Source organism: Coloeus monedula, assembly GCF_965178545.1.
Source record: "Coloeus monedula genome assembly, chromosome: Z".
NCBI lineage: Eukaryota > Metazoa > Chordata > Aves > Passeriformes > Corvidae > Coloeus > Coloeus monedula.
The window spans coordinates 45850999-45995177 of NC_138822.1; the positions used below are offsets into that span (position 1 = coordinate 45850999).

Genomic DNA, 144179 nt, shown 5'->3' on the forward strand with positions numbered 1-144179 from the left:
AGAAATAGAAAAAAAAGATGTGATGCGTTACGATTTACCATGGCTAATCGTGGCATTGAAGAGCCTACAGTGATTTGTTCATAGTCGTTCATTTGATTGCAGTGGCCACAACTGCACATTACTGCTTCTTCTTTCTTCAGTCTTTCTGTTTGTAAAGCAGGAATAACAGCAGGTCTGAGTCACCACTGCTCTTACCCCAAAAGCACATGCACTTATTTTGCTCTTACCTGATTTTCAGGAAAACAAACTTTAGACCCAGACCCGTATTTGATTGTTTCAATAGCCTCTCTCCTCTTCTGCAAGCAGCTTTTGTTTAACCTTCTCTCACATGATCTGTTAATGAAGCCCAGCCTGTAACTTTTAAGTTTAAAAATAATTCCTCACCTCACTCACAGTCTCTAACCTTATCATGGGAAAAGCTTTCCAGCATGTCAGCTTGCCCTTTAGACACTACTGCTCCAAGAACAACAGGAGACAGACAGATTTGTCTTTCATGCTATGCAACTGTTTACAATGGCTTGCAGAAATACAAACATCTTAGTCAAATACTAAAAGATTTATACTTCTCTGAACTTTATTACTGTTTCCCTCTCAAAATAGAAATGTTGGATCATTGTTTAAAACAAAATGTGGTTTCAAATAAAATAGTATGTGAAATCCTCCCCACACCTTCTTTGAAATCTGTTAAAATGCTTTCACTGTGATCTGTAGAGTACAGATGGGCAGTAAGAAAGTGATCTCGGTCAGAGGAACTTTGCAATACAGACTGGTTTTACAACTTCCAGCTTGTTAGAATAAAATTTTAAATTAGGAGAGTCAGGAAATGGTAAGTACTTTTTAGTATTTTTTTTTAATATCCTTCTTAGTATAAGAAGGAAAAAACACCAATTACCTTAAAATTTTAAGGAAACATCAATAAAATGTGAAAATTATTCTATATTTGTGAACTTCTACATCAACAATTCAAGATGACACTTCCCTGCATACTCCCACTATTTCCCCCAGTTAGCTTTCAAAATCACAAATCTCCCAAAACACAGAAATTACTACCTGTCAGAAATCAGGAGGAGACCCTGAGTAATGAATGAGGAATCAATCAAATTGAAGTTTAAAATTTTAAGTATGTGAGTTACACCATGGTCAAAGCTTCAAAGCTGACTTCAAACATGACTCAGTATTTAACCTCTATGAAAAAAAAAATAAGGTAAAAGAAAAAAGAAAACAAAAGAACTCTTTTTTCCCCCCACACATACAAAAAAATACCTTCATCAAAAAACCTCACAGAAACAGAATACTGCTTTTGAGAAACCCTAGCCCTGAAGTAATGGAGGATCCCCACCCAGTCTTTCTTGCAAGGCAAGCAATCCCTTGCATCATTTCCCAACTCCTGTGACTAGGTAAGACATTGAGATGCAAACGAAGTCGTCTCTGCCTTGTGGACCAGCAGAGAAGCTGGAATGCGGTTTCTTATCTAGCACTTGGGTGAGGAAATGGTGATTCTGGTAGATCACAAGACCGCTGAAAACAAAGAAGTGTTTCAGAAGGATTGTGTCACTGTTCCTCAGCCATCTCCCAGGTCTTCAGAACACTCAGAGAACCCTATCTGGGCTCCCTTGAAGAAAGTGCTGCTTCCTTTTCTAACCAAATAATGATCCAACTAACCTCATTATGGGTTATGCTCCAGCTGAAGCAGTTTGAATCTTGTATTTTGCTAGGGGGAATCCAAAACAAAGATTCTTAAGAGGTTACTTATGAACGAACATTGTTAATCCCAGAGGGACATTATAAACTCCAGAGCCACCTCAGATCTGTGGGGAGGAATGCCTAGGCCAGGGAGAAAGCTGGTTATTTTCATGGAACTGCATACAAGAAGAGAAACTGCTCGTGTTTATTTGGTAGCCTTTTTCCCAGGCATGCTCAAATCAATTTAGGTTAAAAATATCTGCAGTTTCTAAAACTTTTCTGAGTGTGCCACTAATAATGAATATTAAAGCAAGCAGCATAGGGATATCCCTACTGCAATTGTCTTCTCACATCCTCCCAGCTTTCTGAAGTAGTCACTCTAGTTTTGGAAATTTACTGTGCTTTTTTCCTTCAAGAAGAATTTCGCCATAAGGTAGAAAAAAATCGTGATTGTTTTTTAGAAAAGAAAGTTGGCCTGTATTTTTTAAAGTTTCATTTTCCTAAAGACAAATATGACTGGCATTTCTTACACACAAACCAGACTCTGGGATGAAAATCAGCGCAGTGTTCTCTGCAATATAACTGTGATTTTCTAGGCTGGATAAATTTTTGGCTAAACAGAAGTACATATGAGACTTTAATTTTTAAATTTGTTTTTTCTTTTTTCTTTTTTTCTTTTTTTTTTTTGGTTTTTTTTGGGTACCATCTAATAGAAGCTGGTCAGTGAAGGCTTGCTATGAAATACAATAATTTGCATTTTAGACTATATAACACTTTAAAGTACATCTTGACTGAGACCATGCTCCTTTAGAAGTCTATTCTTAAGCCATAGTGTAGTAGGGTGAAATGACAGAAACTAGATTGTAAGATATACGACTTTAATGTTCATATAAACAAACGTTCACAGTCACAGCTTTTTAAGTAAGCAAGTTCAATATTTTTATTTCAGGAATAAAAATCCTGAGTTTAGTCTCAATAGTAATGCAAAAATCCATCCAACACTTTGACTAAATAAAATAAATGTCCTACCTTTGCTCTTTAGATAACATGGCACACAAACAAACTACTTGTTTTTACTTCAGTTAAGATCATGGCTCATGAGTTACCTTGAGATTGCTAGTCTGGGGGAGCTGCTTGTGCACACAGCTTGCTTGTCACAGTTGAGTGTGACATAGCTTATTCTGTTTACGTTGCTCAGATGTTTTTCACATATTTCCAGCCTCCTGTAGCTTAGCAAGTCAATTGCCATTACAAAGGAGCTTAGCTTTTCTGATTGCTGGGTTGTCTTCTGGCAGATGCAGATTGGTTCCTTCCTCTGTGTATTTGTACCAGGAGAACAAAGAAGGGCAAGGATTTTGAAGTACCAAAAAAGTTTCAAAATCCTGGATTCAAATAAGTAGATTGGTTCCAAAGGGAGAGCATTGTGCTGCACACTTGCAATGTGATGAGATCTGTCCCTGGAGATTCAATGCTGAATTGACTCATCAGCTTGAGAGGCAACACACTGCTATGCAAGTTCTTGGCACTATTTAGAAATGCATGGCCTGTGTTATCTGGTAACTTGTAGGGCCTAATAGCTACAGTGCAGCTGGCAAACTTTTGGCTGTTGCAATAGTGACATGATTAGTTATTAAAAGGTGGTGTTCCTGCTTCTTGGAAGAGTGGTATGCCTTTGGCAAAAGAGCTGGAGTTTTGCATATGTAGAGTTCCTCAAAAGCTGGGGTTTTTTTAAAAACAATTTCAAAAGTTATCCTCTGAAATGGGGAGATTTGAAGTAATGGACAAGTATCTTCCTTCAAAGTTTTGATCTTTGGATTATTGCAGACAGAACTCTGACTACTGTGATTAGCATGGCTAGCTAGGTCTCCTCTGAACTGAGGAGGCATCAGCTGAGCTTTTAAGCAGAATAACTGAAGGAGCTCTTGATTTCACTCCTCTCTGCTAACCTAGGGGTGCATTGCTCAGTCCTCACAGAGATGCTTTCAGTTGAGCAAAGGCTACTGTGGCTGGTGTGGCTGCAGCATAAGAGTTTGATGGAAAGTTATTTCTATGAGTATCTGCCCAGTTATTAACTGTAACTGCTGCCACTGACCCTCTGTTCACTTTAGCAGACCATCACCATGCTGGGCTTACAGTTTGGCTTGTGAACATATCGTGGTACACAGGCAGAAGCAGTAGGGACAGTGACAGAGGGATGCCTAGTAGCTGTGTAATACGGTGTTTTTACCTTCCCTGAAATAATGAACAGCTGCTGCAACATGGCTGTGAGTGTTGACATTGGTGCAGTATAATAAAATTCTCTGAGAGGAAATGTGCATCCAGGAGTTGGAGGTAGTTCTAGGGCCGGCTTCCTATCACAGGTTTATAAATGGCACTCTTGTGATGACCAAATTCTGACCATGGCTGCTGCGGTGCTGATTTCCCTTGCATATGCTTATGTTTTTCCACCTGGCCTCTCAAACTTCCTTAGCAAAATATCTAAGGAATTGATATATCCACACAACACTTATGACTCAGTACAAGCCTAAATCTACATGCTGAAGGTGAAAGTATTCCTGTCTCCTTCAAGTATTTCAACAAATTCTCAGCTAAGATTTCCCTATGTACAGTTGTTAAATAAACTTCATAGTAAAAATGGTATCTGACTCCTCTGTGTGTGTGTGTACATGCACCAAGAGTGTTCAGGAGGAGAGACAGCACAGTAGTATCATATGTTAGCTGACTGCATGGTGACTTCCCCAAAGAGACAGGACCCCATATCATCCAGAAAAGCATCAGTTTGTCTTGGTGCATCTCAGGGCACATTACAGAACAGCAGACATGTGACTGACTTATGGTGCAAGACCTTCTGTAATTTAGACATTACCTCCTGTCGTGCCAGCTTGTCCTTTAAGAAAAGAACTCCTTGTCCATAGTTCATTGATAATTTACTTCTAGCCTTTCAATGCTCAGTCAATACTAGATACAATTGCACAAAGCTAACTTAAATGAGACCGAGAAATCTGATTGCACAAAAAATGTCAGCAAAAAGCTGTTAAGTATTTTCAAATGCCACACATATCTCAAAAAAACCCATAACCCAAAATTTTTAAAAATCCCTAATTATGAGTTAATCAAACTAGATGATGTACATCTAACTCTCCTGAGGTATTTGAATGTGTACTGATTATGAAGTGAAAAGTTTCATGCTGGAAACATACAAATGCATAGGGAACTTGGAGAAGTACTTTAAAAAGACAAGACAGCCCCTCCAACATATCTTTATGTATTTGGCTCTGTGAGGTTTCCTTGGGCCAAAGAGTGCTCCTGAGATTACGTGGGTAAGGAAACATGTATTGCTTGGTTTAGCAACACACTGTGTGTCTTAAGGCATCAAAAAAGTGAGAAGTACATATCATATGATTTCTTCCTTTTCACTCTTGTGTAACAGTCTGCAAGCCCTGATTTTTATACTAAATACATGCTCTCAAGTTTATAAGCTAAAGCTATCAGCAATGCTGTCCCTAGAAGGGTTTAAGGATGAACCTCACACAACTTGCAGTTATTTTACTACTGTAGACAAGTTCACTGTTAAAAATCAAAGTTTGTCTACTACTGCTTACATGAAAACCAAGTCCATGTTATAAACCTTCTAGTATCTCATCTGTGCTGCAACGCTTGGTGTCACAGTGTTTTTCAGCAGGTGTTACTGGATGCTATGCACATAAACACTAGCCACACTGGTGTTAAAACACTTTTTACTGAGCTTGGGTCCAGACACACAAAAAAAAAAAAAAAAAAAAAAAAAAAAAAAAAAAAAAAAAGAGGAAAACAAACGAAAAACCAAACCAAACACAAAAAACCAAACCAAAATCCCCAAACAAAGAAAAAAACAATAAAGCAGTTTTCAGATAGTAAAACATGGGGGAATAAAAGGACTTCCCTGGAAATGTTTCTGGCAGCAGTGTCACCGCTGTATCGCTGTGCTCAGTGGGAGATGCTTCCTTACACCTGCCTGGTGCCAGCCTCATGAAGTGGCCCTGCCGGCCGTGTTCAACAAAACCTCTGGCAGAGATGCAAAGGCAGCAGCTCTCCCAGGCAGGACGAACGGGCTCGGGCTGCCGGGGGGCACCCAGGGCCAGAGACCACCGGGAGCCGCCTCAACAACCTGACCCGAGCAGGAGCCCACACCGGGAGCACAGAGACACGGCTAGGGCTGCCAAAACCCGCCATTCGTGTCTCTTTGCCTCCACACTTAGTTTTTCCTTCGTTCTGCCAGCTGCCTGCTTTAAGTCCCTCCGGGTTAAATTCCACCAGACTTAGCGTGCTGCCACTATCTCCGGCCCGACAGCACTCGGAGTAAATACTTGGACAAACACTGGCCAACGTAGCGGCTCCGGCGGTGCAGGACTGGCCCAGGACTGGCCCAGGACTGGCCCAGAACAGGCCCAGAACAGGCCCAGAGCAGCCCCACATCGCCTCCAGGCTCCCGGCCCCGTCCCGGGGGTGATGCGGGGGAGCCCCGGCAGACCCCGCCCCGCCCCGGGCCCGGCGGGAGGCGCGGCCCGGCCCGGCCGCCAATGAGCGCGGCGGGGCGGGCACGGCCGCGGCCGGGATAAGAGGGGCCGCGGAGGCCGAGCGTCGTTGAGTACGGGAGAGAGGAGGTCGCGGCGGTCGTTGAGCGTGGTGAGCGTGGGCTGCGAGGCGGGGACGCGTGGAGAGGGCCGGCCTCGGCCGCGTCCTTGTCCATCCGTGGGGCGGATCCTGCCGGGAAGGGTCCGCCATTCCAGCCGCTCCCTCGGGAGGCTGCCGACTGTGCACCCCGCGTCTCGGCCCCGCCGCCCGATCTTGTTTACAGTCACGGCCGAGGGCGGGGCGGGCAGCGCGGGGTGCTCGGCTCCCGCCAGTCGCTGACAGAGGACGCGCGGGCGGTCTCGGGTCTGGCATCCCCCCGCGCTCAGGGCGCCCTGCCTGACCGCTGTTCCTCCGTCCTTGGCAGATCTGCCAGCATGAACCCGTTCCTCACCACGCTTTGCCTCTGCTTGGGCGTGGTTCTCGGCGCGCCGAGGCTGGACCCCGAGCTGGACGGGCACTGGCAGCTGTGGAAGTCGTGGCACAAGAAGGACTATCATGAGGTGAGCCCCCGGGGTACGCGCGCTGCTGGGCGAGCGCTGAGCGCACGGAGCTGGGCCCCGCCAGCTGAGTCATGTCTGCTTTGTTACAACGCCGGCTGTGGGCAGCTCTTGGGAAGCATAATCCTTCTCTTCCCAGGTTCCTTTCCTGTGTTTGTGCATTGACTCAGCTGCACTGTACTTGCTGTTTTTGTTATGAGGGCGGCAAAAAGACCACCTTCTAAACTCTGTTTGGGCTTCCCATTCGAGTAGTGTACATTTGCCCGAGTATTATGACCCTTAAAAAGCTTGTTGTCGTGCAAGTGAACTTGGTTAGAATGGCTTTCTTGAAATATGCTGGTTTTTTGGTCCCTTAGAGAGAGGAAGGCTGGAGGAGAGTGGTGTGGGAGAAGAATCTGAAAATGATTGAAATCCATAATCTGGATCATGCATTAGGAAAACACAGCTACAAGTTGGGAATGAATCAGTTTGGAGATATGGTATGTATAGAGACATAATATACAGTTCTAAGTAGTGGCATGTAATACATAGTGAGTCTGTATATTGATTTGTTTCTCAGACAACTGAGGAGTTCAGACAGCTGATGAATGGTTATGTACACAAGAAGACAGAAAGAAAATACAGAGGATCCCAGTTTCTTGAGCCCAACTTCTTGGAAGCACCACGATCAGTAGACTGGCGAGAGAAGGGATATGTAACTCCAGTTAAAGACCAGGTACTGTCTCATGGTAGATTTGTAACCGGTTACAGGTCCAGTTTCCTGAATGCTACATCCACTTTCATAGGGGAAAAACACTGTACCTGTTTAATGATGCCTGGTACAAGCTTACTAAACTAAGCACCATTTTGTAACTGCGTTTGTAACTTGTGATTTCAATTTATACTTTAGGGTCAATGTGGCTCTTGCTGGGCTTTCAGCACAACAGGAGCTCTTGAAGGGCAGCACTTCAGAAAAACTGGCAGACTTGTTTCACTGAGTGAACAGAATCTGGTGGACTGCTCTCGCCCTGAAGGGAATCAAGGCTGTAATGGTGGTCTCATGGACCAGGCTTTCCAATACGTGCAGGATAATGGGGGCATTGATTCAGAGGAGTCCTACCCATACACTGCAAAGGTGAGTGTAGTAGCTGAGCTTACATTGCAGGTGTCATGTCTTTTGCGTGGAAAAAATTGTGTTGGGAAACTCATACTTAGAAAGGCAAATGTATAGAGATCAGTACATCTGTTGGTCCTGTTGCATCTTTTCTAAGAGAACTAGCATGACTGCTAGCCCCAGGAGGAATCCCATACTGCACGGGTCTTTGAGGTCAAAATCTTGACAGACCAGTTAGAAAAACTGGAGCAAGTATTCTTTTTCCTCCCCCTCCTTGTTGCCTTTCTGTCATGCCTTATCTTGGTTGCCACACCAAACCAAGAACCCAGCCCTTGTCAACAGTGCTACTTAGTGGTAGGAGAGCAATTCACCTTCCCATAATTGACCTATTACAGAGTTGCTACCTATAGAACACCTGATTCTTGTGGCTAGTGTTATTTGGATTTTTAACAACAGTTGCTGTTAATGCCTTGAGTTCTGTTTCTAGATTAAATGTGCATAAATGGAGATAGTGGACAGGCTTTTAAAATCCCTCTAGTGATCTATCAAATGTTAAACAGATAGAAGAGGATGAAAGAGCAGTAGTCAATTGTGGTATCACTTGAGAGCCCATTGTTTGTGGTTTTCACCTCTTAAGAGTTCTGCTCACTATGGAGGATCTTTTGTTGCAGCTGGTTTTGTGTTGTCTAAATGGCCAACAGCAAAGTACCATTTGTTGTGAACAACCTTGATCAGGGTTCCTGTTCACCTGTGTCTCTGTAATCTCAATTTTTCCCAATCTTGGCTTTTCCAGAGATCCCAGTTGATTATAGGAAGTGCCTAACTTGCTGAGTACAAAAAGTAAGCAACTGAGCTATAGTCTGTGTTCCTTTAGTTGGGGAAACAACTTTAGTACTAACTTATAATGCAGATAACAGAAGGATGTGCTTGTTAGAATCTGTTTCAGTTTCACGTGACCTGACTTCCAAGCTAGGCTTCACCTCTCTCCCGAGGTAAATGTTCGTGACATCAGCAGTTCGGGCTTCACTTAAAAAAAAAAAAAACAAAACCAAACAAACAAAAAAAAAAACACACCAAAAAAAAAAACCCCAGAAAGCAAACAACAAACAAACCCACCCCCAAATGTTAAATGTAAGGTCATGTAATACAAATTCCTAACTTCCAAATCATTCTGTACAGCTTTTCAAACTAGGACATACTAAAATTGTGGATTTTAAGTGCTTGCTCAATGAGCAGTTTCTGGATTGCTTTGTAATTAATGAATACTTGGCTCTCTTCCATTGCCCATTAATGCATTCTGGGCTTCTTTCCTTCCTGTAAAGATATTTGCACCAAAGAGGGCAGAGTTCCAGAATGTGATGGCCCTCTGCAGCCCAGCAGAGTTGGGGGGGATTTTTTTGGGTCCCACTGTCGTTTACTTCTTCTGTATTTTTGAGAAACTAGGAAGCAGTTCTTCTGTATTCCCCTCCTTGCAAAGCACTGCTGAGGCAATTGGATCCTCTTCAGTCTGTTGCTTTCAAAGCAGCGAAGTCACAGAATGTCTGGTGGTTCTGTGCTGACCTGTGTGTTAAATGGAAAACTGTGTAGTAACTACAGCTTTCTCTACTTAGGATGATGAAGACTGTCGCTACAAGGCAGAATACAATGCTGCTAATGACACTGGCTTTGTTGACATCCCTCAAGGACACGAAAGAGCTCTCATGAAAGCAGTTGCAGCTGTGGGTCCAGTGTCTGTCGCTATTGATGCAGGCCATTCTTCATTTCAGTTCTATCAGTCAGGTGGGGATTTGTTAATTACTTTCATTCAGAGAACTGGGTTTCTTTTAATTACTCAGTATTCATTACGCTACAGTTCGTAGACGAAAAAAAACCAGGTATGATCCTGTGACATAGGACATAATTCAGAAGTCATTTTAATTCTATGTTTTTCCACAGGTATTTCTCTTGCTTATGTGTCTACTTGTCCCTCAGTTTTTGCCATGATCAAATGAACTTAATGATTCCTTCCTCTAACTTTCAAAAAGCTGTGCAACATTTAAGTTGAAATACACAAAGCTTCTCATGAGGGAGAAGGGTTTTCTACAGAGGATTTTGTTCATGAGTGAACTTAACACTTTTGCAGGTATCTACTATGAACCTGACTGCAGCAGTGAAGACTTGGACCATGGTGTTCTGGTTGTAGGATATGGCTTTGAGGGGGAAGATGTAGATGGGAAGAAATACTGGATTGTTAAGAACAGGTAAGATCAGTATCATGTGTCCAGGCGAGAATAGAAAGTAGTTTGTCACTTTTAAGGGGAGAGGTAGAGAGACAACAGTAATTAAAATCTGTGTGTGGGAAATCTGGAGACTGTTTTCAGTTTGTGAACAAAGGTATGACAAAGGTAAAATCCAACTTATGCTGCTGATGGCCTAATAAAGTGGGCCCAAAGCAGCCATCTTATTCTGCTTGTTCAGTTAATTTAAGGGAGCTCAGTGCTGAAACAGCCTGTGTACCTAGTAGATATTAAAGGAGTGGAGCAGGAGGAAGCCTGCTTGTGGGGGTATAATGGATTTTTTTGGAAGCAGAGTGGTGCTCACTTCTTTGAAATAGGATAATACTTGAACTTTAAGATGGAGTTACCTCCTAAGTTGGAGAGAAAATAAATTAATGCCAAAGGGCACATCACATGAGCTTGTCTCATGTTCTCAGCATTACTGGGGCACCACCCTCAGATTCTGCTTGCAGCCTTTGACTTCCCTTAAATTGCCTGGGAGCAGTGTCTGAGCTTCAGGCACCTGTAGTCAAGGTTTGCACATCAATGTGACTACCTCGTGATAGAATGGCTGCATTCTTCATTTCTGTGAGCTTGGGATGCTTTTAATTACTGGAAAACACTTTAGTTTTTGGCTGCAGCTATCTTGGATTTTCTCTGCGAATGTGGAACGGCAGCAGTTTTCAGTTTTAAACACGTACAGGGGACGGCGGTAAATAAGTAACTTCTGAATATGTAAACAAGCCCTTTGCTTTTGTTTTCAGCTGGGGTGAGAAGTGGGGTGACAAAGGATATATCTACATGGCCAAGGACAGAAAGAATCACTGTGGAATAGCAACAGCTGCTAGTTATCCACTTGTATAATTTGAAGACTGAACATTTCAGTACAAGAGGGGATTTAAACTGAATGACCAAACCCATGTTCACATGTGGTAGCCTTGTGTCTTTCAAAACTCAACTTGATTTTTGAAACTCTTGAAGTATATTTTACATGTTGGTGACATGCCACTTGTTTAAATTAATGTAAATGTTGGTATGTAAACAGCTTGTAATATTGCTGGCTTTTAACTGCTTAATCCAATAAATTCTTTGTATTTTTCCTTTTCTTCTTTTTTAATTGCAGTGTGTCCAAAGGTTTACTTTTTAAATAAATACTTAAGTTCCACTATGTACAGATGATTTGGCTTTTTGTTTTTTTTCTACTTGGGACTTTTGTCAAATAGGTGTCCTAAATTGTGCTCTTAGGTGGAGTCTGTATGTGTGCCTCCATTGGTCACTAAAATGCAGCCCTATCTGGGAATGGCTAATAGTTGTTATAAAAAGGAGTGTAGAATTTATGATACAGATTAGTTAAATGGGAAGTGGAAAAATCTCTGGTTCCTTGTGTCTCATAACAAATACCTTCAATCTTGTCATCTTCTGCATGCAGCATCTGATCTTCACTTAGCTTTCAGTTCTGTTAGTGTTTTCTTAGTGGCATGTCAAAGTGCCACGCTTGTGTAGTTTGAGCAGTTGTGTCCTTTTGAGCATTTTCAGAGGAACAGCTAAAGCATGCCTGGACAGTTCAGAGGGCTTGTTTCTGGAGATATGTGGGGCATTAGATACTGTTTTCCCTCTGTACCAGCTTCAGCTGGAGAAAGAAGGGGGGTGAGGGAGAAATTTTGTCCCTATGGAAGGTGACATTGGGCTGCTCTGTTAGCTGTGGTACTTACTGGCTGACTTAACTGAGATGATTTACACTGTGGCCGGTATGTCCTTCTCTCTGCAGGTATCACTGCTGCTGAAACATGAGCATTAGCTATTACATACTACTGTTCAGGTGTGTTTTGGGTACCAGTAGTTCCTGCAGAGGATGGTGAATTGGTAAACACCAAAAACAGCAGGGGGCAAAGGCTTGGCTTTTTGGTACTGACATCACCTCTTGTTGCTCTTGGGCTGTAGGTGAAGGAGGTGTAGTTCTGAAGCATAACTAGCACCAGTTAGCCATGTTCACAAAGGAACACTTAGACCACAATTGATGGAAGATTAACTTCCTTATTGTTGATAATGCAAATCTTTAGGTTGCATTTAATAAACTCCTTTAAAGAGAAAAACAAGGTTGAGTTGTCATTATTATGGATACTTGTGAGTTGTTTGTGTGCTGCTTTTAGATAAATTCTTTCAACCTGAATTTCCTGACAAGTTTGGTTTGTTGTTTTTTTTAAAGGAAGAGCCTCACTCAGCCCAGTGGCTATTTAACAAGCCACAGAGCAGAAATACTGGTTAGAATTTAGCTACTAAGTTGACTTGCTAAGCCAGTTATGGAGGGCATCCACACTGCTTGGGGAAGCTGTGGAGGAAATGATTATGGAGCTCACCAGGTGGTCCTCTAAAGGCTGATACTCAGAAGGAAATCGCAATGGTCTGTACATTCAGAATGAGAGTCTGGGAGCAAAATGCTGCCTGAGAAGTAACTATATAAGCTCCTTATGCAGAAGATGATTTTTGTTCTTTCTGCCAGACTGAGACCTGTCTCTCTGAACACTTTTTAATCCTGGAAGCTGATGTTACTGTGAGCATGGTAGTGCTTGGTGCTTTGGGTTTTCTTTATTGGCTAAACCAGGGGTGAGACCAGTACAAAGGCTGCTGGGACTTGGAACTGCTAAAAAAATGGTCAACAGGGAAAGGTGTTTTGTTGCAAAATCCAGGGTTAAAAAAAGTTGCTGAGTAAACAAGATATTTTTTTTGTGAACAGATGGGAAGTGAAAAGAAAATAACCTTTAAAGCATCTGCACATGAATGGGCATGTAGCTCACAAAAGAGGCATCAGCCTTTGACTTTTTTAGAAAAAATATGAGATAAGGTGGCTATTTGTGTGGATTAAAACTTGCTGACTTTTCTGGCTGAACATCCTCCCCAGAGTGGAATAATAAAGGGACAGGGTAAGTCAGGTCATGTAGATAACTCAATATTTACACAATCTTAATTCAGCTTCACCCAGAATTGCATTACGTGACACCATAAAGACTAAAATTTTTGCGTAAGTTGCAGTTGTGTCAGTTTTCTTAGAAATCTAAATAATGCATTTCAAGAACAATATTAAATCTGGTTTTTTGATTCCACTGCAGTGGCCTTATCTCTGTAAATCCATTTTATTTACTTCAGAAATACTATAGTAAAGTAGCAAATGATTCCATAGTGGTAACTGTCCTGTTGGGGAAAGTTGTCTCTGGTCAGAGTTCCTCCTTTATGAAGATACGTGTTATGTGTGGCCACAGAAAGCTCCAGAGTTGTTCCCAGAAAACTGTGGTAATTAAAGTTCTTGATTACTGTCCCAGTATTTTCTCTCCAAAGCTTTCTTTGGTTTTATATTCCTCCTGATAGCTGAAATTGCATTTATTAAAAGATGTGTTACTTTAAAAGATACTAGTGCACATGTATTATCAGTAAAAAATCCTATCAATACTGCCTAGTTCAGGCCCTGTCTTAAGTTACAGCTACTGTTGTTAATGGGGTCTTACATGTATCTAAATACATGAGCTGGGCACTATATTGCATCCATGCTAGATGGCAGTTCTGTACAGTGATAAACCTTTGCAGTCCTTGTTTGCGAGCATCTTAATTTTGAAAATGCACTTTTTTATTGAAATTTGGGAAGAAAAAACTGTTTTGCATTTGGTTTTGATGTGCTCATGCTTCTTAGACTGTTCTTGTCCTAAAGGTTTCTTAGCAGTTTCTCTGCTCCACTTGTTGAATGTATTTGTCACTCACTGAACTTGAGTTTTTAAAGACATGTGCTCTTGAGGCAAGAAGAGTCATTAAATTAAATTCTTTCACTCAGATGTGAAGTTCTTAAAGTCTGGTGAGTAATTAATTTAACTGTCATGTAGGAAACTATTTTACGTTAAGAGCACTCAATTTCTCATCCTATCTGTGACTGCTGAGTAGGAAGGAATTTTGGTGGGTTTTTTTTAATGTGATTGGTTTTTGTCTTTGCTAATGTTAAATTAATTTCCAGACATTAACAGTGAAACAAATAATTTTATTACTCTGCTATATGAGCCATGCACTAAAGTAATTTTCAAAATGCTTTGAAGAAAACTATGGTAACAAAATATTTGTCATCTCATGCTGTGGAAACCTTACAGGAAAGGCAAACGTGATGAATTGTATCAGTGGAGGTTTTCTATAATGAATGATGGAACTGTTGACCTGCATAACAGCATCAGAAAATGTAGTTCTGAGACAGTCGGAGACATAGGAGAATGGGAATATGAACTTCAAAAAAATCCAAAAATGAGCTTCTGAATATCAGTTATGCAGCATTTGCTCCTTAGTTAATCTCCTTGATGAAATAACAAATCCTGTCATATATCTCTTAAGCTTAATGCCAGCTAATCAGTTTTTATGTTAGAGATTGACTGCAGTTTCTGGCTATTAACCAAGGAATTGAGCATACCCTGAAGACTGTCATAATGTAACGTGATGTTTCTGCTTTCTAGCTCTCTTTGGACTTTACCAAAATGTATGACAGATTGAGCCCCTATTTTTATTTGCTGTCTGTCCAATACTCTTCAGTCTTTTTGCTGGGAAGTCAGAGCAGGAAATGCTGACTTAAGTAATACACTATTTTGAAGAAATAATTGTTTAAATTAGTAATGGGGATGTTATTATTTCCTAATCACGGTTTCATCAAATCATGAGTGAAATTTTGGGTAAGTGCAGGGGCACCTAAAGCATTTGGAAGAAAGGCTATAGTCATAAACAAAATTTCATTCACAATTCACAAAACTGAACTTAGGTGATATGCAATAAGGCTCTTCTGAAAACAGGGAGCCCAATTGGGAGCTTCGTTTGGGGGAGCAGGAGGGTTGGCTGCAGGGTGAAGACCTGATCCATGGATTGATTAGTTTAGATAGATTAGGAGTCTCAGAAGAATTTCAGAGGACACCACCTTTATTTGTGTTCACAAGTGAACTTGACTGCTTTTTTTTTTTTCTCAAGCTCAGTTGTACAAAGATTTATTGTTCAGTGGTCTTAAAATACGATTTTTGCAACCATTTTTGTTTCCATCCTGCCTGTTTCCTGCTGAAGAGCTACCGCCAACCTCTGTACGCAGAGGAGCAAAGAAGCCATTGGAGATGGGCATTTGTAAAGTACTTATTGGATTCTTTTTTACAATGCTGCTTCCTTGTTTTGTTCACTGACAGTTCTCACCACCTCTAGGAGGTCCAAAACCTGAGTGAAACCTGTTAGACTTTCCCAATAAAGTGATGCTGGGAAACACATTGTAGAAGTAACACTGTGTGTTGTCAGGTGTGGTGCTACAGCGCTGATGCCTGGTACCTTCTGCAGTCCTGGTTTGGGAAGAAGTGGTCAAAGATGGAGCAGAGTCAGAGAGTGAGCTATTCCCCTCCCCACCACCTCTTGAAGGCTGTTTGGTTAAGAGTGGCTTTGTGAGGTCCTCTCAGGAAAGATTGTTGGTGGTCTGAGATCTCAGCAAGGAAGAGATGATCTTCCAACCCTGTAAGTGTTGTTCATATGCTTAGTGACACTTTGGACATTCACCTGGAATTAACTTTGTGTTTTGATGTTCTTTGTCTGTGCTATGGTGTGTTTTTCCAGGGTGAGAATGGTTTAGGTGTGCTCCCCTGGGGTACCACTGAGGGGCCTCTGAAGCTATTACAGCTATTGCTTCCTGCCTCTACTAGGAAAAAATTGCAGTCTCAGGAACTGCATGGAAATATTCTAATGAGTAAGTTTTGGGGGGGGGAGGGGGGGGTTGTTAGTTTTTGTTTTTTTTTTTTTTTTTTAATTACTAGTGAAAGCTTCCTGCACAGCATGCATGCCGTGGCACAGAACTGTTTAAAACAAATGCTGGGCTACTAGACCTTGAAACTGGCTTAGAATGTCTGAGAAGTTGATGCTGAAATAAGAACTCCTTGAGGCTGTAGCGTGTTTTGGAACACACTTGCTTTTGCTTAAAATCCGAAGGTCAAATGAGGTGGCTTCAGAGCTGCCAAGTAAGGTGTTTTTTCCCACAAAGGAAGTGTAATTCTAAGCATGTCTCTGTAATGTATCTGTTCATGATGCTGGTAACAAGGCACAAAAACACCTCTAGATAAGGCTACCCACAAAACTCTTGTAACAGTTCATTGCTATATCTGTAGGTGCCCATTTTTGCTAGATATAGCAAAAAAAAAAAAAAAAAAAAACCAAACCAAAAAACCACACAGTACAATCTTTTACCGTAATTGTACAGCAATTCCAGAATTGTGAATGCAAGTTCTTCTCAATAGCTGTCTTAACATTCCTTCTGCTCAGCCATGTTTAGAAGTACTGCTTTCCTCATTCAAGCATGAAGCATAAACTGACAGCAGGGTTTGTTTGGAACAGAAAATATATACTGGAAACATCAGCCGTGTTTTAAAATTGCATTGGCTTCTAGGGATTTATAATAATACTCTCATAGTTAAAAGAAACATCTCTGTCTGTTTATATAGAAATTCCAATGCCTTGTGCAAAGTTTAGGAATAAATCCTGCTGCATTTTGCTATTTGTTGCTTGCTAGTGACAGAAGAATCGGAGCAGACCTGTGTTTTCTGATTCAGTGCTATTAGAGCATTTCTGTCACATTTCTCTCACAATATAATAGAACATTTCAGAAGCAAACCTTGGGTACACAGGATGCCCATCAGGAATACTTTTGAAGTGGTATTTCTGTTGCGATATTCCAGACATTTCAACGAACTTTACAGCCGGTTTTTGTTAGTAATTCTGCAAACCAAGAGCAAAAGAAACTCCCTCCACACTGAGTTTTTAATCTAAACTGACAGAGAGCTGAGAAGTGGGAGTCAGCCAAAAGCAGTGAGGCTGCCTGCCAGAGGCCATACAACTGATTAGCAGCTGTGGGTGTGCATTTGAGAGAAGGCTAGCCTCCCCCTTTCGCTTTGTTTTCTCCCAGCATATCTTCAAAAGAGCTAAAAGTAGACATCCCCATTTGTGTTCTTTGACTGAGTTTAAATTTCAGATCTATGTTTGTCTGCATGGCCCTTTCCACTTATCCTCCCTGCTTATGTTTGAGCAGTCTCCTCTTTTGTCTTTCTGTGCCGGAATAAAAAATCATGCTGTGTTGTTAAAAGAGGGAGAAAATTGTCAGCGCAGGAACAAAACAGGAAACCTGGCGATCAAAAGGGCAAAAGACAGATGGTTTGTCACCCGGTACAATGTCTCAGAGCTGTGCTCTCCTCACAGCACACGATGACAAGGCCGGTGCTGTGGCAGCTGGGCGTGGAGAGAAGCTGACCTCTTTTTTTTTCCCGGGCGTGTGCTGACGGTGCATTGGAGCGTCTGCTGCCTTGATGAGACATCGTGAACGGTCATGCCTGGGCTGGGATTAGGCTGGCCATGCACATTCAGCCTGAGCACAGCTGACCCAGTAATTGAGCGGGCGCATTATCTCCCTCACAGGTGTCCTTTCAAAAGCGATAAAATATTCACTGGGTGATCTGCTCAGCAGCTGACAACAATTCTTAGGCCAAACTCTGTTTATCAACGTGGGAGTACATAGCTGTCTTGGCCAACACCCTCTGCAAGCTGGCTCACCAAACTGCCTTCAGTAAGTGCAGTGGTCAGAACTACAAAAGCTGCTACCAGAAAACAGGTTGCTGGGCTCCTGGATGAACAGAATCCTGCAAAACCATTATGCAAATCATTGCATGGGATGAAAGCAACCTCCTCAGGGCAGATCTCAGTGGAAATTCCTGTCTCTGTGGAGTATTAAAATCAGTTCACTTCAATTAGATCACATGCTTGGTTTGAGGTTTTTGTTTTTGTGCTTTCTGAAACCACATCTGTATTTGCAGAAAGCTAGGAACAAAAACCAGAGGTATTTTTGATAGCAGTACATGGGGTTTATGAACATTGTCTGTGATGATATGAAGCCTGAATGGTAGGGATTGTCTCATCAAAACTTAAGGTCTTCAGTACCTCTGGGTAACTGTGTGCAGATTGTCTGTCTCAGTGTTCATTTACTCTCTGCTATTCCCACTTTTGGGCCCTGGATATCTCTGGAAAATAACTACTTTTACCTTTGCAGTCTCAGACGTTAATGACTTTATCGTCCTTCCTCTTATTAAACCCCCTCTTCTCTTCCATGGGCACCAACCACCCTTTTCTCACAATGAGTCTGTGTGGTATAATCCATGTAAGCTAAGAGCTCTTTCTTGTTCTCTGTCTCTAATTAGCTGGCATTTTATAAATGAAAAAGCTTTTGCCTGACTTTTCCAGAAATATCAGTTGGCTTTATTAAAAAACCAGCAAAACTCCCCGTGTGTATGTTTTGTTGAAAACAAAATAAAGCATCAACTTTGGATACAAATTCTCAGAGACACATTTGATCCTACATTTCAAAGAGCATCTGCATTTCAGCTGCTTTCTCAGGGATGGGTGAGGTCCTGCTGCAGAGTGTCCAGGATTTGCTCCTCAGAGTGCTGGGCTGGCAGGGCAGCAGCACAGGCAGCCTGGGTGCCACGGGACTGGTGGGAAGCCTGCCAGCCCTAACCTGTTTTCTGATCCCCCATCTTGTGATTGCAGTCACAAGGCCACCTCTCTGTGGCTGGCTGCTCGGACTAACTCAGTTTCCAGTCAAAATAATTTGTGAACAGCTGTTCATTTACTAGAGCCTGGTGGGGTTGCTGTGTTTTCTTGGGTTACTGGACACCACTAGGTTTAGGTAGTTTGCCTTTATTTTACTTCTGAAATAGGTGCAAAAGTTCCCAATAATTGGAAAGAAGAATTAGGTTTGGCAACAAGTTTGGCAACCAGTGCTTTAACAACAGTCGTGTATTTTATATACTTGGTACAGTTCAAATAGTACAGTTTCTGCATCTTTCTCCGAAGGCAACTGGAAGTCAAATGGGTGCTGATTTATTCATACATAATTTTATGCCAAGAAGCTATTGAATACTGATACAAAGGCATATATGTGAACTAATACTTAGATGCATTTCTGTTCCTTCCTGTACTTGTTGCTTCCATGTATTTTGAATTTTGTATTGGGCTGATGAGTATCTGAGGAATATCAGGCATTGCTGCCTTCTGTGTCTGGAGGCAGACTCACAACACCTTCATCATGAACAGTGCCTGCTTCTCTCAGCAGCCTTGATGGCAGCTTGTGGTGTGTCCCCTTTCACACCACTCCAACCACTAAATAGTCTCTGATTCTTTGAAAAAAAAGAAAATATATGTCTTACTTTCTCAGCAGTCTGAGTGCCCTCAAATACCCTGGCAGCTGGCCATGGATGGCAGTTGTGGCCCAGTTGTTGCAAGGGCTTCATAGGTGGTGTCCCTTCACCCTGTGGTTAGTGTCAGAGAGCTTTGCAGAAATGATCTGGACTAATACCACACTGCAGAGGGAAACTTTAAAACTCACCCTGAGCCTTTAAGAAGGATTTTGTGGAGTGGTCTGGTTGCAGGGCTGTGCTACACATAGCAGAAAACATACAAGTACTTAGGTAGGTGAGGTAGGTCGAAGCAGGACTCCAGCAAAGCATATCCACTGTTCACACTGAATGAAGTTGCTCCTTTCTTAATCGGCATTTGAGGTTTGTATGAGTTGTTTATACAGAGCAGATATGGATCTCTGTGTAAGTACCACAAACTAGGAGCATTGTCATTTAAGCATCAACAGCCACCCAAGCAGCAGTTGTTAGTCAGAGCAGTGTCCCAGCACTAGCCCCTCCACTAACGGGTATTTTGAGTGCAAACTGAGGAAAAAAACCAAAATGTGGGAAAAATAGCAGCTGAGATTAAGTCCAGGTGTGAAACCTTACCTAAATGAAGGCAAGCTGGGTGCTGTAAGGCTGACAGTAAGTAGGGCACTGAATGACTGACACGTTGCAGTAGGCAGGTGTATATATCCTGCCAGCAGGAACACAGATCTTAGCCATTTGACTGGGTACACCCACTGCAAAACAAACTTTCGGCATGTCCCTAAGTGGTGGTTTTTAGAGGCCCTGTGGCTACACTGAGCAGTGCTGCATATCTGTTCTTGCTACCTCCTTGCTTTATCATCTCTCCTGGCCGCTTGGGAACAGGACCAATTTACCAGTAATCCTTCTGATATAAAATTGTTAGCTTACTTAGACTGGCCTCAAATTACACTTGGTCATAAGTTTCCAATTTAAAAAATGCAATGGAGTTTCTCAATAAATTTGTGACATCAACATCTATTTGTGTTCCTATGTAGACACTCTGAGAGAGAGAATTACTATATATGTATATAATATGTGCATAAATATATATATATGTGCATGTACACCATGCACATTGTTTTCACAGAAAAACTGATTTATTAATTTTCATAATCAGAGTGCACAACTGCATCATGCAGTAAAAAGTTTTTGTTATTATCTAAACTGTCTTCTTGTTTTCTGCTTCCTTTTCAGTCTCCAGGATTTAAGTGTTGTTTGTGTTCTGCTGTTGATAGTAGAGCTTTGGGAAGCACATGATGAGGAACGAAATAAACAAGTACGCTCTGTACTTGCTGATTCTGGGCAGTTATCACAGCTTTAAAAAGTGCCAGATAAACACCTGCAGAAGGAGTACTTTGTTACCTGAAACAGCACTGAAATCACATCCTCACCCCTGGGATAGCAATAACTAAGGGTAAATGCTCATCCTGAATAATTTTCTGTCTGCTTTTGTTCAGCGTACCTCTTCTTTATGAATAATAGAACACAGTTGTAAGTTAAAAAGTAACTGTTGGATTTTCTTGGCAGGAGTATTTTTAACTCCTCTCTATGTCCTGATGTAATTCACAGAGTGTTCTTAATACAGTCTTGTACCATCACAGCTGGGGGTGTGAATCAGGGTGAAAATGAGAAGAGGATAGAGGAGCTGCTTACATTGTCAAGGAGGTTGCCTAAAAAAATGTTCATATAATGAGACAGGAGGGTTAAAAAGGTGTCTAATACTCAAAGTGACCTAAATCCCAGTTTCCACATTCTTATCACTTAATGTAATCACACATTTCTTTTAATTGCTAATCTTTGCTCTCACTGGTCAATGACTGCAAGTTTCACAGCAGATTTCTGATCTCCTTAGGCAATGTCAAGTCTGAGGTCTAGCACCAGAGCACCTACAGGATGGATGGCTGTACAAGCCTAGAAGCGTCAGAATCACAGAATCGTTATGGTTGGAAGGGATGTCTGGTGATCATCCAGTCCAACCCCCCTTCCAAAGCACAGTCAGACAAAGCAAGTAACCCAGATGATGCCTTAGGTTTTAACTTTCATATTTTTCAAATCCTGTACTGCCTAGTGTGTAACTCTGAAGTTTCTTGTGGCCTGTTAGCTGCTGTTCTCTCATGCCAGGTAGACATAACAAAGCCTCTCCAGGCCTGTTCTCCAAGGACACTCAGACTGTCCTAGGCCTGAAATAAGTAAACCAAAAGCCTCTAAAGGGCGGGGCAAGCTTGGGGAAATTACATCTTTAACTGAAGCTTTAATTGGAGAATTAACCCTGATATGCAAATGAACCAAACCTATAAAGGTGTGAAGAACTCGTGACCTGTCCACATTGGGGTCCATTTTGGCAATAGCTTCTGGCTCCCCAGGGGGTACATTTTAAGGCCCTTCAAATAAATACCTACCTTATTCCCTTACTCCTGTCTCATCTCTGTTTTTAGGTGGCCTCTCAAGGCATCACAGGAACCTGTCCAAATGGGTTTTGAATGTCTCCACAGAGAAAGACTCCAGGACAGCCTGTTCCAGTGCTCTGCCATCATCAGTGTAAAGAAATTCTTCCTCATGCGGAGGTGGAACTTCCTGTGCTTTAGTTTATGGCCATTGCTCCTCATCCTGTTACTGGGTAGCACTGAAAGGAGTCTGGCACCATCCTTTTGGCACCTGCCTTTGAGATACTTATATGCGTTAATGAGATCCCCTCTCAGTTTTCTCTTCCCCAGACTAAACAGGCCAAGTTCCTGTAGCATTTCCTCATAAGAGATGCCCCAGACCCCAAATCATCTTTGTGACCCTCTGCTGGACCCTCTCCAGGAGCTTCTTGTCTCTCTTTTGCTGAGGAGTCCAGAACTGGACACAACACTCGAGATGTGGCCTGGAGGGCCAAAATAGAGGCACAGAGGGTCAAATAAATAGAGGCACAACTCCCTCAACTTTCTGGCCACACTCTTCCCAATGCACCCTAGGCTGACATTGGCCCTCCTGGCCACAAGGGCACTGCCAGCTCATGGACAGCTTGTGATCCACCAAGAGACCCAGGTCCTTCTCCACAGAGCTGCTCTGTAGGAGCAACACCCGGCCTGTGCTGGCACTTGGGGCTGTTCCTCCCCAGGTGCAGGACCCGACACCTGCCCGTGTTGAACTCATTAAGTTTCTCTCTGCCCAACTCTCCAGCCTATCAGGGTTCCACAGAATGGCAGCAGAACCTTCAGGTGGATCAGCCACTCCCCCAGTTTAGTGCCACCAGCACACTTGCTGAGGGTGCATCCTATCCCTTCCTCCAGGTCATTGATAAACAAGCTGAACAACATTGGTCCCAGTACTGATCCCTGGAGAACTGGCTGCAGGCCTCCAGCCGGATTCTGCTCTGCTGATCACGACCCTCTGAGCTCTGCCATTCAGCCAGCTCCTGATCCACCTCGCTGTCCATTCCTCTAACCCCCATTTCCTGAGCTTACCTGCAAGTTAATGTTGTTATGGCAGACAGTGTCAAAAGCCTTGCTGAAGTCAAGGCAGACAACATCCACTGCTCTCCCCTCACTGATCCATCCTGCCATGCCACCACAGAGTGTATTGGCTTGGTCAAGCATGAGTTCCCCCTGGTGAATCCATGCTGACTACTCCCAGTGACCCTATTGTCTTCTACATGCCCGGGCAGAATGGGCTGTTCCTTTTCAGGTGTGGAGGTGAGGCTGACTGCACATGTTTTCCTGGCTCCTCCCTGTCCTTCTTGAAGATGGCAGTAACACCGGCTTTCCCTCAGCCATTGGGCACCTCTCCTGTTCTCCATGATTTTGCACAGATAATGGAGGTTGCCTTAGCAACATCTGCCAGCAACATCTCCCCTGGCACCCATGGGTGCATCCCACCAGAGCCCACGGATTTATGGGTGTTAAGTCTGTCTAGCTGATCTCTAACCCAACCCTCTGTGACCAGGGGAAGTCTGCATTTCTCCAGCCTTCCTCTCTTGCCTCCAAGGTCTGGGACTTCTCAGGGCTGGCCTCACCAGTAAAGACTGAGACAAAAGAAAGCATTCAGTAATTCTGCCTTCTCTGTGTCTTCCATCACCAAGACACCCATCTGATTCAGCACTGGCCCCACATTTTCCCTAATCTTCCTTTTGCTCCTGATGTACTTGTAGAAGCCCTTTCAGTTGCCTTTGGTATCCCTTGCCAGATTAAATTCCAAGTGGGCCTTGGTCTTCCTCATCTCATTCCTGCATACTCTGATGATGTTCCTATAGTCCTCCCACAGGATCTGGCACTTTTTCCACATCCCAGAAATTTCTTTCTAGAAAATCCCTGCTCATCCATGAAGATCTCCTGTCCCCTTTGCCTGATTTCCTGCTCATAGTGCTACACTGGTCTTGAGCTTGGAGGAACTGATGTTTGGATATTGACCAGCTCTCTTGGGCCTCCTTATCTTCTGGAGCCCTATCCCATAGGATTCTTCTAAGTAGGTCTTTGAAGGGGTTGAAGGTAGCTCTCAGGATGTTCACACAGGATCCTGACTCCGTAAGACAAAGGGCTAATGTGTATACCTCAAACAGCAATAACCAGATAGTTGTGGAGCAAACCAAGGATTGTTGATAATAACAACCAATGATTGTTGGTAACACACACTGTGAGAAAGAATAAGGTGTGGCTTGTGAAGGTGGCCATACAGAAGTAGGGCAGCACTTTTCCAGGACAAACATCCTTGTTGTACCTTGTGGAGATAAGGACAACACAGCGTAAACACAGGAATGAGACTGAGAAGGGGGCGTGGATTGTAGGGAGGTATGAAAACCACCCAAGATTCCTGAAGCCCTCTGACCCATTTCCAGAAAGGCCTGAAAGAACAGACTTTGTATAATTTGTGTAGAAAATGAAAAAGTTATCTCCATGGCAGGGAAAAAAGTATCCTCACAAACCCCAGGCACATGTGCACCCCCAGGTCCCTGGACTCCCCATCAGCTAGATCCATGCTGGAGCCAGAACTCTCTTTCTCTGTGCCTCTGTTGCCTTCCCCCTCCTCTTTAATTCACCTCTCTCTCTCTCTTTCTCTCTCTTTCTCCCCCTCCCCCTCTCTCCCCTTTTACCCTACCCCTTTATCCAAACCCCACTGCCTTGTGCTTATTCTAGGAGATCAGTAGCTATTTTGTACCAATTCTCATGCCAAGTGTGGAATTTACTAATGAAACTTTGTAAGCTTCTGCTGACTGTCTAACTTTAGTTGCTCCCTTTGATGACAAGCCTCTAAAACTTGAGTGTTCCCTTCCACTTGAGGACAGGACACCACAGTGACTAGGAATGGCAATATAACGTATGTAGAAGAGCAAGCATCAATCTGAAATAAGAACCTTTCAAAGTAAGAGAAAATGGAGGTATAACAATGCCTTTGTACCCTCTTCTGTTGCAGAGGACAATGGATCAGCAGAACAGGCATGATTTGGTGTCACATCCATAGCAATGGTTTATTGTAAGTTGTGGTGTTGAAAGCTGTGTGTAAATAATACACGATATTTCCTGTTCTTATGAGAAATTAAATACCCTGGCAACGCTGCAGCCTTTTCGTCTCTATTAATTACCCAAAACATATATAATTCACAGTTTAAAAATACTGTTTCAGACAGCATGAGACTTCTGCTCTTCTTAGGGCTGTCAAGATAAAAAGCATCTGTAAGAAAGCCTCTGACAGAAAATCCAGATAATGGTATTGCAAATACTGATGTGGAAATCCTGTCGCAAACAATGCCATCCATGTGATGTCAGATATAAAGCCTCAGATCAAATGGGGATACTGACACAATTTACTTTCTTTTGTTAGTATTATATAAAGTAAGTAGTTTCTGTTTGGAAATCATGGCTCTGTCTCTGCACTTGCCCTGCATAAATCACAATTGAAGGGTTTTTACACTTGCCTGCAAGGAGAAATGAAATCTCATTATTTTTCTTGTTCTTGTAAAGTGGGACTTTCACTGAGAAATTGGTGGTAATTGCTAGAATCCACCATTTTGAAAGGTAAAGCTTTTCCTGGAGACTGAAAATGGACAAGCAAGGTCTGATGTGGAAAGCCTTTAGCTGCTCTTCTGGTGCTTCTGTACACACGCAAGGTATTCTTGCACATCGTCTGGAGAGCCAAGTATAAGAGGAACTCTCTGGTGAATATTCTCAGGTTTCACATCCAACACTGCTTCAGTCCCTGTAGTTGCCATCCCACCTGCCTGCTCGATGATGAAAGCCATAGGGTTGCATTCATAGAGAAGTCGGAGCTAGAAAGAACAAGGAAACACATGATTGCCTTTGGGGGAAATTATATCAAAGGACTTGCCAAAAGCTAGCTTTCCTTTAGTGATTTTGGAAAATTTTGTCCCAAACTTCAATTGACCCAAGAAGCAATGTCTCTCCGTGAGCCCCTCCTTCCCTCTCTTCTTCTCACCTTCCCTAAAGCCTTCTGTTCAGAGGAGCAGTGCACTGACCATACATCCAGACATCACCACTATTATTTCCAAGCTGATATGCAGTACCAGTGAAGCTGTATTTTGTCAAAAATGTCAAAGTGGGTGTCCCACAGACATCAGCAAAACAGTTAAGCCAGCTAAGCTAACAGTACTGGGAAAGAAAAGCCAAAATATCTTCTCATACGGAGCTTTTATGTGCTAACTCAGAGCTTGGCATAATCATGTTAAGTTTAGTCAGGATACTTTGGAGTTTGAAACTTGATGCTCCCAGTTTCAAATTTCAGGATTTTATTGCTTCTCTTCAGAAATCTAGATAGATATCACTGGCCTGAACTTATCCAGACAGTTGCTTCAGAAGGAGCTGCAGTTATCTATTAAAAGCAAATTTTCCCTTTTGATTTGGACCCTGATACCTGTTTACATTTTTTTAAAATGTTACCTCTTGGTGTGAGTGTGTTCTGGTGGAATGCAAACTTATTTAGGGCATATACCAAAAGTTTCTGTGTTTAAATGAACACCAATGATAGCTGGTCAGTTCTGAGCAGACATTATTTCTGTGGGTTTATCTCTGAAGTGCTCACATACAACAATATTAGCACATATTTTGTTTAACAGACTCTTTACATGTGCAAAAGAGGGAATGCTTTCTGGGGAGAAGGAAGTGTAACAGAATGCTACTGTATATAGAGACAGAGAAACGGATTGAACACAGTACTTCACTACCCATCGTGCCTTTAGCACACTGTAATAAAGCCATGATATACCACAAACTTAAATAGCACCATATTACCTTCTTCCTTATCTTTAAAGCCTACTGAAATGCTACTTCTGGTACAAGGACTCCATCTCACAGGCAACATAGGACCAATACCTTTCACTCTTCTTCCTGTTGGTTGGCCCAAATCTGGAAGATCATGAGCCAGCAAACAGCAGTGGTATCACCATGGAACCACATTTCAAGTTTCTTGTTGCTAAGCTGTGACTATGCAACTTGAGGAATGCAGTTTTTCTTCAGGTAGCAGTGCAATTGCACTCAGGGATCTTCAGATGGGCTCTGTCTTCAGATAGGTTTAACATTTTTCACCTAATAGAGAACTATAAGTCTTAAGTTTATAAAAAATGTTATTCAAAATATATAATTTGAAAAGAGGATTTGTTTGTTGTAGTGTTTACTGAGCATTTAGTTTTACTTCTTAAACTTAAAGAAGGAGCTGCGTATGTTAGGGCCTACCTGCATGTCATTTGTATTTGCTCCAAAGACTTTTGATAATTCCATTGACATTTGATTCCTTTCAGCTCTCTAACCAAGTGCGTAGACTGTCCTTCAGGGGACATGCCACAAGGGACACTTGCCACAAGAGCATTATTTCTCCAACAAGAAAAGATATATGTGAAAACAACTATATACACCTGCACTCTGAGAAGGAAAGAAAACTTTTATTTGTAATTATAGCATGTTTTTCTTCTTCCATTACTCTCTTTACTATGGCTGTGCAAGCTAGAGCAATCCAATAATAAATGTGGGCCACCTCCTGTGGAAGCCTTTATTTCTATGAAGTTATGTACTTTGTTCCTTTGTTCTTTTGTGCTGTTTCTCATTCTCTCTTTTCAACAATGGTTTAATACAGATTTCAAAGCAAAAAGTTTAATTCGAAGAGGCCAGTCAGCACACCCACTTTTTTCACACACAGCAAATTCCTTTTTGGTCTCTTTCTCTCATGTACAAACAGATCCACATCATTTAGTGAGGGGTTTTTGGTTTTTTTTCCCTGGGATGCTGATTCAAGAATTTAAGTAACTTTTGCTTGGACAAACATGCAGATATTTTTTGTTGTGTATGCTGAAGGGAATTCTTTTCCTGTTTTTGCTTTGAGGACCATTTGAATCTGCTGGTATTTTGGTAAATACAAGCTCACCACGATGGAACCAGTAGTCCTCTTTCCCTAGAGACTGTAGACATCAGGATATTCTGACACCAGTGTGGGAGATGGGGCAGATTCCTCCACATACCAGGCATGGATGCAAAAGCATTTAAGTAGAAGGTTTTAAGTATGGTGTAGATCAGGAAAGGATGTGGTGTTGCAGTCAGAACACCATGTCCAATCTATTATGTACTGAGCCAATAATTATATACTTGAGCCAATAATTTCCTAAGGATGACCTGTAGTTTACTGTTGGTCCACAGATAAGCTGTGTGACTAGGTCTCTTAAAAGATACTTGTTTAGAAAGCTGATGATAAGGATATCACAGGAGATACAGGAGAGAAGTTGAGGTTGACAATGGTCAGTTTCAAAGACTGACTTCATTGCACTGCACTGCACTGCACTGCATTGTCATGGTGCATTCTGTACAGATGTCCACATGGGAAGTCATATTTTCCCAAAATACTGATCTCAGCATGCATGAAGCCCACCTTCCACTGTAATCACCTTTTCTGACCAGGTGGCAGAAGCCCGAGTTTGCAGAGCTGGTCATATAAGCTCATTGCCCTTTGGAAACATAACGTAGGAAAACTTGTTTTTCTAGCATTGGACAAAACCCTTTCTGGGGCTCAGCGTATCCCATCGGCTGGTGGGATAACTCTTGTTGTCAGTTTAAAGTGCAGAGGTCCTCCCTGGGTCCGTGTGGTATCCACCAGCTATGCACAGGTGTCTCAATGGGTTTCTATGGTACTGAAATATTATCTTTAGAAAATTAATTAACCTTCGTTGTGGTGAAAACTGTTTGAGTAGTTCATAATATAAAAGCACACAGGAAGATTTCTGGCCTAAATTAGCAATTGCCCAAATTTCTTTCCTAAATTCGATTGCACTATCATTTTCATTAATAATTTTTTCCACAGTAGAAACTTATTATTTCTTTATTTAGCTAAACTACTGCTCTGGTAATACTAGAGGTGTTAGGTTGGCTAAGTTCACTAGAAAAGAATTCAATAATATACCTTTCCTTTAGGACTCTTCTGATTAGCAGGATACATGAAAATCCCACCGTACATCAATGTACGATGAACATCAGCTACCATGGACCCCACATACCGGGCACCATATGGGGAACTGCCATCCTGAAAAACATAGAGTAAAGCATTATATTTACCAGGCTAGACAGATAGTAGCATGCAAAAATGTAATTTTGGTATGAAACAGGAACCAAAGCTGCTTAAATCAATGGCTGCTTATGGATACTGCAAATACTGAAATCAGTCCTAAGCTTAGTCTTTTGTAAGATGTGATCGTCTACAGGCTTCAAAAATAAGTGTTTTGAAGAGCTTCATTCACAGTATGCAAACCAGAGTGTCTGTCATTTGAGTGAACAATTTGGAATCAAACCCCAGCCTGTGAAAAACCAAGGGACTGAAAACTTCTTCACCTTATCAGAACAAGGAAGTAATTTGATTTTTGATCTTTCACTGATTCCTAAGCCTGAGCATGAGGAGGGATGTCACCCCACTACATGTCCAGATGGTTCCAAGAGGACTCCAACTTTTACCTCTTAGCTTATTTGTCAAGTGGTGAAATTGGTCATAGCATTCATTCTGCCCCTTAATTTGGGAGATAGTGATTTATTCATGAATGTAATTCTCCTTGCTCTCAGCTTAGAAATTGATGTAGTTGAAGGAGAGGTCATTTTAGCAAGAGTAATCAAGGAAGTATTCATGTTAGTCTCAGGTCTGCTGGCCATATAAAAATGGTTAGGTAGAAAATATAGAAGACAAGCAAGGTGTCTTGAACAAACAGAAGTAGATACAGTAGACAAAATAAGCTCCGCTCAAGAAATGGAATGACATGTCCCCATACTTTTATGAAGGGGAGATACAAAATACAGATGTAAACTGAAGGAAAGCTTTTTAAGAGAAGAATTCTGCTGGTCTTTTCATATCTCTCATTCTGCTTTCAATAAAGCTGGGGAGGAATTTTCATCTTCCCGGAACACTACTAGAGACTGAACTTTGTGCACATTTAATACACATATATGGTTTTGTATTACAGTGATAAAAGTCTGAAAAGATCTCGGCATATTTTTTTCCATGTGGATCAGTTTTCTAATGAAAGATCTTAGCACTTTCTGCAAAGCTCATTCTGTACTGATACTACATCCAGAAAAATACATAGAGAACTTGTTCAGCAATGCCAGCTCCAGGACCTTCAGATACCACAAGTTAGTCACCTTTCCCAGTAAAATCATAAGGTTGGCTGGGGGAAAAATTGGAAAGAAAATAAAGAAAAACATAATTCTATTTTGAGATCACTTTTTCAAATTGTTCAGTGCAAGTGTGAAGTTTTGATAAGTACTCTCTTTTAAAATGGGAAAAGATTCTCATGAAATTACATATTATAAAGGAACAGAACATTAGGAAGTTAATTCCTATGCTGCTAAAGATAAGACTTGGATATTTGATATAGCTGATAATAAAATTGAAAAGAGCCCAATTCCAGGCTATGTAATAACCCTTGTTCATGACTCTTGTTGTATGCGTTAGGAGAACTATCAAAAATTCAGAAGAAAACAATGCAAACTATGAAAGACGTGATGGATAAGACACAGACTAGAGCGTTTACATTTAGTTTTGTTTAAATCTGGTCCTACTGATTGCAAGCACAAGTGAACAAAGCTTTTAAGTATTTGCTCCCTTGTTTTTTGTGGCTTATGCTCAAATAATTGCATGTTTAGGCTTCAAATGATAGCTTCTCCATCTCACAGTTGTTTGTACTTGTGACTTTGCAAAGTGAAAATCTGACATCAGGAAAAACCAAACACCTTAAGAGGTATTAAAGAGAAACAAAGGTAAGTTTTCAGTTAACCTCTGGGAAAGATGTAATTATAGTCTCAAATTACCTTTAAAAATACAAGCAAAGGAAGAACTTTCTTTTGTGATTTCAAAAGGTAATGAACTGAGTCTTAAGAAAAGTTTGTTGAACACTAAGAAAAGCCGTAACATATCAACAAGCAGCCCCTGAACCAGACTGCTAAGGATTGCTTCAATGACATTATCAAATAAGACATCTGCAAACCACAAGTATAAAATATACTGACCACAAGCTGCACAGCTGAGCCACCTGTGTGCACATCGTCTGACAGGTTTGGAATGTGCTAGGTTTCCTATTCACATGCAGATTATTTACATAATTTGTGTGTACATGGACAGTGTTATGTGAAGGATGCTTTGTGGATTCCCTTCCAACTCAGGATATTCCAAACTGATGAGATGCCACTGACAATTTTAGTTGCTTCTTACCCAGATAGATATCCACCTGCTATGGACACAGTGCTGGGAATCTGCTGAGAAAAATACAGAAGATAAACTCCTCCATTTTGATAAGGTTGTCACTTGAACCACATACTGAAATAAAATTTTTACTTCCTTTAGCGTACAGCTGTCTGCATGGGAAGAATAAATACTCCTTTTAGTTAGTGAAATGTTATTTCTTGTTTCTCCAGTTTTGTTGCTCATGCATTTTTTTTACAGATGAGGAAGTTAATAGGTATTGTATGCATGTTGGCGTATTGCCCAGTCTTTCTTCTCAAACAGCATGACAGAGCATGAATGCTAGACAGGTACATCCCAAGTTCTCAGTAATGCCGCACTCTGTGTTTGTTCAATAAGTCCTTCTGATTGTTCAGTCAATGCCAAAGAAAGAGTTGGGGAACCTTCATGTTCCCTTGGTCAGCGTCCATGGTGTTTGAGTAGACAGGTGGCTACTCTTCATTTTACCCCTTCTGCTGCTTTTTTTTTGCTTGATGCAAATGATCAAAAATTATTCATAACAGATAAGTCCTGTAATTTTTTTCTTCACATTCTGATAGAAGTCAATTTTTAATTTCTTTATTCTACTGATTTCTGGCAGCCCTGTTCTTCCACAGCAGCACAAGACCAGGTTTTTCTTACATAAATATGATGACTAGGAGAGGCAGGGGGCAAGAAATCTTTTCTGAAGACCACAACAGCAACACCTTGCATCCCTTACTCCACATAGAGATGCGGTGACAAAAGTGTAGTGGTTTTACTAGCTTTTTTGTGTCACTCAGACACAGCTTGGCTAGTTGACAGAAGAATGCTGCCTAGTGAAATGCGCTGTTGATAGCAAGTTTTTAATGATACTGCTGAGACAAATCCTTAGCCTGGGAGTCTCAAGTGCATAGGTCCCATCATCAGCAAACTGTGATGGGACTCAGCTTCTCTTGTGCCTGACTGTAGGAAGCAAAGATAAAAATAGCTGTCATAGCAAAGTGTGATAATGTCCAAAGGGTGTTTCCAAATTCTTCCATGGGTGAACCAGTGCCAGAGAGAAACTAGGGCCTTGCAGCCATTATGGGAGGAAGAACCCCTTTTGGGGAGGAGTTATAGTAAAATCTGTGCAGAGACAGTTTCTGGCCCAGCAGTGCCCATTAAGCATTGCAGACTGGAGTAAACACATTGCATTACAGGCAAATTTGCAAACAGAAATTTGGTCTTCAAACTGGTTAAGCAGCAGCATGATTTTGTCATGCTTAATAAAAAGTTAGCTTTACTCTCATACCAGAAGAGATGTGGTTAGACATACATTACTCACTTCATGATAATACTAGGAGGCTTAGGTCTGACCTGCACGACACCAGCATTTCTCTAGTGCTTTTTATTCAGAATTGATGCCTTAGGTAAATGGTGATCCACAAGAAACTTTGAGGGTCAATGCAGCTTTGTAGTCCAAACTGTCTGATCTGAGACACTGATGTTAGACAGTAAAGGGAAATCTCTCTTTTACTCATAAATAGTTGATTTTTAGTGTTTCGTTGCCGATGACAATGATACAGAACATAGGATGTGTTGTGGACAATATTCTACTTTTGTTTTCCTGTTTTATTTTTAACTGTTTAGTTTTTTGTGGCAATGTCAGAGTCATCTGAACAGCATGTTGACCAAGAATCACAGAAATGAGTTAATACAGGTAAGATCAAAGGAAGAAAAATGCAAGAAAGTGACAAATAGCTAAAATTGATGCCTAGTCTCTTGGCTTCTAGTGGCCAGAAGAATACAGGGTGGATGATCTGCCTGAATAAGAAGGTGTTCCCTGATGCCCACATGTCAGTTCCTCCTCAAGTCACAGGCAGGGGATATCCAGCAGACATCCTCACTATCCTTCTGCACGCTGGAGAGAAGGGGACAGAGACCAAAGCTGTGAAAACTCCACCTGGCTCCTGTAAGGAAAGTAGGAACATCACCCAAGTGGCTGTAGCTGGTTAGGTTTGCAGATGAGGCCAGAAAGCATGTTTCATGCTACATGGGAATGGTAGCACCTTTTCTGTCTAGTCCTCCCCACAATGCAAATAAAATGTCCTTTCCAAATCAAGGAACTGAGTTATGCTGTTTCTGAAACTCAGATTCATAACAAGCTTCAGATGGGCAGAGCACTGCCTTGTGCTTCGTGGCCATAACATTTATGCCTCAGCCCCTCTCATGCAGACAATTGTACATCTCAGAGCAGCAAAAAATGTGCTTGTTCAGTACAACTAAGGAGATTTCCCCTGCCCCAAATAACCCATGTACTTCTGTGCTGCAACAAAAATATCTGCCAACTTCTGTTGCATTAGACCAACAATTTCAATAGGTTTTCATCAAATGCACAGATTTGAGATAAAATAGTGTTTCCAAACGAGTTTTTTCCGGTATGTCCTAAATTAAAGATTTAGTAAGTCACATGATACAGCTGTCCTCACTGATCCTGTGGTGAAATACTTCTGCCTGGTCTTTCCACTGAGTTTGAAATCTCCTCAGATGGGGCTGATGCATTTAAGAGTTTTACTTTAAGTAACACTGGTGCTTTGCAAAACCACAAATTAATAAGTCCAGTCTTAGTGCATTATACTGAATACATAGCCTATTATAACATGAGCAGAATGAGAAGCACAGATGTCCTTCCCTTGGACTAGGTTTCAGGAAGTATGAAAGTTGTGTCCTGGGCTTCTGCTTCTCTCACAGCTGAAATGAATGCAGACTTTGAAGTCTCAAAATAACCTCAAATATTCAAAGTTAATATATTAAGAATGCTGTGATGTGACACTCTTTGTAGTTACAATCTGGGTAACATGAAAAAGGGGGTTTGATATTCAGTCAGTAGTCTTGCAGCTATAGCTGATGGAGTAAATCCAGGTTGTTTAGCTCAAAAGGAGGAGCTTATCATGGGACTATAGTTTAAATGATTACTCATTATATTTCCCTTGTACAGCACCCTGAGGTTTTAACACAAACCATATTACAAATACATGACAACATATGACAACTAATAGCTTAAAAATAATCTGATTTTTTTTAATAGGAAGAGTTTATAAACCAGTTTCCTGACCAAATTAAGTCGTGGGTTGATCCACATCACAATATTTCATTATGAATTACTCTTCATATAGCTTCCAGCTTTCCACATTGAGAGCTTCTGTTCTGTCCTCCCAGCATTGATAAGAGGCCATACAAAATTGTATTTCTCCAAGGAAGTTCATCAGACATGGGATGTCCCTCTTTTAACAACCAAATATAGTGAAATTGTGCCTCACATCATGTGTTTGGGTTTTCTCCCCAGCCTATAGGTTGGTTCATGCTCCATATGATGCAAGTAGACCATGTAAGAATGATACTACATTTTCAGATACAAGCAGATACAGGAAGGTGAAGGTGATGCTACCCAGATTCCAGCAAGCACCTTCTGAGCAGCACATGGAATCTAGCTCTAAATGCCCAGCTGCACGTATGACTGAACTGCATATTCAGATAAAGCTAAAAAATGAGGGTATCCCCAAATTTGGTATGCACAGTTCCAGATCTTTGTTGAAAGATCTGGCTCTTCAGCACATTTCCCTTCACACAAACAAGATACGATTTTATTTACCGAAGTCTAAGTTATAAAAGATGTCAGGATGCCAAATAAAAAGCTCCATTAGATGCATATCTAAAATGGACCTGATGGTATAAAAGGGTTACATGGGTCTGAACTCAGAAAGACCTTCAAATACTTTTCCATCAGCCAGGACTGCATGGAATGCAGTGCTAGCCAGTGCATGGTACATTGGGTACAGTGCTAATATTTTCTTACCTCAGGGAATTTCTTCTTTTGCAAATATTCTGTCATTGCAGGATCAAAATACTTTGCATAACCTTCATTGAGACTGTATACTTTCCCCTTCTTCTTGATTTTAACATCTCTGTCCACCAAAATAAATTCACCAAGACCCTGCAGGACAGGATAAATGAGATATTAGCAAGCAGCAGAAAATTTTGTTGACTTTCCGTAACAGTTGTCACACTAGAGATGGCAGAAATGCTAGCACAGCTTGATCCTTTCAGCACCAGTCTGGTGTATAACCTCACAGTATTTCAAAAGAGACAAAAGCAGAGAATTTGCATTAAATTAATGAAAACTTGTCACATTGGTACTATAAACAAAACTGAATTGGTATAGAGTATCAAAAGAACATGAATCAGCCCTGATAGCAGATGGATAATGAACCTCTGTCCACAAATCATAAGATTCCAATTAATAAATGACGCTGTCTTCTAATTTTTGAACCCTTCTTGCCTGGCTTGTCTAAATATCTTAAAGTGAATGTGGTCAGCTACCCTCATGTGTTGCTGTCTGCAGTTTGATTTCAATTTCTACCTTCTCTTTCTCTGTCTCAACCAAAGCAGTTCATCCCCCAGTTCTTCACACTAGGAATGAGACTATTTACAAAGGTTACAAGAAGTTTTGGTAATAATTCACCCTTTTATTAAAAAAAAACCAAAACAAAACAACATAAGAAACAAAACTCCTATGTAATTGCCCACATCTAATTCTGGTTTTACAAATGAATGATCCTCCTACATTCCCACAGTAACACTCTGTCCTGGGGTTGCGGTGTATTCTATTACCATCCCCATCAGCCGTTGAAATCAGGTGGGGCAGTGTTTCCTTGCCTCCTCCCCCCAGACTATCTTGCTGTTAATGGCCCATCATTGTCCTGCCCCATGACTCATAGATAACTCCCTCTGGACTATCATCTGTTAATGAGCCTAATCAACACTTGGCCTCATGATTCATTACCCCATTGTGAGATGCTCCACCCAGAGGGAGGAACCAAGCATCCCATCGTGGATATAAGCTGAGGCTGAACACCAGAGAGGAGGCCTTTCCACTGGATTTCCAGAGGACAGGAGCTACACAGCCACCACTGGACCTTCTGAGGAGGAGCAGACCCTTCTTTTTCCTACAGGATCGTCACTTCGGGAGGACTGCAGCCACCATTCTACCAGACTGCCACCACCACCCTGACTAACAGGGTGCCAGGTTGTATCTTAACTCTGTCAGTTTAACCCAGTGTTATCCGCTTTTATTGTTTTTTTCTTTCCCCCTCCTTTTATTTCCCTATTAAATTGTTATTCTGACTTGGTGCCTCCCACTGGTTTGTTTTCAAACTAGTACATAATTTGGCGCCCAGTGTGGGGCTGGCTGCTGAGAAAAGTCAGAATTACAATTTTGTATTGTAGAAGCCACCTACTCACTGTGATGTTCAACATTCTTACATGGGTCTTGTACCTAGCTCTCTATATTTTTCCGCACATGGGGAGCTATCTGCCGATTGCAATGCTCCTGTGTAGACCAGGGTATGGTATAAAATTTGCTTTATTAGTCTATTATGCCTACTGCATGATAACCTCCGAGACAATGAACATAATTCGGAATATATACTCAACTTTATCTGCTTGTCCTACTTTAGGCTGCTACATCTGGGGCTTCAACAATCATACCCAGCCCCTGGGGGGAGGATTAAAGAATGCTTTTTTCCAGCCTTTCAGACCGGACACAGCAGTTTTTGAAAATATTGAGTTCCCTGTGGATGTTAAGGATGGCATAATCTTCTTGTCAGTTCTCTTCTCTTTTTTCTCTATGACCTGCACTGTGTACACCATGCTTAGGATCAGAGCTATGGCACAGCATCCTCAGGATGAGAGGAAAAAAAAGAGCCGAGCAACAAGCACAATGTCTACACAGATTGTCGCAAAGAAGAAAGGAACCAAAAGCATAGTGACAGCATCCATCCCTACTCAGACTGTCACAGAGGAGAAAGAACCCAGACGCAAGACTGCAGCATCCATGTCTAAGCAGACTGACGCAGAGGAGGAAAAACCAAAGGCGCTGTCAGCATCTCCACACAAACTGTTACTGAACCAGAACAGCCTAAACCGATTGCAGTTGCCCCCGTTCAGAAGAAGAAATCAAAAAGCAAATCAGCCCGCATTGTGACTGACGAGGATGCAGCAGGACCTTCGCACCCAGCAGAAGAGGCAGAGCCAGAGATCATCACTCGGTCGCTATCCCTGGGTGAGCTGCGTGACCTGCGGAGGGAATTCACCCGCCAGACGAACGAGTCTATCCTGACCTGGCTGCTCCGCATCTGGGACGCTGCAGCCAATGACACCATTCTGGACGGAAGTGAGGCCAGGCAGCTGGGATCTCTGTCCCGGGATGTGGTCATTGACCAGGGGATCAGGAGAACCCAAGAAACTCTCAGCCTCTGGCGGCGACTGCTTACAAGTGTAAGGGACAGGTATCTTTGTAAAGAAGACCTCCAGGTGCACCAAGGGAAATGGAGCACAATGGAACAAGTATCCGGTGCCTGAGGGAATTGGCTGTGCTGGAGATCATTTTCTCAGAAGATGAGAGATTTCCTAAGAGCCCAGATGGTGTCCAGTGCACGTCACAGATGTGGTTGAGGTTCGCACGCCTTGGACCAGAGATGTACTCCCATTACCTGGCAACGCTGCAATGGAGGGAAGGTGAGGACAGGGTGGGTGTCTTGGTGAACAAACTGAGGATTTACGAGGACACCGTCACAGCCCCGTTTCGCACCCATGTCTCATCCGTGGAAACAAGGCTGGCTGAGCAAGTCCGGAGCTTGATCGAAGAAGGCCATCAGAAACTGAAAAAGGAACTTAAGGAAGAGATTTACCACATCCCACCAGAACCAACAAGAGTCTCTGCCATTAGGAGCTGGCATCCCCCAACCAGGGAGACAGGATACACCCCACGAGGTAATCTCTGGTTTTTCCTTCAGGAACATGGAGAAGACATGACTAAGTGGCATGGAAAACCCACCTCCTCCTTAGCAGCCAGGGTACGTGAACTAAAAAGAGGGGCAACTACCACAAGAAGCGCATCTAGAGTCAATATTGCTCCGGTCTCTCGCACACAGAACTCCAGACAGTATAGGAATGATAACATGACCGATCCTCTGGAAGGGACCTCAGGAGCATATTCACCGGAAGGCAGCAACATGTACCATGATCAGGAATAGAGGGGCCCTGCCTCTAGCCAGGTAGAGGAAAGGGATAATCGGGTGTTTTGGACTGTGTGGATCCGATGGCCTGGCACATCTGACCCACAAAAATACACGGCTTTGGTTGACACCGGCGCTCAATGTACTCTGATGCCATCAAGGTATGTGGGAGCAGAACCCATTTCTATTTCTGGGGTGACAGGAGGATCCCAGCAGCTGACTGTACTGGAAGCTGAAGTGAGTTTAACTGGGAACGAGTGGCAGAAACACCCCATCGTCACTGGCCCAGAGGCCCCGTGAATTCTCGGCATAGACTATCTCAGAAATGGATATTTCAAGGACCCAAAAGGACATCGTTGGGCTTTTGGGATAGCTGCTGTGGAGACAGAAGATATCAGACAACTGAGTACATTGCCTGGCCTCTCAGATGACCCCTCTGCCGTGGGACTGCTAAGAGTTGAAGAACAACAGGTGCCAATCGCCACAGCAACAGTGCACCGTAGGCAATACCGCACTGACAGAGACTCTGTGGTTCCCATCCATGAGATGATTCGCAAACTGGAGAGCCAAGGGGTGGTCAGCAAGGCCCATTCACCTTTCAACAGCCCTATATGGCCAGTGCGTAAGTCCAGTGGAGAATGGAGGCTGACGGTGGACTACCGTGGCCTGAATGAGGTCACGCCACCATTGAGCGCCGCTGTGCCGGACATGTTGGAACTTCAGTACGAGCTGGAGTCCAAAGCAGCAAAGTGGTACTCTACTATTGACATTGCCAATGCCTTCTTCTCCATTCCTTTGGCAGCAGAATGCAGGCCCCAGTTTTCTTTTACCTGGAAGGGTGTGCAATACACCTGGAATCGACTGCCCCAGGGATGGAAGCACAGTCCCACCATTTGCCACGGACTGATCCAGACTGCATTGGAAAAGGGTGAGGCTCCAGAACATCTGCAATACATCGATGACATCATTGTGTGGGGAAACACAGCAAAGGAAGTGTTTGAGAAAGGAGAGAAAATCATCCAGACTCTCCTGGAAGCTGGCTTTGCCATCAAAAGGAGCAAAGTCAAGGGACCTGCTCAAGAGATCCAGTTCCTGGGAGTAAAGTGGCAAGATGGACGACGTCAGATTCCCACCGGGGTCATCAATAAGATCACTGCGATGTCTCCACCGACCAGCAAGAAGGAAACACAAGCTTTCCTAGGCGCCATAGGTTTCTGGAGGATGCACATTCCTGAGTACAGCCAGATCGTGAGCCCTCTCTACCTGGTTACCCGCAAGAAGAATTATTTCCACTGGGGCCCTGAACAGCAGCAAGCCTTCGCCCAGATCAAACAGGAAATCGCTCATGCGGTAGCCCTTGGCCCAGTCAGAACAGGACCAGAGGTGAAGAACGTGCTCTACTCTGCAGCCGGGAACAATGGTCTGTCCTGGAGCCTCTGGCAGAAGGTGCCTGGTGAGACTCGTGGCCGACCACTGGGATTCTGGAGCCGAAGCTACAGAGGGTCTGAAGCCAACTACACTCCCACAGAAAAGGAAATCTTGGCAGCCTATGAAGGAGTCCAGGCTGCCTCTGAGGTAATCAGCACTGAAGCACAGTTGCTTCTGGCACCCCGACTACCGGTGCTGGGTTGGATGTTCAAGGGAAAGGTTCCTTCCACGCATCACGCCACCGACACCACATGGAGCAAATGGATCGCCCTCATCACACAGCGTGCCCGTATTGGAAACCCGAATCGCCCTGGGATTCTAGAAATTATAACAAACTGGCCTGAAGGTGAGACTTTTGGATTATCTTCTGAAGAAGAAGAAGAGCAAGTGACCCGTGCTGAGGAAGCCCCACTATATAATGAGCTACCAGAGACTGAAAGACGTTATGCCCTCTTCACTGATGGTTCCTGCCGAATTGTAGGCGCTAACCGAAAGTGGAAAGCTGCAGTATGGAGCCCCACACGACGAGTTGCACAAGCTACTGAGGGACAAGGTGGATCGAGTCAGGTTGCAGAGCTTAAAGCCATCCAGCTGGCTTTGGATATTGCTGAACGAGAGAAGTGGCCGAGGCTCTATCTCTACACCGACTCATGGATGGTAGCTAATGCTCTGTGGGGATGGCTGGATCGCTGGAGAAAGGCCAACTGGCAGCGCAGAGGGAAACCCATCTGGGCCGCTGAGATTTGGCAGGACATCGCCGCCCGAGTAGAGAAGCTGACCGTGAAGGTTCGACACGTGGATGCGCACGTACCCAAGAGTCGGGCTAATGAAGAGCATCGCAACAACGAGCAGGTGGACCGAGCTGCCAAGGTGAAAGTATCACAGGTGGATCTGGACTGGCAGCACAAGGGAGAATTATTCCTAGCTCATTGGGCCCATGATGCCTCTGGTCATCAGGGGAGAGATGCAACATACCGATGGGCCCGTGACCGAGGGGTGGACCTTTCCATGGACAGCATCTCACAGGTCATCCACAGTTGTGAGACCTGTGCTGCAATCAAACAGGCCAAGCGGGTGAAGCCTCTGTGGTACGGTGGACGATACAGGTACAGGTATGGGGAAGCCTGGCAGATTGATTACATCACCCTTCCCCAAACCCGCCAAGGCAAGCGCTACGTGTTGACCATGGTTGAAGCGACAACTGGATGGCTGGAGACCTACCCTGTGCCTCATGCTACAGCCCGGAACGCCATTCTGGGCCTGGAAAAGCAAGTCCTGTGGAGACATGGCACCCCTGACAGGATCGAGTCGGACAACGGGACTCATTTTAAGAACAGCCTCATCAACGCCTGGGCCAGAGAACACGGTATTGAATGGATATATCATATTCCTTATCATGCACCAGCTGCTGGAAAAGTTGAACGCTGCAATGGACTACTTAAAACCACCCTAAAGGCACTTGGTGGGGGGACCTTCAAAAATTGGGAAGTGAACTTAGCAAAGGCCACCTGGATGGTCAATACCCGAGGGTCCATCAATCGAGCTGGTCCCGCCGAGTCTGAACCCTTGCACACAGTGGATGGAGATAGAGTCCCTGCGGTACACCTGAGGGGTATTTTAGGAAAGACTGTTTGGATTAATCCCACCTCAGGCAAAGGCAAACCCATCTGTGGGATTGTCTTTGCTCAAGGACCTGGTTGCACTTGGTGGGTAATGCAAAAAGATGGAGAAACCCATTGTGTACCACAAGGAGACCTAATCTTAGGTGAGAACGGTGCGTAGGGTTTCATTGTATATATATATATATATATATATATATATGTATGTGTGTGTAGAGTTTAAAGAAGGTATTGATTTGGGATGATGCAGATGGTAATAGAATAAGGGGTGGATAATGTCCTGGGTTGCAGTGTATTCTGTTACCATCCCCATCAGCCGTTGAAATCAGGTGGGGCAGTGTTTCCTTGCCTTCTCCCCCCAGACTGTCTTGCTGTTAATGGCCCATCATTGTCCTGCTGCATGACTCAGAGATAACTCCCTCTGGACTATCATCTGTTAATGAGCCTAATCAACACTTGGCCTCATGATTCATTACCCCATTGTGAGATGCTCCACCCAGAGGGAGGAACCAAGCATCCCATCGTGGATATAAGCTGAGGCTGAACACCAGAGAGGAGGCCTTTCCACTGGATTTCCAGAGGACAGGAGCTACACAGCCACCACTGGACCTTCTGAGGAGGAGCAGACCCTTCTTTTTCCTACAGGATCGCCACTTCGGGAGGACTGCAGCCACCATTCTACCAGACTGCCACCACCACCCTGACTAACAGGGTGCCAGGTTGTATCTTAACTCTGTCAGTTTAACCCAGTGTTATCCGCTTTTATTGTTTTTTTCTTTCCCCCTCCTTTTATTTCCCTATTAAATTGTTATTCTGACTTGGTGTCTCCCACTAGTTTGTTTTCAAACTAGTACACACTCATTGTGTTCCTGGGCACTGAAGAGTGGCACATGTTCAGTTGTACAGGCATTATCGTGCTTTTGCAAATTTTTGGGTATGCACATTAGGTGACAGCCATACAACTGTACTGCACTCAGGAAATGAAACATCACCAGGCATGAGCTATCAAAAAAATGGTCCTTGCCTCAGGCTAAACAGTGAACATGCTGATGTTCTTCTTTAGACAGAAAAATCAAGAATAAAATAAACACAGGTTCCTTTAAGTGAAGACAAAGACGCTGTACAGATTAAATTTTCTGATGTGTTGGTTTGAAGGAAGAGGGTTTCAAACCCAAAGAGTTTAACTTAATTTCTCTTCTATTGAGTAGAAGAAAACCAAGAAGGTATTGCAATCAACATGCTCATGTATTATTAAATACTTGTAAAGAGAAGTTGGGCTGCTCCAGGACATGGAAAAAAGAAGTGCATAAAGTGGACAGATTATAGAGACAAGGATTAACAAAAACAAGTAAAACCAAGCACAGGAAGCTCTAAAAGATAGTGTCAATGTGATTAACACCACTACTGTACCGGATCGAGCATGAAGCAGTCCACTCCTTGGCCTGTGGAGAGGGCAACCAGCGTAGCACTACCATACAGGGCATAGCCTGCAGCAACAATATTGCGTCCAGGCTGTAAAGCATCTTTTTCAGAGGGCTCATCGTCTGTTTCCTGTGAGGAAATATTACCATTGGACCAAAGGTTAAATTCTGATAATGAACAATAAAAATAACATTTCAATAACAATGTGTGACAGATTTCCTTTTTCTGTCTGTGCAGGCCTTTGCAACAACCAAAACAGAGATTGTTCCCACTCATTAAGGGCAAGTTTGGTACTGGTACATGTACATGCTGGGACAGGACGCTGAGAGTTTGTTATTTTATACAAGTCACGCAATCAATATGATACCTGACACAAAGCTGATTCCTTAGCATTACAGCCCAGACTATTAATTAAGAATCATCAGAAATCTGAGACAGAGCAGAGGTACTAATTTTCTGTAAATGTAACATAACCTATCACACTGACACCCCTCAGAGGGAATAACTGAGAGATAAATGCTGTGACTGACATTACAGACAAAATGCTTCCATAGTACAGAATAAAAGGGTATAAGGCACATCATGATGGAACTGAGTTTGTGCCTTGGTCTCTGCTGAGTGAAGAGACGCATAACTGAAGGGATATAAATGTTCATGTATTATATACACATGTTCATCATATTATATACAAAATAACATGCATTTGATGATGTAAAGTGTGCACGTGTGCAGGTATGCATATATAACTCTACACAGAACATTCAGGGGCATTTTACTTCATGCTTTAAATCAATTGCTGACATTCATATTTTGATTTGGCACTTTGGTTATCATGGAACAACAGTAGCCCAAGCAGCCATGGTGCAAATATTTCCAGCCAGCCCAAGGGGTGTGCCTCAGCCACGGCTTACAAGAGTTTGTCTGGTGGGCTAAAGAAGGACGACAGCCAACCATACTTGGAAAGGCTGGTTCCAGCCTTCACCTCCTGCAACTACAAAATGGGGAGGGTTTTTTGATATCAATGTTTATTTAAAAGTTCACCAGTTGTGGTGGGTCTTGTGTGGATGTTTTGACGGTAGCCCATGAGGAATCGAAATGAGAAACCCTCTCTTTCTTCAGTCTATGGCTTAGTATTTTATTATTCCAAACTCAGACAGTTTCTCAGTGACTGCAAGGGCTTATTTAGATTGAGTAGCAGCTAAATAGAAAGAGCAGGTCTAGCCCTAAACATTTGGTTAAAAAAATGTAAAGATGCATGAAGACTCTCTTGTGTAGAAAATAAAATATTTGCCCATGAGGGTCCTAGCAAGGTGATCCCATTCATCGTTGTATGCCAACACCCTGAGGAAAACTGAGATGTGGGACACCAAAATGACACCTTTCTTGGTACATGAAGACAGTAATTTCACATCAAAATGTTTTTATTTTCAGCTGAAAGACTTTGTTACTTTTGTTTCTTCACTTACAGTTTTAAAGTGTATTTTGCTCAAAATTTTATTATTATTATTATTATTTTGCCAAGTTCTCCTGCGGAAATAAAAAATCCAGTTGACAGCCAGCTCTTTATGGGAGCTGAAATATAGCATGTACAAATATATGTGGTAGTCAGTCCCTTGAAATTATGTCAAGCTTCTTATTCTGAGAGGTTATAATGCAGATAATGAAGGAAGAGTAGTTTAAGCTTTTGTTTGCATATTTCAGAGCTTTGAATATTGATCAATAGTAGCCAATACTTGGCGAAACAATCCTTACAATACCAACTATTATGGCCTACATAGCATCATCTCTTTCAAAATTACATCCCTATGGCACATGCATCTCACCACCAAAAGCAATGGTTGTCTATAGCAGACTAATTACTTGCAACATCAAATGCAGAATTAAACATGTATTTACACAGTTTCAAACATATTATAGTTGTCATAGCCTTTTGTATGCTCTTCTCATCAAAGAAAACAGCGTTGTATAAATAGAGCAAAGTGGTTTGTTTTCTAGTATACAGTGTGTACACAATATATGTAACTTCTGGTTATAAATATACTGGTTTTAAATATATTTTTTTCTGAGATGAGCTTTTCAGTCCTATTAAATGCACTTTCTATGTTAATATGGCTGAGAAACTATATACATGTTGACTATTCTGAAAAAAAAAAGAGGAACTCCTCCCTCAAGGTATAGGCAGCTGGGCCTAATTCACTTGTTTTTTCATCCTTGTTCACAACTGTGTTTCCAAGAGCTAGCTTCCAAAAAGAAGGAGAAAAGCTCAGTTTGAAACAAACGTTTTGCAGACCTAGTTAGAATGTGAAAAAGCTACAGATCAGCTGATACTTCAATGTTAGTACTGCAAGAGTTTTGTCCTGCCAAGTACCATGTACTATTACACAAACCAGGGAATTAAGCTGGCCAGTACACTCTGACAATTGCTATTTTCTCTTCTTTCTGGTGCACAGATGGATCTCCTGTCCATTATATTTTGAATATGATGGTGGTAGTGAAATACCTTCGTGCAATGCAATAAAATATGCAGATGGACTGCAAATAATGAGTTGTAGTGACTCTGCCACTGTAATCCATTACTGGCGTGAAGCAGATGAAACAAGAGTTCCAGAGTTTGGCTACAGGGGTACCCTCAGGTGATATCTGAGTTTGAAATTTTTTGTGTGTGTGATTTGCCTGCCATCGATCATGAGGGAATTCTCATTACCACTGCGAGCAGCACTAAAATGACTTGATTTCCAGGTCTCCATTTGTATTACGTGTTTCATGAGTATCCTTTGTGTTTATACTGAATTCTTACACCTTCTCTGTGAAGGACCATGTGCAGGGGAGGCCATTGTCTTCCTGACAATGAAGGGTAGCAAATAAAACACATCAGAGGCATTGGGCAAAGTTACAAACTAAAACCAGAGTGAAACAAAGCAAGATAGTTTCATAGCATATTTGTGCAATACAAATTAAGAGATGTAGGTTCAGCTGAGTGGAATGAAAACCCAGGAAGAACCCAAGCAAAAAATATTTATTGTCACCACATCCTGATGCTTTGGCAACTGACAGCTCCTCAGCGGCAGCAGCTGTCGAGGTCCGATCCTCTGCTGATTCTGCCAGGCTCCTCCCTCAGCCCCACTTTCCTGGTGTTTCTGATTTTCAACAGCACCACCCTTGTTTCAGAAATCAGAGGCCAGGTGGAAAATGAAATAAACCTGAGACAGTATTCATTTCCTCACGGCTTTCACTAAGAAACTGATACGGTGCTTTTCCAACATGAGGAAATGGTCCCTCCCACCATGGTGGAGGCTTTGGATTGGGAGCCATCAGACAACTGTTTTCAGGACTGAAATATAATGTCCAAGTCTGGCCTTTCTATAAGGGTGCTTATTATCTGTAACTTTTTTTTTCTAAAATAAGCCAAATGTTTCTGGTCTGAAGAGTGTGCCTTTGGAAATGAAGCTAAGGTGAGACATGGTGAGAAAATTAGTCATGCGCTCATCTCAGAATTGGTCGGTGCTACGGTTCATCCTTTGGAATCACAATTGGTCTACCTTTTCAAAAGTGTTGTTAATGAACTTTAAATTGATGAAATTATGTCTTCTTTCTTAATTGATACTTATCCACTGGAATAAATATCTCACTTTCATTCTTTCACACTGCCCTTTAGTAACAGCCAATAAAGCACTTATTCAATAATTTCAAAGGATTTGAAATTAGTAGTGTTTAAATGTAATAGTGTTGCTATGATACTGTGCTGAGAGGAAGGTACATTAATTAACTTGTACTTTGTAATTAGCATTTTAATGGAAAGTGCTCTTTAAGTGAAAGCCTGTAAATTCAACATTGTTTCTAACTTTCCAGAGAAAAATGAAAATTTTCTTGTAAAGTTGATCTTTTAATTGACAAATGCTGTTTCATTCTAACAGCAGCATTTTCATTTAGATCTGAACTATTTGTACAAAGCAATGTAATTTTATTTCTATGAAGCTCTGAAAGGTGTCTACCCACATGGAAACTGGTAAATTAGAAACTGTTTATAACAAATATGTTAATATACAATACAACAACTGTGAAAGGATCAGAAAATTATTTGAAATCTTGAGCATTTGGAAATCTGGAAAATGTTCTTATTCTGAAGCAGAATCCTGGGCAGTCCGTAGTCTTCATACATATTATAGGTAAGTAAAAGATGGCAGAGAAATCTAATTGGTATTTCAATCTTCTAAGCTATATTAATCACACTGAGCACTTGCCTTTATAGTTACACAGTTAACTGTAAGTTAACACAGACTAAGTTAACACAGCATTTCTAAAGAGAAAGATGATGTTTAGTATTTGTAAGATGGTTCTTACTACCTTTAAGAATGTTGGACAATGAAGCTATTGCCTACTGCAAATACTGGGAGCTGATGTTGTCATTTAGGGTATCTTTGGAGAGATAAATGAAAAGGGTGGCAGTCCCTTTGCTTAACATAAGAACACATTTCCTGGATTTCATTAACACAAATAAACTCTTTTCCCTGCAAAAAGCAAGATACTCCATGGTACCGGAGGTAGCCCCAGGGATGCTTTTTCCAAAATCATACCCAGGCACCATCTCAGTGTTGTCTGGCCTGTACTGCATCTATGGTATGGTTTTGCACTAACCATTAACTGTGGACAGCCAAATTCCAGGACTTGGCTTGTGCCACGACCCTCTTGAGATTGTGCCATAACTATTTGATTCACTAGTAGATGCATATTCTCAACAGTGATGACTATTGTATTACCTACAAGATGTAAAAACCAAGGACTAGCCAGCTGAAAATTATGAGCAAAGAGGCGAGAGAGACTTTATAAACATGTCTTCATTTGTTTGAAGTGTAACATCTGAATCTGCAAAGACTTTTTTGAAGTCACAAGCAGTGTAAACAGTTATTTCACAATAGCAATGGCTGAGGGTCTCCCGCAGTCATATGACCGCGAGCTCAGGCTTCGGAAAAAACACCAACTGCTGGGAGATTAGCAAACAAATCACAAGACTTGGCATGACTGTAACTACTAGCATTTGTAATTGACTGCGTAGCTGCTGTTCCGTGCAGCCCCATGGGAGCAGACATGCTACCGATGAATGAAGGTGATCGCCTTCCTTCAGCCTCCATCGTCACCATGCTTGTGAGCCCCCATCCAGGACAGGCACAGCAGCTGGCGCTGCGAGGCCACCGCGCTGCTGACCACGGCACGGTCCAGGGCCGCCAGCCCCTCGCAGTGCGTGTCCAAGAGGCACCGTAACACTGAGCCAAGCATCGCTGACGGAGCTAACCAGCTGCCCTGCGGGTGAGATGGTTGTAGCTAAGTGCCTTTGTGTGCGGAGGAGGGAAGTGCTGCCACCTAACAATTGCATGGGGCTGGCTGTCCCCTTCCTGTGAATTCAGACAGCGTTTTAGCACACGTGAATACCAAGTGTTTGTCTACTCTTTCTGAGGCTACGTTTTTCCCAGAGACACCTAAGGGACCTAGGAAAGAAACTAGGCAAGATATTTTGCTTTCACCAAGTGAATCGTGCCATTTGTGACTTGCCCATCCTCTTACCTTTTTGTAGATAGCAAATATTGTTCCTATTGGTGCCAAGCAGTCTATATTGGACGAACCATCAAGGGGGTCAAAGCACACCACATATTTACCCTAAAAGAGAAGTGGCAAGGGAAGCATTACATAATGTGTTGTTTTGCATTATTATTTCCTTTTACTTGAAAACATGTTTTTGTGTCTGCATTTAGCCCTCCAAGCATGCCTGCTATGTCTCGTCAGAGGAGGCTGCACTGGTGACCCAGCTGGCCCTGCAGCACAGCACCGACCCCCAAGGGCCTGCCAGAGAAATTGGAGAGGACATGTTTCTGCTTAGACAGTACAAATAGATGACAGAGGAGCAGTCCTCTGCTGCCAAGCAGTGCAAGAAAAGCAGCGCAGTTTAAAAGCGAAAGGAGTGACTCATTCTGGAAGGAAGTATCTTTCTCCCCCGAATAAATTTGTTCAGTTTTGCTACTTTTTGCTGCGCATGAAAGGATTTCGCTGTGTTGTAAGGTTTGAGAGTAAGAAGGCAGAAAGAAAAAATCTTCAGGAAAGGGCAGGGTTACATCAGCGTGAACAGCAACTCGCTGTAATAGGATCCCCTCCTGGGGGAAGCCTGATGAAGCAGTCAGGTGTTTCCTTTGGACATGTAACATAAAACTCAGCTCTGCCAGCCTCTCATCTCATTTTATCTTGCTAAATACTAATGTAATCCAAAACCATTGCACCGGTGGTCAGGGAATGTAATAGTACACTTACACCTGGGATTTGGGATGTGTTAACAAGCTTAAAAATAATTATTCTCCTCCCTTCACAAAACTTTAATAATAATTTTACTCTCCACGTCTCTTTTAGCTGTTGAAATCGTGCCATGCACTACAGTTAGTAATGAAAACAGCGCAGAAATGGTGCAAATTTTCTGAATTCCCTTGGGAAGGGTTGGGTTTGGGGGCCAGGGCCAGGTTTCATACTTGAAGCAAGAGTGCCACCTGCTGCTGCCTGAGCCCACAACCCCCACCCTCCACCCCCCTCCCCCCCGCCCTAAGGCACAGACCCTCTTGTCTTTCGGGATGATGATGGCCTCCTTGTTCTCCTCTGTGACCAGGACGCAGGTGCTGTAGGAGGACTGGAGCATATTAATCACCAGGGAGTTGGATAATACATCCAGCTTCTTCACCTCATCACCCGTCACATTCACAGTGCCAGCTATACCAAACCTATAGAACAGTAAAATCGTCAAGCAACCTGAAGGAGGCCAACATTACAGGCTTTTAGTTAAAAAACCCCAACAAGTCAAGGTGGTTCCTTCCTCTTATCTTCCTACAGGTAAAGCCCCAAAATTTTACCATTGTCCTTTCTCTTTCTCATGCATGCTTTTATTTTCTAGCAGCAGCAAGAGTCTTATAAGAGTCTTAGCTGTAGCTAAGGTGCATTATAAGATTCTTGCTGCTGCTAGAAAATAAAAGCATGCATGAGAAAGAGAAAGGACAATGGTAAAATTTTGGGGCTTTACCTGTGTCCTTTTGGTCCTGTGTGGATGTTCTCCAGGCCAGAAGCAGAGCCTACAGCCCAGGTGCTAAGTGCCAGGCTTCCCTAGCAGTTCCATGAAGCAGCTGGCTGCAGTTTCAAGGAAGCAGAAAATGCAGTGAGCATCTGCATTATTTTCTGACACCGGCTGCTGAGAGCTCTGTGATGGTCCTTTAACCCACATTCACTCAGTCCCCAGCCAACCCCAAATCAGGACTTCAAAGACATCCCCAGGGAATTTGCCATATGGAACTGTATCTCAGGATCAAGGTTTGTTTTGTTCGGTGATCCTCCGCTGAGTTAGGATGATGCTTCCTTTCCCTATCCTGGTTTTAGAGGTATGCTAATGACATTGACATAGTATAGTAGCGGGAGGGGGGGGGGAGGGGGTGGAGAAAGGAGGAGAAAGAGGCAAGTAATTAGTCCCTAGGATGATGTTGGTCAGTCGCAGGCCTTAGCTGGGAGTGGAGTAGGTCTTTTGTCTTACTCAAAGCCCAAAGCTGCCTGTGGTTTCAGAACTATTGTGTGTTTGGGACATTCTATTTTTGAGTGCCAAGTTTAAGATTTTGAAAAGGACTGTGATTTTCAGGGAGTGGTAAGTACCTCTTCTCCAGTTAGTTTGTTGTCAGGCACAATCCCAGGTCAGGTCTATGACTTGGAAGAAGTTCCCCTCCACTTTTGAATTGAAAATTTGTTAAAAATTCATGCTTACTGCTTTAACATTAAAGAAGACACTTCACAGCCTCCTATTTGGAGGGGGTAGAAAAATAAGAGCTCTTTCACTGCACAAATGCAGATGGATGCAAGCCACTTTCACAGTGGTTGAAAGTTTACCATGAGAATTCCTGAAATTTCATGGTTAGTTGCAGTGATTTGATCGGTGCAAGTTACTCATTTGTGTATTCGGATACTTCAGCTATTTCTTAGTCAACATCTGAAGCTTTTTGTTTTTAGAATTAAACACTTGCTCCTTAATGTAATCGATGGTTTTGTTTTTTTCTGAAGGGGAGGAAGGATATATGGTTATTCCTCCTCTATTGGAGGAAACAAATTGTTTCTCTGCTGTTACTGTTTCGGAGATTGCCTATTAAAAGATAAAAATTATGTAAGAAAAACTGTTCTTGTAAGTCACGGAGGCAAAATAGCTCAGTTTCACGTCGTAAGCACAGAGACAAAGCATAGTTTGACAGTAAGGGCATAGGAGCCTGCTACTGTGGTTAACTTTGAGTATGTCTCATGTCCTCTCTACACACTATGGTCCGTGCCTGTAAAGTGAGGGCAATAGTTCTGAGACACTGAATTCATGATTTGCAAAGATGATTGAGGACTTGGGCCAAATAATCAACAGAAGCACAAAAATTCCCCCAACCCTAGTGTCACACATTTTGGTGTTTCTGTGTGAGGAAAAAAAGCCCCAAATCTCAGAACAAATAATAAATGTTGACTTTTTTTCACAGAGGTATTCCTGGTCTCTTTCATGCATGCAGGTATAAGTACATACTCAGGCATGTTCAGAAACATATCTTTCAATACATATAAAGAACTTTCTATTTTAAATGCACAATTTTATTAGGGCATTCCATATCTCTGAACTCCTTCAGATAGATCACCTAGTCTGAAAGACTTAGACTGATGCCTATTGCACTTCTCTGTGTGGAACAGCTCAGTACATTCCAGGCTTTGCTAAGGCCATATTTTACTCAATCTGCAAAAGCACTAGAGGCCAAATTGTTATGTTTGTTTTTCATACAGGGGGCCTTTTGAGACCCCCTGCCTGTAACCCTGATTGAGGGATACTGCTTGAGGAAAGAAAGAGAAATTGACCCAGGTACAGCAGCGTATGGAGCTTCTCGCAGGGCTGTTGCTTTAGAGCATTGCTTATACAGAAGACAGGCAGAAAATCAGCTTCCCAAAATAAGCCAAGCCCTGATTTGCACAGTTCAGCAGAGGGCTTGGATGCTAGCAGAAAATATCACAGTGAGATATTCTGCATCAAAAATATCATGGAGTGATTTTCAGCAAATTCACAGTAGATTTAAAAATAGATCAGTATCAACAAGTACAAGAGCTAACAACATGAGCAGTGCATTGAAGTTCTGTTCTGACTCATATTTTTAGAGTAAAATACTACAGAAGAGCAGTTAGTTTAAATGTCTATCTTGTGCCCAGTATTAAAATGCTCCAGAAAGAGAGCTCTCCTGCTTCCCACTCTTGATAATCCAGGCTCTGACCTCACTCAGCTTAAAAAAGGCACTTCCAAGGTATTTATGAACCCCTGCCCACTCCCCAGCCTTGCTATGCAAGTAGCTGTCTTTCTACCTCCTCTTCCTCCCTGTAGCACAAGGTAGGACTCACATGTGGGCAAGGCCTGCCTTTCTGACTGCAGCAGAAATGGCCTTTATGGCAGTCAGCATGGAGTTGAGCAGCTGTGTCAGCTCCCCTGTCGCTCCTTTCACGCGGCGTCCCTTCTCCATAACAAATCGCGTGAGTGTCAGCATATCTGTTTCGAATGGGCTTTTGTCGGTCATTTTTGCTGGGTACCAGAGCTCCTATCCTCTTGGCTGGACAAGATGCTTTCTTGCTGTGTTGAGATCCTGAGTAGCTGTTTTATTTTGAGGTGAAGCTGTTGGCTGTGTTGCTGGTCAGAATTTATTAAGATGTTTCTGAGACCACGTGATTGGGTGCTCAGAATAACTACACCAGGCTGGCTCCATGGGTCCAGTGGGATGCAGGAAAGGAGCCTGAGACAGGACTACAGCTGAGCAACTACCGCTCATCTAGTAATTAGCACTGAAATTAGCCCTGTGCAGATCTAGTTACATATCCTCACTGTACATCAGACAGATTATAATGCAAAACTCTTGCTGGCTGCATACTTGGAAATGGCTTTCCTGTAGATCCTGCTCAGCAATGGGCTCAGCACAGCCAAGGCAATGCACAACTTACAAGGCACCAGAAATGAAGGCACCAGGCACTGGTAACCACGCATGCCACAGAGTCCCACAGCACTGTGACTCCAGACAGTGAAGTTCCCTTCCCATAAGCCCTGTTTGTTCACTCTTTTGGCCTCTGCCCTGAAGGAAGGTTTTGAAGGGGTGCATCTAGACATGCATTTGTTAAAGTGCTTTATGTTGCTAGCTGGTCTGCTGCAGTTCCATGTTAATGATTTAATTCCTGGTCTGGGTTGTTTGTAATATTATAGGGCTTGAATGAACAAGAAGTACTGGTTAGCTGTGGCTTGACTAGTTACAAAGTAATTATGTCTTCAATAACTTAGAAATTCAGCTTCTCTGATTTAAGCATGTCAATGACACAAATCACAAAATGAAATTTTATGTTGGCTTTCATACTGTAGAGCATCATGTAAATATAGGTATGTCCAAATTTGCAATTATGTTGCCAGTAACTCCTTAAAAGCAATATACTTGGAGCACATGATGCCAGTGTGAAAGTAGACAGAAATTCTCCATGCGTGCATAAGATTGTGCATAAGACACATGCTATCTGGAACACTGGAGTTATGGATTTTAATTACAGCACTGTCTTCCCACTCTGACTAGGCAGTAAGAGCAACTATATGCTGTAGCCTTCATTTTACTTACTAGCAGCACTCTTATTTTTAAGCAGAAGATATGGAAAGCCCACCAGCAAGAAAAGAAAATCCAGAGTTACAGAAGAAAAGTTTCATTAAGTTCCATTGTTATTCCTGTAAACCAAATTACTGCACTAAAATCTTGCCAGGAAGACAGAAACAAAATTCAGTAATGAAACATATACCTGGTGTGTTTTTGTTAATATGAACAGCAGCTGAAGCCAAAAAGTTTGGATTTCCCTTGACATTCCTTTTTTAATCTTTAGCATTCCTTCAGATTTTCCTTGAAGTGTCTCTTCATATATGAACAATACAATACTTCTAAAGTTTTAAAGGGATTTGAATGCTAAAGATTTCCACTTTGAAATCAGCTGCAAAGAAGGGTTTTAGAGACTGACAGCACTGAACACTAGCCACGAGTAGAAAGACAGAGTTCAGCGCTGCTTCCATCGCATGTGCTTGGCTTTGGGGAGGTTTTTTCAATCCCGTTCCAAGGTGGAGAAAGGACTGGCAGCAGAATTGCTCAGACGGAACAACAGGCTGGTTTTGCACTACATCCTCTAAGGCAATGGTTTAAGAAGAAAAAAATCTGGAAGATTTCTCTTTTCTGCTCCAGTGATATAGTTAAATGTACAGGATACACATCACAAGACAAACGTTAACAGAGCATGTTTTGCCTGGTCAGGAGACTTTCTTCTTTTGAACAGACTTTGTAGAAAACAAAATATAATGTATGTAGGGAGCTTTGGGATAGCACATGGTAGGATTAATAAAAGAAGGGGACAGGTTTCACGTTATACATGCAAAAAATATCTGCTAGCTTAAAGTACAGACATTACATTCTGCACATTATTTCATCATCATGGCAGCTGTCAGCCTGACCAGTACTAAAATGCATTTAATGCAAAATCTCTCTGCTGTGTAGCTGGAATACCATAAGCAAACCAAATCAAATTAGTAAATAAGAAGTGGGGCAGCAGTTGGCCTGTGACTTTTAACTTTTGTCAAAACATCACATGCAGATCTTCTGTTGATTCCAAGTGATCTTTTGCAATGTTCAAAAAGACAAAGTTCATACCATCTTCTAACCAAACGTTTGTTTTGGAGTCAGTGGTTCAAAGGGTGTTTTCAGAGCTAATAAGTCCATTATTTGCCTCTTTTTTTTTTTTTTTTTTTTTGAATCTGCAAATATATTTTATAGGTACTGGATTTTTTTACTATGTATAAAGCACAATGCTTTGAGATGGTCAAGTAACAGTCCTTCAATAAGAAATTAACTTACACTGTAATATAAAGAACACAGACTCTTCAACCAAGCTTTCCATAAATATTGCAGTCAATAGTATAGCAAAAAGAGAAATAAACTTGGATAAAAGCATGCAATTGGACTGCATGAAAGCTTCACCCTGTTACAATAAATACAGTGATCTCACTGGATGATAATAATCCAAATGATTATACTGAATGATTAGGCTATATAAATAATTACCATTTTGGGCAGGTGGGGAGAAATCAGAGTGTGTCAAAAATGTGTGATGATTGTCTATAAGCCTGAGAAGGTCTCAGTACAAGGGGTTGGAATAGCATAGGAAGGTTAAAAAAATAAACACCTCAATTTGACAGATCTGTGGTAGATTTGGCTTCTAATATAAAGAGCTCTTGGGGATTATTCACACTTGCACTGGTGTATGGGCCAGTCCTGAGTCTTAAAGGTGACACCTTTTCTAACTGATATGAAATGTTAGTTGCTTGGATGGTGCCAGCTGAAATTGGAGCTAGTGACCTTTCACCAAAGGCCACAGTGCAGCCTCTGAGGAGGGCAGTGGGTAGAACAGCCACAGGGGCTGACAGTGGACACTGTGACAAACCCACTTTCGGGCTCTGCACTGGCAGGCAGGGAGAGCTCTGGAAAGGGGGATGGAAGGAGATTACTAAATAGTTCTCCCCACTGGTGGCTAGCCAGGGATATTGTTCAAATGTGGGCTTACATATTACTGATTAGAAGATAAACCCAGCTCACAATGGGTAAAAATGTCAGCCTACAGGCAAATCCAAAACACGGAGAACTGACCTAGCAAACACGGGCAGTATTGACTTTCCTCCTATAACCTTTACATGCTGCCAGTATGGTATATTAAAAATAGATACATGCAGTCCGGGATTCTCGTCAAGCTTGAGGGCAGAACACAGACAAGGAATTATGGTAACTAGGCAAAAATCTGCTGTGGATACTCTCTGCCCAGTCATGCTAACAGACCATTGCGGCACTGCAGTCCAAATTGACTACTGCCAACACTCTCAGTCCTTTAAGGGCTCAGGTCCCTGAAAGTCATCTCCACTAGCAAAGCCTCATCCAAATTAACATTTTCAGCAGAAACTAGGCCATTCACTCCCAGACAGAAATGTCTTGCCCCCTACCAATTTGGAGAACAGATGCATATATACAACTTTCTAAGGCTTGCCAGTATGCCTCCAAATGCCCCAGCATGACCTGTCAGAACTAGGGTCCCCAGGTTTTTATCTGTGTGAGCCCTCATGGAGCATGCCCTTGCACCATGGACTCAAGGTTCTCCCCCACTCTTCTCTTGTTTTACAAGGAGAACCATGCTCAGTCAGGCTATCTGCACTGATACATGCAAAGCCCTCAGGCAGGCAGGCTTATAGCTCACAGCACCCCTAGACAGGGCCATGAGAAATATCAAAGATTTCTGATTTTAATGGATTCAAAATGCTTGTGTGACAGCCATAAACTGTATCCAGACAGGTGGGCAGCCCATCTAGCTCCCAAGCCCTAGCATGCTCTTCCTAACAGCGTGCTCTGAATAAGCGTATTAAATGTCAGTATGCTTTGGGGGATCTCCGCACCTCCCTTCTGCTTGCACAGCAGAATCCTTTTCCATGGTAATCCCCAATCCCAAAACAACACAACATCTGGTGGGGGTTGCTAGCAACACACAGGTTCTTGTTTTCATCAAGTAAGTGGGTAAATTTCTGGCAAAGATAGCCAGCTCATCACAGCAGAATCTATGTACAAGCTGTCTACACATACTCTTTATCCCATTAAACCCCCTCCACCCTAACATGTCATTTTCCATCCTTGTGTAACTGAATCTGATAGAGTGGCAACCAGCAACATTAATATCATGTGTCAGAATTAACATGCACTAATGCCCATGTTTCACAAACCTTAATTCTTGGTCAGAGTAAACCCAGACCAAAGTACAGTGAGCAACTTCTGAGGCATAGACACTGGTCTAGGAAAGGTCACTCACTGTAAGAGACTGCCGAGTCTTCCTCCCAAGACTTTTAAAAGAGGACAGAGTCACATGTACAGCTGATAGTCTGTCTGAGACAGCTAGTGTCTCTCCCCCCTAGATATCGAATGCAACAAAGTATTTCCTTCTGGCTCTCACGTAACCAAAAATGATAAATAAAAAAGAAAACACATTTTTCCATTGCTTTAATTTTTAATGCTTCCTTTAATGCAATCTTTTAATGCCTTTCATTGCACAATGCAATTGCACAAGATTTTACTTAAAAAAAATCTTACGAAAATATGGCTTATTTGCTCTTTTGCTACAGAAGTCAGACAGCTCAATCTCACAGTACTGCAATGTGTTCTTTGGTTCAGCCGTAAGACATTTTATCCCCTGTGCACAGTGAATCCAGCAAGCTTTCTTTACTTAGCTGAATGCTTCTTGACTATCTCAAGGTACTCCTTCACATCATCAGGAGACCCCAAGATAACAGGCACTCTTTGGTGGATATCCTCAGGCACTATATCTAGTATTGCTTGATGACCAGTTGTTGCTATTCCCCCAGCCTTCTCAATAACAAAAGCCATAGGATTGCATTCGTAGAGCAGTCTCAGCTAGAAGACAAAAGTCAAAATGGCAGAAGTCAGGCCAGGCAATGCCAAAACTCATTAAATGTAAATATATTTGGCATTTGATTTTAAACCAATCAATGTTCTAAATACTCTTTATTTCAAATTGTGTGGATTTTGCTTTTCAACAAAACACAGTGAACGCTGGATTTGCCCAATCCGAGTGCTTTCTCGATAGTCCATATTTGCATTGTGCTATTTACACAGAGATAAAGCTTATATGTTAAGACACAACCATTAACGAGGCAGAGCACATAGGACTGTGTGAAAATAAAGAAAAACACTCGTTCTGAGTGTGCCACTAAGTTTCTATAATGAATAACTGTATCTTATCTGCAACCTGAAGCAATAATTTACAGACAATTACAAAACAGATCAAAGGTCTTTGCTGAATAAACAGTCGCCTTGTCAGCCTGTAAGTGTGTGATCTTCCCTGACTGACCATTGTCCTGGCAGATCCAGTCAGGCACAGCTCCTCCAGATGAAGCCCTGTTACCACATACAAGATGCAAACGGTTTTCCCTTTGGCAGAGCTTCTCCCCATGGGACAACTACATTTAGGCTTCTTACAAACTAGCTTGCACTAGGAATCTCAGGGTAATGCAGACTGTTTGCTTTGTGATGTTCTACTTGGTTGGGACCAGCACCACCAGTTTCAGCTGACATGGTGCAGAGGAGCCTGTTTGAGCAGCATACCCCCTGGTATGTTCCATAATCTAGGTACGTTTGCCGGTAAAGAGAAGTCACTGCAGCTGAAACAGGTGAGCAGCAGCCCTAAAATAGGTGTTTGACAATAGGGTCCTGTCACTTGTGACAGTGTGCAAGGGATGCCCATATCCCCCCCTACAAGAAATACAAACTACCAAGTTACACAACACAGGTTCTGCAATCAAAATATTAATCTTGATAGTGAAATGTCTACATAAAGTAACATTTCCTGTAACTGGGCTTATTCAGGCTTACCTTTCCTTTGGGACTTTTGGAGTTAGCAGGATACAGAAAGATTCCTCCATACACCAGTGTGCGATGCACATCTGCCACCATAGATCCTATGTACCTCCCACCATACGGTGAACTGCCATCCTACAGGAAAACATTTCAATAAAAGTAACTCTAGAGAACATCAGGTTAACCTCCCCCACATGCCCCTTTAGCAGTCCTAACATCTTTCATCTCCGTATCATGCTTCATTGATAATACTCCAAGTAGTTTCAGAGAGTATGTCAGTATCCTCCTCATTTTCTAACCAGGAAAATCCAAGCAGAAGGAATGGCAGAAGACCTCAGCATAGATGAGCAGTAGTGACAACAACTGAAAATGTATCCCAGCTCTCCACTGGCTCTAATACTTGGAAAACACTGCATTTCTGGTGGCAAAAAATCAAGTAGTAGGAATCAACACTGGGGCTTTGTCTTTTCTAGCAGGAAAAAAATAAAAGGAGCAAAAGAAGTGATCTTTCCTACTTCTTCCAACCATTTTTGCCAGCTTCTGCAATTTTTTTGTTAAGAAAATGTTAATAGTTGACTTCTGATATTATTTCCTTATTCTACTCCCTGGAATACACTTTAAATACACAACACCTTAAGCCCGGAAAGACGTCAGATGAAAACATCAGTCTTCCTTCAAAGCAAGATCAGGAAGTCAGGAAGGGACACTAACACTTAACAAAAGTAGGTGTTCACAGTTCACTGTCAGCATAGTAACTCCAGTGATGAAACATCTAAGGCATGAAAACATTGTATGGGCACTCCTTGGCGCTTGGGGCCTCCTGACACCAGGAAGCCACACAACCACAAAGCAGGCCTTGAAACTACACTAGATTTCCAAGTGAGAGGCACCCTCAGGACACAGCTCGTGTCACCACTGAGCAGTGACCCACTGCCTTCTGCACTCCGCTCTCCAGCTATTCAGATGTTGCAGTGAGGAAGCAGCAATACAACACGTTGATCAAATTTCTTCATCACCAGATAAGATTTCCTCTCTGCTTGATTACCAAATGCCCAGTTTTGCCTCCAGCACCATTACTCAGACCTTCATTCAGGAAGAAAGATTTAAAAAAAGAAAAAAGGAAGAAAGGAAAAAGAATGCAAAAGAGGTATAGTGCCATACTGGAGAAAGCTGAAATATCTGGCTACATCAACTGCTCTCATTAGGAGTCCTACACCAAGTTATGTTTTAAATAGACAGGAAAGGAAAACAAGCTCTGAACGGTGCATGAGAGAATGAATGATTGATCATAACACTGGAAATCATGAACAAGGCTTGTCAACAGGATCTTTTACCTCAGGGAATTTCTTCTTTTTGAGATACTCTGTGACTGCAGGATCAAAATATTTAGCATAGCCTTCATTGAGACTGTAGATATTTCCCTTCTTTTTGATTTTCACATCCTTTTCAACCAAAATGAATTCTCCAATTGCCTAACAATAAGAAAGAAAAGCTATTTGTTAACATTAATTGCTCACTTATTTGCAAACCAAGGCTTAGTCCAGTACTATACACAATTAAATAAAAATTTACTACCACTGCCAATTTTTAAAAATAATTCAGTACCTACAAAAAAGTGGTCTTTGCAATCTATGTGCAAAGTATTTTGTTTATCCATAAAACACAGACAAAGCATGAATCCTGGGGTCATGCAAGCTTCTTCACACTACCATTCCAAGCACTTTCTCTTTCCTATGCCCAAAAAATACTGTTGTCCATAAATTTGTTATCTCTCCACTCTTTTGCTAGACTTAAAACAATGTAAGTTTCCAAACTCTGAGGAGTCTGGAAACTGAGAGTGCTGGCTGAACCAATGCATAAACATGCTCAAATAGCTGTAGATATTCCACTTCCTTTTAGCTTGGGCTAACTGGAAGCCTGTGACCAAGGACTGGTCTGTTTAGTTTTCTCTAAAGTAAATTTCCAAGTTAGTGCTAAGAGTAAACAAAATAACATGCATGCATGCTCAAAGCTAAATCTGTTACCTAAACATAGTTAAAAATACATGCATCTATTTAAGCTGCTACTAAACAGAGAGTACCAAGTTGTATTTCCTGCAGCTTGATCAGAGAAGGTTATAAAAATTTAAGATTGGCAGGTGGCACAGCCTGACTGATCACAAAGAAACAGACCACTAAAGCAAACTACTTTCAGCTATGATCTACACGATTTTTGTTTTAAAACTCACGGTAAATGCATGCTAGAATGTTACATCACCCACACACATCACTTACTCTTTTACACATCATGGTGGGATCTGAAAACACAGAAGAAGGTTAAATATTTCTGCTCCTCTGGTTTACTAAGGTCCTAGCATTAAGGAAAAGACAAATAAGACTTAAAGGGCATTTTGTACTGCAGAAAACTGCTTATTTTAAATATCACATGATTACACATGCTGTGTATTTGCTCTGCTGACTCAGCTGTCTTCCTGTTGTTGAGTCACACATGGCACTCCTGCATCAAGGAATGCAAGTCTCTTGACATTATTCCTGATGGGTTGTAAGTACGAGTACACTTACATTTCATTCCTTCATGCTACCTTGAAAGCTGCTCCTTTGGTTGATTTTCCTGGGGACAAACAGTTCTTAAAGACAGTAGCTGTAATCCCTAACAGCAAAACAAAGAAACAGAAGACAACTCTCACCGGATCCAGCATGAAACAGTTGACACCTCCAGCAGAAGTGGCCAGTACCAGCATGGTGGCACTGCCATAGAGCGCATATCCAGCTGCCACGAGATTACGTCCAGGCTGTAAAGCATCTTTCCCAGAAGGTCCATCAGGGGACACCTAGAACAAGAAAAGAATATAGTTGATTTTACTTCATTTCTATTGCTGGTACATAACTGGGCTCTGGGATAGGGACAGTCTTGTGCTCCACATCCATGCATGAGGTGGCACAAATGCTTCCATGATCCACAACTGAGATTCCTACTGGATGCACTAATACAAATTATATATAGGATACAAACACATTGATCTAGAAATGCTCTTCTAACTATGCCTAGCAGGAATGCAGGAAGCAGGAAAGGATTAAGGAGATAATAAAGAGCTATGTACCTCCTTGTAGGTGATGATGAACACAGCTCAGAGGAAAACTCTGAGGCACAGTTGAAAAGAAATGAAACATGACTCAGAGAGCTCAAGGCTGATCAAAAGTACTTGGGATTTTTTTTGTTTTCTTTTGCTTCCTACAAAAATGAAGTTGAAAATAGCTACTTTGGGATGTATGAAAACATATAAAAGACAATTGAAATGGACAGTTGGGTGTGTTTTATCTGATTTACTTTTTCCCCCATGTTGTGACCTGTAAGTCTGGTATTTCAAGCTCCTTCAGACAGGGTTTCTGCCTTTCAGAGTGAATTAGACACTTCAAATGCACATGACATGTTTCAGCTCTGGCTTGTTTTTGAAGCCTGTCCTCAGGCTAACAGGACTATTAGTACAGAGAACAAGAAAACCTGAAAGCACATTCCCCAGGTAGATGACAACTACGTGGTATTTTGCCTCAACACAAATATTCATGAAACCTAAGACATTATTTTTTCCAAGCAGTAATTTCATTAGCTGGCTAATTAAATATCAGCTAGGCTTCCACATAAGTTCTTCATCTTCTAAGAGACTAATTCAAATCCTGACAAATTCAAATCCAAATCCATGCATCTGTGAAGTACTAGATTTAACTTAAAGCTTGCCCTGAAAGTCTCTTTCACAAACAAGTTTAATTAGATTTTATTAAGTCTTCCCATGCAATTTTATTTCACCAAAAGCTGCAAAGTAATAGTTTTTTCTATTCTACATGAAAAAATTTTACCTTTCTATAGATTGCAAAGATGGTCCCAATGGAAACAAGACAGTCAATGTTTGATGAACCGTCTAGAGGGTCTATGCAGACTATGTATTTACCCTGGAAAATACAAAAGAGGGAACTAAATTAGTGACAGTATTTATGAACTTCCCCCAGATAAAAGCATTTCAGTAGGTACATTTTCTCAGAGACTTACACAGCAATATGAACTAAAAGGTTTTTATAGATTATAAAGAAACCAAATTCATATGTCAGCAATTCTTTGGCCCAGATTTCATTCTTGATTACGACCGTGATTTGTGCCAGACCAGAAGCTCAGAAATCTCTAAAGTACATAGCAGATAACAACACAGGAAAAGTGAAGTTTTCTCATACACTTTTTAATATGAGAAAAAAAAAAAAGGGGAATACTTTTATTGGTTTAGTTTCATCAGTGTAATTAAAGCCAATCCTGTCATATCCACCACCTAGGCTAAGCTGCACTTTCTCTTCTGTTAAACATGTCTTTCTTAATAATAAGGAAGAAAAAAACAAACGAAAATCAGTCCTTTTCATGCAGAGCTAAAAAATAGAGATATTAAAAAGCCCTTTAATGGCTGCTATGCCTAAACTGTACATTTTCCTTTATCTGTGCTCTGAAATGGTCAGATATTACCTTAGCCAGACTGACCTTACCCTGGGTTTGGGGGGTCAAAAAAGAAGCCCCTGCCTTATTGCTGGATTAAGGAATCCTGTAGATACAGGAAATTGCCAGTACCAGGGAAAAAGTTGAATTAACTGTACCTTTTAAATATTTTGTTCCCCCCTCATTTCATTTATAGTTGTCTTAATAATGGTGTATAACAACAGTGTTTATTTGTTTTTCATTTGATTTTACCCTGCATGTCAGAAACTTATTTAGAGTTCAGCAATGCTCTAATCTGCAAGTATGAATTCCCGGTATGCATTGATAAAAACGCTGTATTGGCTCACATTTAGTTTAGAAAAGCATTAATACTGAGACTCCTTCAGTGATCTTCGAAAATATTTGTTCAGAGCTAAGGAAATCTAATCCCTAGAAAATCAATTTTGAAGATTTCTCAACAGGGAGAGAGAGAACTGCTTAAACAAAACAAACTTTATGATACTTTGCAAATTATGTAAATTTGTAAATTATTTTGCTGTTCACTTTTACTAAATTTTTACTCAGATTTTTACAGGATCAGACCAAAATATTATCTAGGAAATAGGAACTATCCCACAAGTGCATGCAGGCTTGTGAATGTAAATAATAAATGTTAAAAATGCTTTTGTTTCATTGTTGCTAAGTCTTTCATGGGCTTCAAGGAGAATTTTCAAGAATTAAAGACCTCGAGATTTGACCTGCAGAGAACAGCTCATCAGTGTCCTACTCACAAAGTGACATTTCAAAAGGGCTTGACTAACTCAGAGTATAGTTCCAGAGATCAGATGGTGATGAATGAAATATTTTCTCTACAAAAAGAAAAAGGTGAGAGAAAAAGAAGGTGGGGAGGAATAACACAGAAAAAAAACCCCAAACCAACAAACATAAGTCTGGAGAGCAGAAATGACAGAAAGAACAAATGTTGACTAACACTCTCTCCACCCATCACCTCCACCTTCATTTGCCAGTTCAGGAAAGTACCTGTTTTCTGAAACTTCTAGCTCAGTTTTATTTTTTTAGATGTGGAGCAGTATACCTGTACAGGCTGATTTGAAATCAAGCAGGGAGAACTTTTAAAGCTACTAACCTGTTTGTCAGTTTCCACTATCACAGCATCTTTGTTTTCTTCTGACACAATAACACATGTACTGAAGGATGACTTGAGCATATTAATCACCAGGTCATTGGAAAGAATATCCAGCTTTTTTACTTGATCTCCAGTCACATTGGTAGACCCAGCAATTCCATAGCTAGAGCAATTGCAAGACAAAGTATTTCGTGAGAATGGAGCACTGTGTCTTCTAAAGTATCCTGTTTCTTATGCCTGTAAAATCTCTTGTAAACATACAGCACTTTCAAATGGCATCTCAGCTCTCTAAGCCTGTTTATTTACTGCCCAATGAATTCTTGCTGAGACCTGTTAACGTTAGTTGTGGTTGCATATCTAGAAGAGAAATACAAAACAAGGAATTGCTTTTCAATAGTTTGTAAACTACAGGTAAACACAGCCAGACCAGGCTGTGAAGGCTGAGTTACAACTGTGCTTCTTAGTGAGCTCTTAAGACCTACATATTATTCCTGAATTCTATGGCTGTGCATTCCCTAAAAGCTAAGAATTCATTAAAAAACTGTGTATTTTACCAGTATATGAACATATTATTTTTAAAATATGAATCTGTATGTGAATCTGACCATGCTAGTTATGCTATCTTCTGTATGTAATATACTCCTGATGTGCAAATTGCAGCAGAAAAAGTCTCCTCACAAATAAATCAACATATTTATAGCTTAATGTTTTCAGTTTTGATTTTAAGCAGTAAACGTTTCCTTGGGGAAAGAACCAAGAAATAGAAATAAGAAACACAAATAAAATGCTGCAAGCTAATCAGAATCAAACCATCTGGCAAGCAGAAGTACCAGGAGACCTTATGATAGGTGATTTTGTAAGCATGCAAAACAGAAAGGGGAAGCTTAGCTCTTAGAAGAGAAAAACAATAGCCAGCTTGGCACACATTCAGCTGACTCCTATGTACTTCAGCTACGGTTCATTGATGAGGCTGAACACCGGTATTTCAGGTTTTATGTACTAACACTGAACACACTACTTTAGCAATGCATTGCACTTATTCAGTTTAATGCATGAGACAAAGAAAAAGACATAATTCTCTCTCTCTCTCTCTCTGTTACAGTGGCTTGAATATTTTTCTACAATTGTGAACGTGCTTTTAAGAAAAAAATGTACTTTGAACATCATGCTTATGTGGAGGCACGGTAGCAGCACAGCTCTCACACCTCATCTTTTGGGGACTCCTGGGAGGGGAAGACAAGGTGTCAGGTGTGGAGCCTGCAGCTGGAAAGGGTCTGTATGTCTTCCTCAGCTGTTCTGCACCTCCCCTGCTGAGCAGCACTAAGCATATAGTTGAGTCTGAGGATGGTCCAAAGAAATGGATTCCAGTGATCCCTACTTGTCCACATTCCCTGACAGCGAAGCAAAATTTCACCACTGCTTATAAAATGCAGTCCCACAGTAGGAGATCTGTTCAAGGAGGCTTATGAGTCCAAAGCAGTCCTAGTGCTGCTGGAGAGTCAAACCCACTGTCCAGGGGATCATAAGGCAAGTCTATGGGCCCAGATACCAAACCTGTGGGGAGCTGCCAACAGACACACACGTAGGACACAAAAGGAACAGGACCTTAAGCTTACATATCAGGTTACATCTAGGAAACCCTAGTCTGTATCGATAGATATAGGAGGCATATGAAAGGGCTAGCACACAACAACCAGAAATTACCATAGCTACATGCAGTCTGAAGTCAAAACAGAAATATAGTTCAAACATACATAAACTGGAGGACTTTTGCCTTTTTAAAAATTATATTTTCCACTGCATGGCTTGTAGATGCAAATTCATTTTCTCTTTACAACATTTTCCATTAAGTAATGAAGTAGCCCATCTCTAAAGCCTTGATAACACACAACTGGGCTTATGAACAATATGTAAAATACTTAGGAGGATTAGTTACCTACAAGCGGTTTCAGCTATTTCACATTTCAAGAGTTCCAATTTCCTTCTGATGCATCTCCAGAACAACATCCCTCTGACTGGCTGACTACAGACACTGCCATTCCTAGCCAGTGCACTTTCTAAAAGCCTTAGACATCCAAAGTTTTGTAGAGAAACTCTAGTTGCTGTGATGCAATATGCAAAAAAAACCACTCTGAATTTGATTACACACCTCAAAGCATAAAATGGTGCTTTGATATCAAGCAATATGCAAGGAGCAATAAGCCATATTTTGCTAGGCTTTGTCTTTCAGTATATGTGGTCTTATGGTTCCAGGCACCCACACCTGTTGAAAGTAACAATGAAGTTCTATTATTGGCAGACATTTCTCAAAGACTGGATGCCTTATACTATTGAGAAGTCATAGGACCTCTATCACTTGAAAAAAATCAAGAAACCAAGACAGTAAAGGAGTTACTTTCAGCTCTGTGCAAGAGGATGTGCTCATGCAACCCCACTCACAGGCTTTTCTGGTGAAAGAAATACCCATCCCCATCCTCATCCCGACACCCACCACCCCGGAGACAGCAGGATGCCCTGGACCCGCGGGGATGCGCGAAGGTGCGGGGTGCATCCCGGGACTCACAGGTTGGCAATGCCCGCTTTACGGACAGCGGTGGAGATGGCTTTGATGGCCGTGCAGAGGGAGTTGAGGAGCTGCGTGAACTCCCCGGTACCCTTGGCCCGCCTGCCTTCCTCCATCACGAAGCGGGTCATGGTGATGACATTGGTGTCGAAGGCGGAGCGGTCCGTCATGGTGGCGGCGGGCGCGAGTGGGGCCGCGGCCGCCGGCATCGCCTCTTGGCCCAGCGCGGCGGGGCGGGGCCGGCGGGCAGGGGCGGGGACAGGCCCGGCCCCGCCACCGCCGCCGCGGGCTGGGGATGAGGGCCGGGGTCCTGCCCCTTCGTCCCACCGACACTCTAAAATATCCGCGGCGGGAAAGCACCGCCGCTCACTTTTTTTTTTTTTTTTTTTTTTTTTAACCAAACCTTGTCTCATACACTGTGCGGGGAGAGGCGAGGTCAGGATGGTTTGGGCATTCGTTCTGTGAACGGCACAGAAAGTCAATCGACACACGGGTGCTGGTAGTTCTTAGTGTTTGCAGTGGTCACACGTCAGTGTTAACGGTCCTGAAATTGTGCCCCAAAACTCAGAAGTCAGCATGGTTTCACCACTTGACTGAAAAACTCCGTGGGGGTCATTGTGGATTATAGTGAACTGCGAACAACCTACAGAGCAAGGCTAGTATTTTCTGCTGTACAGGAATGCTCCCATCCTGACTCATCAGTACAGGGAAAACACACATTTAGTGACCGATTCCATCAAGTATTAACTTACTCTGTGTACGGAGATCATGCTGACCCCACGTGTCCCAACCTACCCAACATCATAAAAAAGCTGCAAGGAAACAGCCCCTGGGAGCTGGACCCAATGAGACTTTTATAACAAACTTTCCAGAGCTGTTCAATAGAAAGGCATAGGCTGAGTCCCACTTCAGAAGCTAGAAGCTAATGCACCTCACACAAATACTGCTGCAAGGGAATCTAGGCCCTCTTGTATCTCTTTTCTTTTGGTTCCAGCCTTCCTGATCTTGCAGCAGTCAAGCAATATGTTTTGCTGCTTACGTTTGATCAGAAAAATCCAAGCACTAGTAAGGGAAACCAGGTTCACCCAACACCTGACCCTAGATACACCCTTTGACACAATAATTTGGCAAACACAAATCTGAAAACAGGTGTTATACTCTGTACAGTCCAGATTTGTTGTACTAGCCATTTTTTTATATTCGTGTTATCTAAGAAGATGAATATTTTAAAAAATCGATTACTTTTCAGTAGAATACATTAATGAGTTGAATAAGCACAGTCTCAAATTTTAAATTGAAACCACAGGTTGAAATCATTCCAAATGGTGTCAAACACAGGGCAAAAGTCTTTCACAAGATGCACATCTTTGCATATATACATACATTCTATCTTCATGCAAAGCATGTTGCATACCCATGCATTAAATACTTCAAAGGTATGCATAAATGTCTTCTCCTGAAAGTGTACACAACTTTGGCCTAATTCTCCCATGCCCAGCATTGCAGACACTCCTGAAGGTATTAGATATGAGTAGTTGTAAGGCTCTTCTGAATGAGATATTTCAGTCTTTGGGAAGAGGTTAACAGCCCAATATCATTAAAAAGTTCTTTTAGAGACAGGTAGATTTGGGAAAATTTACAAAACATTGAGGTTAGCTCATTCTTTAAAGGTAAGCAATGCTTTACAACCATCTAGAGCAGCTACTGCAGTCTCAATTGTAGAGAACAACAAATAGCAAAGAGCCAATAAAATTTTGGATGAGTGTACTCCAACTGGCTAGCAGCGAGTAGGCAGAACAGCCTGGGAATATATGAGTTATGGTAACAAACAACAGAGTCTCTGATTAGGGACAGTTTGCCTTAAATGTGAAGACTCTAACAAGTACATCAATAATCTGCAGGAAGAGCTGTACTTCAGTATAAAATAGTCAAGATTGGTTCAAAATATACCTAAGGTTTGGTGTCTATGTCTGAGGATAGCTAACCTCTTCCATCTTACTCACAGGGCTACACATACTCTCTTTGAGAGGATGATGAGGTTTTATCTCAGAACTTTTGGGGTTTGTGAGATGAGTGGGACATGAGTTTTACTCTTCCATTCCCATCACAGAAGCCAGGTAGAAACAAGTACTGTGAACTGCAATTGCAATAATTTGAAAGGATGCTAGTTTCATAAAAGTCCATCCAAATGTACATTTTCTACTGTGGGGAAGGAGAATAATTATTTTCAGCCTTTATAGCATGTTCTTAATCTTCTGTATTTGAGGGACCTCAGTAGAACATTGAGATTAATTCACTTCCATACACCTGGCCGTAGAATGTATGCATACATTGGTCATTTCTGGAAATCCAGAAATAGAAAGTTGACTTGACATTAATTAGTTTATATCTAATGGTTGAGGGTAGACAAGTCATGCAGACCTACAGCAACCATGCTGTGTGGTAACTATAAAATCAGTGTTAAGATTAGAAGTAGGCTTTACATGTTGTGAACCTTTGCCTTTAGAAAACAGTAGTTAAACATTTATTGAAAATGAATTTGTAGATTTGAGAAGGTCAGTGCTGGTTGACTAAACATTGCTGAAACAGCTCACTTTATACAGAAGAAAACACGGACTTGTTTGTGTACAGATGACGTCAACAAGAACACAGTTCACAACAGTTTTAAAATGGTAAGATTACAAATCCACGTAACTACTTTGAAACAAACATTTCCCCAGCACATAGAACCCCAGTTGTGTAATTATTTTGAAAATAAGACAAACACTGATGAGAAATCCTTCATTGTAAAGGTTGCCTCTTGTAGGTTCAAATGACAGCCATTAAGAAAATAGGAGGGAAACTCTTCCCTATCCTATATAAAAAGGACTTTTTTTCCCCCTCTGAAGAATGTCCATGTGAGAAAGACAGCTTTAGATCCCACTTTTGCTGAAGAAGACTTTCTGTGTGCAGAAGTCTCACAACTGCAGAAGTTTCGTGCTGGTTGGGTGGACAGAGGGTGAGATCCAGCAAGTCACACTGAGATCATTTGCAAGACAATGTCATGCCACCAGTGCAGATGCTCTCTACTGTGTGGTGCCAAGATGATTAGGGCTGGAGCAGTTCGAAGGGCATGACTGAGGCAGGTCATCCTGGGTGCTGCAAGAGGTGGGTCAGGGGGAAAAGGGGAACTGCACACAGGAAATCAGGAAGATGTACAATCATTCTGCTGCCTTCTTTGCTTCAGAAAGTGCTTCATTTTGCCCATGTGAATTTCCTATGTGGGAAAGGGTTCACATATAACAAAGCACTTCATATCTCTGGACACAGGTGAAATACGAAAAATGGCATCAATTGATGTTTAAACTTAGGTTATTGTGAGTGAAAATTTGCTAAAAAATAATTTCTTCACATCGTAGATGTAAAAGGGGCTTCATTTGATATTATGCATTATATTATTATGACTGATTAATAAGTAGAATTGAACTATGAGATTGATATCAATTAATGTGAAGGGATTTTCCCGTGCCTGGTGCCCTCTTGTGGGAGTGGGAACACTGTCAGCATTTCAGTGTGAGATCAGCTTATGTGAGAGTACCTTTGCAGTTTTCTGGACCGGGACAAAGCGCTTAATGTGCAGGCAGTAGATCCTGGAAAGGAAGTTTATATGCCTCTGAAATACAAATATTGAACCACAAGTTTTAAATCCCTGTATTTTTTACTTATCCACAAGATTGTACTAGGCAAAGAGAACAAAGATATTCAATATAAGTATTGCATTTGCTACCACTTCTCACCTTGTAAAATGTACAAACTAAAACTATTTTACATAACCACACCAAGTCTATGTAAAAAAACCCCAAAAAACAAAAAACCAAAAACCCAAACCAAACCAAAAAACCAGAAAGAAACCCCAAAACCCCTGTTAAAACCAGACAGAGATTTCAGTGCTGTGAGATGAGATTTCAAAACTAAGCTAAGAAGGTAATTAAAGTGGAGTTATAGTTATGTAGTTCTAACAGTTCCCTTTGCAAAATACATAATTTCTGTCAATACTGAGTGACATGATGTCATGACTACATGATGCAATTTGTCAATGTAGCAACCAATGGAAAAAAACCTTGTTTTTTACATTTAAGCTGTAAACCTGCAAAATTCAAGGGTGACAGAGGAAGAACACTTGGTATAAATGGTCAAACTCCATTCTCAGAGCCTAATCCTAGGTTAGATTTCTGGGAGAGGTTTTCCATTAATGTCCTTGCAGATTTATTTGCTGGGTCAAATACCTATTTATAGTGTGGTATTTCCAAGTATAGTATGTACGGGTTTTCCAGATTCTCTTCTTCAGGAGGCTTTACATGGACAGTATCACAGAGATTCAGCTGTGATGGTCCAACCCATCATTTTTTAGCAATCATAATTTTAACTGTACATGATTCAATTCAGAATTTCTAGATATAGATCAGCACAACTAAAATGGTTTTCCTACATAAAGGTCCACAAGAGAGAATGGTTGGCTTTTCCAGGTTTATTGACAGTGTGAGGAAGGTCTGATCTGAGCTCTTCTGGTAGTGATACATATCCTATAGAGCATGATGCAGAAATACAACATAATATCCACAAAATACACATATTTTGTAAGTGCTGAAAAATATGGCCAACAAATGAATGAGTGACAGATTAAACGGTCATTCCCTGTTCATGTTTATTTTAAGTATTCTGTTCCATGCCTGAAGTACAGTCAATAAACCTATTTAAAATTACTGATAACTACTACATCTTAAAAATCCATTTTATCCATAGTTTGCATAGTTTTCCACAGCTTCTGAATTCTGAATAAGCATTAGCTAATACTTATAATCATGTTGTGATGTAGGGAGGCAGGTAAAGAAAATCAAAGAAAAAAACTTTATCCTGTGCCACAGAGAAAAATTGCACTTGCATGAAAAGCTGACTGGTTACTTTGGGAATTCAGTCAGTTTGAGAAAGAATGAAGGAAAATGGGAAAATGAAGTATTTAACTCAAATATACACGAATTATGTTTGCGTGTATTTTCTTTTGCTCTAGTAACTTGGTATTTCTTTGATGATACAACTGTGAACAGTATAGAAGGAAGTGGAGAAGGGACATACCAAGCACATACTGGGCCAGCTCTGGAGAACAAGGAAGTTCAACACATACAGCTAGGACATTACTGCAAGGTGGTATGACTTTAAAAACAGGAATGAGAGGTGGGTAGAAAGAATACTTTACATTGCTAAGGAGTCCATTTGATTGTGATAGGATTAATAAACAGCAGCTCAAAATCCTCTTACATTAACTAGTTATTAGGATAACTATAAAATCCAGTTCTAAAGTCAGATTTTATCTTAAAACTTCCCATCATTGCTGCAAATAGACTTTCCTTACTGATGGCAGTAGTAGCAGAAGCATTGACAACGAGAGTATCACACCCACATGGCCGTTTAGTGCTTTCTGTGTACAGCCTTTAGCATGTGAGGGATCTAGTCCACAACTGAATCTTGTAGGTGACACTGCGATACAGAAAAGGCAGTCATCGCTCTTGCTTGAGATGCACATCGAGCAATTTTTTCTTAACATTATAGGCTTTTGTTCTGATCAAATGATCTATTGTAAAATCAAATTCATGCATTCATGAGTAGATGCACAGGTTGAAATGAAAAGCCTAATTTTTAAGACCACTCGAGATTCGATTTCATGACTTGCACACAGGTGAAAGAGTTGCATAGGCTAAACTCCAGCCCTTTCCTTACATGGTCCCAGTGCTCGTTCATCACACAACACAAGGCTGATACCCAAAACACAGTATGTGTCGAGACAGGAAGAATTCAATGTAGATGGCAATGTCAGAATCAGGCTTTTGATCACTGGGAAAAATATTTCCATTTTCTCAACCTCCAGTATCCAGGCATACTAGTTCCCATTTGATTTTAGAATCGAGGTATGAGAGCTGAGGGACACACTTAGCTCAGGGTTCACCTGCTGCAGTAGCAGCTAGAGGTGCTGCTTAGAAGAAGGTGTGAGCCTGGCCTGCACACTTTCCCTTCCTTATGTGGACAAGGGGTGCTAGAAGGTGCACCCCTGTCTGTTGCTGTAGTGGTCCAGCTGTTTTTCTGATCAATAACCTAATATGAAGCCATAACTTAAACACTAGTGCATTACAAGATATGACTCTGCCACCCTAGGAGCCTGTTATATTATAAGGCAGGGGTTTCTCTTTCTGCGAATCTGAGGGAAGCAGCACGAACACAGAGAGAAGTCAACAAAGATACCAAGGATATGGCTAGAGAAGCACTTTTTTAGCGTGACTCAGAGGAAATCACAGAATCACAGAACCGGTTAGGTTGGAAGGGACGGACCACAGTGGGTCATGTGATCCAACCTTCCGGCTCAAGCAGGGTTATCCCAGAGCACAAGGCACAGGATTGTGTCCAGGTGTCCTGAATATCCCCACTGAGGGAGATTCCACAGCCTCTCAGGGCAATCATCATAAAATGGTGTCAGAAAAAAAAAAATGAAATCAGGTGTCATAGACACTATATTTTTGTGAAAAAAACACTTGGTTTATTGCCGGCTTGCTCTAGGCAAAGAGAATGTGCAGTACCAAGGCTCTGCCATCAGATGGCAATGCTTATTTATGACAAACCACTGCAGAACCAGAGCCTGGCAGCCCTCCGGAGGCAGAAGAGACCGATCTGGGCAGCTTCATGTGTCTGTCCCTTGGAAAGTGGTAGTGAAGCTCAGCACTGATGGTGACCAAGTAAAGGTCGGCTCTCTCCATCTATACCAGCAGACAAGAAACTGACACTGTATTTCAAATCTACTGCTAATACAAAATGATTATTTAAATCCTAGTGGAAATGGTGCATTCATTATCCTGAGGTCTCTGCTTGTACTCAATGAATACTTCACACACACTGATCTCTGCATCGGTCTTCCCTGTCTGCTTGCTTTCAGACAGTTTCCAGTGGTTCAGCAGTACATGACTAGACGTTCTGCATTTGACATCCTTAAGTTCTGCTGTTGGCTGGTGATGGCTGTGATAATTATTTTTAGTACTGCAGTTGTTTAGGATGAAGGGCATGATTTCATAGAAGTAATTATTGGCATTGTACAGAAAGAAAAGCAAAAAACAGTCCTTATCCTACACAGTTCACAGTCTGAGAATAAGAGAAAACAGAAAAAAAGAGGCGTATAAAGATGCCCCTGGTTTTACAGATTAGCTCCTGCAATGCTCGTGTGTATACAGATGAGCTGCTGCAATGCTTCCACTGCCATTCAAAACTTTACTGTCAGTTATTCACCTTTACCTCTTTGCACGGTGAAGTCTAATGTTGATCTGTGAATGGTGTTTTTCTAATGTGTGTTGAATATATCACCTTAAGGAGAGAAAAAAAATTAAAAATTAGGTTTGGGGGGGAAAAAAAATAACCTGCAAGAATTACACATATTGAGTTGAAAAAAAAATTTTCACTGCACAAATTGTGTGAGACTGCCAAGTAACACATCCCTAACTCTTCCAGCTTACATAAAGAACAATCAGCAAACTGTCCTTGTACATTCAGTGCTTCCTTCTGTTCGCAAACCCAGATTGCGGGTTCGGCCATTTACAGGCTGAATACCAAAACCAATTAAGTAGGCCTCATGTGTATTTTGTGACATGAACCCTATGAGACAGGAGTCAAAACATCTTGTCCTCAGCCTCCACCATGTCTTAATTGCAAAGGATGAGCAAGCACTGTGAAACTATAGGCACAACTGGAAGTTGATTAAGTTTATTTTTATAGGGGAAAGAAGATAACTGCTTTTATCATGACTAAAAGGATTTCTCTTTCATGCCACAGATACAGGCCTTAGTAAGGCATTATACATGTATTTTATTCTTTACAGATGCAATAGCTATGCAGTGCTCAAGGTGAACTAGATGGTCTAGAGCAGAGGTCTCTAAATATTTTTTTGTTATGCACCCATCTAAGTCAAAAGTTCTTGAGTATGCACTCCAGTATATGTATGCTTATTTATTAATTATATACAGGTAATATTATATTAATGTTAGACACAGTAATAAAATAAACACAAAATAGAAATGAAAAATCTATGACATAAAGATAAACAATATTGTAAAATTTTACTTTATTTTATTATTTAATGATAGAAATATGCTTTCTTCCTGCACCACAGTGTCTCGTCTTGTATATCCCATGGGGTGCAGCAATGCCAGTCGGGAGATGACTGCTCTACAGACAAAAACTCTGAGGTCTAATATCCATTGTCTCGTATCCAGCCAAAAGGATACTTCTGTTCTGATTCACACAGGATATGATATGTCTCTCCATATCCATTTAACCTTTATGTATGTGGATGGCTGCAAGCAAAAGGTATTCATAGGTGAAAAGGACTTAAAGAGCCGGGACAAGACTGACACCTACAGATTAATAAGATCCTGGGATCTCACGGAGCAGACAGAACAGGTTTTGAGGGAGAAAAAGATGTATGTGGCTGCTTCTTTATGAAGTATTTGAGCATTAAACCAGTTTCATGCAAGTGTTTTTTAATGGTATTTTGGGGAATACTTCAATTTGAAATTTAATGGAGAAGTGCTTTTAGAAACAAAAGAATGAGATTAAATCATATAACAAATTATATATTGAGAAGTGGAAAAGTGAAAAGGGGAAACAGGCAAACAGGAAAACAAGAACGTAAGAAAAACATTATTGCACTACTTAAGAAGAGGAACCAGTCCAGCTTATGAAAGGAAATGTTCACAACAGCTGTGAAAATCTCATGCAAGAAATATACAGATAGTGTCTCCAATGATAACACTGTCTTTTAAAATACATTTTTGCAATCCTGCAGAGGAACTTTGTTTTTCCTGATTTTTATGTAGCAACTTTATGTAATACAATCTCCAGCTCCTGAACTTGAAAACATTCATATTTAACCATAATTTATCAAGGTATACTATATTATTTCCTTAGTAATACCAGGATAATATTAAAGTATTACAAAGGCAATAATATTGCATAGTTAGAATTTTAAAAACCTTTTCTTTTTTACTTTTTCACTTTTTTACTTTTTAAAAAACCTTACTTTTTTACTTTTTAGAAAACCTTTTCTAAATTCTTACTGTTTGACTTTTTCAAACCCAGAAATGATTGGTTAAGTTAATTTAAGAAGTCCCTGCCACTCCTCCCATTTTTTGTCCATAGGGAATTCTAATTGACGTACCAAAACCCTTAAGTAGATGTTTTAGTCAGGTGTTTCAGCACTCAAGGCAAAAGACCTTGAGTTCCCAGTCCTACTTCCACTCAGGCATACCTCCTGTTAAAGCACTGACTCCTGAGAGCCCCCCATCTAAAGCTGGCTTTGAGATACCTGCTCCCGCCTCTCACAGCATCGCATGGGAACTTCTTTGGTCTGGTCACACAAAGCTAGCTGAACAGTCAGAACTGCTGTGAGACAGAACATTACCCTGTGCTAGTTTAAAAACAGTCTAGGTTTTAGTGGGTGGGAAGAGCTGCTTGAAACTTCTGTGTCCGGCACAGAGCCAATCACTGAAGGCTTTGACAATGGGCAGGTTACTGGCCCAGTTAGACAAGTTGATAATGCCTCTGTGATGACATATTTAAGAAAGGAAAAAGCATGGGAAGCTCTGTTTTCTTGCTCCCCTCCGAGGCGTGGCGAGGAGTCCCCGGGACTCTTCCCGGAGAGGGCCATTGGGCCCTTCCCACCGCGGCGGCTGGGGCCGTGCTGCGCGGGAGCATCCCGGTGCCGTGGGCAGCAATGCAGCCGAGACTATGCGGCTGGGACCAGCACTGGGAGGCACCCGTGTGGCCGGGGTGCTGCAGCCGCTGCCACCTCAGCATGGCTCGCAATTAACTTTACTTGCTTAGCTGCTTTTAACCACCTGTGCTGCGGACAGAAGGGCAGGGCCAGCAGCAACTTTTTCTTTTTCAGCGCCCTGCATGAAGAAGAGGCGCTGAGTGGAGCCGGTGGCCGGCGTGGCCCGCGTGGTGCCCGCGGAGACCACGGCCAGCGGCAAGGGGCATGGCGAGCAATTGCCCGATGCAGAACCCAGACAGGATCAACCTTTCAGCACTGTAGACCTCTATAAAAACTTTTCAATTTATAGAACCTGAGATCTAGAAAATGAAGCTTGCAGACACCAATTCTCTCCCAAGTCAGAGACAAGGAGAAAGGGAAGACACGTGAGGACAACCAACATGGTGACACCGGGGTCAGTGAAAAAAAAGGAGAGGGAGGAGGTGCTCCAAGCCCTGGAGCTGAGATTTTCCTGTGAGCCATGGTGAGGTCTATAATACAACAAACTGTTTCCCTATAATTCATGAGGTGCGTGGGGGGGTGCAGAGATCCATGCACAGCCCGTGAAGAAGAGTACTCACACTGGAGTGCATGGATGCTGAAAAGCTGTAATCTAGTGAGGAACCTGGACAGAGAGAGATGACCCTTGCTTTTAGAGACAGAGGAAGAGAGCCTTCGCCTCCAAACTAGAACAGCTCATCCTTAAAAGACTAAACGCCATGAACTAAAATGGTCCACGCTAGGCAGTAGTGGAAAGACCGCTTGGCCCGTGGGAGGGACTCACGTTGCAGCACGTTCAGGAGGGACTGCTGCCTGTGAAAGTTAAAACCGCACTAGAAAAGTTCACAGAGAACTTTGTAGCTGAAAAGTTTTCAAACTGTTAAAATCTGGCATGGGGGTATGTCGCGGTTTGACACGCGGTTTGACACTTCTCCCACGGGAAGGATCCCACAGCACAGCAGAAGAAACTCTCTTCCTTAAGCATACTGAAGAAAGATTTTTAAGAAGTGAAATACTGACCAAAACCCCATGTTTTGTTTCCTTGCGCGGTTGGTGGAAAGAGGGAGGGACTGGGAAAAAAAGGTGTTCTGAAAGTTCACTTTTGTTCTCATTACCCTTTTTACTTTTAATTCTGTTAATAATAAATCTTCTTTATACTGTTTAAGTTTTGAACCTGTTTTGCCTTAAAGTTTTTTTCAGTAATCCTTAACTCATGAAAATGAAGTTTTCAATTCCCCCTCTTCTGCTCAACTACAGTAGAGGAAAATAAGTAAATGGTTTTCTCGTAAGTGCCCGGCTCTTAACCAGTGTCAAACTGTGACATACCCCCATGCCAGATTTTAACAGTTTGAAAACTTTTCAGCTACAAACCTGGGGCTACTTAAGCTTTTGAGGAATAACTCCAATCTGTCCGAAGCTTTTAGGGTCACAGTTCTGCAAATAACTTGAAGGCTGCAGTGAGCACCAAATCTTAAACCAAATCTTAGCTCAGCCAATAGCCTCTGCATATCCTACATCATACCATAGTTGTTTGGCTTATAACCCAATTCTGACCTTTATACAGTGTCATTTGATCTTTTCACACAGAATCATAAATTGGATGAACCACACTTAAAGTTAAAAATGAAAACAGAGTTAAGCAACAGATAGATTTCTTGACCTCCTGCATTCTTCTTAAAGACAAAAGCTGCAAACGAGCCATAGGCTGCTGTGGCAATGAAGAAACCCACTGATTGCTTTTTCGGCAACTTTCAGATCTACGAATGCTTAATGACTCATTTAAAGTAAAATAAACCCTGTTCTCACATTTAGCCCATTTTTGTATCTTTCACTAATTTAGATTTTTCTTGTCTGCAATCTAAAACAAGTAGTTTTGGACCTGGCAAAGGCCTGTGCTGTTCCACTTTTCTTTTTTTCAGCAATAATCTCATCATTTCCAACTAATAACACATATTTAATTCACTTTACTATATTAATATTAGTGCCAGGGAATGCAAGTTCCATACACAAAGGCCTGTCTGAATAAGTCCAAAATTTCTGAGTGGGCATGAGCTATGGTTATTTTGCTTAATGTAAATGAATTTTGCTGCAGGTATACCCTGTTGGTAGAGATTATATCCTCTACTCAAAGTTAAATTATCTTGTCAGCAAATTTGTGTGTCCTGATTTTACATTAATTACACAAATATTTAGCAAGTGTGTTCTTGCTTCCCACTGAACTCCTTTTGTTTGAATGCTTTTTATAAAAGCACTGCTATCTAAAATGGCTTGGGGAATGTATGGCATTACTTTTTAATGAAAAGAAAGATTGGGGATTCTAAAGGAAGAAGTTAAACTCCAGTGTGCCACCTTTGTTGCTGGTCTCGTGGAAAGCCTTACAAAGCTGACTGGCACTTTTTAGTTAGGACTGTGGCAGGACGATACAGGGTTTCTGCACAACACCATGCGCACATTTTTAGCCCGTGTTCCATGAGCTACTTATCTTCAGACCCTGGTCACAGCTGCCCTGTCCTTCTTAAAACCAAGCTAGGAATGGTTCTTAGAGGCTGACAGAATCTGAATAATAATGTATTGATATGCTGGGAGAGCATATCAACAAGAGGGAAAAGGTAAAATGTTTTGTTGCTTGATGGTCTCAATAAAAAAGAGCTCTGAAGAGATACGAAGCAAAAAAGAAAGAGATACAAATGAAAAATAACTTTTCTCTAAAATAAGGAGAGTGTTTGAATGAATAACCTAAGTCAGTGAAATGGTTGTCTCACTGACAGAATACCAGGCCACCTCTATACTAGGATGTATTTAAAATCTGATTTTGAACACTTGTTTTGGAAATGCAATTCTCTGTTTTCTAGATCTGAGTTTTGACTGCAGGAGGACATGCACTGCAACTTACTTACTTTTGAATGAGCTTTGGTGTCCTGCCAGCTGAATAGCTCTTATGTGATACATTGTTTCCTCCTTCTCTGGCGAGAAAATCTGGTAGGTTGTGGTTTTTGCCTATAATTTTGTACAGTCACTAAAGAGCATGCTGTGAAACTTGTCTGAGGTGACAGCTCTCACTGCCATTCAGTTTCTACTTTAGATTCTGTTTCAGATGTTTGTTTGTTTGTGGTTTGTGGTGTTTTTTCTTATACTGCCAGCCCTTCTATGTCAGTCTTTTGCCCAAGTTCTTAAAAGGTTTGTATTGCCGTTAGTAAGGAAGACTCCACAGCTCAGACTCTATTAACATCTCTGTAAACTGGGGAAAAGGAGAGGATTCTCAGTCTTCCTCTTAGGTTTCAATCTAAAAAGCTGGGAAAAGTCATTTTACCTAGAGAAGCAACCTGGTGTACTCTTATAAAAAAAAGAAAGTAAAATCTTGGCCAAATAAGTGGTTACTACTTTTATGTTTTCCTGGGTTTGGAACTTGTAATTCTATTTTCAATCTGTTAATTTCAGTTTACACAACAAAATTAAACCAGAAGATTGCTGGAAACCTTGATTGCTTTGAAAAAACAGACTATTGCTATAGCCAAGATAAGTGTGCTTTACTGAACAAGCAGAGTAAGAGCTATCTGGTGGCTATAATCAACACATGAACTAAGGTAAATAGAGGCATCTTTCAAGTTCTATTACCCTATAGGAACTTAGGGATATATATGAGCATGAAATAAAAAATTAAAATTATTTACGTAAAGCTGCATGCTTTGAAATGAGGCATTGTAATGCCTCATAAATCAGGGACTCATGGTTACTGTGAACAGTAGTGGTGTATGAACCAGGATATTTGAATGAATTAGTGGGTAGGTATACATAAATGTTACTCTGTTTCTCTGTATTCATGGAAAGTCAAACCAGCAAATTATCAGCGGAAAGTTCCACACTCTGAAGTAACCAAAAAGCCAAAGGCCACTCTTTAATGGACTGCCAGAAGTATCCCATGAGCCATCACTGTCACATTTAAACTTTCAGTAGAATTAAAAATGAAGAAAAATGGAAGCAACACTTAGGTGAAACATGCTGATCTGCTATGTTATTACAATTTTTCTTTATCTTACACAGTTATAACAGTCAAAAGGTCAGGCTGCGAAATGCCAAGAACATCCCTGTGGCTGATTTGTTTATGCTGGGAACGCTTAAGAAGGACTGCACGGGCAGTCATAAAATTTTAAAGAGCTATGGTAAGTCTCACTGCAAATAACACCTTCATTTTTAGAGTAAAGTAGTCCAGTCAAACAGAAACAGGTCATTCATCTCCAGCGCTGAGCCCATTTAGGCCCTAAGAGTACACCTTATTTTAATCCCTCTCTTCCAGTGCCTTTTGCCTTCCTTGTGTATCTCTGAAAACACAGCCACTTAATGTGCCAGTTCAGAGGTTGCTAAAACTCAGCTGCAACCTACTCTTCAGCTGACCAAAACTGATACTTACGTGCTAAGCAGTAAGTAGTAGATCATACATGGCATGAAACAGGAAAATGAAAACTAGGAGAAGTAATGTTGTCATATTCTCCCTGAATTACAAGCAGCAGAGATCTCACATGCAAACTAACAACTACCTTTACAAAAACAGCAGAGTATTGAGTGATGCTTTTCCACTGAAAGGGTACTTTTAAATACTAACTCTTTTTGGTTAAACTTTCAAGAATAACTGATTGTGAATGAAGATGCACAAAATTGCTGTCAATTTTTAGTCTGGCTTAAGAAAAATACAAATGCATAACAAGAAGGTTTCTTCTTGGACTTCTATCAAATTCCCAGGTTATTTGTTTCAGTTCCCTCCCCAACATTAGTGATATAGATTCATACTGGTATATGACATAACTGAGACAAGGTGACTCCCTCTACCTTAGCATTCACAGTCTGTGCCACTTGTCCAGCAGCCAGATCCACAGGAACTGATTTTTTTACACTGAGAAGTGTAATTCAAATTCAGTCAGCATGGCTGACTGAAAAAGATGACCATTAGATTATGTATCAGGTGTATCAGATTGTGGGCACTGGATGAAAAGGGAAAGTCAAGGTAAAGTAGTTCCCCCAGCCAGAATTTAATACTGGAAAGGATTCTGCCTGACTGATCAAGTTCAGTTTCCTCACAGCCACACACCACAGATAACAGTTATCAAATGGACAACCATCTACAAATACCTGCTCTGACACCTGCAATCAATGCTCTTTTCTAGCTTCCAACAGAAAGATGTTGACAATTGGCACAGATGTTGTGCTATCTGCATGCAACAGCAGAGGTCTGGATAGGCAAAAAAAAGCTCTCCTGGTGTCACAATGCAGACCATCCCCTGTGCTATGGAGAGACAAGGCAGCCCACCTGACTCTGAGGGAGGCATGAATGGCAACGAAAAGAGTGTATGAGAGAAAGAGAAAAAACCCCAACATGGAAACATGGAAAATCCAGGAGCATAAAGATAATAGAGATGCCAATTTCACTAATTCCCTCCTATACTGAAGAATGTATCTCATGAAGTACACTAAGCAGTGGAAAAACAGAGGGGCAAGAAATGTCATGAGGTGCCAAAGTTGTGTATGAATCCAACCATTAACTACCACATTAGCAATTATTTGCTCCTGACAACAGTGTACACTCAGCAGGTTGCAGGATAAGGAATCTTACCACTCTGTTCCTATGCTGCTTGAAAACATCAGCTCCATTCTTTACCTTTGTTCAAGTTCCTATCCCGTTAAAACCAACAGAAAGTTATGAGAGGAACACATCAGGAAAAGGTGTTTATACCTTTTCCAGTGACTTCTTTCTTCTTTGCATAGGGGAGAAAAGACCAGGCCTACAAAAGTCCAAAGTGTTGCCTGGTTCCAGCACAGACACATCTTTTTTGTGCTAGAGAAACATGGGAGTGCCCACTAGAGAGATATGAACACAAACACAGAAGGAAATCTATTGAACATTATGGCTGACTTTGTAAAACTCAGTTTTGAATTTTGTCTTCAGGCAGAAAGTTGAAATGTTCTTTTGTAAAGTCATTTGTTCAATTGGCCTCCATTAATGGAAGAATTGTGCCACAGACCTATGTGGTGCTTATTTTATTAAAAAATCCAGTGTACAGGAAACTTAAAGAAAAGGAGGAAATGAGATTATGAGTGTCTTTGATTATAGAAAGAGAACAGATGAAAAAATACATATATATTGTGGAAATAAAGAATGAGCAAACACAGCAGTTTTGAGTTATTATTACAATAACTTATTTTGTGGATATTTCTGTTATGGCATATGTGGGTGATCCCGTGATGAACTAATGGTAAAATGGTAAGTTCTCAGTACGTGACAGTTGTAATTTGCTAATATAAGCTCAAGAGAAAAAATTCACCGCAGATGTAAGCAGATATTCTGAGCTATAAATCTGAGATTTCTAGAGCTGTGCTTTACTATATTAGGCTTGATTTGGACATAACCAAGTGATTATAATTCTTGCTGGAATAAACATATAGAAAATTTGCATAAGCTAAATCTGATATTTTGCAGATTTGCTCTCTTATTTTCTTACAATACTTGCAGTATAACACTGCTTTAGTGCAAAATAAGTTTTATTTTAATGTATTTGTTTATATCTTCACTCTTACAGAAATTAAAACCCAGTTCAATCCTAGCATTATATTAACATAGCATTTGTGAGCTTTCTGCCCCCTTGGAAGGTAAACATCTAGAGACAACTGGAAAGGAAGTATTTTCCCATAGTTTGAGTCCCTGTATGACACTGCAGTATAAATACTCAATAATAAATTAGAAGTTCCAGAGCTCCCATGACAGCTCTTGCCTATTTCTAGCAGGTAGCACAGGATCTGTAGCTATTAATATGTACCAAGGACACAGTACTGCCTGTATCTTCATGCAGACTAATATTCAAGTTAGCACTCAACTAAAGCATTACAGATGAAAGTAATTTGTTCTCTCAATATTAGTCTTTTAGCATACATTAGTTAGCTCATGATTAATTAATATGATCTTGAATATACAGTTCTAATAGTTTAAGATAGTGTTATAAAACAGCTTGAGTTATTTTAGGATTTTCTAGGTCTAAAATTGTACTTGATTATATTTACTATAAATGTACATACTTATATACAGATTTAAAAGTGCCATTAATTGTGTGTAATATAAACATGGTTTCTATTGGTAGGGGATGAAATTTTACATAGAGAAGGATGAGGAATTAATTTAGTAGACATGATGATATAATGACAGACACAGAGGCAATCTTAGCGAATTTTTGATTAGTATGTGAAAATTAAACCATGAGTGACTTATGCCATGGCCCTCAATAAATTAAATTATCATCATTGCTTTGCTTCATTGTTTGCTTTATTTATCTCAAGTGAAATATTATCTTCTGTAGATTTTTTTTTCCTAGATCCTGAGGCAACTTAGTTTAATAAAACTATTTGATTATTCTGCCAACTTTAAGTCAAAATGATGGTATCTACTTTTACATCAAGGTAGATTTGCCTAAATATTTATTGAATTTTGCTTGCATTTCTGAACCGCAAATTTATCAAGGATTTATCAAGATTCATTTTATCAAAGATTTAACATCCCCACAGACAGTGTATATGCAAAAAGGGTTCCTTCCCCACTAAAGGTTTTTCAGAAGTTGCTATTCATTATGGCTGCAAACCTGAACATATTCAATGCCATATCTGCCTATGATCTAGAAATATTTATTATCTGTGATGTCATTTCCAGGTGCCAGATATTAAAATCAACCAGTCACTGCCACATAGCAAGTCAAGTCACCTCTTCCCTCAAGCACAAACTGGCAGTAACAAACCACTACTCAGAGATGAATCTGCCTACTTAACACCTCCTCACTCACGTCATTCCCACAAGCAGCAGGTTCTCTTATGAGCTCTGACTAGCGAAACATGTCTGTTAAGCAGAGTGCCTAGGAAAAATATGAAATTCTCAAGGGTTATTTTCACATGTATTTATATCATAAAAAAGCTAAAAAAACCCTTATATGCAGCTGCATCTACTGCATGCCGATGAAACATGACTACATCAATTCACTTAAGAAAAGGAATTAGAGATTTCTCAAAGAATCCCAGATTCCTCATAAATCATGCTTGTGTAGCCTACTTTGTTCACCCAATCCTTAAAATGGAGCTTGTGGAATAAGAGAAAACTTCCCCCAAGATAAAATCATATCACTGGGACTGCTCACCAGTTCAAAACAGGGCATTCTGAGTTTTATGTGCCACCTGCAAAGCCAGACCCCACCCTACACAAGCAGTGAAGTCCAATGGGAAATATCTACTGTCCTTCCTTTAGAGGAGAGTTAACCAGGTCCTCTATCAAAAAGGCAAATTGTCAGATATTGTTGAAAGAATATCACAGACTAAAAAAAAAAAAGCCTGTATGTCAAGAAGACTTACCCAATGACACCCACTTTCCAGTTTTCTTCTTTTTGGTAAGATTGTTGAAGGCTTGAACCCTTGCAACATCACCATAATCATGCAGATCACACAGTCATGATTTTCACCCATGCATACACCAAAATAGTCTCAGGAACGCTACTAGAACTTTTTATTTCTGATCCTCATAAATAAATAGGCTACTTTCAGCTATCTCTGCAACTGTTATTGTGTGGTATCAGTGGCAAACATACACCTTGCCTGGAGTGTATACAAGACAACACACAGAATGCATTCATTGTTAACCTTCATGTTTCAGAGAGTCATTATGGTCACTTCTTCCCTGCAAAAATTTTCAGTTCTCAAGTTATTACCATTCTATATTTCCATATGATTGACAGTCTCTTCTCAACTGGGAACACCAGAGAGGCTGTGACTAGCAAATTAGGCCTGGGACACTGATCCAGGTTTTTTATCTGACCTATCAAACTTAGCCACAGAAACGTAGTATCGAAGAAGCACAAGGCTTGTAAATTAGGCAAAGCATGAGCAAAACAGTGGTAACTCCAGTTACGCTTACTGTTCTCAAAGGTTAAACAAATATTCATAAAGAATTTGATAAATCACTGTCATGGTTTAACAAGCCAAAACGAGCACATTACTAGACAATTGTTTAAATTTTAATAGCAAAGGCTGAATGACTTGAATTAGCCTTAATACTATTCCTAAAGTATGTTTATTATGGATGTTGTAATTTTCTTTCTTTCAAGTATTAAAACATTTTGTATTATCAATGCAGATGGTGAATCATGGTTTAGAATTGGAACAGTTCCTCTTAACTGATGTTCTTATAATTTTAGAGTAACCTCAGAAAAATGTTTCCAAACTTGCAATATTTACAAATTAAATGCTATATGGTTGATATATATATATTTATTGTGTGTATGTTATAATATTATAAACAAGTGTGTTTGTTTTGTGTGTATTGCTTCTTGGTAGATTATGAATACATCCTCACAAGAGTCTAACTCACGAGAATAAAACCTCTAATACATTGCTAAGTTGAGGAAAGTTATCTTTCAAAATTTATAGCTGCTAGTAGTAAGAGTCAGAAACAGTTAAGTCATTTATGGAATGTAATGCATATATTACAGAATGATGTGTCGAGCAGTATGTCCTCTTCTGGAAGCTGCAATGTACACTTTTTGAAAACAAGTATCATATTATTGCTCTTGTGAAAACTGAGATTAGTACATAATCTGAACACCTTTTCAAGAAATTGTTTTTCAGATCATTCACTTTCACACAATATAATGTTTTGGTTTGGAATTCTTTGGTCATGACAAATACTCAGATAAAATGTTAAATCTCCCTCATATTCAAGCTTGTAATTTACTAGACATATCAAATTAGGACAAAACTTACTCTTGAGTCCTGTGAAAGCAATGCTGAATTTTGCTTTTTAAATTAGGTGCTTCAGAGATTTTTCCTCAACACCCTGGTGTTGAGATGATGGACTGATTGCCCAGAACAGGCACAGGGTGTGCCAGAGATCCAATGCACACTCCATGAACCTCCCCAAACACAGTCTTCCAAGTGCTATCAAAAGGGTTTTCACAAACAGTTGATCCAAAATGCCACTTTGAGTTCAAAATAGCAACAACTTTATTTGACTAAAAACATACACATACTTCCCTCATTAAACCTGGCACAGTGGTTTTATGTCACCCAGCACCCTGATATCTCAACACTTTTAAAATGTTTTGAAATAGAAATTCTGTCTTCACTACATGTACCCTCTTCCTTGACAAAACATAGAGTAAGAACCTCAACTAGAGAGAGTAAATAATGACTTCTTCACAGATCAGTTCCTAGTGTAGGAAATGTAGTGAACTTGCTGAAGAAAGCTGAAAGAAAGAATTACAATTTTTTAAAAAAAAATAATTCTGAATGGAATCACTTTATTATTTTCTAAGTCCAGTTCTGAGATCTTGGTTCCCAGATTCACTAACCAGAGGGCAGTTAAGAAAAGTCACACTTCTATGTTAAGTCACTTTACATTCAGTTTCAGTCAGTGCCTTCTCAGAGAGGTCTGTATGCTCCTTAAATACCGAGACAGTGCTTACTGGCCCAAAAGAGACAGAGAGTTTTACGTAAGTCTTTCTGTCAGGCTCTCCAGTTTATGTCCTCACTATCCCTGCATAACACTTCTTGTGAATAAACTGAATGTCATACGACTGCAGACCTGAAGACTCTATCGTATTTATTTTTGGTATTTGAAAAAACTGCACAGACTGCAGCTAAAGATTTCAGTGCATTCCTGTAGCTTCTTATGGATGCGACAGATGCAGCTGGTGATATGCATGGGCACATCTGGCAGGAAGGTGAAGGCTGCCAGCAGAGCTGAGGGGCCAGCAGCTGTGTCTTGGACACCCTTTGCACCCCAGTGGCCGCAAAGCCTTACAGCGGACAGTAGGCTCGGAAAACTGGACCTTGTCAGCTTTCTACATCTTCTAGAAGAGGGAGGGTACACACTGCAAGGTCAAGACATCTCCAGGTAACAAGCGAAACTTATTTTGGCACTTAGCAACCCATATACTTAAGGAATAAAATTGTATTTCTTTCTGACATATATGGGGCTGGAGGGGTTACAGCACCACAGGCCATACCCTGCAGCCATTCTCCTCCAATTATGTGTCAGAAGTTTACAGCCTACCTCTCATATTATAAAATATTCTCTAGACACTCATTTACTTATATTTAGTTCTACCCTGTAGCATTTTTTTGTGTTCCTGGCCTTTTCTTTAATTTTGCTAGTGGCAAGTCACTTCATATTATTAAGTTATAGGCCTGCAAGAAAATATTAAATTATGCATAAGTTTGCTTAAATTCTTTGTTTACATTAAATTGGGAGATCAGAGAGTGAACAGGAGTTTTTAATGGTGATTCGCTCCATTCAACTTCCCCTTGGTGTACTAGCTGGAAGGATTCACAATGAGCTGATCTCCCCATTGAGCATAATGAAAACCACGGGCAACAAATAATTTTCTTGTGCTCATTGAGAAAGGTTTTCAAAAGGCAAGACTTTTCAGTCTCTTTCTCCAATATTTAAATAACTATTTTAAGATCTGATCAGGCCAAAGTTGTATCAAAGCATGAGGCCAAATTAAGACAACCATTTATCTGCACAGCAGGATAAGAATCACTGCAGCTGAAATAATAAACTGGAAAAAAGAAATAATTCTTTTAGGGAAACACAAGTTAAATTAGATCACAACATTCTTGTTGTGATAGTAAAACCATAGGAGAACATTCTATTTAGCAGTTAACACTTACAAGTGATGAGTAGTCACTGAATCCACATAAAATTTGATCCTAAGATTAGAAGTCCATTTTTATATTTGCTTCCAAAAAGGTAACTTCATGTGAGAGATATCTCTGGAAAGCCAAGAGTTCAAAAGCTTTATGTGTCCAGCCAAGATAAAAACCACAGCAACTGAGGTTCATTTTTATCTTCCTTGGTGTTTTTAAATGTTCCTTCTTACTGTTTCAAAATGTGCAGCCGGGGAAGGTATATTTTTTTTTTTCCTCCTAGCTTCAAGGATGTCTCCACAGCTAATTGCTTTACAGGCTTCCACATATGGTATACTTAACACATTGATTTTGAATGTTTCAGAAACCACTTGCAGATAAGTCTCCCTTTATATACTGACAAAGTGGGACAGCGCCTCCAAACTTCAGCTTCAGAAACAACTGAAGCAGAAAGGGGCTTCCTTGGAAGAGGATAAAGCTTAGCTGCAGCAGGGCCATCTGACCACTGAACTGTGCAGGAGAATGCACCACTTCTAGTGTCAAGTAGCATGCCTGACAACTTAGGTTGGAGATGGACAGAGATAAACCATCTGAAATTCGTCGAAGTAAAATGCAGGGTCATGCACTGGACAGAAATAACCTCAGGCACCAGCACAGGCTTGGGCTGATCTGCTGGGAAGCAGCTCTGTGGAGAAGGACCTGGGGGTCTTGGTGCACAACAAGCTGTCCATGAGCCAGCAGTGTGCCCTGGGGTGCATTAGGAAAAGCATTGACAGCAGGTCAGGGGAGGTGATCGTTTCCCTCTACTGTGCCCTGGTGAGGCACATCTTGGGTGCTGCATCCAGTTCTAGGCCCCTCAGGACAAGAGAGACATGGAGCTTCTGGAGAGAGACCAGAAGAGAGCTATGGAGTTGTTCCAGGGTCTGGAGAATCTTGCAAGAAAAGGCTGCGGGAACTGGGCCTGTTCAGGTTCTAGAAGAGATGACTGAGAGGGGACATCACTAATGTTTCTCAGTATCTGAAGGGGGAGGTGCCAAGAGGATGGATCCAGGCTCTCCTTGGTGGTGCTGAGCAATAGGACAAGACACAATGGGCAGAAACTGATGCACAGAAGTTCCACCTGAATATGAGGAAGAACTTTACTGTGCAGGTGACCGAGCACTGGAACAGATTGCCTGGAGAGGTCATGGAGTTTCCCTTGCTGGAGATATTCAAGAACCACTTGGATGCAATCCTGTGCCACGTGCTCTAGGATGACCCTTCTTGAGCAGGGAGGCCAAATCACATGACCCACCGAGGTCCTTTTCAACCTGATTCATGCTGTGATACTCAGTGATACTTTAAAGAGTATTTACTCTTTTTCCTAAATGTGTGGCATTAGGGAAAAAACCCCATAACAAAACAACAAATCAAGAATTTGGTGGTAAGGACCCCTGTGCAAGCCATCAAAACAAAACAAAAAAAAAAAACAAAATAAAATAAAATAGATTGAGGTATGCAAGTTTCCCAGATTTTACAGATGTTTCGTGCATACCTGCTTTTACACCACCTTCTCTGCTGTGCTTTCTTACTTACTCTTGCTTTTGTTTCCTTTATAAAATTGATATACATTTATAATAGTTATTACTTACATACCACTGTTGCTACTGTGAAGGTGTGTGGGAGATCCTTTTTGCCATCACACTATTCTTGCTGCCTCTTTGTTAAACCCTTTCCCTCTATACTAAGTGTGTCTGTTGTTTCTTTACATGGTAACTCTAAAATACAGGATGCCTCTTCCTCTTTGTTGGTAGAGCTTTTAGCTTAACTGGTTTTAGGCCCTATTGTCACAAACAATAATTAACAGTGTAAGGCAAGCCGTATGTTCAACGGAGTTTGAAAGCAGCCAACATCAAGTTTCAACCTATTACCAAAATTGTGCACACTCTTCATCAAATGCATCTTCAACGCCAATTGTCAAATACAGTCTCCAAGCAATACTTAACAGCACAGTTTGCTGTGCCAACAAAGTGCCATAATCACATTGCTGTTTCTTTTTGTGGATCTAAAGAAGAGGTCCATTTTTAACATGGACATTCCTGAACAGCACAACCTCATAGTGTAACTGAAAAAGAATTTATGTACAAGCTCTAATCTGCTTTGACTTCACAGGATGGAGAAAATACTAGTTACAAGATCATACTAATTACAAGATAATGGGCATAGTAATTATTATTATCAACTATGCTAGTTAATGGCAATCCAGAATACAATCTTCATGTCTTTTATTTCTTTGTGATTGGCATCTCGGGATCAACTAAAAGGTGATTTGTAAATATAGTTTGTTAATTGTGAGCAGTCTAGACTCCACTTGTTAGACTTTTGTCCTTTTCTCAGTGTTCCAAGTACTCATTATATAGAGCAACTGCTCCAAATAATTGCCACTGCTGTCAGGTTTGGTACCAAAATGCTAGTCATGAGTTCTTTTTTCAAGTATTCAGCAATTACTTTCAGGATTTCTTACTTTTAGGACTTAGGTATGAGGCACAACACTTGTTAAAGGTGTTAAATATGAATAGTTCTGAAATATTGCCTGAATAAACTGTTATAAAAATACCTCTTTATGTAATCTTCTGTTTAGTGACATCACAGTAGTATTTTTACACTAAGCTTTCTTTTTAGTAACAAGTCAAATTCATTAATGAATCACAAGCAGGTAACTACTTGGCTTATGTTTAATGTCAAATAAAACAAGCCTCCAATATTTGGGTAGATCATTGTTCACTTGACAAGAGCAATCCAGAGTGATTTATTGTAAATGGGAAGGATGATGATAATGTGCCATGCTGTATGCATTTGGACAGCCACAGGAGATGCTATTTGTCAGAAAGTAGCTCTTCTTTCAAGACATAAGTAGATCTCAGGTAAATGTAGCAAGAGACAGGTTGTTTTATCATTATGATATTCTGGTTTATTTTCTTTAGGTCAGAACAATGCATTCTCTAAGTCCCTGGAAAAGGCTGTCATGTTTTCAAGTAAAAGTGAGAATAGTCAACAATGATGACAATCCATAGATCCTTAACCACGTGCAGTTAAACTAAAGAGCTCTGTACATCACTATTACATCAGTAGGAAACTTGAACCATATTGTACACTGAAAACAACAAAAAAACCTCTCTAAGGCTGCTATAGTGCAGATTTTGCTTAAGCCTACAGTTTTCCTGATCAGAAACATATATTCCTTTTCTAGTATTTTCAAAGTAATGTGTATTTTCATTGTTTATATCTATTTATCTATACATATGCATCTGCATATCTCAGATCTTCTCAGACTGAACTGTTACAAATAGTGGTTTTATCTGGAATCAAGACACATACCTAAACCTAACCGAAGTGGCACATTGATTTTGGACTCAGCCTTCCCTTGGTTACTGAAGATAGACTTAGATAGTCAGAAAGCCCTTCCTGAGTGTGGGTAGTGTGGATGCGATCCTCAGACAGAAGACCCTGTACTGGATCTGGCTGTGTCAGAGATACTTTCTGTTATGTTCCTACCAGTGCTAGTACGTTCCAACTACTTTGGAAAGACTGAGATTCCTAGCCATTTTCCACGTACTAAAAACCATTTCAATCAGGCCTGCTCTAAATAAGTTTGTAATTCACAAGGGCAAGTAGGCATCCAAATGTCATACAGGCTCCCGAGTCCAGTATTTGTGACCCTACATTTTCTGCTAACAGGCATTTGCTACCAAAAATCAGGAAAAACAAAAGAACTCCTTAACACCAGTGTAGCATAAAGAAGCAAGCATTCTTTATTCCCCATATGCACAAAAGGATATCTCCTCCAGAAATAGTGCATGCTGAGTACAGAAAAGGTTCCTGTTCATATACTATTCTTTACATACATATTTATTGATTTTCCCAGGGTAAACATACATTGATGGTAATTTCCCAGAAATCACTGACATATGTTCCTTCCTGTCTGTGGATGTGTTCTTCTGTCCTGGGGGGTCTCTTTGGTGGTCCCTGGTGGTCAGCAACTCCAAAGTCATACCTGACCACCTGGTGAGCTGGTAAAATTTGGCACAACTGAGCTGGCTTCTTTCCAGTTGTTCTTCCTACTGAATAAGTGTTGTCTGGCTCCACAGGCCAGTGGTTTTTGAAGAATAAGCATTGTATTAGCACACCAGGTGCAAACAATTTTTCATCTGACAACACATTCACAAAACTAAGCCAAATCCTTCTCCGCAGGATTTTCAAATTTTTCAAACTACATTGCCAAATTTCCTACCAAGCATAATTTGTCCAGTTGGGGACAGAAGGTCTGTATAATCCAAGGATAACAGCAACTGCTTGGTGGGAGGGAAACCTGTTTGCAATTTCCCCTGGTTAGCAAGGATCTGAATCCAAATTTCCCACCACCCTTGAAAATGCCCCAGAAAATGCAACCAATTTTTGCTCTCAGTGGTTTTCCATGTTGCATAAGTAATTAAATATTCATGGACCTTAGATGGAGCAGACGGTGAATTTGTCAAGTTGTTTTTAAGGCACTTGATTAGAAATCCAGGTTTGAATCCCTATTTCAGTGAATACTTAATTATTCTTCTGATACCAGGCAAGCTGTGGAGACACTTACATTCCCTCCTACCCCACTCCTTATGCCAGCCTCATCCAGGAGCCTGGGCACCTGTGGACTAAGTCCATAACAAGAGGCAAGTGTTTTGATGAAACAAAAAGTGTTTTGATGAAACAAAACACTGTGAAGCTGAAGTATTTCATGGTCTTGATTTTAACAGCCAGTGGCACACCTACCATTCCTAAAGAGCTAGAGAGTTGCTTCAGTGCTCAAAACCACTGGAAATGTTTCATGGGTCTTCATTTTACCAGCAAAAGTAACAGAACAACTTCCCACTGAGGTGCATCCTCAGCTTGCCCAGGAACCTGCACACAGCCAGCCCTGTCACACGGAATCAGCTAATCAGTGATGAATTGCTCCAAGAGCTTAATCATTCAATGCCAATTTAAATGACTGAATGAAGTATCTAATCACACCTATGACGTAAAACTAAATCCTTTTATTTATGCTCTAAGCAGAGGCTACTAGGATTTTGGCTGCCTTGCAGATCAATGACAGGGCCCCACCTCAGTGTGCAAACAAAAAGTATGTCTCTTCATGCAGCTATCTCAACGTGCCCACCAGGGCTGGTACGAGTGGCTGGACAATCCTGACACTGGGCACTACCACCAGCAACCGCAGCAGCACAGTCCCTGCCCTGCCTCTCTTCCCCCACACCCCGGGAGCTGGAAATTCACAGAATCACAAAACAGCTAGGGTTGGAAGGGACCTCTGGAGACCATCCAGTCCAACTCCCCCACCCAGGTAGGGTCACTTACAGCAGGTTACATAGGAGCACATCCATGTGGCTTTTGAATATCTCCAGAGAGACCCCACTGATCTCCCGCACAGCCTGTTCCAGTGCTCTGCCACCTCTAGTGTAAAAGAAGTTCTTCCTTACGTTACGAGATGAAATTTCTTACGCTTATGGCCATTAGTCCTCTTCCTGTTGCTGGGCACCACTGAAAAGAGTCTGGGACCGCCCTCTTGGCACCCACCTTTGAGATATTTGTAAGTATTGCTGAGATCCCCTCTCAGTCTTCTCCAGACAAAAAAGGCCCAGCTCCTGCAGTCTCTGCTCATAAGAGAGATGCTCCAGACCCCAAATTGTCTTTGTGGCCCTTCACTGGACCCTCTTCAGGAGCTCCTTATCTTTTACTGAAGAGCCCAGAACTGGACACAGCACTCTGGATGTGGCCGAGTAGAGGGACAGCATCACCTCCCTCAGCCTTCCGGCTACACTCTGCCTGATGCACCCCAGGATATCATTGGCCCTCCGGGCCACAGGGGCACTGCTGGCTGATGGGCAACTTGTCATCCACCAAACCAACCTCTAGCTGGCGAGGCGAGGCCAGCTCTGCGGACAGCAGGCGTGTTACCCGTGGTTACCCGCACCGCGCCCGGCAGGAGCTCGCTCCGGGGGCTGCGGCCGGCACAAGCCCGACGGAGGCGGCGGCGGGCGGGGCGCGGCGGGGGCGGGGCCGGGCGGATGAGCTCATCGGCGGGCGCCGCGGCCGGGGAAAGGCGGCCGGCGGGCGGGCAAAGGCGGCGCGGCGCCGGGCGGGGCGCGGCGGCAACAACCGCAGAAGGAGCAGCAGCTTGGGCGCCTGGCGGGTACCGGGCAGGGGACGGCGTGTCCCCCTGTGTCCCCCTGTGTCCCCGCACACGCCCGGGAGCCGGCACGCCGGCGGGGCAGTGGCCGCCGCTGTAAGTGTTCCTTCCTTGTCCGTCGCACCCCCATCCCCGTGCTTCCGGCCGGGCCCCGCCGCGCTCAGCCAGACGGGCTGGCATCCCTGTCCCGCAGCGCTTCCCGCCGCTCCGCCGAGCCTCGTGCGAGGGAGGCGCTGCTGGAAGTGACAAAACTTTCCGTCCCTGCCTTTCCTTGTAAACTAAATGGCTGCAGCCGGAGCGTAGGGAGCAGTGGAGGGGGCAGAATGCAAAGCAGTAGGGTTGTGCAGGCGGCAGTCTCTGCTAGCCTTTTTCACGCAGCTTGGGTCAATGGCCCTCTTGTGGGCTTCTTGTGTCCTGAAACAACTTTAAATATGGTTGTGTTCGACCCTCCCAAAGCTCATTAATGAGCTCTTCCACTCTTTGGCCTCTTCAGTACTGGAAACATGTAGGTGAAGCTCTTATCTTAATAAAAGGTGTTGTGTAATTCATCTGAGGATTTCAGTTGAGTTAGTTTAGGTCTTTTACTCAGGGTAATGCTTAGGTTTGCAGAGGTCAAGTTAAATGACTGAGGTGGACTGACAATGTCAACATTGGAAAGAGAAGACTCTTTTTCTGATTCCAGTCTTAAAGATTTAGTTCTTTGACGTTGTACGTGGTATTCATTAATGACAGCTGCATTAAGTTGAAAAGTCATTCTGTTTCAGCACACGTTTTATTTCGGTGGTTGCTATGTATGAATATCATCTGACATGCATGCTTCCTGTCCTGAAAGTCAGTCACACACAACCTGTCCTCGTGTATTTTGAGTGGAAATAAAATCCAAGGTGGTTCTGTGCCTCTTTAATGCTGTTCAGCATCTCTGTAGAATCACGCTCTTTGGAGGGACCGCTGAAGATCATCTAGTCCCATGCCCCAGTTCAAGCAGGGTTAGGTATAACAAATTACCCGGGCTTATGTCCACCTTGAAATCATTATGTAAAATAAAAACCAGAAAATTCTATCCTTACACAAATGTTGGTCGTGGGGCTTGTTTTGTTTTTGTGGGATTGTTGTTTTGTTTTGTTTTTTCTTTTTTTTTATTTTCATAAACTTGGTAAATTTGTGGGCAGAAACTTGTAAAAGATGTATTTGGTCTCTCTTTAATTATTTTAGGTATTTGGTCATTTGGCAATACAAATAATTGCCAGTGGAGTAAAGATAGGTTAAGGGGAATATCAGGACACTCTTTCTAGCTCCTTTACTAATTTTAAATTATGCTTCTTTTTCAGTCTTGGGTGTTTTTCTTTGGGAATTAATATTTTGGGGGCAGAAAGGGACTTTTTTTTTTTTTTTTTTTTTTTTTTTTTTTTTTTTTGGTATTTTCCTTCTTATTTAAGCTGAAAGATGGAGCTTTCTCTCTTGGTTTATAATTTCAGCTCATAGAAATAAATTTCCCTTGCTGCTAACTTGCTGCTGTAGTTGGTAAAGAAGGTCTTCCATTATGCTCATTATTTCTATCGTTTTCAGGCTTAAAGGGAGGCTTCTGGAATGGTACCAATTGTTTTATCAAGGGATATCAGTGATTGAATCAATTTTCACATCAAAGCCACATTACAAAATGTGCTGTTCTTCTTGTGACGCAGAGTGAGCCCTCTTCTGTGGATTGTTTTATGGTAGTTTAACATTAGCAAATGTTTCTGTTAGTTTGTTTAAGCTTTACTTTCATCTGTAGAACCCATTCTTGCCATAAAAAGGCTTAAGATGTCTTACATATTTGTGTTACGTGTGTGGGGGAAAAAAGTCTGTAATTTCCAAAAATAATGTATACATATTACTTGATATTTAAAGAGTAAAATTACTGTTGATGCTGGTGTTGAAAACTGAGTTCTTAGGAAGATCTTAGTGTCTTATATTGTGTCAAAAATGTATAAACCTGTATTTGGGAGAAGCTGCCTTGAAAGCAGTTTAAAGGGAATTAGTTATAAACCTCTTATAATTATTAAAAGGAATGTTTATACAAACACACTTCTTTTCATTTTTAAATTTCTTTAAATGCTAAGTAGAGAGCAGTATAGCTTTAATTCTAACACCTGCTTGTTGAAATCGATTAAATTAGCTTTTTTCCTTAGATGAAGGAAATCATACTTAGCTGAAGGTGAAGAGAGTCCAAACATGGCTTTATTTCCCTGGTATGAAGAGCTGGTGTTTAAATCTGTCTGGATATTGGCCAGTGGCATGTAGGAAAAGTCTGTGTCACTGAAATTCTTCTACGCCTTTTGAAGAATACAGTGAGTACGTAACACAAACAAGTTGGTCTCTGTGCTTCAGAGATCCTTGTCTGCGGGTCAGGATATTAGCTTACATTACCAGCTCGGGTGCGTATGCTGGGGAAATGGCAACTCTGTTGACTGTTGATCAAAGCAGATGTTTCTGGCAGAATCAGCTGCTGGGAGAAATATCTTCAAGCAGACTTAGCATAAATTGGTAGGGTTCGTCTGACCGTCCTTAGTTTGCTAGAAAACTCAATTTGCATACATTTCTACTGAGTTATTCTAATGGACTGTTATTTCAGGCTGTGAGTTTGTGTGCTGTGTGAAAAACAGAAAAGCTGAGATAGAAATGGGCACCTTCTTAGGGATTAATGTCTGCGACTTGTATCAGCATTTGTGTGTGAGTTTGTGCAACTCTGATTTTGCGCGATAAAAAATAGTGATATGGTTTGTAAGGCATTAACTGGTTAATGTATTTGAATATTTGCAACAACTCTAAGTTGGAGTTTTCCAGGGCTTGGCAGATGTCAAGTACAGAGCTGTAACTGCTTGGATTGGTTGGAGACCAGTTCTTTTGATCTTCTCTTGTACACCCCTCTCTTTCATTCATTTTCGTTTTCTAAGATTTTGGAAATGCATGAAAAGAAACAGCTGTAGTTGTGCTCTGAAACGAGAGGTACTTTGTGTATGCTTCATGTTTGGCATATGTCTTCATGACAAGATGTGGGACTGTCTTAGGCAACTGCATTTTGCACCTGCCTTTCGCAGTCGTGTAAGCCATGACAGTGTCACATGTAAGACCATCCTTCACTGGCTGATGTAGCAGGAGTGCAGTGAAATTAAGTGTGTGCTTGGAAAGGGAGTAGATGATTCAGTGCATTCTTGATACTGCATTTCTAGCTTCTGACACTGTATTATGAAGTAATCTCTAATGACCACATATCTTCTGTTTTTCAAGATTGGTTTGTTTGGGTTTAAGTTTGTAAGCCTTTAACTTGCTTCCACCTAGTAGTGCCTCTGATGGACATTTCAGCAAGTTCAGAGGGTTGTCCAGTTTTCTCATCTGGATTATTGCTGTTAGAGTGGAGTTAGACTGGAGTAATTAGCTATTAGCATTCAAAATAACAGCTTCTTGGAATAATGAACTATCAATATCTGGTATCATAATTGATAACTCTCATTTTTAATGTGCTGTTTACAAGTTTAACTAGACTCCTTCGTATAGCAGTTCTTCTCTTCCTCTTCCTAGTTCATGATTTGAAATGGGTGTTCTGGGTAGTTCGGCTGTCCGTGGGGTTTTTTTCATCAACTTTCACTGGACAGAATTATATTTCCAAGTTCTTCCCTATCTCTTTATTTCCTTTTTCCTCTTAAATGTAAAACCCAAGACTATGAGTTACAGTGTATTGCCTATCGAAAAGAAACTTTTTTTTTTTTAATAGATATTTCTAGGAAGCTTAATCTTGTCTACTTTGCAACTGTATTTTATGTTGCCTAGAAACTTTTTTTCTCATATTTGCTTTCACAGACCTGTGATTCTAACTCGGGCTGATTCTTTTTGTATTGAGTGGAAAAACAATGTTATACAAATATAATTCCCCGAAGGATAATTTCTCTCTTGTTTCCCATTCTTTGTGTCTTTTATGCAACTCTGTTATGTTCTGGTGATCAGGATTGACTCTGTTAATGTTGGCCACCATCTGCTGTTATTGTTTTTTCTTTTGTGAACATCTGTCTTCTAAAATATTAAAACATAAAACTAAATAATCAGCTTGCCCTGTAATTTTATTACTTACAAAGTACATTTGATAAGAAAGATGGATTGAATGTAAGGTCTATTTTTAAAATATACTAGTAATTTTTTACATCTCTGTGTGTGGAAGGAGTATGACATGAACTACTGTTTATGAAATGATCACCAGGACTCTGTAGTAGCTTTGCAATTTCTAGTACTTTTTTTTTCATGCCTAGAGTTCAGCTAGTGAACCTCCTTTTCTAAAGGTGAAATGCATTACTTGCCCAGAAATTAAATACTCATATTATGGGTATAATACAGCAAAAAATACTACAGAAGACAATGTTGAGTAAGAGAAGTATCTCAAAAAAAGATGTAAAAAATAATGTTTCTTTTCTGTGATGCCAGTACCTTGATATATGTGTAAGATGATGAAGAATTTATCACACCAAAGCCAAAGAATATTTCTCAGAACAGTGTATTTATGAAGCAGTAGTAAAAGATGTACTGTTTGCATACACAAAGCTTGAATATGTGCAGAGAACTCCCAAGGTGTACAGCAAGGATATTGCTTCAGAAGGTGAGGTAGCATGTCTCTTGTATTATATCAACACCATGACTAGAGTTTGTTCTCTTAACTTGTTAAGGAAAAATGAGAAGAAATACAGAATGAATGACAAACTCTAGACTGAATTAGTTCTATGATTGTACATAAGTTTGGGAGTTAAGTTTTTTACGCTCCATGTCAATCTGTACTCAATTTGTCACAAAAAATGTAGGAAAGAGTCCTTCCTTTGTAGGAAAGAATACTTCCTTTGTTTACCTAGGCTTGACTGGTAAATTTGCATACCACTGCAGGTCCTATTGATTCTGCTTAGGATTTTGATGGGCTGTACTATAGTACCTGCAGTAGTAATCATGTTGGAGAGATAATAATACTATGATTTGTTTACATTTTTGGGAAGACTTGGTTGAAGAAAAGACACCATAAAGTTGTATTTATTCAAATGCAGTTGGAATCAAATGGTAAATTAAGTAATTACTTACAGCCTGTTCAGTTAAACTCCCCGAATTATCACATATTTATGAAAAGACATCACAATCTAAACAAAGAAGAGCATGGAGTTTACATATTTGATAGTTGCACAGCTACCTTTTTTCTCCTCACTGATCTCTAGTACCTGTCATTACAACTTTTTCCTTCTGTGAGTATGCACATACATTTTCTGCATATCATCTCAGTGGTTTAGTCACATTGGACCAATGAGGGACAGGCTGTGTGTAGATGCTGAATTTTGAACAAAGGATCAGAATGTTGTTTTACAACATTGTTGAACGAGCATTACTGATTGAAAGCAAATGTACAGATACCTAGACTTTAAATAAATGCAACAATATATATACATATAAATAAAATGTAACAATATATATACATATAAATAATTTTGTCCTGTTCAGTTATGTGTTTTGAGAATGGTCCTTTTAAGATTTTCTTTTAAAAAGTCATTTTATATACACCTTTTAACTCTGATATTACTTTCTGTTATAATTTTTATTCTCCTCTTTTGCCTAAGTGCATCCTTCCTTTATCATTTTTTGCTTGCATATTTTTTTTCACTTGGCTTTGTTTCAGGTTTGTTTTATGTGATTCCTGTGTTGTTTCATTGCTACAGAGGTGTGTGTGGTCATTCAGTGCCCTGATCTTTTACTTTTTTTCTTGATAATAAAAAGGCTGTCTATTTAAGTGTCCACTATCTATTTCAGCATCCAAATAAATGGTTAATTCCTGTCTTTTCTTCTTGAATAATTGGATAATTTCCTGAGGTGGCTAAAATCCAATATTTGATAAGCCAACCAGAGCCTGAAGTTGGGGTAGATACCCATCTTGTCTGGGACACAAGCATTTATCTATGTATTTGAATGTCCTAAAATTAGCAGTGCTGTTCAAGACAATCCATCTGTTAATTTCATGTCAAGTTAATTTTTATGTTACATGACTTTGAGCCCAAATGAAACACTAAATTATATTTCTATGTCTTAATTAGATGACTATCACCATATATGTATTATTATTTCTACTCAATTGTTCTAAATTCTGGATAACCTTATTACTGGCGTTTTGGTTTTTTTTTATTTTTCTCCCCTGTAAATGCTGTGTGTTTTCAAAAAGTACATCCTTTTACCATTAAGTTTCTTGCTTATTAAGCAGGTTAAATAAAGCAGGATTAAAATGCACAACTGTTTTGCAGTTCTATTAATATTTTTTTTAAAAAAGAAATCTGGAAAATACATTGTGTTAGCACTGATTATACTTATAAAAATTTTTGGGTTGATGTGAGTCTGAAGTTGTAAAAAGAATAGTTTAAAGGCAGTGTATGTTGTTCATATTTTATAATGACTTGTAATTTTAGAGTGAATTTTATTGTGTATGTGCTCAGCTGATTTACTGCACAGAGGGGTAACATTACCTGCACACAAGAGGGCACACTAAGTCCTCTGGAATATCATTACAGAAACCCTTTTCAATTAGGGTAGATTAATATCTGTAGAGAAAATAATGAAAGCACACTTTGACTGTAGTGCTGTTTTTAATGTTAGCAAGTGTTTTGTATGAATATTTTATGTATGTGCCAGAAAACTTAACTAATCTTATGTTTAAGTCCTTTTGGTTTATTTTGGTAAATATTGTGAAATTCTGTGGCTGAAGATTATTATTGTTATTTAAAGTGGCTTAAAGAAAAGATCTTCTATAGTGGTCTTCTATTGCAAATGCAGAGAACACTGTTCCCTGGGAGTATATTTTGGTATTCTTATACTTAAAATGGTATATTCCTCTTCTTACTCTTTATTTCCTCCTTCCCTTTTCATTTAGTGTTTCAGTTCAGTAACAAGAAAAAGCAGCTCTATTGAATACAAAAACCAATAAATTTCTGCGGTTTTAGAAAATTTGTTCAATGTAGTGTCTTGGAATGCATGGAGTATAGTTGTATTGGCAAGACAGCTTAAGTTTTTTTACTTGTCTTTTCTCCATGGCCCTCTAGGGAGAGGCTGCCTACATTTTCTGTGCACACCCAGTCAGGTACTGGGGTATAGCAGGTAACCTTCCCTAATTGCCTCATCCCAAGGCTGGCCTCTCCTCCCTACGCTTGAGTGCATAATATAGTACTCACATTTTGTAGATGATGTCAGTATTATATTATACATATTTACAAATTAAACAGGTGCTTGTGCAAAACGGAATCTGAATGTTAGTTCAGTTGTTGGGTTTTTCCCCACCAAGTCACTTTATTTCTTTTCTCTATCACCAATAATTACCTGACCTGCTAGCAGTCATGAGATTTTGGTATTCAGAAAAAAAATCCAGATAACATCAAGTTCAGTCCACAGTGTTACACACAGACATCACAGATGCATTGCTCATGTTGCCTGAATTTACTGAGCTATTTCAGTGAAAGAGAACCTTCTGATGTGAGCTTGTTGCCCTGGTATGGTTGCAGAAATATTGTAAGATTGTTAAAAATTGAAAGGAGGATTTTTCTCAGTTTGTCTTCGAAGAGAGCCCTGTAAGAGTTGTTTTTGACTACTAGAAAGCCATTGAGGTAGGGAGATACTTGCTATGTTTTTGTGCTTTTGTGAAACTAATTTAGGGATCTGTATAGACAATTTCTTGCCAAGTGTTTCACTTAGAGATAGTAGCTTGATAGCATGCCCTGGATTCCTGCAAAACATATAACAAGTCTTGGGGGAGTCTGGGTGCTTGTCTGTGCTGACTTTGAGGTCTACACAAAACTTGGCTTTGGATGGTGAAGTCTATGATAAGGTGTAAAACTGTGAAATAATGTCTCAATGGAGTATCTGTTCTCTTAAGGCACTTAGAAGCAGGCCCGGCTGCTGCTGATGAGTGTCACTGAAATGCCCGGGAGAGAACTGTCTGTATTCCATCCTCTTGATTTCTATTCCTTGTCTAGAAAGCGGATGAAAAGGACTTAAGTGGGCTAAAAGTGCATGATTTTAGCTCAGTGGTCATAGCAAAACAGAGAATGAATGTCAGTTTAGCTTCTGTGTGATAAACTTCTGCCTATTGTTGCAACAAATGTTGGTGCATTTTAATATTTTTGTGCCTTTCTAGGTATTTACATATTTTCCAGTGAAAAGACACTTTGTTTTCTATAAGGTGCTATTCTGAGTGTTGTGAATTCCCAGCTACAAAAATGTAATTATATACCTTAAGTATTTAATTATAGATTTAAAAAATCTTCATGAGCAATCTCAAAGGAATACTTGGAATGCACTCCTTGTAAATTGGCTTATTTTCTTGTAATTTACTAGAATTGCTGATATGAGAGTTGTTGTAATGTGGAAAGTATATTAATCTGTGGACATGCATTTTATATAGGAATTTATTACTCTAAAAATTTAAGACATATGAGGCGATTCATACTTACTCTTGTTATTTAAAATTCCAGTAGAAATATATCACTATCTTTTGATACATTTGAAAAAATGCAACTTAAAAATGGTGCAGGATTTTTGTGAGTGAAGAGAGTCAAGAGTCAATACAAGTTGACTGTGGTAAGGGTTGTTTTTATTGATTTGTAAAAGCTGTCTAGAAATACTTTCCTTTGCGTTCTTAACTGAAAAATACAGCCAGTGGTTCTTGACAGCAAATCCTGAAGCCATTCTAGCCTGACGCCATTCTGTGGAGATACAATGACCCTTTAGCTTCACTGTTTGTAACAAAGGCAACTGGACGGACTTTAAATGGGTTTTAGAATTAGTGCATTTCAGAAATGGTTGTGAGATGATTTCCTTTCTTTTTTTTTTTTTTTTTTTAGAACGCAAGAGGTGGAGAAACTACAATTTTAATATCCTAATCTTATTCAAAATTATTTTTGCATTGGGAGGCTGAATATTCTCCTTCTGGAGTCATCATATATAAGAATTGTCTAAAGCATTGTAAAGCTGTTGCCCAATAGACGAACATGGAGACACAGCTAGACCCCATGAAGGATGACTTGCCCTTAATGGCAAATACTAGCTACATGCTTGTAAAGCACTATGTACTGGACTTGGATGTGGATTTTAAAGGTAAAGTTATTGAAGGCAGCATAGTTTTGTTCTTGGAGACTGGGAGCCAACACAGGAAAACCAGCAGTGCTGGCAAAGAATGCTGCCAGGTACAGTTTGATGAAACCTGTGAAATGAGGGCACCTGAACCCTGCCACATTCCTATGATAAATGTGCCTACCTGTTCATCTAAAACGGAATATAATGATTTTGCTATCAGTGGTAAAGAAGAAGAAGCTACTGCTGATGAAAATAGTAACCATAGCAACAATGAACAGGCTTCTGGGATTTCTAGTTCAAAGGACCCCTGTGACATAGAGAATCATGGAAACAAGGATTTTCTGCTGGTATTGGATTGCTGTGATTTAGCTGTGCTAAAGGTTGAAGAGGTAGATGTTGCTGCTGTGTCAGGCATTGAAAAACTTCTAAGGCCTGCCAAGCTAACTGGTGTTTCACAGGAGCTGGAAAATCTCAGGAACGAGATTGTACATGAACTTGTGACTTTACCTGCGGATCGCTGGAAGGAACAGTTGCACTATTCTACTCTCTGTAGCCAGGCACCTGGCTGTGGGGAGCTTGTGTTTAGTACTGGCACCTGGAGCCTGGAGATAAGGAAATCAGGAATTCAGACTCCAGCAGACTTTCCTCATGCAATAAGAATATGGTACAAAACCAAACCAGAGGGAAGATCTGTTACGTGGACTACAGACCAGAGTGGCAGGTATGTAACTATTTGCTGAAAACTTTGTATGCAATAAATTTTAAAAGGTGCAAGAATGGAGAATCATGTAATTGCTGAGCAACTGTGAAGACAATGAGTACACTCTTCCACAGTTTTCGTTTAATTCTTGGTTTGAATCCTTTTGCTGTCCTGTAGAAGAGCAGACAAAGTCTCTGCTTGTGAAACCCCAATGGACTTGAAGATCTCAGGCCTGTCTTAGTGTTTGTGTGTGCTCCTTCTGATTGGGAGTAAATAACTTGTGTGTATTTCAAAAAGTGTGTGCAGGGAATAGGGAATTATCATTTAGGGTAAGAAAAGGTATGAATGACAGGTTATTTTCACTGTAATACTTTGTGTTCTTTTTCCTTCCTGGCTTACACAGCATGAAGTTCAATATACATAACATTTAATAGAATTACTTCACAACTAGTCCTTTATCAATATTGTAATCAGCTTAGAAATGCAGTCTTTTCCGTTTAGTCTCTAATAATCAACTTTCAAAATCTCCTTCATCTATAATGTTAAGTACATTGATGATAGCAAATGGACTACAGACTGAAAGAAGAATTGGCATTGTATCTAGTGTTAGTGAAAAGTAATGGGTATTTACAGAAGCCTTCAATATAAGCATTTTATAGAAGGGAAACTACAATTCACTCTTGATTCCTACAACTGTAATTGTTTTATTACAATGTTCAAAGGTGGATTTTAATGGCTATTATTTCTTTATGATGTCTAAAAAACAGGAACAAAGTTGGAAGATAAGAAACAAATTTGACCTAATTGAATACTTGCTGTTCATTCCCAAACAAGAGATACATGGTTACCTTTTATTTCAGTTATGCTAATATAAATTAAGTCTTCTCACTAGCATCTGTGTTGGTGAGGAAAATGAGGCCTTTTAATTGTATTTGTGGTGGTTGGGGAATTCTGCTACTAATCTATAAGTACCCTCAAGTCCAGAAATGTCTAAGTCATGTTCATTATTTCTTTCCCTTCCTTTTCCCTGAGGAGTTATTTTTGGTATGAGTTTAGGAAATATAACTCCTTATAGTACCCTTAGATCTGAAAATTCTTAATTTTGACTGCACGTGAAGGTAGGGCAGTTGCCTGTGATCATGTGTCTATGTCCACCTGCCCTACTAACAATGTTAGCAACACTCAGCTGGTATAGGGCTCCTCCTCTGTGTGTTTTGAGCATTTGGATGTTTCTTTTAAGCATCTAAATCGCAAACAGTTTTGACTCCTTATGATCCTTTCATTGCAAAGCATTGTTCTTACTTTAGTGACATTTCATGGCAGTTGTACACAAATGGATGGAATTTTATGGATCAATAATGGAGCAGAAAAAGCAGGCTTGACATGGATCCAGCAGTTTGATGGTAAAAAATAGTATAAACTGATTTATTTTCAGGCTTGCATAGGGTATTCCAAAAACTAATGCCTGTCAGAAAATGAGTTTTCATACCACAGTCATTAGAATCTTTCTTGGTATCTTTTTAAAATCAAATTCTATGTGTGATGAGCCCATAAACATAATGATAAATCTCATCGTGCTGCCATAGGAGGATTCTTCAAATTGTTCAAAATTATGCATATGATGCTTTTTTAGACAGATGTCAAATCCTTTGCCAAAGGAGTCTATACTGTGGTTCCAACCCTGGAGAAAAGTAAATAACGAAGTACTGCTTCTCAAAGTACACTTCCTATATGTTTCTTCTAATTTAACACTAATACAATGTTTTGAAATTTAGCTTATGCACAATTTTATCAAGGCTTGCATTTGTTTTAAAGAATGATATATAATACACAAAAAAAACCAGCTGAAACAAAGCTGTGTAGGATGAGTTTAGGCAAGTTCAGATATGTGTATGCAAACATGTTATCAGAGCAGGGCACACTTCTGGTTTTAGTACAGGAACGGAATACATGGAATTTCAGCATTTCCCTGTCTGAGCTTTTGGGGCGAAACAAAAAGTCAACCACAGAGCTAACTTGTGGTAGTGGAAAGAGGGAAAGAGGGGAAGTATAAAGGAATGACCAGGAAGCCTACCAAAACACACTTGATGAAAGGGACACTCTTGACCTCTCTAAAGTTGAATGCTAGTTCCTTCCATCTCTGGTATGATGACACAGGTGTGTAATATGTACATCTGGGTAATAAGGCATATTAGGCAGCCAATCTAACTGAAAATAAATAGAGGGGGAAAGAGAAGAGAGTAAGATTTGTTTGGAAAATACTACTGAGGTTAGTTTGGAAGGTAGAGTTATTTACTACAAAATAGAAAATGTGTCATGAAAATAGATGTTTGTTTTTCAGTGGCATGAGTAAGCATCGTTCTGGGCTCTTGGAAACTGGAAATTCAGGAAGGAAATAAAGAATTTGGTTTTCTTCATAGGCAAGGTTTGGTAGAATAAGATAGTCCAGAACCCTGGTACATCACAGACTAAATCCTAAGAGGCTACCCTCAACTGTGAGGAATTCTCTACAATTATTTTGTATAATTTTGTTCCCAGTGTTGAACAGTTATATTTGAGCAATTAATGAAGCAGTTTGGAGTTTGTTGGATTACTCATGTGATATGAGGTGATTTCTAAAAACTAACAAATGGCATGAATAGAATGGAGAAGTAAAAAAAAATTTAAGAAATAGGCAGACCCTGAGTACAAAATAAATGGATTTGATATTCCTGGAAATGTGGAAGGCAACAAACAAATATTTGTAAAAATTTTAAATTATCTCCTCTGAATTAGTTGTCCTAACTAAAAGGAACACAATGGGAAATATGGGTATTATTGACAATGGGAAATATGGGTGTTTTTTTCAACAGTCAATAATACCCATATTTCTCACTGTGAGCAAGAATACCTGCTCTGATGGAATCTGATGACAATCACTGGCACCTTGCAGATATGTAAATTTTTAAGGCAGAATAAAAAAGTTGGTGTGATTTAGATGCCAGAAAACCCTGCTGCTTCGACAAAACCAAACAGTACCACAACTAGTACTTGATTTCTCCAGTAGTCTGGGTGGCTGTTCACTGGGAATACTGGCCCATGTTTCTCAAGGCCTTCTTAAATTGCACCTTTCATCCCTGTTTTGCTGGAAGATCAGCTGGCCTGCTATTAGTTAAGCCACAGTAACTTGATTGTGCCAAGGACAGCTCTGGATCTAATGGCACAGATAGCAATGACAAGACAAGAGGGCAAAAATATCTTCAGAATATATTTCATCTGTGACTGTCAGTATTTCCAAGTTCTTTTTCTCTGTATAGTTTGAAGTTGGCTTTAGAGAAGGAATAGTTTGAAAGGAAAAGCAGTTTGGAGGAGAGTAAATAAGATGCTAATATCTTAGCCATTGCAAAATCAGTTTTGCCCTAACAACTTGTCTCCTACTTTCTAAAGTGTTTTGATTTTTAAACTTAAGTGGTGAAAGATACTGATCAGAATATTTTTAGCCTCAAGTGTTCACAAAATAATCTGTTTTGCTCCCATTATATTTAACTTTAAATATCATAGGTTTTAAAAAATTCAGTGTAGTGAAGTGATGCTTTCAAGATTTTCTTTCTTTTACTGGAGAAACCTATTGACTGTGGGTTTTTTATATAATTTATAATTGAAAAAATAGCTTTTTATCCCTTAAGATAAGTGGTGTTGTTATGCAAGTAATGGGAATTAAGATAAAACTAAAAAATGCAACAAAATAAGTAAACCAGGAATCATTAAGTCCATCCACCAGCAAGACAGAAGGAGTTAGTGAAAGGCCTTGCTACCTTCCCAGCTGTAGCTAAGTGGGTAATAAGAAATTGACTGGCATGAAATATTGCAGCTGAAATTGGAAAGGGTTAGTAGACAGAGAGGTTCTGCCAGGGAGCAGGTTAGAGAAACTGCAAAAAGAGCAATACTACAAGGAAGATTGCTATGTGAGAAGCAAGGAGGCTGAAGTTGATAGGAAAGAAATTCATTCTTTGTATTATATTTCCTGTGATTGAGATTCCCAAAGACAGGTGAGCTAGGGTGCAGTACCTGTAAGATTAAATGTAAAAATATCAGGATTTATTGAGGCTTGAACTAAGGAAGACTCAGAACCAGATCTAGTGCTGAATTTGCGTGAGCTTCCAGGTTGCTAATCCAGGAGATTGGATTAATGATAGTGAAAGCACTACTGGATGATAGCAGGGAGGTATCACAGGTATTGGTGAAGCCCTGCAGTGGCATCATCACAAGATACTCAGAAGCCTTCCTTGACTTTTTGGGTCCAACTGGAAGCTATTGCTTGAGGCTGGAAGACTCATGCAAAAGCAGGAGAGGGAAAAGACTGGGGTAGTGTTTTCTAGTTTGTAATTAATCTTGCTTTTTTGTCTTAAATTAGTTAGATTGTATTTTGATTGGTTCATGTCATACAGTTTTGAAACCTACAGAGCTGAAGTTAAAGAAAGAAACCACCTCAGTACAACAGCATCTTTTCGATGTAGAACTTAATTCAGTCTGTCTTATTGTAATTCCAACTTCAGTCTCTTTTCCTTCCATCTAGGCCATGTGTTTATACGATGGGATCACCAATAAACAACAGAGCCCTCTTTCCATGCCAAGAACCACCCATTGCCTTGTCAACATGGCAAGCCTCAGTCCGAACAGCTGCAGGCTTTGTTGTGTTAATGAGTGGTGAAAACTCTGCAGAACCAGTCCAGCTTCGAGAAGGTGAAATATGTTTTTCATGGCAAATTAATTTCAATGCTTTTATAATTAGAAATAAAGCTTAGTAAATATGTGATTTGTAAAAGAATGAAGTTCCTAACCTTAAAAGCACTTCTGTGGCTCTCTGTAATCTCCTAGTCATTCTGTGGAAAAGTTACCTGCTCAAGGCCTCAGGATAACTTTGTAAGTAGTCAAAGTATCTACATTTCTGCATTTCAGAGTGTTGCTTACTTTTTTCCCCTCTGTGTTTCCAAACCTAGATTTCACTTTTTGTAAATTGGCTTTATTTTGATCACAGTGTAGTTGAGTGCTTTGTAGACGAAGTGCCTTATCAGGCTCTCAACAGTTTCAGGCCTTGGTAGATAATTATCTTTCAGTTTTAGTTCTCCAGTCCAAGTGTAGTTCAGCATGTGATTAGAAGCAGCCATTGTGTCATAGCTGTTTCCTGGGATACATGGAATAGCTGAAGAGTATCAGGTCAGTGCCCTGAAATTCTGTTCTCTGTGGGGTTTTTTGCATTGATAAAACATACTTTTTTCAACAGTAAGCAAACAAGCATTTCTTCTGTGTTGGTTATACTTTTATCTAAACTTCTTTCTGCACAGAGAAGTTTCTAAGGCAGTTCTACATATAATAAAGTATGTCTTGCTCAATTAGTTTTAATATAATCTGTCAAACTGGGTCAGAATTTTCTAACGTAAGTAGTTCTGATGAGAAGTAGCATATTAAAAAAATCCTCTGTTCCCCTTTAAATAGGCAGGTTTGTTCTTGAGGGGAAAAGGAAAGAATTGAAAGTCTCCTTGATTTGAGAACCATCAGTTAATCCATTTGCATGGAATTGTCTGGTTATATTTGACCATATGTGAGGCCTCTTTCAAGGCTTGTCTCTGCTGATGAAATATGGAGAAGTGCCATGAGGAGCTGCTCAGCTCACGTGGAGAGTAATACTTTTCTCTCTCAGCATCAAGAAAGCAAGGACACTCTTGACTTAAGACTAGGATAACAGCTTTTCCATCAGCATTTAACTAGTTTAGTGAGAGGCCTCATAATCTTGCTTACATACAGGTGGAAATGACAAACCAGCAAGCTGTTTGGAATTGTAAAAATGTACAAAACTAATACAGAGGCAGAAAGGGAAAGGAGTAATATTCTGAGGAATGTTTTAAAACCCAAGTAAACCCAAGATTTAAGTGCTAATCTGAAGCCTTGAATAAATTCTTAATGAATTTAGGAGTACAAATTCATTAGTTTAATTAATAGGACTTTTAAGAGTTAAAAAGTTTGAAATCGTCTGTTGTGGGGTATGCCCAGCCCCTGCCCTGGAAGGAGGCCTGCTGAGATAAAGAGATTGCATAACTTCCCAGCAAGATCCCCTTGGAAAAGGCAGCACTTCGAGGTGAGGGTGAGAGAAAACAAGAACCATGATCCTCTGGGACACCGTATGTAGACTCTTTGTAACCCACTGGCTTCTACCCTCTCATACTCACCCTTGTATCCCTGTAAGATCTACCCTTCTCCCCCTTTGAGTTTGGAGAGCTCGTCCCTAGCCTCCCCTTTGTGGTGTGTGGACTAATAAAGCTGCCTCATGTGGAACTGCTAAATGAGCCTCTTGTCTCTCTCCTCCCGGTCTAGCCTGGGGTTTGCCTCGCAGAACAAGAGCTGAAGTCACTCTTGCTGAAATCACTAGAGAGCTGACAGCCTGCTGAGACAGGCACCTTTCTGCAGAGGCACCCCGGCGGCTGAGGGAGTACTGTAGACCTCCCGAAGACTGTCCCTTGCAGGACACTCCCTCTGGGTTGGTCACGGCTTCCTGGGTCTGAGCCCTAGAACCCAACCCAGCCCCAATAGTCTGTTGTTCTAAATAACCTGTCCACCTAGATCTTGTTGTTTGGCAATTATGGAAGATACATGAAAGGTATCCAACTTAAAATTTTGTCTTTACACACCAAAAAGGCTTTCAGGGTAGCTTCGATTTAAATAAGTTTGCCAAGTTGTTTACATGTGGTATGCTGTTGCTGTGCTACATATTTATAAAATCATACGTAAGTAGCAGAATAATAAAATGTATTTTTTAAAGTGCAATTTATTGGAAAGAATTAGCATTTTGTTAAGCAGTTGTGAATAAATTTATTCTGAATAATTTTTTCTTTCAAAAGTCATACTTAAAACCAGTGTGCGGGCAGACAATCAGAGAACAGCAAGCACAGTTGATTGCTTCATGCTTTTAGAGATCTGCATTCTGCTTCACAGACACACACCTCTCCGTGTACGTATGCAGTAATCCAGTGCATAGCTGGGCTAGATGTACTCTCATGTGCAGTTTCCTCATTTACCACTTGTATTTGCAGGTTTTCGTGAGAGTCTTCCTCCCATATGTGCCATTTTTGCATTTTGCCTCCTACAAAACTTGTGGTTGATACTGTCATGTGAAATAGAGTGAAGCCACATTTGTTTGAAAATACTGATAGAATACTTACACAAATTGAAATTGTAACTATTTGAGTATGACCAAAAATCATACCTTGCATTGTTTATGGAGTACTTAGAGAAGTTGATCAGAAAAATGCAATTAATAATGCCCTTTGGGAGAAAGCTTGACAGGGAGCACTAAGTGTGTGTAATGTGAGCCATTTAAACATTAGATTTATTTTTCTGTACTTGTCACTTTTACTTTCCTTCAGCACATTACTCTAACACATAGAAGCTGCAAATACATTTAATCACAAACACCTTTCCACTTGTTCAATTCATATTCAAGAAGTAGGTATTTAGCCATTGTGTGAAATAGACTGGCATGCTTTTTGTGTTGTTACTCTACTGCTATGATATCCTTGATCTTGTTTTAGCATCTGCACTTAAAATGAGGAGTATACTTGTACTGAGAGAAAATATGGTGCTAGAGAAGCCGCTGCTACTGCTATGTAGTCAGCAGCAGCAATCGTTGCTTTTGCTTGTGCTCCTCACTTTTCACAAGGCAAAACAAGAGAGTGCAGTACTTGTGTTGATTGATCTCCAGTGTGTATCAGGGACTACAGCAGCGGAGTGGAGAGCCCATCATTCCTCTGAACCAGTGTTGAACTAATTCTCTGGCATAAATGTGAGGGAGCTCTGTGGGAAGGTCTGGTTTTCAGACGAGATCAAAAAATCCCTACAAGTTACAAAAAGTTTCAGAAAGCTGGAGGCTCCTTAATCCTGGTGCTCCAGCCTAAGAGTAGTTTTTACATAACTACTTATTTAGCTGCACGTTTTTTATATTAGCACTAGCTCTTACCTTGTATATCAGTTGCTGTATGGAGCTATCTCACCTTTTCCCTAGAGGTAGTGGAACTTTGTGGATTTTACTAAATGGTAAACATCAGCTGTATTTTGTGGGTTTTGTGTTAGTGCGAACTATTTTACAAAAAATGCACTGGTAAGTAAAAAAGTTCATAATGTTCTTGCACCTGGAATTAACAGATATAAGGCATTTTTTTTTCAGTTATAATGAATTCTTCAGAACTCAAACAATTTTAATGATTTCAAACATCGCTGAATGCATTAAAAATTCTAGGAAGTAATTGCATCATTCATCATTATTATTTCAAGTAGGAGAAATAAACGACATTTAAATTATTCTTTTGCACAATTCTAAATAGATTGAAATTTCCTGCTCTTGTTAAACATTTGCATGGAAAGTTTTTCACTTTTAATTCATAGAATAGGTGATTGTTGCTGTATGATTTATGCAGTTATGATACAATAGATTTGTTTTGCAGAACTGAAAAAAAATTTAAATTATTTTCAGAAAAATGGGTACAGAAAAAACCAAAATATTTTGAAATTATTATAATTGCCAAAAACAATTATGTGTAGGAATCGAGTATTTTTTAAATTACAGTACAAGTAGAAGGACCAGGGTGATCAACCTCTGTTTTTCCTGTGGACTAACCCCAGCCCAAGCTCTTGTTTTTCCCAGTGTGTTCTTGCTTAGTCTGAAGATGTTTTTATGGTACAACACGCTGTATTTGGTAAGGAAAGCCACCTCCCCGTTTCAGCTGCGCTGTTGTCTGTTACCCTAGAGATGGAGCTGTCTCCAGGGTTGACACTGAAAAGCACAGCGCAGCCAGAGGACGGGGAGAGCAGCGAGAAGGAATTGAGTGACGTTTGTGATCCCCATCTATGTGCTGGGATAGATCATAGGATACAGATGAAGGAAAGCAAAACAAATTCCACTGACATGAAGGCACTATAAGGAAGGAAGTGAAGTTATGGGATAGGTCAGGATGGGAGACAACCTTACCAGTAGTGAGAGGACAAGACACAAGGTCAGTGAGTTAGTTAAGCTGTCTTTGAAACAGTGCTTCATGGTTGTCTCTATAGAGAACTTTTGCCAGCAAAAAGACCATTTCAGTCACTGATCAGCAAATGCCCTATTTTCCAACCTGAAGGATTCCATGGCTCTTTAAAGAGAACTCACTTGTCATGCCCATGCATGTGATTTCAGTCAACAGCTGTCGGATGAATATATAGGTACGCTACATAGTTGAGTGTGAATGTACAGGGCATCCAAAAGCACTGCAGGAAATGGATTGAGCCCTGGGTAGGTATGCAGAGACATTATAAAACTTGGATCTTGCTCTGGGAGGATCCATAATTCACATGATTTCTAAAATCCTTGCAAAATCAAAGGGGCTTTGGTACCTTCACTCTTCTGCATGGGGTCAGCTCTAAGTAGCATATGTTCATTGCCAATATGTGTAAATTTCTGAATGCAGTACGTGCTGTTCTCTCTGGATTGCTAATCTGATTGCTATTCCTTTTTGACATTCTGTTCAATCTGTGCAAAAGACTCTCTATGGTCTTGCTACTGTAGCCTGTCTTACTAAACTTGTTTCTCGCTGTAAGCCTCTCTGATCTCTGTTTGCCTAGCACAGGCCAGCACCCTTTCCTCTTAGACAATCTCCTCACAGTTGTGAGAACCTTCTCCTTTATACCTCATGCCATTTGGAACAGTTTTCTGTGACTGCTTTTTGACTTTCATGCTTTTTTTGGAACATAGTTGAAAACACGTGACAGTTTTTCTGTTACAATTCCTCAAATTTTCACTTTTTCCTGATGTTATTTAATTCTTAAGATTTTACAATTAACATAGATGCATGGAGCATTTTGTAATGCTTTATAGCACTTAGATGCAACACTCAGTGCAGAACCTCTGAGCCTTGTCCTGTATGCATGTAAGTTGATGGCAGAGCTGCTACTAACTGGATGTGTGCAGGCTTGTGCCTCTAGCACAGTGTCTATCAATGAAACTCCGTACACCAGGAACTTGATGTTTTGAAATACTGTATCGTTGCTGTCCTGGATGACCTTTTTCTCTCAAGGTGGCATTTGCTTGCCTTGGCTTATTTGTAGCTTTGTTAAGTTAGTAATAATAATAAAAAAACAAAAGGTGGGGTGAAATTTGGCAAACAGTTACCCTCCTTGCTCTTAATGTGTTTGGAACAAGTAAGTTCATTCTGCTTACGTACTGACAGGAGCTTAGGAAAATTACAAGAGTAATATATGTTCATCTGACAATACAGACAAAAGGCTTTTGATGGTGGATGTTGCCTGAAGTGGAATGGAGTGAACAAGTATAAGTGGTTTCTAGTGCATATGAGAGGCAAAGGCTTTATCTGCCTCTCAGAAGACTTCACAAATGCCTTTGTTTTGTCATACTAAATAGAAGGTGGAGAAGTTGTTGAGGCTAAGCAAAAGATTTTCTTCTTTGTCCTTCCTTTGGACAGCCTGACCTTCTTTGGTCATTAAGGTAGGAAATCAAGTGATGCTTTGCAGCAGTTGTCTATTTCCTTTCCTCTATGCCTTGTGGTCTCCACTTAGTTGTGGTTTTTTTCCTTTTTTTTTCCTTTTGGTAGTGTTCCATAGCTGTAGTCAGAATACTTTTGCAAAAGAGCAAGTATTAAGGTTCTCTCAAAATAACTGACGTTTGTATATTTCCACTGTTGCCCTAGCTACAGTCATTTGCACATGATTCATCAGATTGTAACTCATGCTACGCTCTTTTCAAGAGAATTAATCTATTAGTGTGGTGTAGTAACTGTATTATGACCGTAAATGAATACGTGGATGTGATTCTTAAACTATATCCTTTTTAAAGGGACAAACAGAAAATCTAAGCAGCATTTATATTAATGAAAAGTACTTTCCTCTACTTTATCAAAATGTGTTTGTCCTATACCATACTCCTTGTCTTCACACATTGTGTTCCCATAATGATAAAACTTAGCATATTTTTACCTTCTAATAGATTCTCGTCTTGTCTTAGTGCCTTCTGGGTAATATGACCAAACTGTTGACTTAGGTAATATCCCATCTGAGTCTAAGCTTTGATTTCTTACTGCCTGGTTGACACATTATGTACCTCAGATAGATGGGTCCAATTCACAAGCATTAGTGTTATTTGTTAAAACTTGCCTATCAGTTTGGTACTGCCCAGAACACAAATAAAGGGTTTTGGGTTGTGTGAGATAATACAAACAAGACAAAGCCATAAGATAGTAGATTCAAGGTTGAAAGAATTTAATTTTAATATTTTGTGTTTGTGTGTCTGTGTGTGTGTGTATTTAAAGGTGTCACTAGATTTCACGTCTGATGTGATTCTTGGGCAGTAACAAACACGTTTGTTACTGATCATATTAAGTTGCATTCATAACATCCCAGTTATGGATGATTTATTTACTGGTAAAGACATCAGCAGTTAGAGCAAAGTTGCAGGTGTAAATAAACAGTAACTGAATCCATGGTGTTTACATACAACTGTTTTTATATGTCTCAGTGAAATTATTTTTATTTCCTCCACAGAAATACCAGGATGTAAGGTGGGAGGTGTGGCCCGAAATCTCAAGTACATGAAAATGTCAAGTACCTAATGTGTTCTATAAGACTGATGAGTCTGTACAAATGTTCTTTTGTTTACAGGTGTTTTGAGCTGGTACTACTATGTGTCTATGCCAATGCCAGCATCCACCTTCACTATTGCTGTGGGGTGCTGGCAGGAAGTTAAACAGCAATCCTTCAAACAAACAGCTGCTATTGAAACAAACACTGAGTTCCCCTTGCCATCATCACAAACTGATTTCAGGTTGGTGTTTATAATATTGTTGGAAAATTAGATACATGGGTAGCATTTCCATTTACTGTGTGGAATGTGAAAATGAGTCATATTAGCACAGGAATCAAAATAGGACTTGTTTTATCTGAACAGAAAAATCTTGACAGGAAAATAATTCCAAAGGCATTATTTCATGGGTACAGGTGTGGTTCTTTTTATGTGAAAACAAGCTGCTTGGTGAGTAATAGGGTTTGTAAATTCCACTGTCCGCTAGATCTGTATCCTATATCCTTAATACTCTGCTGCAGCAATGCCAGCTCCTGTCTTGTTTATTAAAATATTCGACTCAGTCCATTCTGGATACCTAATGCCTCCTACAATACTGGCTACTCATTTATTTGTTCTGCTCCAGTCTCATGGCACAGTTAGAGCTGGCCTGTGCAGTGGTTTACCTGGGGTGATGTGTAATGATCATGAAAGATCTGGTACAGTGATCCCATAAAATGGATCAATGATTCTTAGCTGGTTTTGACCAAACTAGTAGAAATGTAATTATTTTGGATACATCTTTTCCTCCTCTCAGTCTAGTCAAAACTCACTGAGTTTGAATTATTACAGAGTGGTGGATGAACAAAACAAAATATGCCTGAAAGTAAGACTTGAAGATAGAAAACAAGTTTCTGGAAAAATACCATTTGTTTTCACATGTATTCACCTTAGTTAGCAGAAGTCTCACACATGGGACTTGATTTCCTCATATCTTACTCTCAGCTTTTCAAATTCATATCATAGCATCACAGACCAACACAGGTTGTAATGGACCTTGAAGGTTCATCTCGTCCGTTCTTTCATGGGAAGGAGCTTAGATGAAGATATCTAACACCCATTGGCCCTTGTTTTGGCCATGTTGCTCCTTGTGAAGAGAGAGACTCTGTGGTCTTTGTAGATGCCCTTCAAGTGCTGAAATAGTGCGATAAGATTCTCTTTCCCCTTCCATGAAAAGGCCTAGCTCCTTCTGTCTTTCCTCACAGGGGAGGTTCTGCAGCCCTTTGTTCATTTCTGTGTCTTCCTTGAACTGTGAGACCAGAAGGAGACACGATGCTTCAGGTACTGCCTGACAAGCTCTGTTCAGAGTGTGGTGATCCCAGTCTGTCTTTGCCAGCAATGCAGCTGCAGCCCAGGATCTGATTTGCCTTTTGCTGCAGTGTCAAACCAGTGACTTGTGTTCAAGTGATTGTCCCCTGAACTTCCATGTCCCTTTCAGCAAGGCTGCTCCCCAGACACACAGGTCACAGCCTGTGCTGGGCCCTTTGATTGAGTCATCCCAGGTGCAGGACTTTGCACTTGTCTCTGCTGCACCTTGCACTGCTCTTGCCAGCCCCACCCTTTCAGCCTGTCCAGGTTTCCGAGATGGCTCTCCCTTCGGATGTGTCCACCTCCCCACCTAGCTAACCTGAGGGTGAGGGTGCTTTCTATCCCATCATCCAGGATATTTGTGAAGATGTTGAACAGTGTGGGACCCAACATCATTTCTTGGGGAACTCCACTAGTGACAGACTGCCAGCCTTAGTGAAAACCATTGATCACCACTCTCTGAGCATGGCCCATGTGTCAATCTTGCAGACCACCTATCCAGTTTGTATGTTGCCAGTTTGTCCAGGAGAAGGTTCTGGGAAAGTGTGGTCAGTGTTCTGCAGAGCTCCAGGCAAACAACATCCACTTCTCTCCCCACGTCAACAGAAGTTGTTATTTTATTGTAGAAGGTGATTAGGGTCATAAGTATTTTTTCTGTTACTCAATTAAAAAATTTGCTGAAAAAATACTTGTCTTTTAGATAGATGTTTGGAATAATACTTTGTTAACATTAAGACAGTGGAAGTTTTTATGGGTTTGGTAAAACTAGTCAGTCTTTGGAACTTGAGGGCTTAATATGGATTTTTTGTTGGAATTTAGAATTAAAGGATTCTGGTGACTTGCAGCTTGGCCAATTTTGGTAAAAAATGCTAATTAATCTTTAGAATAGAAATTTTTGTACTTTACTGACAATCAGTAAGAAATGCCTATTCTAATTTTTAAATAATTTATAGGTTTGATGAAGTTCTAAACATTGCTTTGTGTGTATTTCTTTGCTATTTATATGTTTATAATATGACTGCCTCTACAAAAGTAAGCTGTAGATGTTCACTATGTGTTCCTCGCCAAAGTACAGCACATTTGGTAATAGGAATTTATTGATCTTGATGCAAAAGATTATTCTGACTCAGTATTGATAGAATAAATGAAAACTTCTGGGATTTTTCTGTAAAATTTCTGAAAAGGGGGAAATATTTTTGTAATTTTTTGTATCAAAAATTAGTGTAAGTTTTAATCAGTGTGGTGGTCATAGTTATGAGTTTATCTGTGTGATGGTTATTATATGAGTTAATTGATACAGATAGTGTGATGTATCTGCAGCAGTTAGTGTCAGTAGAAGAAACAGAACTAATGTGTCTTGGGAAGAAAAATTACAAAGAATAATCCAGAAATCTTCAGCAAACATGCTGTCTATTGTATGTAGACAAAAACGGAGACCCTAAGTGTACAAGATTGTTCTGCAGCTAATCAGGACACAAAAAATCTATGTCCTTAGAAATATGCTCTTACAGTTATATCCAGTTAATCTTTAGTTGGGAGTTAGCACAACAAAGATTGTTGCTTGTTTTAGTCAGTGAGACCAGGTAACCAAACCAACATTACTCACAGTAGCAGACATTTCTAGAAAGGGTGTGAAATGGATAGACAAGCAAATGTTAAGCCTGTGTCTCAGATAAGATAGTGGAGATAAACTCTAGGGCAACAGGAAAAGGTAGGAATTCTGAAGGAAGCTGTTGAAGTGTGTAATGTAATTTGTATCCAGATGCCAGTGAGTTTGACCTAAGGAGGCTGTATCAAAGTAAATGTTAAATGGAGCTATGGTGTTTATAACTTTATCTCCTTGTGGTCATTAAGGACTTGGCAACTTTTATAAGAGTTATGGTGCTAGCTTTCATGTTCCTGCCTAATCTTAACTCTGATAATAAAACACAAAGTGACATTGTTTTAGAGCAGAAATATACTGGATTAAGCCACCCTTAGAAAAAAAAAGTGTAGCAAAGGATGTGGTTTCTTTACGTATGTAGTCAATGAAAGGACTTAGAGTCCACTTCTTTGACAGAAAGACTTATGTAAGGTGCTAAAGTGTTAATACTTCAGCAAAATCTCATCCATTTCTACTTGTTATCATTTTGTCAGCACTTACCTGGAGCATGATCTTCCAAGCATAAGTGCTTTGGGCAATGCTGGGTGCTTTGCCTGTCAAGGCATAGTAGAACCACATCACTTAAACTGAAATTTCAAACCAAGGAGAGGCTGTGCACTGTAGAGAAGACAGGCTAACAGGTGAAAACATGAAGCTGATTTCTGTTTAGATAAGAATCTATTTGGGCAGATAATTTATTGTGAAGGTATATAACTCAGTGTTTAGTAAGGATTTGATTTACCCCTCATTTCTTCCAGCTAAAGCTTTAAATATCCTGCAAAAGTACTATAAAGTAAGGTTAGCCTAATGTGGTACGATTGAATGTCTAGCATGATAAGCCTGAATGTACATCTATTGGGTATTTTTCTTAATAATAATCAAAAAAATTAGTTGAAGTTTCTGGGGAATTTTAGTAACAACAACAGAAAAAATCCCACTTGGAATTTTTACATTGTAAAACTACATTGTAAAATTACATTGTAATTGCACCTAAAATATTTGTGTTAATGTTATGCTAATATGTATAGAATATTACTTTCATGGCCAAGTTTAAATAGGACTTCTCTGAGTAAATATTTTTGTATTCTTAATAGTTCTCTTTACATATATTTTGAGCACTTATTTTTTTAATGCATATCTGTTACAAAAACAAGGTGTGACTAGTCTCTTTAGTTATGAGTGCTACTCAGACATGTAGTAATGAGTGTTTCAAAGTGCTGCACATGTGTGAACAGAGTGAGAATGCAAATGAGCTGGTCCTATGGAAATTAATTCTGTCATTCTGAAATCTAGAGAATATCCTTGTCTTAGCGTAGTTGTGCACATTTCTGATATCACAATTAAGTATTGTTTTGTTTCATTTTGTATTGTCAGATGGCATGAAGAGACCTGTGGTCATGTGGAATATCCCTGCCGTTTCCAAAATCCTGCTGCCAGGTTGCAGGCAGTCATTCCTTATAGAGTCTTTGCTCCCTGGTGCCTTATGGAAAGCTGCGAAGAATATTTGCTTCAGCTAATTCCTCAGTGTCTCTCAGCTGCTTATGCCACACTGGGTACCCACCCCTTTTCCAGGCTTGATGTTCTGATAGTTCCTTCCAACTTTTCCAGCCTGGGAATGGCTAGGTAAAGAAACTTCTTAGTATCCAATCTGCTGTATTTTGCTAGGCTCCTTTTTATCAGCTAGTTAACTGTGTCAAGTTGCTGTCAATATAAAGTTGCTGTGCTGTTTTTTTTAAACAAAACTTAAAACTCTTGTTCGGACTTCATGTGAGTAGGTTTGTTTGCATCCTTTGTGACCTTTAATTTTAGTTTTAACAGGGCTTAGGGAAGGAAAATGTAAGCCTATTAGAAATATGGATCTGAATTTCTACATTTGCCAAACTGAATTTCTTTTATTGGTTCTATTGATCTAAATACTTGATGTCATTGCCTTGTTTTCTTTTGGCACTGATTTTAGCCTTATATTTTGACAGAACAGGAGCATTTTAAAATCCAAATCTAGAGGTACTTCATAAGCCTTTCCAATGTATGAGTTTCTAGTCAGACACTTATCTTTAGAAGCTGAAGGCAGATTGTAAGGATTATATTGTCAAGTTTTCATGGAATTGTAAGGGTTCTCAAGCTTGTTCATGTCCCTCTGAATGGCATCTGTTCCCTCCAGCAATTTGACTGTAGCACTTAGATTGGTGTCGTCAGCAAACTGGCTGTGTGTGCCTGTCCCGCTTGTCCCACTGTGTGTCACTTAAAAAGATGTTGAACTGTTACTGACCCCTGAGGACACCACTCATCACTGCTCTCCACTTGGACAATGAGCATTCACTGCAAACCTTTTGAGTGTGACCATCCATATCCACTGAGTGGTCCTTCCAGTTTAGAGACAAAGGTGTTGTGCAGGACAGTGTCCAATGCTTTGCATTCTGGTAGATGACATCAGTTTCTTTTCCCTTGTCCACCATTGTTGTAACCCCATCTTAGAAGGGCACCAAACTTCTCAGGTGTGATTTGTCATTAGTGTAGCCATGTTGGCTGTCACCAATCTGCTCTCTGTCTTTGATGTGCCTTCTTATAGTTTCCAAAAGGATCTGCTCCATGCTTTTGCTGGACAGTGAATTGAGACTGACTGGCCTGTACTTCCCGAGGTCATCCTTCTATACCTTTCTAAAAATGGGGGGTGTGTTTCTTTTTTCCCGGTCAATGGATCTTCACTGATGCCAGCAAGGTCATGGCCCTGCAGGCTGTTTATTCCCCGTGCTGCATGCATTAGCATAGAGGCTTTTAAGCTGGGCCCTTGAGGAAACTTACTGGCTTACTGACTTACTGGCTGGAATTCCTTTGTGCTGCTGTTCAGGTGCCCGTGTGCTGACCTGTTACCTCTCCTCAGGCTCTGGGCATCATACGAGTGGGGTGGATTGAGGTTCCCCTTTCCCAGCACCTTTAGTGTAAAGCTCTCTTCACCAGCCTGGCAAGCTTATGACTGAAGATGTTCTTACCCTTCTCTGACAGATGGACCCCATCAGCAGGCCAGGTTTCTCAAAGCTAGTCTCATGGCCCAAGTTGCTGAGTTCCTGGTGTGGCCCCAGTCCTACAACCTTTAGCTGATTTGCCAGATTTGACTGCCCTTCCAAGTTGTAGATTTTTGTTTTTTCTACAACCTTCCTCTTGCAATCTTCTTTTGGGTTAAAAGTAGAAAATTATGCTGGCACATTAATGATACTGTATAGTTTTTAGTGTAAGTATACTTGCTTTTTTATTCCATGAAGATCTAGAAAATGTAGACATTTAGCATTCAGTCACCCTCCTCTGCCATATATGGCCTGTTGCTTTGTAGATACTTTTTACTGGTTACTGAGTTTTCAATGATAGTTCTTCACTCAATGAAAGCATTGCTTTGTGCATTCAGTGTTGCTTTGTGCACCTACAGCAAATTATATTCTCTGGTTCTTTGCCTGCTGGTTTGATTTGGAGTGAAGTGTGATACTGTGTACCATATTCTTGAAGCCATATGAAATTTGTAGAGCTGCTCAGCAGTTTTCTATTACTTCAAAGGCATGGTACTAAAGGGTTGGCACAGGGCCTTGCTATAGTTGAGAAAGAAACTGGCCATTTGACTTAGCTGTGAGACAAGAGCAGTGGAACCATGAAAGGCAAGACACACAAATAGTACAAAATGAAAGAGAAAGCAGATAGTGATGTCTGGGCCAAAATTACAGCACACAGTAGGAGAAGTCTTCAAGATTCAGTTGTTGATATGCTGTTGCTCTTTGGAAAAGTGCCAGTGCCTTCCCTGCATGTACATTTCTCAGAATTTAGAGGGAAAAGATACCTGCAGGAAGCCTGTTGCAAAGCCATCTGTCATTATCTGGGTCCAGACTGCCTGTTCAGAATACTATAATTGTGTTTTCTTTGTGAAGGAGGTGAGAAAAATCTGAGCTTTTATTCCCCTATGCTTCATCTAACCACTGTCAATTCCAAGCAATCCATATCATTTACGATAAGGATAAAAGAAGGAGCATGCATGCTTCCTGATGCCTGTCACTTAACAGTGCATCAAGCCAAACACATTCCAATTTTTCAAAATTTAACTAATTTAAGGTGTTTAAATGTCAAGCTGTATTTGGACAGGAGATTATTAAGTGACTCAATAGCTTGTTTATTCCTGTTTTATGTTTTTTTTCAAATAGAAGTTTCTATGTATATAGCAAGTTACTTGAAATGGTTGATTCCTGTGCATGCAGTGATAATTACCTAAATTGCTTAAGCTAACAATAAGCTGTGTGCAAAACCATGTCCAAACCCACATGAAGAAAAAAAAAGTTAGTTGTTACCTTGGGTTAAAAAGGTTGCTGTTGTATTTATTTTTTATCTTCTAGTCTATCTGTAGCAGTACAAACATAATACAGCATTCCAGCACATAGGAGCTGTTGTTATGAGAACTCTAATTGGACTCCTGTCTACCAGGGAAGGAAGCAGACATACATTTTAGTCATTATCTAAAGTATTAGGGCTTTACAGCATTTTGCACTTTTCTTTGTTTCTCTGTTGATTACACTTACTGTGCTTTTCACGTCTCAAAATACTTCTTTTTATTTTGGAGGGATGTTTCCCCAACATCTTAGATTGGTAGGAAGTTATAATAGTTCCTGCGCAGAGTATAAAACACAGTTACGTGTTTTAAATTGTATTTCAGTGGCAGCTGTTGTGGGTCAGCTGCATTTCTCTTGAAGTCTGACAGATGCTTTACGAGAAAAACTAATAAACACAAATAAAATGAATATGCTTTCAACTACAGTCTAAGTGATTCTGTATAGCTTCTCCTAAATTCTTGCTAGTAAAAGAACAATGTGGCCTACACAACTTTGTTTGTGATACTGTGTACACACTGTACAGAAATTATGTTGGACTGTACAGAAATTAAATTCATAGTTGTGGACCAAATTTAAATAGCTTAAAAGCCTGGGATTCAGTGCTTTCTCTAGAATGTTTAGGACCTTCTGAACATGTAACAGCAGTTAATTGTATAATTTTAAGTTCCTTCACTAGCAGAAGAGAGCGAATTGGAGCAAAAGGAGGGAAGTGTATCAGACTACAAGGCCCTAAAGTTTCTAGTTAGGTTGCTCATGGAAGAGATCCCTGACCGCACACTACACTGAAAGGTGCACATCACTCATGTACTCAGAGAACTAAGAAGTTAAAATCAGGAGATTAAAAGTAGCACTATGTTTTGATGCTGCTCATATGCTACTCCCTGAGGAGTTGTCGACCCCATTGGCATTTAAATTTCAGAGGTATTTCACAGTTGCAAATGCTCTCATGTGAGGCAGCAGTTAGTCATGTGAACAAACCTGAATGCAACATTTCAGACGAAAAGTAGGGTCTGTGTATTCGCCGGTTGGTTGGGCTCTTCAAATCAGTTCACTCCCAATCCAGTTTTGTTGATCACATTTGAAAACGTAGTGTTTTGATGTCTCCTCCCACTGACCTACCACTCAATTTCCTTTTGTCAGAACCTGAAAAGCCTCCAAATTCCTTGCTCTTTTTCATTCCCTGAGGAAAAACATTCTTTCAAATATAGAAACTCTAACTTTAGGTGCCACCTGAGCCTGTGCTTGAGACTATGACTTCTCTTGCAGTATTTAACGGCATAAGTTTTTTCACAGTTACACCAATCTCTTGTGTTTCTGTGATGTTAGAAGCTGCTTAGCAGCTTTTTATTTCTTCAGAGCAAATGTGCTGATGTTTATTTTACTCCCCTGAGAACTGTAAGTCTTTGCATTCAGTTGAAATTATTTTTGAAGCAATGGTATTTAAAGGTTTTTTGTTGCCAGCACACATTGTTAAATAACGTAAGATTACTGCTTTTTCTGTTTGAATTAATGTATTTCAGATGTACTAGTTTTGTAGTAAATGCTAGCACAAGGAAACATTCATGGACTATGTGTAAATAACCTGTCAAGGCACATCACGTGTTGCCAGGATCTAGAAGAGAATGATGAGGAAAATGTCCTTTGGTGTATACCATGCTCCTAGTTTTTCCTTAAACTCTTAGTACTAGTAACTACTGTGGCATAGATGGACATCTGGTCTAACCTAGTTTATCTGTACTTACAATTTTGACATCAAAACTAGTGGAACCAAAGAACTTCTAAGCAACATTCTGACATTTTCAAAACAGGATCCTAATGTTAGGTTATTTGAATTCTATTTAGGCTCTAAAATTAGTGGCCTTATTTTCGACTATGCTGGACACCCTTGAAACCCAAATGCTGTTTGATGGCAAGGATGCTTGGAATATTTATAAATCAGGTCAACTTCTACAGCTGACTAAACATGGATTTGGCAACCCAGCTTTCAATTCCTATTTATAAAGATCTTACTCACTTTTCTCCTGTCATGTTAAAAATTTTTTTGGTACATACACCTATCTTCTTTGAAGAAAGAATATCCATTTCTTCAAAATATGGTATATCAGCAGAACTCTTGAGTCTTTCCAGTCTATGTCACCAAGGTTGTTAACTTCTTAAATTGAAAAGGGAGATGGCTCAAGCAGCCTCTTTGATCAGTGCATCTGTAGCCACCATTTGTCTGTTCTGTATGTCTGCAGTGTTACGATGACAACTGATAAGACTATAGAAAATCAGCCAGGACTACTGGAAAACATTCAAATGTCAAAGTTAAATGTAAAACCTTTAATATTGTTCAGTCTTGCAGAACTGTGTGTTACTATTTGATACAACTGTAGAAGCCTTTTCTGAGTCAATACAAATGTAGATACACTTTTTTGCACAACATTTTCAGTTGTGTTAATTTGACAAAATACTCACAAGAGTAATCCTTAAACATTTAGCTTATTTTTTACATATCACTACACTAGTTGGTTATCCACACATAAATAACCATGTTATTTTAAAGCAAATTAAAAAAAAAAATTAAAGCAAAAAGTAAAAATATGGTGAAAGAAAAATTGAGTCTTAGCTGTGATAACAGTAATAACAGTATGTGGCTGTACAACAGGTGCCATTTTAGCAGAGAAACCAGATGTGTGTTCTGCAGTATCAGGGAAATTTCTTTTGCATTTCTGATATTTTTCCATAGAGTTTTCTCAGTGCTGTTGTGAGTCAATATTTACCTTTTGTAAGATGCTTCTGTTATGGGATAGTATCACAAGAAGATAACATTTCAGTCTGACATTACTGGCCAAAATTAATACAAAAAGGAATGTTTTAGAACATGTCAAGTTACTTATGCTTCAAATATGCAGCTTTACATTGTTACCATCTGTAATTTTATGAAATGAATAGAGAATATTGTTTTAGGAGTTTAAAAATCGCTTCTTTTGCTGTATGGCACATGAATTCTTAAAAGGGCATTTGGTTGTTGAAACTGGAGAGGTTAGTCAGGTTCTTTTGATGCTACTGTAGAATAGTAACTGCTTTTAAATGCTTTTAGTAACTGTTTCTAAATTCTAGGATTTAAACTTTTTAAATTCTAGGATTAAAATTATGACAGAGCCTGTTAACATCATTTATAGATAAGGGTGCCTAAGCATTTCGAATATAGACTTGTATTTCAGTGGTTTATAACTGTAAAGACTTGTTCCCAGCTTAAAGCTGACATAAAGTGGTTTGGCTTAGGAAAAGTGGGTGTGCATACTGTACACGCATATGTGAGAGGCCAGCATGTTTCTATGCATATTGTATTTGTATATATATAAATATATATATATATATATGCTCATGCCTAACATATATCCATTGCCTGCCCTTTATATATGTGCATATATAGGTGTGTAGGTAATACTAATGATTTTATTTTTGTTTTATGAGTTGCATGGCATTTATAAAGTAAAAGTATAATTTTCCCTCAAAAGTGACCTGTTTATAGATAGCTAGAATATGGAGAACTGGAAAAATTGTCATTATTGAACACTAGGTTGGAGATTTTGAAACTAATTTTCAGAATTCTTTTTCCCTGTGTCTTACTTTATCTCTAACCCTCAACTTTTTTCTCCTAGCAGTAGAGATGTATGTTTGGAAATGACTTTTGTAGATGGGTAGCAATATAGTGCATCTACTGTTTAGTATTCTGTCAGTAGCATTAGATGGTTTCACTTAACTTTCTGAATCATATAAATAGTAGAGTGCTTATAAATGCAGAGATTTTGCTGTATATGTTGTGGGTGGTAAGAAAGAAGATAATAAATGCAGCCAATTGTTTTGAAGCCCTAAGCTTACTTTTAAAGGGCTGAAAGAAAGACAGTGTTCAAAGCAGCCACAGGCTTCTGTCATGCAATTATCTCTGATCTGACTTGCCGTACCAAGTATGTGAAGCTTTCTTAGTCTCTGTCTGTGATAATTACTAGTAGTCCGCAGTTTACCAGCCCCACCTAGGAAGAACCCGATCCAGGTAATAGATTTTAGATTTTAAGCGTAGACTGCAAGACCAATGATACTTAAAACAAGCAGAAGTACTGAGAAAGCATTAAATCCATGCATAATACTTTACCTCTGGCATCAATTCCCAGGTGCTAATGTCAATCTTTTTGCTGTAGCCTTGGTTTCAAGTTTAAACAAAACTCACCAAAACTATGAAAAGAAATTGGTGGCTTTATTTTCCATTTTTGTCGTTTTGTTTTGTTGCTAGTAAGAGTCTGGTTTAAGGATCCCTAACCCCTTTTCTTGTATGAGTACTATTTTGAGTACTTGCTGGTGACTAGCTCAGAGGAGGCTAAGAGAATTCATGTTCCTAAAAACCATCATGTTGCTGAGCAAGAACTCTGTGCAATCCAGTCCTTATGAGTAGTAGTGAGGAGTATGAGCAGTAGAGTGATCCATTCCTAAGCTCTATCTTTTGCTTCTGGCCAGGGAAACATTTCGGTTAGTCACAGAGAGGTGGGTAGGTGGTTTTGGTTTGCTTCTGCTCTGCTTGCCTACCCCTGGCCTGGAGCAATAGTTTTGTCTACACTTATGATACCGCGCTGTGCCCAGTTTTGGGCTGTCTGTTTGTCTATGACAGAGACTCAAAGTGAATCAGGCCTCTGCTAGGATTATTAGCAGGTAGGAGAATATGCTGTATGAGAAGAGACTGATAGAGCTAGATTTGTTCAGCCTGGGAAAAGATATTACTAACTAATCACTATCTCCTACCACCTGAAGGGGTGGTTGCAGAAAAGTCAAAGCCGTGGTTGTCTCAGATATAGGGAAAATACATGAAGCAACATTCACAACTTGTAGTGATAGATTCCAGACTAGATATAAGAAACCACAGTTACTGTGGTTAAGCACTGAAACAGGTAGTCCAGGGAGCTTGTGGAACCTCCATCTCAGGAGGTGGTGAAAAGAGGCTTCTTCAAGCTTGACTTTTTCCTGAGATTCCAAGCCTTCAATGCTTTTACCTTCAATGCTTTACTCCCTTGGTTTTATGTTCTGTTACAAATGACACCTCCCCCTCCGTGTTACCTGTATGACTCATTCATGTTGCCATGGTACTTTGAGAGCCTTTCAACAATTAAAGTATTTTGTTTTCAGATAATCCAGGGAAGTAGTAGGAATGTATTCTTATTCTACAGATAACTAATTGGTGGGTGTAGGTGTTACAGGCGATCTTTTGAAGAAACACACATTTTGTAATTCCCTTTTCCTCTCCCATCCATTGCAGAGGTTAAGTAAGGATCTGTGCCCATATCTTCTGGGCCAAATCCAGTGTTCTAACATTGCACCAGCCTTTCCAAACTTTTCTTGTTTGTGATAGTAGGTAGTAGCTATCTTCCAAGTTTGAAAGGTATACTCCAAACTTTTGGGCTGCTAGGACTAACAAAAATCTGTCTTTAATTGAAATAATGTATAGTGCTTCTGTTTTTTACTCTTTGTTTTTTAAAAAAATACAAGCATTTTCATTGTTACGTCTAATCCTGGCAGATGCAAATTTCACATGTAAAAGTTTCAGTATATTAAAAAGAATAAAAGCTATTGAAATTGAGGGTAAGGAATGGGATTTTTAGTGACAGCAGGTCTAATATCTTGATAGTGGATTCTAATATTAGTCTTATTGCACTTGGTATCATCTTATATGGAATGTTTTGTCAATAGACTGATTTTATCCACTTTTTTCGAAGTTGTTTCACAATTAAGTCTTTTGAAATGCCTTATTTGATGCTTACAAGGTCATCCTGCAGCATGATTAGTTCAAGAAAATGTGTATATATACCATTGTAAAGGTGGGCAGTGGTGGTTTTGTTTAGAGGTGCAAGTTTTTGTCATCTAATGTTGATTTTACTGGTTGATTTAGTTGAATGAAGAGACGTATTTCTTATAATATTTTTTGTTTTGTTTTTCACTGAGATCATTTTAGGGGTTGTAAAATTACAACATGGGACATATCATTAGTGAGTAAGTGTAAGTGTGACTATCATGATTATTTTTCTAAGTCTTTTTATCTTTCTGGCGATGTAAGGTGAGCTCAGACTGAACCAACAGTATAGTCTTACACAAGAAGAATGGCTTTAATTTTTTTCCTTGTGCATCTCCCAATCCCTTAAAAAAATCCCCGCAATAAGCAAGCAAACTCCTTTTGCCCCCTCTTCCTCCTTTAGTTCTGCATAAGTGTTCATGCTTAACTCTGTGGAAAAATATGAACCCATGAGCCAAAAATCAGTTATCTATTTTAGAACATGTAATTATTTGAAATAAGGTAAAAGTAATTTAAACGGCTAAACAAGTGCAAAATCTGTTCCTTCTCCACACATATGATATGTGGTTTATGATTGAATCTGTTTTAAATTTGCGCTCAAATTTTTGGTTCAGATTTCCAATTAATGTGTCTAAAGAAGCGATTTAATTTTGCCCATAGAATTACAACTTCAGCAACCAGGTAATATATGCAGATGATGATTTTTCTTATTTTTAATGTACTACGATGAACGTTATTCCCTGTAATACTGGTGTAAATCATGAGGAATTCTAGTAAGTTCTGGGTAGATCTGTTCTATGAGCATGAGATCATAATTTGTCTATGAAACTTAAAATTTTATGGCTAAATCCTAAAAAAATATAGAGGTAGGTGCTCTTGTAAATATTTGTGCTTTTCAGCTGTTAGTTAAGATGATGTATTAAACACTGTTCCTAATTTTTATGACATATACTGTGATATTGTTGAAAGTAGGAGTTCTTGTGCAAATCATTATTTACACAATGGTTTAGAGCTTGATACACAAAAAGCTGTTTCTAGTGATGGCTTTCTCATCTTACTGATTTAAAACTTTTGGGACATAGGAATAGGAATTCTCTTATCTGTGATTCTGTGATTTATACAGATGTTGTCTTTGTTGGGTGACTGCTCAGTTGTATTCAAAGTCACTTTCTCTGCACACAGCAATTGAACATTTTTTCCTTGAGCCCTTTTTGCCTATCAGATGGAACCAGGGAACAGAGACTGAATTTTGTATTACATGTGTCAGCTACAGGCTCTTTGGAGAAAGGAGAGAAAGACTTGTGTTGAGACATTTTGACTGCAATGCTAGTAATTCGTATGACTGCTTCTTATATATGGAAGAAAAAGATGGGGGAAAAAGAAAAGGATGTAAATTATCCCTTTATTGCTTCTCCGTATCTTGATTCCAGTGTGTGTTACACTGTGTTCTGAGTGCATTTTGTTTAATGACAAAGGCCTAATTGGCGATTCTCTCTTGCTTTCAGCTGCAGGGGTATAGAAACTGCCAGGCAGTAGTGTGGAGAAAAGGCAGAGCCATGGTTCTGAAGTAGATGTGTTGTGAAGAAGATCAGATAGAGGATAAGCTGAGGGGATAACATGGAATCATTGAGGTTGGAAAAGACCTTTAAAGTCATTGAGTCCAACCAGTACCCTAACATTGCCAAGTCCACCACTAAACCATGTTCTTAAGTGTCACATCTACGTATCTTTTAAATAACTCCATGGATGGCAACTCAAAGACTTTGCTGGGCTGTCTGTTCTTCTGGTGAAGAAATTTTTCGTAGTATCCAATCTGAGCATCCCCTGGCACTACTTGAGGCCATTTCCTCTTGTCCTATTGCTTGTTACTTGGGAGAGGAGAGTGGTAGAAATGAGTAGTGATATAGGAACTTGTGAGGGAACAAGCTAGAAAATTTAGCCAGTGAACATATTCCTGGCACAGGCAACCTGTACATTGTGGTTTTGTATGACTTAGTGAAAATCAGCAGATTTCTTTCTATGCTCTCAAATTATGTATTTGACACCTCTGAAGGATAAAGTTTTTAAATTAAGTTGCTGCAGTATCACTTTGTGAATACTATTTCTGGCTGTTATTATTTTAATTTTGTGTAGTGACCAGAAGCCGCAGTAAAGGAGTAGTCTTCCAAAAGTACCTAATTTGAGCAGGGACCGCATAGCCCTGTGAAACAGTTCCCATGGAATGCTTTTCTGTTTGGTCTTGTAAAGTGAAAACTACAGCAATACTTGTTTTCTGAAACTTGATAAACGTATTTTTTCACTGTGTAAATCCTTAATTTCTGTGGACTTGGATTATTACCCGGTTGAAGGCTTCTCTTCCCTTTATTGGAAAGTGTGTGCATTTTAGGATTGCTCTTTAGGCATCTGAGAGTCCTCAGTGTCATTCTGAAGTGACAGAAGTAAATGGTAGACAAAGGAGATGAACATGTTCAGAGACTCTTGCAGCGATCCCAGTACTGTGTTGATTGTTTTTGCAACTAGTTGGAGTATTTTGTAATTAGTAATAGTTTGTGTCCTTTTTTTGTGAGTCTTCTTAAACAAATTGACCCAAAAGCTCTTCTAATTAAGAGCAAAAGCAAAATCCTGCACAAAATTGTGAAACAAGGTTACCAAAGGCTTTATGTATTTTTGCACTGATTAAAGGTTTTTTTTCATTTCTGCTAGAGGGGCTTGAGTGGATTTTCTATGAACTGGTGCTAAAAGAGCCTGCTTTTCATATTGTTCCTTTTCCTTCTCAAAAGTTAAATTCAAAATAGAAGCTGTGATGGGAGGAAATTCAAGTCTAACTCGGTTGTGAAGCAAGTAGAAGGACCACAGAATGTTTCCAAACAGAAAGAGAAATCCATCTGAGATTTGTTTCTCCTAGTCTGTGAATCAAACCTTTTCTACTGTTTTTGGTATTTTTCCAGAGGTGTGATTGTCAGGTAATCTCAAGTGAGCAACACACAGGGGCTTTTAGATCTTTTGAAATACACAAATACAAAACTATTTACTCTGGGGCAGAGATTCAAGGTTTTGGGTTTTTTTCCTTCCAGAAAGCTTGGGAAGAAAGACAAATTAGAGGGAAAAATAGCATAAACTCAGAAGAATCCAGACCGGACATTTAGGACATCACTACAAAGTGGCAGAGATTAGGTGTTTCTCTGCAAGTAATAGTTTTTCTTGTAACCATGTATTTCTTCTACATTTCTCCACAAGGTTTCCCACAACTTATCACAGTCACCTTCTATAATTAGTGGAATAATTTATTGGTCATTAAGAATAATTCCTCTTCTATGGCCACCATCAGAGCTTGTAAGATTATTGTTTCTATTTTACTAATATTTTCTTATTGAGTGCTAAGTGGTTGGATAGGAGTTAAATGAGGCCTTCACCACTACACCCCTTTGCAGTGGGGATTTGGGTCTTATGGTTTTCCAGTGGTTTAGGGTTAGCTTCTGTTCCCAAAATTAAGCAGTTTCTCCAGGAAACTCTTATACAAACAACATCTGGTGATAGAAGCTCTGACTTTATATAAATCAGGAGATAGGAATGCCTCTCTCATCACAGTTGGGATTTTATTTATATTTGGGATTTTTTTGAAACCTTCCGCAAGTACTTTATGATATGCCCATTGTCTCTGACCAGTAACTTTATCTTCCTAGGCCTCAGTTTGGTTTTAGGTCTTATTTATACTTGAGCTCTTTGAAAACTTATCTCAAGGTGTCTTTTTTAATAACACTGGTACTTTGGAATTTTTCCCACATTTTTCAGCTGCTGCAAGCTCAGTTTCTTAACATTCTCCCCATCTATGCTATTGTATAGTTAAGTCTATTTTCCTCATATATTGTAATTTAGTACCAGCTTTGATCATGACCATTCAGTTGAGTCTTCCTCTGCTTAATGACTTGGATCCTATAGTTCCTGTATTTGCTATTCTTTCTAGTTCTTTGCTGTCATATCAATCTGTCATTTGAGAGACTTCATTCCTGAAGGACAATTTTATTGAATGTGTATTGTTGAGCAGCTTATTTTCGAACTTGGAATGATCCTTTTCACTTTAACATATTGCTAATCCCTTTCTTCCTATGCTCACCAACATCTGCTAGAATGGGGCTTTTTCAAGGGCCTAGGTCAGATTTCAGTTACTTTTGATGAGAGGTAATAGCCAAAACTTTTAGTGCCTCATGATCCATTGCTAGTTTTCCAAGCAAAGTTTTGATATTCCATTGCCACGTGAGGTCTGAAGTTTTCCTGCAATTTCAGTGGCAGTGGGCTTCAAGCTGTTCCAGGGGCCTTTGCAGGTCTGAGTTTGGACTATCATCTTCAGGAAACACCAACATGTGTGTCATTTTCATGACACCAAAGGGCATCATTGTCATCTGTCATGTGTTCTGTGCTTTTAGAAAAGTTAATCCAGTCTGTTTGGCTAGTGTTATTGTTATGACATTTTAATGCTGATTACCTAAATTTGCTTCTGAATCCACTGCTGAGCTGTGATTACGACATTCAATAAGCTGCTGCTCCTGTTTGGCTAAGAGTGCAGTACTCATTTTTCAACACTACCACCATCACATGCTGGCAGCTCTGGACCTGTTTGGCCAAGGAATATAATTTCTTCTTTCTATCTGGCTTCTTTCCACTGTGTGTCACTTCCAGCTACTTTACACACCGCTGTAGTGCCGTATGTTTTTTTTCTTTGAAATTAAATAGCCTTCTCTTGTTTGGTTTGTGCAGGAACATTTGGACATGAGTGTTTAAGTGGTTTACCACACTTCCACAAGAAAACTTTTTATTTTTAGATGAAAAATTTTGTTTGTTTGCAAGGCCTGATGGATGGCAGAACTGCTAAGAATAGCTTGGGCAGTGTTACATTTTCAGCAAAGTACATATTTTTGGTAGATACTATAGGAAACACTTGGTCCAGCAACTGTGGAAAGATCTTATGATCCTTGTCTGTTATTTTTGGAGTGTGTGTGTTGAGAGGATTGGCTGGCATTCTCTTTAGATTTTTTGCCTGTAATAAGACAGGAAGGGACGTAGTTAGTAGTGCCTTGTGCCTTTTGCTTGAAATAAACTCCATATATGCTGACTTGAGTTACAGATGTTTTGTCCTGGAGGCCTATAAACCTGAGAAATTTAGTTGCGCTAAGTGACTTTTCATGATAGGTTTAAGTCAGTCCAGCTTTTGGGCAGTGAGTATATCATGTACCTGTTCTGCACTGAAATCAGTCTCAAATGCTAAATGTTCACAATGATGGTGTTGAGGTAATTTCTTGTTTATAGATCAGCATGCTTATACCCATGTCAGTAAATTTACAAATTCTTTTAAATATCCTTGTATTTCTGCCTGCACAAGAAGTAGGTTTAAAAATCCCACACTCTTACTGGAGTTGACTGTGTTAACAAGTAATACAGTGCCAATGTATTGGATGAATAAATAGTTAGAAGTAGTCAGTATGGAGACTCCTACGTCTAGATTCTGTACAATTGGAGAGATGTACTTTCTACTTGATGTAGTCTGGCTTCCTGAGCTAATATTTCTTCCTAAGCATTGAAGCTGTTCAGAAGTGTGCTTATTTTTTCACACCCTTATGTGTTACATTTGGAATGAAATGGTGCACAACTGGAACAGAAATTCCTCTCTGGTTTCCACAAGAAATAGTCCGGGTTGCTTGCACCAAAATCTCCCCGAGACCTGAAATAGATTGGAACCTGCGAATGACTGAAGGACTTGCTTTAGAAATATGCTGTTGGTCCAAATGAAAACCCTGAGGGAGACATAAGCATTATCATCTTCAGCAATAAACTCCCTTACCAAACTGAGTAGTTAGTATACAAACTATGTGGAATACTGTTTTACTGTACTATTTAAATGCAGTAACCATGTAGTAAACACCATTGAGGATATCTTACAAGTGGGAAAGGTGATTTTACCTAAAACAAAGCCTGAAACAAAGTGGGTTTCACTTGCTCACTGTCACACAAGCACCAAAATGGGTACAATGTCCGAGAAATCTGTCCAGCAGTCTGGCACCATGATACTTCTGTCCAGCTGTTACACTGTGGATCAGTTGCCGTGACATGAAGGACATGTTTGAAGTCCTGATGTCTCCTGAGTTCTTAGCTTGTAGGTTGCCTTTTTGGAGATAAGTGTTTTCATTATTTTCCCCTTTATGAATGGTCAGGCTTTGATCACTGCTCTTTGTCCCTGGATTTGGGTATCTTTTTGAAGCTTGAGTGACCTGGGAGCTTGATGACCTGCTAAATTGTGTGCCATTAACACAGGACATTCTGAGAGCCTTGTCTTCCTGTGTGTTCTTCTGGGTGCTGCTGCATCCAAGCATTCCCAGTCATTCTCTGTTCATGCATACTGTTGTAGCTCTCAGCAGTACTCCTGCCAAAGACCAGACACTTAATGAGATGTTATATTCTGTGACTTAGTTTTTGCTCTCTCTGTGACTTTTTTTGCAAAAGTTTTGTTAAAAATTAAACCTCATGACAACTTGTGGCTGTGGTGTTGAATTTGGGCTAGGAGAACACAGGACAGTTTTCAGCAGGACGTGTAGGCTGGTAACAATCTTTTAAGCTGCAGCTGTATTGGAGGTGCAGAGAGGAGGTACAGAGCCATTCTGAATCCTGTGCCTTTGTCTCAGCAAGATAAAGATGCTGATCAACAGAGTACACAGACTTTCTGTCTGAAGAATATACCACTAAGTCAAACAAGCCTACTCAGGAGCCTGTGTGGCCCAAGAAGATTCAGACAATACGGAAGAAACCATAATGGAACAAGTGACTTTTTAATAACTAGCACAGCAACATGGTTGTGATGAGCCAATGATACTTGCAAAGCCTCTTGCTTGACAACAATGAAAACAGGTTTGGGGACTACAAGACTTCACTCTATTTATGTACAACTAACTGGAACTCTTGCAGAAGTCAGTGTGTAGATATAACACCATAGAGAAAAGGTGTTGAACTGAAAACTTAATGAAAACCTGCATGTTGATATCATACCCATATCTAAGAAGCATGTAATAACTACCAAGAAAGAATTTTTACCATGACAGCAGGATGTAGCAGAATTAGATTAGTCAAACTCCAAAGCAGTGTCTGTTCCCTGAGAGCAGCTTGATATGATTAAACTTCTTTTGAGTTGACATCAGCAGGAGCTAGACACATCACATAGATCTGGGCCAATGTTTGAGCCAAGTAACTTTGATCTGAGAAATAGTAACTTAGATTTTTGCCCTAGTATCAGCTAGAGGATATAATTGATGGAGAAATGAGCTCCAAGGAGCTGGTAAACCAGAGCTCCTAAGTTTTCCTTGCTCAAGTCCAGCACGTGCAGTTTTCAGTTTCTTTCCAACTCCCTCTTTTCTTGTATCATTGTAGTTAGCAGTAGAGTCTACCAAATCAGTCATGGGTACCATATCATAACCTTCATGAAGTGCTTTCTGGATGAGGCTGACTTGTGCTTTGAGAGCACCTGACAGAAGCAGCTTTAAAATATGTGAGGCAGAGGAAGATTTCAGAAAGTTTGGAGTAAGACAGACATTCCTCTGTGTGTTCTGGGTGTCACTTTGTTTTTTAGCTTTTCATTTCTTGCTAATGCTATGTTGTTTGCTGGAAGGCATTTTCCATCAAGGCTGAAATGTTTTCTTGGCTGGCCTGGAGACACCATCCTGCCTTGGCAGGTGAAGGTTGACTTTCAGCTGCTCACACTTGTGGGACCTTCTGGCTGGGCAGTGTAATACACCTGTATTCAGTATGGACTGTGAAAAGCAGGAAGCTTTCTTTTTTTTTTCTTCACAGGATTTAGATTATGTGTCAAGGCTTTCAGTATCTCCGTCATATGGGCACAAAGTCCTGAAAGACCATGTGATGATGTGCAACACAGAGGAAAACTGAGGAACACTGATGTTTATCCAGGGAGTTAAATGTCAGTGAGGTTGCTCCAATTTTGCCACATGAATTCTTCCAGGAAATAGGAGACAGGATGTACTGTACCACCTTGCTGCCAGGAGCAAAGGGAATGTTGTTCCCCATGCTTGCTTATCATAAATATTTAATACTGCATATATTAATAATAGACATATATGTATAGCTATCAATATAACTATATATAAATCCCCCCGAACCCTGCCAAAACAGGAAACATCTTTGCTTCTGCTTTTTCCCTGGAGGAAGAATCAAAGAAGAAACAATGTGCAACAGATGTTAGTCACATGGCTTAATGCAGTGTGATGTATAAAACCATATGGAATACAAATTTGCTTCCAGTTTGATTGTTGTTAGTAGATTATCTCAGCTGAAATCTGGTCAAAATAATCCCAAATTACACAAGTATAAAACAATGGAATTAGTCCTCCTCACACATCCAATTGATTTTGTATGGTAAGGTGTGAAGAAGACTTTTCAAACTCTGTGTTTGTTACTTAAACCAGTGCTGTTCAGTTATGAGCTTTTGTTTATAGACTGTATTTTAGGGACTTATTTTCTCAAACATGTAAACACTGCTAAAAGATTGAGATGATGAGCCCTGTAGCAGTCTGTTTTTATTTTATGACTTAAAATTATCTATCAATGTTGCTTTAAAGCTTAGTGAAAGTGAGAACTTATTTTCTACAGTCGACAGAAACTTTTTTTTCCGCTTGTCAAACTATGAAAAAATCATGTTTTACCAGCAAAAGTCTTTGCACAGTATCTCAGTTGGTATTCCGCCAATGGTCAGTTGAAAACTATGTGTATTTTAATAGTCTTTCTTATGAATTATGTGTTTTCTTAATGATAGCATTTCCTTTTTAGTGCTTAATTAATATTCGAGTGGGAAGTGCTCCAAAAGCTAGTCAAAGCTATTAGGACACATTGATACAAATCTTACACCTTGTGTAACAGAGCGTAAACCTGCCACCAGTGACTTCATAGGTAAGTCAGTAGTATAGCAAGAGCTCCTTTAGAAAGTGACTTTAATGGTAAATTGTTGTGTTTACTGTTTAGTTGCTCTACGTAAATTAATAACTAAATAAAAAAGGAGTGTAAAGGCAACTCTGCATTGTACTTTTGTTTTACACACATGCTACTAGGTGTTACGTATGCAGTAAATTAGTAATAGGTATAAAGTATTGAATACATTGCATAATTGGTGTGAACTATACTGTACTGCAAGATTGGGTGGTACATTGTAGACACTCTGAAATTACTGCTTTAATGAAGAGTAGTTGTATTTTCAATTAAAACTTGAAAAGATAGGTAACAACTTTTTGTATAAAAGTGCGTGGAAATATACAAAGAACTTTTCCAGCGATTAATAGCAGTGTGAGCAGTTTACTTAATGCAAAAGACAGAGTTCCCTTTTCTGGGGTATTTTTGAGTTGTTTGACATTAGGGGCAGGGTATGGGCACTGTTTTTATATAGAATTCAACAAATAAATATTTTATCCTTAACAGTGTCTGGCAGGTCCTGGCAAAATAACTTTTAATTAACATCTGTGTAACAAGTCTGAAATGTGCTAAGTTTGTTATATTTACATTCTAAATTGATTATTAATGTGGTATTTCAGGAGTGTAGAGCAGGAATTTTTTTATTTTTCTCCATCTCAAAATAAATTGGTTTTTTACTTGTGTCTTTTTCTTTAGTCATATATTATCTTAAATATGATGCATTGTGAAGGTAAGGGAGGGAGTTTGTTAATATTTGGTGCCAGCAGGATTTGTTTATGAGCTTATATTTGTGGGCTGTTGCAATAATTTGACTTCAAATGGACATATTTGAACTCCTATATTAAATTATGTTTTAAACAGTGTACTGCTTAACAGGAATGCTGAATGTGTCAAAACAAAAATACGTTTCCAGTAATAACCACCTTGAAAGCAGAAAATAACACAGCTGTAAATTTTTTTACTTGATGCAGATGAAGATACCAAACATTCTTCATTATATTTTCCCTCTACTTACAATTAATGTCACACATGAATTACACTATTGTGATAGCAGACCATTAAAAATTGTGAAAGCCAAAGGTTAGGAGGGTTTCACTTCTAATTTTTTTTCTCTGTGATTTACTGTTATTTAGAATGAATTTTAACATAGAGTAATTTTAAGTTAAATGGACATGACGCACACTGAAGATGACATAATCTTATAGCTATATTTTCATAGAGAGAACTCCTGACATCTCTAGATACTTCCTCTCCTCTGTCTATTCACATTTAGTCATCATTACTCCCACAGGTTTTCTCAGAATTGCCGTAACTTCTCAGTCTCATGAAAATGCCAACATTCTGCACAGTTTGCATTCTTCACATGTTGAGTAATATATATTTGGTAGTTTTTGAAAGTACTGCTACCTGAATGCCTGGCTGAGGCGTGACCACTGTTCTGCTGCAGGCTGCTTGGAACTGAATATGATCGCTGTGTTTCTGAAAGTGCTGAGTCCTCCTCAGATCACTGCACGTGCTTTGTAGCCAGAAGAAATTTCATGAATATAACTGGCCTAAAAAATGTTGATTTGATATAATGTATCCTGCTCTTTTGAAACACCTGCATAAATCTTGTTAATGCTAATGGACATTGCATGCTGACAAAGAGGGGGAGGGATAACCATGTGTCTGAGATTTATATGGTCTTTGTGATGTTATTTGTAATGATTTCTGTGGTGTATTCAGGCAGTTTTTCTTCACAGGGTTCATAGTGATGTCAGTAGGAGGTATGCTTTCATAACTCCAGCATGTAATTGTTTGTTTTTAACTATGTAACATATGGATCAGTGCTCAGAAGCCAATTTTATTGGAGCCAGAGAAATACCTAAACAGAGAGGCATGGGTAAAATGGCTAAAAATATGCACATAGATTTAGATATCTTAAACTAATATAATATGTCTGAAAATGCAAGGCATTCTTAAGATGTTGATCTTGGCACAAGACGTGAGCATTCCCAATCAGTTTATAAATAAAACTTTCCTTTGGATAAAAAACAAACTGAAATCAAATCTTGAATTAAACTACTATCAGTTGATGGATAGATGTTCTAGAAAGCTTGCGTGTACCTTATATCTTTTGCATAGCCAGACATAGCTAAGCACAAATCATCCAGATCTGAATGTAATATTGTTGTGCTGTAATCTTGTTGTGAAGTTAATGATACAATATCAAATTTTTAAAAAGGCTGTTATTATATTAAAGTTTTTTTTAGTCTGCCAGCTTGTTCCTTTTGATTAGATTTTGCCTTTACTATTTCAAATTGATCCAAGAATAAATTCTTCATGTTTATAAACTGTTATCACTCTGATCTTTTCTTTTTCTCGACTTGACTGAAATTGTAAGACACATTATAAATCTTTACTAGCCACTTTCTCACGTCACTTTAGCATTCTGTTTTCCATATGGGTATGGTACTTTGCCCTGTGATTTTTTGAATAATCAGTTTTATGTCTTTTTGTGTTGATTGAAAATGAATCTGTGATTTGCAATATATGGTGTTTCTACTTCTGTGTATCTTTTTGCATGTGCTATCCATATAGTTACCACTAATATTGCATGTACATTGGAAAAGATTACATTATATGTGTGCAGTGTGTGTTTCAAAAAGTTAGAACATCTGATCACTTTCTTCCTCCAAAGGTATAGGTGCTTCTGGTAGCTGGACTTTTGGAATAAATTAAAACTCCAAAAGAAAGAGATTTTTTCATTGTTTACTTTTGTATAATTTTAAAAAATATTTTTTTGCACCTGTGCAACTGAGCTAATACAGCATTTTCTAGGCAAAAGAATCTGTATCTTCTACTCGTCTAGGGTTTTTTTGTGCTCTGCACTGAGTATAGGGAGAGCGATGCACATCTTCTATTCTTTAGTGTCTCTCAATTCTGGCTTTTGCTTAATAAAGCTTCCTGTGGCTTCCAGTAGTTTTATCTCTTCTAAGACTGTGAAGGTAAATTAAAAAACAAACAAGTTTGTAAACAATCTCAAATTACAAATATCTAGACCTTACTGTGTGTGGTATTTTAAAATCTTACTTTGCAAAACCTGTAAATATGAATAGTATACAAATGCATTTGTGTTACATAAAATCTAAGTGATTGTGCTCCTACAAACTATATTTTTGTTTTTGGTTCTCTTTCACTCTTCCCACGGTAATTAGACAAAGAGGAAGTTGAGTTATATGCAGCATTTTAAAACCAAAATGCCTTTTCCCAAGTGCAAAATTCAAAGGAAGAAAAAGACAGTATTCAGATGGAAGGAATTGTGCTGATACAGTCTGATGTTACTGTTCTGTAGTTCCAGTAGAGAGAGACAAGGAGTCTCGAGATAATTTACTTTTCTAGGTCATGAAATTACCTGTTGCTGTTTATGACTAGGTGAAATTAGGAGATATGGATCTAACACTGACAGGCTCGTAAGTCAGAAAGGCACAGTGAAGCTCTGGCAAAGGCCAACACCTGATTGTTTCTTGCTACAGAATGTTGGAATTGAATGTGACCTGGATAATTCACCAACAAGGAACTTGCAAATAAAGATGGGTTGTTTATTTCTTTTTCATGGCACTAACTGCAGAGAGCAGTGTGGTGCCCCAGGAGCCTTCGATGAAACTCAGTGCAGTATCTTCTATCACGTTAGTTTATGAGATCCCAGGGAATTAGGTGGTTCTTTATTCCTGGGTGTGTATCGTAATGTGTTTTGCAAAGATCTGTCAATTTCTTTGTGTAACATTTGTTTGGGCCCAGTGAGGGAGTGTTTGAGATGGTCTGTGCTTCCATGTCCTCAGAATACTGAAGATACTCACATCTCCCTTGTTATACCCAAGTGATGTGGGCTCTGCTTTTCCACTGTTTGATGCACAGGCTTATATAAGAAGGAGTTGGCTGAGTTTCAGCTAGAGATAATTCTCATAGAAAGCTATGAAAAAATTAAGTGTTGTGTTATCTGATTCCACTTCTTTAGGAAGTCTCATCTTCTACTGATTTATTAGATTCTGCTAATTCTATGACATCATAGTTGGATACAGCTTTTTTTTGTAAGAGGCACATTTTTACTAATTTGTCTGAGAAGTATTGGTCAGTGAGTGAATTTTCTTTGGCTCAATTTAGACCTTTCTGTTTTAATTTGGAGTGTGGTTATTAGAGGCCTGTTGTCTGTCATGGCAAGTCAGTTGTTGGGCTTTTTAATTTACCCCAATTGTAAACTTGTCCAAAGCTTTATGTGTTCAAATGCTGTATAGATGTGAATATTAGAATAAAATTCTAGTCTGATATACATGTATGTCTCTCTCCCACTGAAGTAGCAAGAGTAATATGCGTATGCCTATGAAGAACTGAACTAGGCTTTAAGTATTTCTCAAATAGTTATAAAGTATGAACATAACTGGCTTTTATTTCTTTGTTTGAGGATCCCTAAAAGGGCACAGAACAGTCAAGAACAGCTTCTTCACAGAGAAATACTGTTGATTCTTTCAAGTGTTCACCTTCTATATTGCATTTTTTGCTTTACTTTTTTCTCTTTTTCAGCTTTGCTGTTGCCTTTTTTTTTTTTATTTGTATGCAGGATATGCTTTTGACTGTCAAGAGATCCTAAGCTGATGAACTGTTTTGAGTCTGATTAGAATCTTGCCCATGGACAGTAACATAAGCATCAAACCTCTCAGGCAGCCAGTCCTTATACCTTTAGGGAAGAACAGTTTGTTAATAGCTTTGCTTATGCTTTCTGTGTTTACAGCATACATGTACTGATGGTTTTGCTTTAGTACTAGGACCATCTCAGATTTCATTCTAATTTTATCAAATTATCAAATAAAGCTACAGCACTACAGTGGCCAGGAAAACAAGAGGCTGGACAGAAGTTCTTCCAATTTTTCAATTCTTAGGCTAATATCTCTGTTCAAGAGTTGCCAGCAGTTGTCTGCATTGACTGAAGAATAATTTCTTTACATATTTATTGGTTTCATTTTATTTTAATTGAAAGAAAAGCCTTCTGAACAAATAAACAAAGCTGATAAAGTTTGAAAGTTGGTAAGCCAAATGATTCTAGGCATTCAGCAGAGGACTACATTATTTGGCTGATAGCTTAGTTCAATCTTTCTGCATATCACTGCTTCATCTTAACATAGGAAAGAAGATGTGTTTCTTCAGAAAGTTACAGCTTAAAAGCAGTACAGTACAGAATTCCTTGAACAAAATGTTTTGCGTATTCAGAATGAATCAACGTAATAGATTGGGGATTTCCTTTACTGGGCTGTTTTATGCCTAAACACAGATTTCTCATGCATACAAGACTTACTGATGTGGGCATCATATAGCAATGTATGTGGGGGAGCATTTTACCCATCAGAAATATTATGCTGCCACTTCCTTACCCGAGTCTGTGTCTGCTTCTGTGTGGATATACTTAATAGTATGTTTAGTTTTGGAGTAGATTACTACCTGATCTTCCTGAGGGAATTTTGACTGGTGAGAGAGTTGATCGGAGTCTTTGTCCTCTTTGTGAAGTGTGGGTTAAGGCTTCATGAGAAAATCTAAGATCAGAGCATAGGAAAGCTCTCGTAAGAGCTTTGTGCTGGCAGTTGTAAACACACCGACACCTCCAGAGTTTGCCCAATGTCTTGGATTAGTTCCTCCTTTTTAGTGTAGCAGAATTAAACTGCAAAGACAATATTAATAAGAGCTTGAAGGAAACAGCTGGGAATTGAGGATCATATTGAGGGCAAAGAGTTTTTTTGGGGTTATGTGTGTTACTTCTCCCTTGCACGTCTGGTGCTTGTAACATAGCTGAAGGAGGAAATACAAGGGATCTGAAGGATCCTTCAAGACCTGTCTTTTCTGGGAGAGGGGATGGGACAGCATAATTTATTAATAAATTCAGATACATAGATGTTTTAGCCCTTCTGTCGTGGAGCTGGGATTTAAAAAGATAAGGGCTTTAACCCTGTTGGCAGATGTTAAGCTTTGTAACTAGACAGACTGAGTATAAATGTGAAATGTGGCTGGAAGGTCCTGTGCTGCCCTTCTCCACAGTTGTTACAAGCTGGCAACTGTTGCTTCGCTGTTGTCATTTTTAGCCGTTTTTACTGCCTTGGAAAAAAAAAGGGCAGAAAAGTGTTGGTAGTGCACCAAAACACCACAGGATTTCCCTCACTCCAAGGCTCACAGAAGTTGTTCAGTATTTACTTACTAGACTTGAAAGAAGTTTGAGAATAAAAAGACACCCATGCTGACACCATAATTCTCACAAAATGTCTGCAAGCTCGTTCATTTCTGTTAATTTGGTGGTTTAAATGACCTTGTTTCATCTCGATATCTAGCTTTTTTATTGTAAACCACAGGAAAGGCTTTTTTTACTATTATTGTGACTACTTTGAGCATAATCCTATGCCTGTGATCACAGTGGAAATTATAGCAATGGTCTGCTCTTTTGTAGGTAATTCTTTGGGTGTTTTTCAACCTTTCTATTTTAATTTTATTCTTTATTTATTACCTGCCTAGAAACCACTCTCTTGATCACATGGTTTTCAGACTTTTGACATCTGAATGTAATGAATACAAAGAATTCTTAATGGTGAGTGATTTTAATCTCTACAGTAGCAATAAATCTGGCAAACCCCTCAAGCAATGGCGTGGATTTCTTGATGTTTTCTTCCCTTTCTCCTTTTTGCAAAGGTTGCTTGATTTAAAAATGTGGGGTTG

General features: G+C 40.0%; 4 protein-coding genes across 5 annotated transcripts in view; 2 read left to right on the forward strand and 2 right to left on the reverse strand.

The window, feature by feature from the left end:
• The first annotated feature begins 6313 nt into the window (after positions 1 to 6313).
• Positions 6314 to 11316, forward strand: CTSL (cathepsin L). Its single transcript, XM_082301060.1, has 8 exons — positions 6314 to 6348; positions 6662 to 6797; positions 7151 to 7273; positions 7354 to 7509; positions 7684 to 7908; positions 9498 to 9666; positions 10010 to 10127; positions 10907 to 11316. The coding sequence occupies exons 2-8, from the start codon at positions 6672 to 6674 to the stop codon at positions 11004 to 11006; spliced, it is 1017 nt and encodes a 338-aa protein (XP_082157186.1). The 5' UTR covers positions 6314 to 6348; positions 6662 to 6671; the 3' UTR covers positions 11007 to 11316.
• Positions 11317 to 24833: 13517 nt separating this feature from the next.
• On the reverse strand, positions 24834 to 52265 carry LOC309585242 (fructose-1,6-bisphosphatase isozyme 2). Its single transcript, XM_082301861.1, has 7 exons — positions 51978 to 52265; positions 49150 to 49312; positions 48117 to 48209; positions 42546 to 42686; positions 34869 to 35006; positions 28751 to 28870; positions 24834 to 25619 (listed from the first exon to the last, which is right to left on the reverse strand). Exons 1-7 carry the CDS (start codon positions 52148 to 52150, stop codon positions 25425 to 25427), a joined length of 1023 nt encoding a protein of 340 aa, XP_082157987.1. The 5' UTR covers positions 52151 to 52265; the 3' UTR covers positions 24834 to 25424.
• Positions 52266 to 56893: 4628 nt separating this feature from the next.
• Positions 56894 to 66380, reverse strand: LOC309584935 (fructose-1,6-bisphosphatase 1-like; the record flags this gene model as incomplete). Its single annotated transcript, XM_082301294.1, has 7 exons — positions 56894 to 57085; positions 58064 to 58183; positions 59383 to 59520; positions 60735 to 60878; positions 61903 to 61995; positions 63648 to 63810; positions 66211 to 66380. The coding sequence occupies 7 exons, from the start codon at positions 66378 to 66380 to the stop codon at positions 56894 to 56896; spliced, it is 1020 nt and encodes a 339-aa protein (XP_082157420.1).
• A 36551-nt stretch (positions 66381 to 102931) lies between these two features.
• Positions 102932 to 144179, forward strand: part of AOPEP (aminopeptidase O (putative)) — a gene marked incomplete at its 5' end in the record, with an annotated part of 173784 nt that continues 132536 nt past the window's right edge. For both annotated transcript variants that reach the window (XM_082301942.1, XM_082301943.1), the window contains 4 exons: positions 102932 to 103737; positions 108272 to 108438; positions 115393 to 115555; positions 119676 to 119924. In XM_082301942.1, coding sequence (XP_082158068.1) covers positions 102932 to 103737; positions 108272 to 108438; positions 115393 to 115555; positions 119676 to 119924 — 1385 coding nt within the window. The remainder of the gene's footprint in view (positions 103738 to 108271; positions 108439 to 115392; positions 115556 to 119675; positions 119925 to 144179) is intronic.

Bases quoted from the DNA above. Each gene is read 5' to 3' on its own strand.
- LOC309585242 (XM_082301861.1), bottom strand. From the start codon at position 52,150: ATGACCGACAAAAGCCCATTCGAAACAGATATGCTGACACTCACGCGA. The intron at 48,210-49,149 runs GTCTGTGCCTTA...CTTCTCTTTTAG, and splicing joins TCATCCCGAAAGACAAGAGG to GGTAAATATGTGGTGTGCTT. The intron at 25,620-28,750 runs GTATATTATTGA...TGTTCTTTCTAG, and splicing joins AGAAGAGTCCTAAAGGAAAG to CTCCGACTTCTCTATGAATG.
- CTSL (XM_082301060.1), top strand. From the start codon at position 6,672: ATGAACCCGTTCCTCACCACGCTTTGCCTCTGCTTGGGCGTGGTTCTC. The intron at 7,274-7,353 runs GTATGTATAGAG...TTTGTTTCTCAG, and splicing joins TGAATCAGTTTGGAGATATG to ACAACTGAGGAGTTCAGACA. The intron at 10,128-10,906 runs GTAAGATCAGTA...TTTTGTTTTCAG, and splicing joins TACTGGATTGTTAAGAACAG to CTGGGGTGAGAAGTGGGGTG.